The following is a 103,310-nucleotide window of genomic DNA, read 5'->3' as shown; positions in this document are numbered from 1 at the left end:
TCTTACTACAATTTAATTAAGCAACTCAAAGCAAGGCACAATTCAATTTGGCCAAAGTCTATCATACAATCCATAATCATGTTAGTCATATATTCACATAAAACTGAGAATTGTATATGAATTCATCAATTAATTGAATTCCATGTACTTGTAACATCTAAGCCATGTAAACATATATCAAATATCAACCATTTCCATGTAAATAATTGTACTTGTTCATATCGAACTTGTATAATCCCATAATAACACTATGCCCATTGAACCACTTAGAATATCGTTAGATACGCGAGTGGTACACACGTGGTGCACTAAACTGTAATCCATCAATTCTTGTACATGTATGCTCCTACGAGTGATAATTGGTAAACTCCTTTGAGTTGAATATGGGTGAGCTCTCACGAGTTACAAATCGGTAAGCTCATACGAGCTGCGGTGAGTCTACAACAAATGCAAGACATCAACCAAAATGGTAACCCTAATGACATGTCATTTGTATCCTATGAATTCCTAAGGTTCAAAAGGGGCTCAATATTCTTTATACGTTGTCGATTATGCTCTCGATCGTTATACATAATAATTAAATCATTCACATACATATATTTCCATTTAAAGCATATAATTATTCAATTTAATTACATGAACATACCTCAAACTCGTATGATGGAAAATGATCGTTTACTCGATAACTTTGTCCTTTCCTCAATCTAACTTTGTCCTTTTCTTCATATGCAGTGGATTTAGCCTAGCCGAATTTCAAGCTTCAAAACTCCCCTTTTCTTTGTGTTTTTCGGTTGAAGAAGAAAGAAATAGGAAAAGATGATATCTAGCTTTTGTTTTGTTTATTTTTGCCATTTAATTGCCTAATTACCATATTACCCTTATCTAACTTTAATAATTACTCAATTACCAAGTCATGCACATCCATTAACTCATTTAACGGTCTAATTACTATATAAAGACTTCTACTTTAAGGTTCTATAGCTATTTAACACCTTAAGCTAATAGAACACAACATTTCACACTTTACACGATTTAGTCCTTTTTCAAAAATTAAGCATACATACGGTAAAATTTCTTAACAAAATTTTTATACTATCATATTATCATGCTGTAGACCTCAAAATAATATTAAAATGAAATTTAAAACTTCAAATTTGTGGTCCCAAAACCACTATTATGATTTCACTGAAAACGGTCGTTATAACTCTTCCCCCCTTAGGACTTTTCGTCTATAAAATCTTACCAGAAAATAGGTTACGGTATTGTTTTCTCATGGTCTCCTTAGGTTCCCAAGTAGCCTCCTCAATCCCGTGACAATGCCAAGGAACTTTTACTAAGGTAATTCTTTTATTTCTCAACTTTTTGATCTCTCATGCCAAAATTCTGACCGGTTCTTCATTATACGGCATGTTGGGCTGAATCTCTACCTCTGCCAAAGAAATTATATGCAATGGGATTGGTCAGTATCGTCGTAACATAGACACATGAAACACATTGTGAATCTTTTTCAACTCTAACGGTAATTCAAGTCGATATGCCATTTGCCCTATTCTCTCGATAATCTTGTACAATCTGATAAATCGCAAACTCAATTTTTCTTTGCGAACAAATCGGAGAATCCTCTTCCAATGCTATACTTTCAAAAATACTTTATAACCAATTTGAAATTTAATATCTCTAAGCTTCATATCCGTGTATGATTTCTGTCGATTTGATGGCTTTCAAACTGTCACGAATCACTTTCACCTTCTCTTCGGTTTCTCGGGTCAAATCAACCTCATGTATATTTTTCTCACTAAGCTCGATCCAGTACAGTGGAGTTCGGCATTTATGACCATATAAAGCTTCATACAGTGCCATCTTAATGCTCGATTGAAAGCTATTATTACCGGTACTCTAAAACACAATAAGGAAGCATATCCTTAGAATCTAAATCACTCTATCAGACTGACCATCAGTTTGAGGTTGAAATGTAGTGCTAAAATGCATCCGCGTACCCAAAGCTTCTTGCAACTTCTTCCAAAATCATGATGTAAATCGCGGATCCCTATCCAAAATGATAGAGCCTAGTACTCCGTGCAACCTCACAATCTTAGAAATATACAATTTGGTTAATCTGTCAAGTGAGAAGTCAGTACGTACAGGAATAAAATGTGCAGATTTCGTCAAACGATTAACAACGACCCAAATAACATCTTTCTTTTTCGGAGATAAGGGTAATCCCAATACGAAATCCATCTTAACTCTATCCCACTTCCACTTAGGTATCATCACAGGCTACAATAGTCCTAAAGACACTTGATGTTCGGATTTAACCTATTCACAAATCAAGCACCTCAACACAAAATTAAAAATGTCACGTTTCATACCCGACCACCAGTATATTTGTCTCAAATCACTATACATCTTATTACTCCCCGGATGAATAGACAAGCTCCCACTGTGTGATTCTTGCAAAATTTTTTGTATAAGCTCGGGATTCCTCGGCACACAAACTCTACCTTGAAACAGCAAACAATCATTGAATCTGGTCTAAAACTCTGAATTATTAGTCGACTCGCACTATACTCTTTTAGCTTGCAATTCATTATCACATATTTGAAATTTTTTGTAAAAATATTTGTTTAACCTTTAACTTAGCTAAGATCAAACCATCATCAGACAATGTCAATCGTGTATTTATTGCTCTCAGAGCAAACAAAGATTTTCTATTCAAAGCATCTGCGACTACATTCGCTTTCCCCGGATGATAATTAATCACTAACTTATAATCTTTCAACAATTCGAGCCATCTTCGCTGTCTTATATTCAAATCTTTCTGTGACATCAAATACTTCAAACTCTAGTGATCGATGAATATGTGGTATTTCTCACCAAACAGGTGGTGTCGCCAAATTTTTAATGCATACACAATAGCGGCTAATTACAAGTCGTGTGTCAGATAATTCTTCTTGTGCGTCTTTAATTGTCTGGAACCATAGGTTATCACTTTGCCTTCTTGTATTAAAACACAACCCAAACTGCTCAATGATGCACCACTGAAAATCAAAAATTCTTTACTCGACTTAGGCTGAACTAAAACTAGTGCTTCGGGTAACAGTGCTTTCAATAGATTGAAACTCTGTTGGCATTTATCAGACCACTCAAATTTCACATCTTTTGGTAACAATCGAGTCATTGGTGTAGCAATCATTGAGAAACCTTTAACAAATCTCGGATAATAGCCCGTTAACCCCAAAAAACTTCTGACCTTAAAAATATTATGATGGTTTCCAATCAACAATTGTCAAAATCTTACTCGGATCCACTCGGATGCCATCCACCAATACAATGTGTCTCAGAAAATCGACTTCTCAGAGCCAAAACTCGCATTTGCTAAGTTTAGCAAATAGTTGTTTATCTTTCAATGCTTGTAACACAATCCTCGGCATGTTTAGACTCATCTCGGGATTAGATCAGAATATTATCAATGAATACAATAATGAAACTGTCTAAATACAATCTGAAAATTCTATTAATCCAATCCATAAAAATTGTAGGAGCATTAGTTAACCCAAACGGCATAACATGAAATTCATAATGCCCGTACCTGGTTTTGAATGCAGTTTTCAGCACATCCGAATATTTAACCCGCAACTGATAATAACCAGATCGCAAATCAATCTTTGAAAATATTGTTGTTCCTTTCAACTAATCAAATAAAACATCAATTCTCGGCAAAGAATACTTATTTTTAATCGTAACCTTGTTGAGCTGTCAATAATTGATACATGTACGGTCTCATTGATCCATCTTTCTTCTTTACAAATAAAATCGATGCACCCCAGGGCGAGAAACTCGATCGTGCAAAACCTCTATCCGTTAACTCTTGCAACTGAATTTTCAACTCTTTCAACTCTTTCGAAGCCATTCTGTACGGAGTTATCGATATCAGTGATATTCTCGGTACTATCTCAATAGCAAACTCAACCTCTCTGATCGATGGCAATCCGGGTAACTCTTCTGGAAATACATCTGGATATTCACAAACTAATGGCGCTAATTCAATCTTCAGTTCAGACATCTTTGTATCTAATACATACGCAACGTAAACATCGCAACCTTTTCTCACATATTTTTTGTGCTAGCATAGCTGATATCACAATAAGCAAACCATTTGAATCATTAGATTTAATACAAAGAGTCTCACCGTTCTGCCATTTTAACACAATAAGCTTTTGTCTACAATTCAAAACCGCATCATGCAAAGTCAGCCAATCCATACCCAAAATCACATCAAACTCATCAAACGATAAAAGCATTAAATTGATCGAAAAACTATAACCCTGAGTCATCAAGGACAATTCTTGTAGACTTTATCAATTAAAACATACTGACTTAAGGGTTCGATACTTTAACCATGAATTCAGTGGACTCAACAGGTAAACGCTTACTAGACACTAAACTTGTTCACACGTAAGAATGGGTTGATCCGGGATCAATCAAAGCAGTTACATCAGTGTTATAAAGAGAAAAAGTACCGGTGATAATATCTGGCATCGATGCATCTTCACGAGCGCAAATAGCGTAAGCTCTAGCTGGTGCTCGAGCCTCGAATTTCACTGTTGAATCTCTCATTGTACCACGAATACCACTCATATTTTCATTATTTCGGGGTGGTCTCCCTCTAGCAGCTGTATTACTTGACCTCGTGGTTTGAGCTTTTTCTTTCTCAGACTTCTCAGAGCAATCTCTAAAGTAGTGGTCGAAGGAACCATACCTGAAACATGCTCCGCTTTTAACTCGACACTTGCCATAATGTGGCATGTTACAGTGTTTGCACTCAAGTCTAGCATTTCTAACACTACCCAAGCTAGCTATAGATGTAGCCTGGAGTTTAGGACTGGAGTGTCTCGCATCTCTATCTCTATTAGAATGTCCCATTGAAACTGTAGGACGGTGGTGTTGTTCTTTAGATTTATTCGATGTTGATTGATAAGACTTTCCCATAAATCTCTTCCTCGAATCTCTAGCTTAAATTTCAGCTTTTCTCTTTTCTTTTCTAAGCTCTTCAGTTTTGTGTGCTCTATCAACTAACACAACGAATTCTTTCAGTTTAAGTATTCCAAATGAAAGCTTAATGTCTTCATTCAATCCTGTCTTCAAACCTTTTACACATAACCACCTCGATTGGAATGCACTCTCGGGCATACTTGTTAATCTAACAAACTATCTTTCATATTCAAATATGGTCATACAACCCTGTTTTAGTTTTAAAAATTCATTGCGCTTTTGATTGAGGAATCGTTGACTTATATACTTCTTTTTAAATTCTGTCTGAAAGAATTCCCATATAACCCATTCTTTCGGTACTACAGAAATTAAAGTGCTCCACCACTGATATGCAGCATCTTTCAGAAGAGACATGACACATTTAACACATTCTGTTGGAGTACAAGACAATTCATCAAAGACATTCTCAAGCCAAAACTCAACCCTCTCTAGATCGTCATCAACAGTAGCCCTAAACTCTTCAGCCCCATATTTATGATTTTTATCAACGGGTAGTTTGCTCAGCATACGGGTTCTAGAACTTGAGGAGCTACGAGAACTGGTTGGGAAAAAGGTGGGGGTGGAGGTTGCTGAGCAGTCGGGTTTGTTCAGACAAACTCAACGAACCACTCGTTCATCATCTGAAATAAGGCTTCTTTAGCCTCTCCTCCACGGCACTTAGACACAGGTCTAGACCCAGACGACGCTACCCCTTGAATGGAGGCCGACGCATTACTCTCAACATTATCAGAGTCTGCTTGATTGGAATCCATTACTATATGAAAAAAATAATTTTAAACTGTCAGGAGATGTCACACTATCACAGGTTAATAAATGGCATGTATAGCTAGACTCACAGAAGCTACGTTAGTCCAAGAATCGATTAAATCGTAGCTCTGATCCAATAAATTAACACCCTTAACCCGTAACCAAAGCTAAAATAGGGTTATGGAGCATTACCTGACTTATAGCTCATACAATCATACAATTCATGTTCATTTCTCAATTTAAACAAGAACCATTCAAATTCAATCATATAGTCCCTAAAATGAGCCCTCGAGGCCCAAAATAGACATTAAGAGTGGTTCAGGGCTAAACTAAGTACTTAAGAAATTTTTAGAAAAACATGAAAAATTTTCAAAGTTCATGGGGCACATGCCCGTGTGGCCAGGCTGTGTGAGACACACGGCCAAGTAACACGCCAGTGTCTTAGGCCATGTGGACATTCAAAATGACGACACACGACCGTGTCTTAGCCCGTGTCCTACCCTGTGTAACTCACTGACTTGGGTCACACGACCAGACCACACGCCCGTGTAACAGGCCGTGTACCCTTCAAAATGGCATCACACGTCTGTGTGCCAGGCCGTGTGCTAGGCTGTGTGAAAACTAAAAGGTATATTGACTTGTGCCACACGACTAAGCCACACGTCCGTATGCTAGGCCTGTGAAGCTACTAACTTGAATTCTATAAAAGTATCAAAGGATACAAGGCCGTATCACCTAGCTGTGTGTCACACACGGCTAAGACACACGCCCGTGTCTCTGCCTGTGTGGACAAAAATAGATCATTTTCCAAGCCATATTCTTCACCCACATTGGTACCAACCTATACACATCAATTTGCATATAACCATCGCATAAATAGGCACTCAAAACCAACCAATATCAAGTTTATAACATGTACTTCCACACATACAACATGATATCCATAAACACATTCAAATGATCACTTTAAAACTTACCAAATATACTTCTAAAGTATACCTAAATGGTTAATCTCACCTATGAGATCTTGTGTCTAAATTTAACATGCATATCACATTTCAACTTCAACCATTTGGTACCCTAATACCAATTCACAAACAAGGCATTACATGACAACCATACATCAAATACAATAAGGCCATTTACATAATTATATAACAAAATATACCAAAATCAAGCCAAATCAATTGGCTAAATATACAATAAAACATAAAAGCTACCATTAGCCAAAAAGACTTATACATGCCATTTAACCCGAAATATAATGTCATAAGTACAAAAATGACGTTTGATAGTGTGATCGATCTCCGAAAACTTCCAATCCGAGTGAGCTTCTGAAACACTATAAGACATAGAAAAAAAAGTAAACAATTAAGCTTAATAAGTCCATGTGATACGAAATTAGACTTACCATTTGACTACAATTTAATTAAGCAACTCAAAGCAAGGCACAATTCAATTTGGCCAAAGTCTATCATACAATCCATAATCATGTTAGTCATATATTCACATAAAACTGAGAATCATATATGAATTCATCAATTAATTTAATTCCATGTACTTGTAACATCTAAGCCATGTAAACATATATCAAATATCAACCATTTCCATGTAAATAACTGTACTTGTTTATATCGAACTTGTATAATCTCATAATAATACTATGCCCATTGAACAACTTAAAATATTGTTAGATACGTGGGTGGTACATACGAGGTGTACTGAACTGTAATCCGTTAATTCTCGTACATGTATGCTCCTATGAGCGATAAACGGTAAACTCCTCTGAGCTGAATATCGGTAAGGTCTCACAAGCTGCAAATCGGTAAGCTCGTATGAGCTGCAGCGATTCCACAACAAATGCAAGACATCAACCAAAATGGTAACCCTAATGACATGTCATTTGTATCCTACAAATTCCTAAGGTTCAAATGGGGCTCGGTATTCTTCGCACGTCATCGATTATGCTCTCAATAATTATACATAATAATTAAATCATTCACATACATATATTTCCATTTAAAGCATATAATTACTCAATTTAATTACACAAACTTACCTCGAACTCGTATAACGAAAAATGATCGTTTACTCGATAACTTTGTTATTTCCTCGATCTAATTTCGTTTGTTACTCTTCTTGATATGCAATGGATTTATCCTAGCCGAATTTCAAGCTTCAAAACTCCCATTTTCTTTGTGTTTTTCGGTTGAAGAAGAAAGAAATAGGAAAAGATGATATCTAGCTTGTGTTTTGTTTATTTTTACCATTTAATTGCCTAACTACCATATTACCCTTACCTAACTTTCAAAATTACTCAATTACCAAGCCATGCACATCCATTAACTCATTTAATGGTTTAATTACTACATAAGGACTTCTACTTTAAGGTTCTATAGCTATTTAATACCTTTAGCTAATAGAACACATTTCACACTTTACGTGATTTAGTCCTTTTTCAAAAATTAAGCATACAAACGGTAAAATTTCTTAACGAATTTTTTATACTATCATATTATCATGCTGTAGACCTCAAAATAATATTAAAATAAATTTTACGAATTCATATTTGTGGTCTCAAAACTATTGTTCCTATTTCACTGAAAACGGCCGTTACAACATCACTGTATGGTTGTTTTGTCAACCATGTCATCACTTAGTAGTAGGAATTGATAAAAATTTTAATAGAATGACTAATTTTTTCTTTAATCTAATGTACAAGGACTAATTTATCCATTTTTTATTATAGGGGTAAAATGCAATCCACCTCTTAGTATAGGGGCTTTCATTGTACTTTTACCTAATCCTACTCATCGTTTAATTCCATGCCACTTACATTAATTTTTTTCTTTTGAAAAAACCAAACAGTCACTTAACATTACAAACAAATAAAATTTTTAAAAAAGGGCTAATTTGCATATTTTTCTAACGTACAGGGTTAATTTGTCAATTTCTTGAGTAGAGAAATAAAATGCAATTTGACTACTAGTACAGGGACCTCAATGGTACTTTTATCTAAAATTAGTAACAAGGATGAAGAATTGAGAAGGAATTTTTAGATGAAAGGGCAGCTGATCCCTGCAACTAATTCGACCCCACTAAACTAAATTTTTTGACAATGGAACATAATAGAAATCAAATGACTATAATTCCTCTCTACCTTATGTTGTTGTTCTTAGGGGTGAGCAAAACTTGATTCAATTCGAAAAAATTGAAAAAAAAATTAAATTTCGAGTTATTTGAATTAATTGAGTCAACTCAATAACTTGATTCAAGTTTCGAATTCGAGTTGAGTTCACAATTCGAATAATTCGAATAACAAATTGGTATAAATACCCTTTTGATCCCTGTCAACTTTGAAAATAAGTAAATTAGTCTCTCTCTCAATAAAAATTACAAAAAAATTAAAATAATTTTTAAATTTAAAAATATTTATCAAAAAAAAATTCTAAAAATTATATAAAAATTAAAATTTTAATAATTTTCTAAAATAATAATTGTGGGACCTAATTAATTATTCAAATTTATCATACTCAAGTAGAACTGCTCATGGGTCGGGCTACCTGGCCCGGCCCGAAGGCCCGCCCGAAATGTGGGAGGGTTTGGGCAAAAATATAGGCCCGAAAAATAGGCTTGGACAAAAAAATAAGACCCGTTTAAAAAAGGGCAGCGCCTCGAGTAAGATATTTTTGGCCTGAGCCCGACCCGGCCCGGCCCGAATTCACTAAATGACAAAAAAAATTTGCTATTTTTTTTTGTTTTTTAATGTTATTTTCTTATTGTTTTCTCCCTATTTTACTATCATATTACTATTATATTGTTACTATTTTGTTGTTATTGTTTGGATATTGTATAAAACTTATTTTATTATTAATTTTGTTATTATTTTAAAAGCATTTGTTAATTTTGTTATTATTTTAGAGGTATTTGCTTTGTTAAGTTGCATCTATCTTAGTGCTATTTAAGTCTACATATTTTTTAAAATTTATTTTCAATTCGTTGGAAAATATTTATTTTGATTTGTTTAGTATTTTTGATGTATTATATATATTTAAAAATTATATAAAATAATATAAAAAATTAATATGGGCAGGCCGGGCCGAGCTCGGGTTTTAGCAGTTTTACTTGGGTCGGGCTTGGGCAAAATTTTAGGCCCGGCCCAACCCGAGCCCAATGAATGGGCCTAAATTTTTAGTTGAGCCTGACTCGAACCCGGTCTGGTCCGACCCATAAGCACCTCTATACTCAAGTATCTAATTTTTTTATTATTTTGCTTTAAAAAATTTTCAAAATATATATAGATTCAAATTTACGTACTCTAATATGGAATTAGTTATAATGTAACAATATTTTTATTTGACATGTTTAATTTTTTTTAATTTAACTCGAACAACTTCACTCGTTTCGACTCGGCTCAATACGAACAAAATTTAAATTGAGGTAGGTTGATAAAATAGAACTCATAAACTTGATTAACTCAAAATTATTTTACTTGATTCGACTCAATTCAATTGAACACTCGCCGGGTCAAAACTGAAATAAGAAAAACTAAGGCGAATGGATGGAACGTTGCGTTTTAGTTTTAGCAAAGTTAATATAACGGTGCAACACTTTAATGAAAACGGGGTGTTGTGGGTGCAACGACAATACCGTTATTAACTAACTTTTGAAACATAATTCCTTTTTATATTCTGTTGTTGAAAAACCAAAGAAGTTATGAATGCAGTTACATACAAATTTTCTCTCTTCTTTTCCGATTCTTCTGGATTAGCGTGCATCAGGACTTCGTCTCTTTTTTATTTGAAAAAACCGTCCCCTCCATTCACCACTGCAACTTTTGTATTGCTAATGCTACCGTCCACTTTTGGCAGACCGGAGTGGCGCCTTAGCCTGGCCGGTGAAGGCGGATAAGAAAGCCGTTTCTTAGTAGATGCAATTGGCTCCTTCTCAGGTGTTCCATTTGTTTCTGGTCCCAAGGGGCTCTGCAAACTGGTCTTAGCTCTTGCAGACTTAGTTGGTACCATGTAACTTGGAAGTGATGGAGAGTTGGCAAGGCTCTCATTATCACGCACTGAGGAGCCTGCGATGCTGTGTCTCCGGTTTCTGTCAGACTTCATACTGACTATGCTTCTTGTTTCATCATCTAATCCAGCCACACCACTCCTCGGGCTTGCTGACTTCAGCTTCCGGGCTGGTATGGATGCTGACTTAGGAGTAGAAGGGGATAGGAGGCTTGAAGTTCGGCTTGGCTTTTGGTTGGCCTTCGGGGATTGCTTATCCAAATTGAGTTGATAACGAGCATAAGCTTTGCTGATTTCTCCACCGAAGTTGCTTCGTGCACTCTTTAGTGATGACTGGTCATCGAGATGTTCTCTATGTCTCATGCCACCACGAACCTCCCATGGCCGCGCTGTCATCCGCCGTTCCATCCAGCTCCATCCCCATGAGGGATTGCTTGGATCCATGAATAATGGATTCATAGATCTCGAAGCATTCTTCCAGGTTTGCTGCAAAAGTTAGTTGTATGTGTCAAAAACAGAACTCTGTTTAACTTTCAACACTTGAATGCCAAGGTACATTGGAAGAAAGTAACTGTTTCTTGGACCTGACAACCGAAGTTTGAACTTTCTACGATGCAATTTAGTTATGGTTCATTCTTTCATGTCACTTAACAATGTTGTTAAATCTCACACAGTCGTATAAGCATGCAGTAGAAGGGTTAAATATTCGATGTTCACAATGTGACTCCCAACAACGCATATTACCTGATGAGTAAATGAGTACGCCATGGTCCTTTCTCTTCTCATGGCAGCCTCATGTTTGCTCAACAAGCTTGCCTCAATTTGTTCCTTTGACCGCACACTGTCATCCCAATCTTCACCCATCTGTTTAGAACATCAAAATCCATGCTAAGAAAGAGAGATGCAACTAATAGATCAACAAAATCTATACAATACACAGTAATTTCTGAGCTTGACTGCAGTGACGGAAGTCACTTAAGAATCCTCTGTATGGTATATATAATAGCTTAATCTACCATCTTAATTTGTTTGTAATACAAAGATAATTTAATTATAAGATATTGTCTGAGAAACTAGAGCGTAGAGGAAAAAATCGAACCCACTTCGCAGCAGTCCACTCACGTATCACATTCAAGCAAGTAAAACATGCTGATATATATATGAAAAAAAGGGGGATTTACTTGCAAGTTCACAATCTCTTTTGCAAGTTTCTGCAAGAGTTGTCTCTGAAGAGCCTGGTTTTCTTCCATCATCCTGGTTCTACGAGCATGAATCTGACACTGCATACGAGAAAGAGTTTGCATGCACCGAAGGGAACCCGATGCTTGCCGTCTGGCCGCAATCCCTTCCATCAGTGATTTCAACCTAGCCAGTCCTCTTAAAGCACGCAATGCCCTTTTTGCCTGAAAATAAAGAAATCATGATCAGCAAATCCTCTACATAAATCTTAGTCATGCTGCAAAATAGATATGTTAGAGACAATGCCTCAAACAGTAGATCATTTAATTTGACCCAGGACTTGGGAACAGATATCATAATGTAACAAATTATATATCATGATATTACTATTTCTTTTCTTCTTCTCTACTAAACTTTTACAAAGAAACAGTATGCTTAACAGCTATAATTTGCAAGCTTTTGATCCAGGAAAGTTTCTTCTAGATTATAAATCATAAGTAAACTTACACGTTCATTTTATTGCATTAAAAAAAAAAGGAAACAGTTTTATGAAGATATTTATAGAATGTTCCCTGCAAGATGCATAAGATTAAACAAAAATAGGCTGAACTAGATTGAAAATCATTTCAGATATGAAATGATTAAGCAAACAACTTCAGGAGGAGAAAGTAAAAAATTGCAGCACATACAAGGTAAGCTCGGAAAGCTGCTTGAATTTTGATTGCCGCCACTTCCTCCTTAGATTTTCCGGCAAACCTAGCATCTGTATTAAGTTGATGTCGAATGGCCTGCAGAGCAACCAGAGCTTGAACCGCAGCAGAATTGGCAACTGCCACAGGGTAAGTCTGCTTGCTTTGCTCAACTTCAGGTTCAATTAATTTCACCTCTTCAGGCTGAGGAAGTGGGGATAACTTGGCTGCATCAGAACCAGTGGGATCCAGATGCACCTTCTTCTCCAAAAAAGTTCTTTTGATTTCTGAGAAACATAGTAATCAAGAATACTAAAAACTGAGCTAACCATGAAACTGCAGATGATTTTTAGCTGAACGAGACTTATCCTAACCTGGTTTTCTTTCCCTTGGACTCTGAGAAGAAGGCTTTCTTTAGAGAGGACAACCATTTCCCTTTCTTTCCCATCTTAGGAGGCAAAATAATGGGGCAACAGTAGATATTAGGAATAAAAATTGAGTTTTTGTTGGTGCAAGAGGCAGCAACAAAAGAGAGAACAAGAGCACAGAACATGAAGCAAGGTGCAAGAAGCATTTTTACTTGCTCACAAATGTGCAGCAAGGGAGCTAAAGGCTGATAGCTCATTCAGCTCATTCATTCAACTAGAAAAAACATACATTTATAGTCAAATACATCACCAAATAGTCAACTAACCCCACTAATCAGCATTGGGACTATTAAAACATTGCTTGTACACATAAACAAGCCACCTAAACTAGTCATTCAACACCTAATGCATCAAGTTGTCATCAACTTGTCCATTTTAAACTAGATTAATTAGAATGAAACTAAAGAGAAACCTTGCTGTTACAGCAAGCATATGTGCTGCAGCATGTCATCAAGCTGCATGCACTTCAACCACAAAATGTAACAGCAGCATGGTTGGCCAATTTCCAATAGTTTTAAACAAAGAAGAACCTCTATGGAAGGAATAAAAGTTTTCTTCAGAAAGAAAAAGGATCCATGATCTATCTATTAGCAGAATCTGAAAGAGTTTTAACTTATCTATCTTCAATTCAACTAATGAGGCAAAACTCCAATATGTCCCAGTGTATTTAACAAATTGAGGAACAGCCCAGATTTGGTGGCACAATTAATGACACCAAGCAACAAAAAATTCAAACAAAAGGAAGTTAAAAATGCATATTTTAAAATCGGGGTCCATGAAGCAAAAAGTACCTGAGAATGCAATGCCCGGATCTCAAAGAACTTGAAGACGTCTCTTTCCCTTCTTTTCAGAAAACAATAAAAAAGATTGAAAGGGTTCACAGCTCTGTTAACTGCTGGCCTAATGCCTATCTTGAGAAAAAATTTTTAGAGATTATGAAGAAGAAACAGCTGTTAACTTCTTCTTTTTTATTTTTTACTTCTTTCTCTGATTGGTTGAAAATAATTCCCAAAATTTGGTAACTATGTATATACATTAACGAAAACACTTAAAAACAATGCAAAGCACTCTCATCTTTTGTCGTTTCCAAATTTTAATGTCACTTCAGTTCAGTAGATCTGCGAAAACTGAAACTTTTTAACTGTAAAATTCCCAACATGTCTGACAGTGAAACTTAGCAAATATATTTTTTATTACTTCCCAAATAAAAAACAAAAGCACCAATTGATTGATTGTTAAATTTTTGTATTTGAAAATAGTAGTTATTTATTGGTAAAATAAGTTTTATAGGCAGATTTTTATTTTTAATTAGGGTTCTAGGTCGGTTTTAAAATTAATTTGGGATATAAAATTGGAAAACTTGTTCAGTTAGATGTATTTTTTAATTAAGAGTTAGATTCCAATGCCTTTTTAAACGTTGTCGCCAATGGTAAAAAAAATTAATACGCAACAGTAACTTCTATTTTACTCTATAAATACTCTTCAAATTTTATTTTTTCATTCATATCCTTCTCTCAACTCTTTAAATTCTCTCAAACTTTCTCAAATCTCCCAACTCTCTCGTTTTTAATATTTTTTGATATTTTTATTTAAAAATATTATTATTTTTAATTATTTCGCTTTTATTCATTTAAATCGATTTCTCAAGAATGGCTGCCTCCCTAATCCACTTCAATGGCAAGTATATTTTCTTTGCCCAATTAACAATTCTAAGACCGAAATTTGAATTTTGTTAATTTCAATAATGTTAAATTTAATTTTTTATTATAACTATAATTTTTTATTGTGTAAATAGGCGGATGATCGTGTTCTAAAGAGCTTCATTTATAATATGAGAAAGCTTGTGATCCTTGAAATTCGTGGTCATTTGCAAGCGGTTGGATTCTTACATGTGTCTCGCATGTCCGAGGGCTGCAAACTAGATTTGCAACTAATTAGCGCGTTGATGGAAAGATAGAGACCCGAAACATACACTTTCCACCTTTCATGTAGCGAGTGTATAATCACACTCGAAGACGTAGCGCTACAACTCGGTCTAACAGTGGATGGGCCAGTCACCACAGGATCTGCGATCGTTCCAGGCAAAGTGAACCTCTGTCAATCATTGTTGGGGAAGGTTCCGGACAAGTTTGAAGGTGGTCGAATATCGATGAACTTATTAAAGGATAATTTCAACGAGCTCCCTGAAGACTGAACGGAGGAGGTTATACAATAATATGCCCGAGCATGCATCATAAGGTTAATTGAGGGCGTTTTAATACCCAACATATCTCAAAGTTTGGGGCACATAAGGTGAGTACTACATCTAGTGGACTTCAATGAGTGCGAGAAACTAAGTTCGGGATCTGTTGTATTGTCCACGTTATACTGGGAGTGTAACAGGGCATACTACCGAGTGTGGCATTGATCAGTGGTTGTCTGCTTCTGCTGTAGTCGTGGGCCTATGGCGACTACCCTTTCTATGTCTCAAGGTGACCCACCCATATATGTTCTCATTGGTAACGAGGTAAACATCATTTATTAACAAATACGTAGTTCGTATAGTAATTTTTATTATTATACGTTTCGACTAACATATCGCTTATACAGATGGAACCATGGGTCAAGATACGTGGGACTGCCCGAGGATCTATAAGATATTATGCTGTTGTTAGGCCAACGCTCGAAAGCCAATGTTAGTTACCTATTCTTTCGAACCTATATTAATTACGTAATAATTTGTAAAAACAATCATAAAGAACAATATTTACAATTTTGGTCTTTAGTTTGAATGGATGTTGTATGCCGACATCGATGTCATATTCTACATCCCGCTAGAAGTATTGGGCAATCGACAGATGTGGGACATGAAGGTGTCGTTGGTAGTGTTTGCGACGATGGAAATGCATCAAACAGACCGGATGTTGCAGTAGTTCGGGTGGAGGTAATGAATTTCACCGCTACTACAAGACCTGAAGGAGCTGCACAAGGTGGACATGTAGGGGAAAGACAATACCGACTGATCGGTGCGACATAGGGAGCACATCGAGGTGTGGGATCGTAGGATGCAATTTATACCCATTCACAAACAATTTTTCTCAGTGGACACGGTGGCATTTGATGGTTACTTGGCATGGTTCAGAGCTGTCAATAAGTCGTATCTACTATCACCAGGGGAGAAGAGTTGGCAAATTCAAGCGAATAGGTCATGTCGACTGCCATAGGCAAATTCAAGCGAAGAGGTCATGTCGATTGCCACAGCATACTAGAGGGGACGCGGTCGCACGATGGTTTTATCATCTGCTTCAGTAGAATATGCACCGCCTATGGCTACACAATATCTGGGTCACTTTGGTTCAGGTATTTACGTTTAATTAAGTAACCTTGTGTTTTATTCACAAGCACCACTACACTACAGACCACCACCGCACATGGTTGGTTCTTTTATTCTCGCAAGTCCGTATTTTTCTCCACCAACATCTCCCGCATACTACACCCTTATGCAGATGTCGATGCCAAACCCCGTGTCGAAACAAACACCGATATACCCACTTCCACTGATGTAAGCACTCATGCAGCAGTCGATTGTAATATTGATGCCCTATACCTTTCTAACGTACTTGAGATTTGGAGCACTTTATGGATTCACGCCTATAGTGACCCAAATACCGCATGCATCACTATTTTATGAGGGTGGCTCATCGTCGCAATTGGTGGACAAGGGAGTGACGAATACACAATGGCAGGCAAGGACGACACAACAATCGACCATGGAGGAAGATGATGGCGGTGCTGATCCCGAAGATATGACCGCCTAAGAGGTCATGCTAACTACATATTCAGGTGATGATGACAATGAGGAAGAATTCTACAGGCCTGTACTTCTAGATACACTTTCGGATGCTACTCTGGATGTAACATCCCGATTTTGGGCCTAGTAGGAATAGTAGTTTTGGGACCAAAATTTCGAGGCCATAAAATTTATTTTAATATTTTTTTTGAGGTCTAAAGTATGATAATATGATTGTGTAAAAGTTTTTTTAAGAAATTTTACTGTTTGAATGCTTAATTTGTGAAAGGACCAAATTGCGTAAAGTGCGAAAGTTGTGTTCCATTAGCTAAAGGTGTTAAATAGCTATAGAACTTAAAATTTGAGGTCCTTAATGAGTAATTAGGCCATTATATATGTGTATAGCTGCACATGAAGTGTAATAAATGAAAAGTCAAAAAGTCAAAAAAATGGGCATGGGTTGGTATTTGATAACACAAGCAAAAACTAATAAAATAAAACAAGTGGCCATCTTATTCTTTATCCATTCTCAGCCAAAAATTTGAAGAAGAAAACCCCATGGAAGCTTGAAATTTTTAGCAAAATAAACCTTCTACATGTAAGTCATTTTGGTGTTAGTTTTTTATGTTTTTGAGATTATTGAAGCATGATACAACTATTTCTACCATTATTTTGAGCTAGGGTTTATGTTAAAAAATTTACCCATGTGTGTCATGCATGTATTTTGATGATTAATGGAGGAATATGAAAGTTTGGTGTTAGATGAACCATTTTTTCTAAGTGAACTTTTCATGAAATCACCTAAAAGGACTTGTTTGTAAAACATGGTGTTAAAAATGTGATTTGATGAAAAATGTGGGTTATTATAAGAGGGAATATGAATCGGCTATGCTTGGGTAACAAATAAATTGGCTACATTTCATTTTACGAGCTTAGGGGCTAAGTTGTAATTATGTAAAAGTTTAGGGGAAAAACTATAATTTTATCCAAATATGATTTATGGGCTGTTTTGAATAATGAGGTTAAATAACTGAAATTTTCTATTATATATTAAGAAAAATGGAGTCCGGGCCTAGACCGTGGAAAGAGCAAAATCTTGGACTAAATCAATAAATGTCCATATTTTTGTATCAAGGTAAGTTTGTGTGTGGCCGATACAAATTTTTATTATGCATTTAGCATTTAATGTTATATGTATTGTATAACTGTCTCGTGAATATTATTAATGTTGTTCAATAAAGATTTGAGATGATAAAAGCCAGTTGAACCTTAAGAATACTTAAGGTAAAAAAATTATGACATTGGATTGATGAGATCCCGTATAAGACCATATCTGGGATATGGAATCGGCATCAATAAAAGTTATCATGTAAGACTATATCTGGGATATGGCGTTGACATAAGATTTCGTGTAAGACCACGTTTGGGACATTGCTTCGAAATGAGAATTCTTATAAGACCATATCTGGGATATGGCATCAACCCATGTAAGACCACGTCTGGGACATGGCATTGGCATCTTATTATGTTTATGATAATCCCGAGTATCCTTAGTATTCCAAATGGTTCAACGGGTAGTCCAAGAATTTGTCAAAGATTTGTCGAGGTATGATCATATGGAAAAGGTACAGGTATGTACGCCAAGCTTGTAGTTATTGAGATTACGAAATGATAAAACTTCGGTAAGATGAGAATAAAGATATTATGATCTCGAGTTCTATTGAACATTATGTAAATTGAATGAGGTAGGATATGATTACAAAGATTACTGAAAATGAGATGAGTTAGGTTATGTTATGTATGTGTACGATAATGCATATTATTATTTCTTATTAATTACATGCAAGCTTACTAAACTTTATACTTACTTCCTCTCTCTTCCATTTCCTTGTAGTATCATCAAGCTAGCTCGGGGATCAAAGGACGTTGGAGGCTCATTCAAACTATCAATTGGATCTTTTGGGTATAGTTAGTCTCAACATTTTGAGTATGGCATGAATAGGCACTTGGTCTTTTGTTATATGTCATATTGGTCTAGCCAAATATGTTGACTTATAATAATAGTTGATTCATTTTGTGTATGGCCAAGAGATATGGCTCATAATGATTATTGGGTTGTAAACCTATTCATCCATGTATGTATGTGCCAATTCTATTATGATATGGCCTATGGTTATTGATGATTGAATGTTTATGAATGTCTTATGTATGTATGTGTCAATTCTATTATGATATGGCCTATGGTTATTGATGATTGAATGTTTATGAATGTCTTGTGTATGTATAAGATGGTATGAAAATGCATGTATACAAGTTTAAGTAATATTGCTTATTCATATATGCATGTTGGTAAGATTTGATTTGTCATATTAGGGAGTCTTAAAAAAGTATAATGTGATGGGAAATTATCATGCATTGGCTATGTTATGAGTGTTAAGGTATCATTGCAGCCATAGAGGTGTTTGTACGAATAAAGGTGGCAAGTGGCTTGGAAAATAGCCTTAAAGTCACCTACACAAGTAGACACACGGGCATGTGTCTAGACCGTGTGTGACACACGGCTTGCCTCGTGGCCGTGTGATCCAGCCGTGTGTCTTCTGCACCCTAATTAATGCAAAACAGAATGCCCAAAAGTAAACACACAGAAAGAGACACGGCCTGTGAGAGACACGGCTTCAAAACATGGGCGTGTGCCCAGGCTATGTGAAGTCTGTACCTGATTTTAGAATCTAATTCGCCACACGGCCTAAGGACACGGGCGTGTGCCTTGGCCATGTGACCTTATTTGGTTGATGACGTCATAGTCAAAAAGTTACACGGGCTGAGGACACGGGCGTGTGTGACCACACGGCCTGCCCACACGGGCGTGTGACTCTCCAAAGCATGAAAATTTTCTAAGTGTTGTAAAATTTCTGAAAGTTCCTAGTTTAGTCCCAAATCTTTTTCGATGTATGTTTAGGGACTCGTAGGCCCATATAAGAGATGTTAAATATATTTTTGAATGACCTCAATTGGAACAAATTTTTATGGTCTGTTTTCGTGCGTTTGATTGCGTTCAAGTACAGTAATGCCTCGTACTCTATTTTGGCGTTGAGTACGAGAAAGGGGTGTTACACTGGATGCACCTCCGATGGTATAGCTAGTTGTACACAGAAATTATCCACGCGATCATTGTCCACCACCTTGTGAGACACATTCTCCCCGACGACACCATTGATTGTATTTTTTCTTTTTACTTTTTTTAATGTAAATATAGATATGTCATAAATAAATAAAAATTGAGGTTGTTCGTTCAAACAAACCATTTGTCATTATTACTATCTATGTTTCATCGATAAATAACAAATGTTGGATTTTTTTTATTGACATATTATTTATAATATGAAATCTTTTAGATTTACCTTGTCATTTAAATAAGAAAGAGAAGAAAATGAACATGAAAAGTGTAAAATAAAAATTATTCGCTCTCCGTACATCGAAAGTCATGACATTTCACAACAGAACATCGACCTTTATAATTTATTTTGAATACAACAAACACTATTAGTATGACACACGCGTATAAAATTAAAATTTGGTTATAAAAATAACACTAAGGAATATGAAATTTGGTTGAAAGTAATGTTATCCACGTTGAGGCCCCAACGTTTCCCTTTACAGAGAACATATTGACTTCGTATGCCCTGGGTTTCTACAATACTCGTATAATTTCCTCTCCCGAATATCTATATTGTTCCTTATCCAGGTGAAACTCGGGCGACCTTTCGGGACGCCACATAGGTCATTGTTTGGCACCAGCTTGAATGGAGCGCTAGACACAAGTAGCCACATACTCTCATCTGAGATGGGTGGGAATTCAGGACTCTACATACTACAAATGCATTGTAGTCGATAGACGTCGTTGATGTAAGACGTGTACTCAATCTATATGTTCTTACATGGTAATTATATATGCGCATGAGAATCGAAATACTTGGAATCTCCCACAATCGCAAGTTCCTTCCATTAGGTTCACACGATATGATATACCTGACATTTTCTGGTCAGGTCTAACATGCTTCGTGACTTGAAAATTGAGGTTCCGACGTGAGTGGCACACTACATACATCATGTTTTCTCTTATTGTACTTCGCCGAATCTCTTGCATCACGTCATCGCAGAATGTACCATCGCCCTCTATTTGCCCAGCATACACTGACTTCGTCTTAGGAAACAAGGCGGTCAGTCAAAAGTATGTCCCTTTGACAATCGATGTTATTGGAAAATAACGCGTCCCCTTTAATACCGAATTAATGTACTCAGCCAAGTTTGACGTCATGTACCTGTATCGTAGACCCTCATAGTATGGTTACCTCCACTGATTGAACGGTATATTCAAAACATATGTCACACCGTAAGCATTAATGGTGCTCAAGTTGTTCAACTTTTGATGGAAAACATGTTGGACGAGCTCGTAACCTGTCGATAAATAGGTATTGGTTAGTGCAATAAAATAACCTCGTAATTGAAAATTCGATGTGTAGTAAATACATAATATGAACTACAAACTCATGTCAATGACTAGATCTTGCTTAGTCGTCGAAGAATATTTTTGGTAGTAGTTCAATTCTACATGTCGTACGCAGTACTGATGATGAGTGCGATTCTGTAGGGATTTGTGATGATCAATCGCCGAGAGTATTCCAGATCATCTGTCTGATATGACACATGTCGGGCTGCAGGCAAACGAGACGGCGCAATCAACTTAGAAAGAAATCTCAATCATCTGTCATTTCTCCGAGATTTATTGTGAACATTATAGGTAGAATCTTCTAATTACCGTCCTAAGCAACGACAAGCAATAGACGTTGTTGATAGCTTTTATACAACCAGGTGCCGTCAATTTGGACTATAGACTTACAATGCTAAAATGCCTCCCTACATTGCTCAATAGTCCAAAAGAACCGGTGGAATACTCTTTTCTCAAGGACCATCTGGTTGTCGCAGTACTTTAGGCGTGTTTTGAGATTGCTTACAGAACCTGGTACATATTGATCCAATACCTGACACCATTGTCATAGATAGTTATACGAACCTTCTCACTATGATACAATTTTTCCATAGCTTTTTGTTTTGCAACTCATACCTTGTAGTAAGTTAGAGTGTATTGGTACTGATTAAGTATGTTCACAATAAGCATCGGTATTTCTATCTGGGGACTGGCCTTCACTATCAGTAGAATAATGTGAGCAATCATATTTGATTCTAGCCTCGGATGGTCTTGAGTTGCACCCATCGTAGCACACGTATAGGGACTGGGATACTTCTTTATCATCCATAGCCTGATTTTCTTCTAGTAAGATGCCATGATTTTTTACTTACACCTCTTGTCCTTCATTGCGTACTTTCCTTCAAATTTCTCAGAGTGAGACTTCATGACGTAGTAGTTCACGTCATTCTTGATGTTGTACCGCTTCAGTGTAGCAAGAAAAACATCTTTGTTAGGGTATTATGTTCTAACTTCCAATACTCGTACATCACGAACTATGCTTGCATAACCAGGTGTTCTGTGCAGAAGCAGAGAAAACATTAAACCACCTTCGATCGATAGGTCAATTTTCGTCATGTGGGGCAAAAGTTCATATACCTTAAATCACTGATCTGGGTCCGAAGCATTGTCCGAGGTGTCATCGTCCGACTCACAAGGTTTTGACTCTATTGTAACTGGATCTGGTTTGAAAAATAGTGCCATTTCTGAACCATCTAGACTGTGCTGCCAGAATAGCTCAGGTTTTGCCTCCTCCTCCTCGTTTACATTCGCAACCCCTTTTCCCTCACCTGCATCCCTTTCTTTGTCCGCGCCTTCATTGTCACCTTCGAGCACGGTATTGGGCATACCCTCGTCGACCCCTATTGAAAGGAATAGGTCATTGATTCTCTTGTAACCCATGTGCCCACTAGAATAATCTTCGAGTTGATGATCGGTGTATGTCGATGATCTTCCGGTATAACTATTTCTGTCCCATAACATTGACCTAGTGCTGAAGTTGAAATCGAATGCACTGATTGAATGTCGAGGCCGAGTGTCTAGATTTGGGTTATGTTGATACCCCGATGGTACTGATCCCCGAAGTTTAGATCAATGCCGGAGACCAGTAAGTGTCTACCCATATATGTATAGCCACTTTTAAGGAGGCCAGAAAACCCACTGCACAACTATGTAGTAGGACTTTTTGCTTGAACTTTGGTACCCATATTTGTCACGACGGAGGTCGAAGATGGGCCAAATCCATCAACATTGACGAACTCAAGATATAACTCAATAATAACATTTTCGCTTGAGATGTCCAATGATATGACTATTTCGAGATGCGTTTTGCTAATCACATCAAATAGCTCATGCTTATATGGGTCAACAAATGCAAGAAATCTACATTGCAACCTTGTAATTCTTCCCCGGCTTGATCCCTCGACACTTTTCTTAATTCTGGTCATTATCTCATACATTTGAATGGTACTATTGAACGTTAATTTTACGGACTTCACTCCTACAAACACCACCTCGAACTCTGTATTATAGATTTGACCATCGTAGTATATAACGGATTTCACTTGCCGACTCATTTTAATATCGATCATGGTTTGGATGAATAAAAGTAAAAAATAAGTAGAGAGTTGTCCAAATGAATATGCACAACTCTCACCCGTGATGCAATGTTCTTTTGTTTGATATTAACTTGATGTGTGTCTATGTTATGAAAATTACACCATTTTTATAAGAAAATTATGTAGGGAGAAAGAGAATACGTGCTATGAATTTTTTAAGAATGCACACATTCGTTGCATAGTGTACGGTGTAAATAATTTTCATCACGCATTCAGAACTCATATATTTTTATCAATATTTTGCGCTTTATAACATGCACAATAGTCATTTGAAAAGGTATTTTCTGCCCAAGGATAGTAAATATGTTAGAAAAAGCCCACTCGGCTGGGCAGGCTTTCTCTAACATATTTACTATTCCAAGCCTGACGCTTCGAATAATTCGGATGATTTAAAGACTTCAACATGTTTAAAATATGTTCCAGTGTGCTTTGAAGGTTTTCCTTTGCAAAACAGACCCTTCCATGCTGCAATAAAATGGCTCTCACATACCAAGCTTTATCATCCTTCACTTATATAATTTCTCTCCAATCCTTTCTATTTCTCCACTATAAACCATTTCTCGGTCTTAAAAATTTCGATTGCTAAAAATATTTGGTTTACGTTCGAGGTATTCTTGAGTCGGCAGTCATGCGATATGCTCCGAGCCACACACATTTCATATATCATGCCGAAATGGGATCATTACCTCCGAAACCTATCCTAGAGAAGTTGGTTATGGGGTGATTTTTCTTTGTATGGTTAAGGATGAAAGTCAACGTAGAGGTCTCAATCGACGACCGTTATGCGGTAATAGATCGGGGTATAACGAAAGAGCCATTTAACAGTCGTTATGCGGTCACTAGCTCAATCTTTTTGAATACCTAAAAATGATACCCTATAAATACCATACAGAAGTTTGAAGGCATATTCATACTAAAAAACTCTGAGGCTTCTAGTTATAATCAGTGTAATTTTTTTCTCCATTTCCAAGAAACTGATAACTTTAACCTTCATTCTTGTTCGAAGGCTGGCATCGTCGTGGACGTAAGAGGACTCTCAAGTGGGGAGTGGCTGTTATTGTGCAGTAAAAGTGATGCTAGCAACGAAAGTTGTCGTTATTACACAATCCATTAATAACTACAACTACTAGCACGACAACTCGAGTTTGACCTCTACTGTGCCAGAACATTCGCTCTCCTCCTGAGAGCCCTCTTTTGTCCACCTCGATATCGGCCTTCGGACAAGAATGAAAGGTTAGAGATACTGGCTGCTTGGAAATAGAGAAAAAAAATTACGTTGATTACATCAGAAGTCCCCAGAGCTTTTTCATATGATTATGGCATCAATCTTATGTGTGGTATATATAGGGCATTGTTTATGGGTATCCAAAAAGCTTAAACTCCTGACAGCGTAATGACCACCACTTGGCCCATCGGTTATACTCGAACCCATGACCACATCATGACCACCGACTGGGACCTTCACATTGAATTCGATCCCTGATTGTATCAAACATTATTACCCCGAAACTGAATTTCCTCACAATGGGTCTCTAAGGTCATCATTCTATCTCGCCATGACATATGAAATGTATGTGTATTGAGGCATGTTATCACATCCCCCGACCCCTCAAAACTACCTAACAATTTTCGTCGTTTCAGTCGAAAACCCTGAACACTTTTAAAATATCCTGAACCCTAACAAACCTAAACCAAAAACACTAACCCTAATAATATAAAAACCCTAACCTTAGGAGAAAGATCTGGTTAAATCGACCTATATCCCTAATTAATTTTAAAATTAGCCTAAAATCCTAATTAAAATAAAAATAGACCTATAGGCCTTATTTTGCCATTATTATTACTAGTTTTTAATTTTATATATCAATTAAAATATATGAAAATTGTTTTATAATTGTGTAAATTTAATTTTATAATTGATATTATAAATAAATTTAAATTATTTTATAATTTTTTATATATTTTTAATTCAATATTTTATTTTTTAAAAAATAATGTCTTAAATTATTATATATGGTTATGTATACCTTATTATATATATATGATTGTGGCTTAAATATTCATTGGTATTTTTAGACCGTGAGAATGATGAAGTCATAATTCAAGTGTTTTTTTTTTTTTAAAATCTAAAAATTCTATAAAAGAAATTAAAGAATTCATAAACAAAATTAAATGAAAAGTAAAAATAATATTAATTATTTTTTAAAAATTTAAAACCAAACCGCATATTAAATAAATATTTTACCTTCTTTCATCTTAATTGCAATTTGTTTCTGGTTGTTCTTAATTTTCCTTTTCCTATTTTTATCTTAATTTTTGTTTCTTCCTTTTTGTTTGTGCTAACCCATCAACTAAATAGTTCTGCAAAACAATTTTATACTCAAGGACATCAAGACAACGGCAAATATATATATATTCAAAACACGGTACCTTAATCTAAAATTAACCAGGAAAAGTTAAACAAGACAATTGAACAATTCTTGATAAATTTCGGAACCAAAACAATACACGATAAAGCATATAAAAAATGGTCAAAATATTTCCATACAATTACTACCAGACAAAAAATAAGACCAAAACTTAGAAACTATCCTGGCATCTCAAATGCAATCTCATTTCTTCTTGGCAGCAGATTTGGTGACCTTAGCACCGGTTGGATCCTTCTTCTCAACGCTCTTGATGACACCAACAGCCACAGTCTGACGCATGTCCCTGACAGCAAACCGACCAAGGGGTGGGTACTCAGAGAAAGTCTCCACAACCATAGGCTTGGTGGGAACCATCTTTATCATCCCTGCATCACCATTCTTCAAGAACTTGGGCTCCTTCTCAAGCTCCTTTCCAGATCGCCTGTCGATCTTGGTCAGCAATTCGGAAAATTTCACAGCAATGTGGGAGGTATGGCAGTCAAGGACTGGGGCATATCCGTTTCCAATCTGCCCAGGGTGGTTCATGATGATGACCTGAGAGGTGAAGCTGGCAGCCTCCTTTGCAGGATCATCCTTAGAGTTTGAAGCAACGAAACCACGCTTGAGATCCTTAACAGCAACGTTCTTAACGTTGAATCCAACATTGTCACCAGGGAGAGCCTCAGAGAGAGCTTCATGGTGCATCTCAACAGACTTAACTTCAGTGGTCAGACCAGAGGGGCCAAAGGTCACTACCATACCAGGCTTAAGGACACCAGTCTCAACACGACCAACAGGGACAGTTCCAATGCCACCAATCTTGTAGACATCCTGAAGTGGGAGCCGGAGTGGCTTGTCTGAAGGCCTCTTGGGCTCATTGATCTGGTCAAGAGCCTCAAGGAGAGTGGGACCCTTGTACCAGTCAAGGTTGGTAGACCTCTCAATCATGTTATCACCCTCAAATCCAGAGATTGGGACAAATGGGATCTTGTCAGGGTTGTAACCAACTTTCTTAAGATATGAGGAGACTTCCTTCACAATTTCATCATACCTTGCCTTGGAGTATTTTGGAGTTGTTGCATCCATCTGTACAAGATGATAATTGAAATTCAATTATTGATAAAAAGAACATCAATACAATCTAACAATAAACTCGAACACGTTCTAAACCTTACCTTGTTGCAGCAGCAAATCATCTGCTTGACACCAAGGGTAAACGCAAGCAAAGCATGCTCACGTGTCTGACCATCCTTTGAGATACCAGCTTCGAAACCACCAGTGGTTGAGTCAATAATGAGAACAGCGCAGTCAGCCTGTGAGGTACCAGTAATCATGTTCTTGATGAAGTCACGGTGTCCAGGGGCATCAATGACAGTGCAGTAGTATTTGGTAGTCTCAAACTTCCAGAGGGCAATATCGATAGTAATACCACGTTCACGTTCGGCCTTAAGCTTGTCAAGCACCCATGCATACTTAAATGACCTTTTGTTCATCTCAGCAGCCTCCTTCTCAAACCTCTCAATCACACGCTTGTCAATACCACCAAGCTTGTAGATCAAATGACCAGTGGTTGTAGACTTCCCGGAGTCGACATGGCCAATGACCACAATGTTGATGTGAACCTTCTCCTTACCCATTATAGTACTCAAGAGAGGAGCTAAAAATCAAGAAGAAACATATTCATAAAATAAGCTCAAAACATAATTTCAAGTCAAAATCACACAAGAAGACCAACATCTTGCGGACAAGAAACAATGAATCTGAGACCCACTTTTATTGTTTACTAAGAACAGTTCAAGTCAATTTCGAAAAAGAAAATCAAGCCCCATTTAAATTCAACAGATCCAACATTGATAAAACGTGGCCGCTGGGATTCGAGCCCAGTTCCTCCATAGATATGGAGTTCATTCCAATGAACTACAGCCACTAGATCTTAACTTATCCTTTCCCATGAAGCTAGTCAAACATTTCCATCGAAGCCAAACTAAACTAAGAAAATAATACTCGACAATTTTAATTATTCGTTAAAAAATTTCCCTTAGGCAGCATTTGCTTCTATAAACCAGTTATCACAGGAATTATTTTCTCAGAAAAATAAATTCCAGAGTTCAAAACTTACTTTCATGAATGAAATCTAAAAACACAACCAAAAAAACAAAGAATCAGATCGAAACTACACACAAAATATGAATCGTATGAGAACCATTTCAGCAAATCAGATATAATATTTCAGCTACCAACAAATCAGACTACCTTTTCTTTCGAATCAAAGCAATAACATTTGAAAGATAATCATAAGTTGTAAATGGATTCATACCTGTGAGCTAAAAGGGAAGTCTTTTGATATTGGCTTGACCAGAAGCAGAAGAAAAGAGCGTTGAGCGAGAACAAGAGAAGGCGAGAGCAGGCTGCTTTATCTTAAGTAGCCAGCCACACTCTCAGCTTTGGCTCAACTAGGGTTTCTTTCTCATCCGTCGGATTGCATTAACGGCTCACGACCGACATCTCAGATTAGACGTTAATTTGACATTCTCTTCATGTTGGAAAACCAATAATACCCCTGACCTTTTAAGAAAATAACAAGGTAGGATCTATCAACGTGTGTCTTCCTTTATTCCCACATGTAAGGCAACACCGTGGTTGTTTCTTCGTCGGTGTATACATCTCTCTCCCTAACCTGAATTTTCCCACTCACACCTTTTTCATTACCAGCAGTTTCTCCAGAAATAAACATTGAATTGAAACACCAGTTAAAACTCAATCCTCCCAAACTACATCCCACTTGAAATTGATTTTAATTTTAGCCTCTTAGATTGACTTGAAATTTCACCATGAGAGTTGATCATCCATTAAAAGTCGTGACTTTAACCCATGTCAGGTATCAAAGAGGTGATCAACATGGCCATTTCTTAGCTTGGGTTTCGTTAGTCCCTGTTTTCATTTTCCTTGGTGGCTTTGTTTCTCATTTCTACTTCAGTAGAAAGTTGTTAATCAACAATAGCCTGAATTTAGCTCCTATCCATCCAAATTCTACCACTTCCCTCAATGTTACATAAGAAAGATGCCTCGTGCTATGTGAATGAGCATTTTTCCTCTTTAACATAACGCTTATTCTGTTACAAGATTTGAAACACTTCCCTTAAATGCATCACATGCTTCTCAAGTGATTTACTTATTGTACACTACAATAAAAAATCACAAAATACTCTGAAAAAGTTTGTAGTACCTTATTCATCAGGGTAAAAAAATGTCCTTGGAGCATTAGTTAATCCAAAATGCATAACAAAGAACTTATACGAATCATAATGCGTCGCACAAGTTGTCTTTGGTTCATCCTCTTCGACTACTTTGACTTGATGGTACCTCGACCTCAAATCCAACTTGGTAAACCACCTTACACTACTAAGTTGATCAAACAAATCTGCAATGAGTGGAATTTGGCACATGTTCTTCACAATGATCTTGTTCAATGCTTGATAGTTGATGCACAATCTCAAAAACTCATCAAGCTTTTTCTGAAACAAAATCGGTGCACCATATGGAGTTTTAGATGGTCTAATGAACCCAGCATCTAAGATATCCTTCAATTGTTTCTAGTTTCCTCCAATTTTGGCGGTGAAATTCAATATGAGGACTTGGTTGGTGATTTGGCATTGGGCATTAACTCAGTCCTGTGATCCTCCCTCTTATGAGGTAATTTTCTGGGCAACTCGGCAGACATCACATCTCGAAAAAACTATAACAAAAGAACCACCACTTTTGGGATCTCCTCAATAGGCTTATGAGACCCATTAACCTTCAAAGTTTCTAAGTAAGAAACTTCATCTCTACACACCCCATTAGCAAATTGTATTACGAATAAGACATTAGCTTCCGCACCTACCTCACATTTAATCGATACCACACATTAGTGGCACTAATCCAAAATGCACATGTAATTAGTAAAAGGGATAAGAAATATATTAATCCGGTCAAGGAAAATTATACCAACCACAAAGTCATAATCATCAAGTGTTATTACTTCAATGATTTTCATATTAGTCCAACTACCAATGTTGTAACAGCCCGATTTTCAATGGTGTCAGAAATAGTGGTTCGAGACCACCAAATCCGACAAGTAAGCTAGTAAATTTTAATATTTAGTATTTATGAGTCAAATGTGGTTTTAGAAAGATTTTTTAAATTAGTAATTTGTATTTTATAAGGATTTATTAGGTCAAGTGGTTTAGAAAATGAGGTATCGAGACCTCGATTCTATAAACTGAGCCATAAATATCTTAAATGGTAAACAGAGAGGACTTAAAGAGGAAATAAGCCAAAATGAAATGGTTGAGGCGGCATGGTAGTGAAAATAAAAAAATAGCCATTTAATGGCAAAATAGTAAATAAAACAAAATTAAAACTACAAATTGAAACTTTAAAGGTTTCTAGACAAATTCTTCTTCAATTTTCAGCCAAAAGCAGCCATAGGAGAGCTCCTTAAGCTATTTTTTATATTTTTACTTCAAGTGAGTTTAATTCTTACCATTTTCTTGTAATTTTTATATTTTTAAGACTTTTACAATTAGGTCTAACTAGTTATTACCTTAGTTTTTTTATTTTATTGAGAATTTTGAAAATTACCATTGATGAATACTGGATGTTTTTGATAAAATAACATGGATTTAAAGCTTTGATTTTGTTGTATGATGATTTTATAAAGTGATTTTTGTTAGATATTGATTTTAGGACCAAATTGTGAAAATGTTAAATATTAGGGTTTTGTATTAAATTTCTATTTATCAAGGGCTGTATAATAGCCTAGAATATTTAGATAAATTATCAATTGAGAAAAATTAGTTCATTTAATGGACCAACTAGTTAAGGGATTAAATTGCAAAAGTTGTAAAAGTTGAGATAATTGTGTAATTTCAAAAAATTGAGGGGTATTAATTGTGAAGTGAATGGGAACTGAAATATATGCTAATGGATGAGTAATTTTATATTTTAGATCAAGATCCTGTAGATACTCGTGAAAAAGGAAAATTAGCGAAATAGTCCTTGAACTTCTGCAAATCTTACAATTTAAACTAGGTAAGTTCATACGGTTAAAATTTAATATTTACATTGATTTGTGGTGAATGATTTTTTTTATTTATTCTATTTTTATAAATGAATTATTGATGGAGTTATGCTTTTGAATTGAATATCCGGATCAAATAGAACGCAGGATTTGAGTACAATCGTTTTGTCGCGCAAGACGACATTAGAGGAATTGACAAAAAATTACCCAAGTAAATCGAGGTTCAGTATTGTTGAGAAATTTTGTGTTTACTTTCCTTTTAGCTCTCACGAGCTTCTGTTTAACTCATATGAGTTTCCATTCAGCTCTTTTAAGCTTCTGTTTGACCCTTATGGGTTTCCATTCAACTCTTTTGAGCTTCTGTTTAACCCTTATGGGTTTCCGTTCAGTTCTTACGAGCTTATGTTCAACCCTTATGGGTTTCTATTTAGCTTTCATGAGCTTCTATTCAGCTTTAGGGCTTCTGAAAACGATGTACTCCTATCCGTAAGCTGTTCTCTAATTTGGGAAGATTTGGTAAGTGATTATGTAATTGAAATTGAAAAACATATTGTTTGTTATTGGTATTGATCTAAAATAAGTATATTCATCGTTTGAAGATGTGATTGGCAAGGAGTTTACATTAAATGAATTTATCTAATTGATTTATTATAGTAGGTTCGGTAAATTTTAAGTTTAACCCATCGAACTTATAGCTTATTTGTGTTATTTAATGTCTTTGTAGATTTTTGAGAGGTCGGATGTAACACCCCTTACCCGTACCCAAGACCGGGACAAGGTACGAGGTGTTACCAGACATATACTTGAACACTTTCAGAAAATACGTGTTATAAAATTTCATTTTAATTTAAAACCAATCAAGTAACATCATAATGTCCTTATTATAGGCCTACGAGGCCCAAAACATATATTAAAAGAGATCCGGGACTAAACAGAGAACTATAGAAAATTTTAGTAAAATTACTAGGGTATGCCTCACACGCTCGGGTGGAGGCAAAACACACGCCCGTGTGCTTAGGGACACGCCCGTGTGTCCCACCCGCATTGAATTATTTGGATTTATTTTTCACTTCAAACCTACATGGGTTTTCACACGGCCAAGCACACGCCCATGTCCTTGGCCCGTGTGCCTCACATGGCCTAGACACGCATGTGTCTTCTCATGTGTCCAAAAACGCGAACATTCTGTTTATGATGTCATCATTCATTTTTAGGCACACACCCGTGTGCTAGGCCGTCTCCTCCACATGATTGAGACACACAACCGTGTCTCTGCCCGTGTGTTTACTACCATGCAAGCTGACCTAAATTTTTAGGTGTAGGGAACACACGACCAAGCAACATGCCTATGGGGGCTGACCGTGTATCACATACAGCCTAGACACTTGCCCGTGTGTCTACCCATGTGGACCTTTTCAGGGCTATTTTCCAAGCCTTTGGTCACCCTTTATAATCCATACACACTTAGAGATTTCAATGGTATGTAACATGGCATAATTATACTCTTAAACAACCTTGACGTAACTCATTGCATGCTAATCTCATCTTATCGGTTTAGTACATGCTAAATTATCTTTTTCGCATTAGGGATTAACATAGCACATTTTATACTTAGGCCATATTATAACCATATACCATTGTATACTATGTCCACTCTCAAATTATTAGGTTCCATTTCAAGCATCCATTCATGATAAACCTCATCATCATATCTCATGAAACATTTAAACATAAACATGCATCATTAGTAGGTTTACAACCTACATCAATATGAGCCATATCTCATGGCCATATACAAAAGAATAAGTATACCATTTAGACCCTTACATTGGCTAGCCAAATGACATATATAACAAAATAACAAAAAACCCTATACATGGCATTAAACAAAATGAAAGTATCTATATACCAAAGTAGGACCAGTCGATAGTATGTTGATTCTCCAACCGTTTTCCAATCTTCACGAGTTCACGAGCTCTGTAAGACAAGGAAAGGATAAAAGGGGGGTAAGCATTTATATGCTTAGTAAGTCCAGATAACTGAAAAGTAAACTTACCGGTTAATTAGAATACAACCATATTAAGCAATAATTCCAACAAGCATGAAATAGTTTCCCTATCACATGCACTCAATCATCAAGTTAATATCATAACAATACATCATGTCATTAGTATTAGATGAGCTCATCAATTCAATATTCCCATTATTTTTTTGAGCATGTTAATCCCGTTGAATTTTTCAGAAAATCTTGATGGATAGCCATTTACCGTCAAGTCATACAAGTGATCATCTCGAGTACGCACTCCCGTGAAACCTATATCTTACGACGGGATTACCAGTCCAGGCTAAATCCCCCGTAATAGTAACTCATAGAGCAATGTCGGGATTACCAGTCCAGGCTAAATCCCTTTTTAACAATAATTGCTCTCATAAGCTCGGATCTGAATTGCCAGTCCAGGCTAAATTCAGTCATCAATCGGATTACTCGTCTGGGCTAAATCTTTAATGCACCATATTCTTCAGAAGGCTCGATCACTCAAGGAACACACGTTCGGGCTAGATCCTTTCTATTTTAGATCATTGGATTACCTACCCGGGCTAAATCCTTTTCTGCAACACATGCCCATGTGGACTTTTTCAGGGCTATTTTCCAAGCAACACGCCCATGGGGGCTAATCGTGTGTCACTCACGGCCTAGACACATGCTCGTGTGTCTACCCATGTGGACTTTTTCAGGGCTATTTTCCAAGCCTTTGGTCACCCTCTATCATCCATATACACTTAGAGATTTCAGTGGTATGTAACATGGCCTAATTACACTCTTGAACAACCTTGACGTAACTCATTGCATGCTAACCTCATCTCATCGGTTTAGTACATGCTAAATTATCATTTTCACATTAGGGATTAACATAGCACATTTTATACTTAGGCCATATTATAACCATATACCACTGTATACTATGTCCACTCTCAAATTTTAGGTTCCATTTCAAGCATCCATTCATGATAAACCTCATCACCATATCTCATGAAACATTTAAACATAAACATACATTATTATTAGGTTTACAACCTAAATCAATATGAGCCATATCTCATGGCCATATACAAAAGAATAAGTATACCATTTAGGCCCTTACATTGGCTAGCCAAATGACACATATAACAAAATAACCAAAAACCCTATACATGCCATTAAACAAAATGAAAGTATTTATATACCAAAGCAGGACCAGTCGATAGTGTGTTGACTCTCCAACAGTCTTCCAATCTTCACGAGTCCACAAGCTCTGTAAGATAGGAAAAGGAGAAAAGGGGGCTAAGCATTTATATGCTTAGTAACTCTGGATAACTGGAAAGTAAACTTATCAGTTAATTAACATACAACCATATTAAATAATAATTCCAACAAGTATGAAATAGTTTCCCTATCAGATGCACTCAATCATCAAGTTAGTCTCATAACAATACATCATGTCATTAGTCTTAGATGAGCTCATCAATTCAATATTCCCATTCTTTATTTCAGCATGTTAATCCCGTTGAATTTCTCAGAAAATCTTGATGGATAGGCATTTACCGTCAAGTCATACAAGTGATCATCTCGAGTACGCGCTCCCGTGAAACTTATATCTTACAACGGGATTACTAGTCCAGGCTAAATTCACGTAGTAGTAACTTATAGAGCATTGTCGGGATTACCAGTTCAGGCTAAATCCCCCGTAGTAGTAACTAATAGAGTAATGTCGGGATTGCCAGTCCAGGATAAATCCCTTTTTAACGACAATTGCTCTCATAAGCTCGGATCTGAATTGCCAATCCAGGCTAAATTCAGTCCTCAATCAGATTACCCGTCTGGGCTTAATGCATCATATTCTTCGGGAGGCTCGATCACTCAAGGAATACCTGTTCGGGCTAGATCCTTTCTATTTGAGATCATTGGATTACTCGTCTGGGTTAAATCCTTTTTTACAACACATGCAGGATCTCATGTCATGTAAGCCATAGTTTACCTATCGGATTTCCCTTTTCTATTTCAACCGGGAAATTTATCATCTTTCTTTTACACAAGCACATTTCATGAATTATTATGCAATGAATATCTAAATTTTTATACATTCAAGAACATGCATGTTTAAGTATATTAAGATTTTACTTCGGGTTATATGAACTTACCTGGTAATTGCTTCGGTTTCGTGTCTCGGCTATTCTAAAACTTTTCATTTTCCACAATCGACCTCCGGAATTGGTTCCTCGAGGTCTATATCAATAAAATTAGATTATTAATACATCACATTATTTGTTTTAGGCCTAAAACTCACCCCCGGGCAAAATGATCATTTTGCCCCTAACCTTTCACAATATTTACAATTTAGTCCTAAGACTCGTATAATGAAATGCATGAAATTCCTTGGCTACCCAAGCCTAGCCGAATGCTATTCACACTCATAGCAGCCCATGTTTTCCCTTCATTCTATATTTTCTTACCCATTTCCACAACTTCTACAATTCAGTCCTTTAAGCCATTTCCATGAAAAACCACTTAGTAAAAGTTTTTTACCATCCTTTAAACTCTCATATCCCTCCATAAATCATCAAAACACAAACATATCATGCATGGGTAAATTTTTGAACATGAACCCTAGCTTGAAATTTAGGTAGAAATAGAGAGAGCATGTTACGAGGATCTCAAAAATATGAAGAACGTTAAAAACAGGGCTAGGGAGCACTTACTATTGAGCTTGAAAATGTTGAAAACCCTAGCTATGTAGACCCTTAGAATTTGGCAGCATGGAGAAGGAAATGAGCTGATTTTAGCTTTATTTTTCCCTTTTTATTTTGTTTATTACCAAATGACCAAAATACCCTTCCTTACTAAACTTCTAAAATTTTCCATGCATGCCCATTTTTGTGCAAAAACTTAAAAATTGGGAAAATTACTCTTTAAGGACCTATAATTAACATTCCAAAGCAATTTCATACAAATTGCTTCTAGAACCCAAGTTTTGCAATTTATTCAATTTGGTCCCTAATTTCCAATTGGACACCTTTCACATGGAATTTCTTCTTAAAACTTTAACACATGATCATTTTCTTATCCTAGACCTCATAATGATCATGACATAATTATTTTAGCGTCAGATTTGTGGTCCTAAAACCACTATTCTGACTAAGCCTTAATTCGGGATGTTACATCAAAAGATTGGATCAGCACATCAAGCCACACTATCTAGCTTATTCCGGTAGCTTTTGAAATGTACACTACGGTTTATATGGCATGTATAGTGTTGGAATGGTTTTGAGTAAAGTTATTTCGTGTAAATATTATAATTTATATTTTGTTTATATTTCCAATCAACTTATATATGTGTGTGTAGTCTTATCATGCTTGATATATGTTTAGGTATGATTAATTGATGGATAGTTTATAGGCATTTTTTGAATAAATGGTATAAATATGCAAATATTTGTTTTGATCAATATGGTAAATTTGATATGCTATGATATATGAGATAATATGACATGCTTAGAGCTTGAGTTGAGTGTATTGAAGGTCTTGTTATGGCCTATGAGTAAGAAATTTGAAGTGTTTAGGTTGAAATCAAATATGGGTGAGAAATGTAGCCTTAAAATGGCCTATTTTTGTCCAAATGGGCGTGTGTCTCAGCCGTGTGAGCCACACAAGCGTGTGTCCCCTACATCTAAGAAAAATTCTGAAGTTTTGCAAAAAATTCTCTAAGGTTCCGGTTTAGTCCTGATTCATTTCTAATGTGTATTTTGGGCCCCGAGAGCTCATGTAAGGGACAATATGAGTGATTTATGATTAGTTTCTGATATGTATGTTAAATGATATGAAATGTTTGTATTTGATCTAAAAAGTCCAGTAATGCTCTGTAACTTTGTTTCGGCTATGGATAAGGGTTAGGGGTGTTACAAATGTAATGATCTGCTTTTTAGTGGTGTCAAAAAATACGGTTTCAGAATCCTATTTTTGTAAATCAAGCTCGTAAATATTAAATAGGAATACTTTACGGATTTAATTTAGTTAAGTAATTTAGCAGAAAATATGGTTAATTAAGACCCAAGTACTAAATTGTAAAAGTCCAATTGCTATAGATTTTTAATCAAGAAAAGGCTTGGGGCCTTGGATAGCAATTATCCAAGGGACTAAAATGGTTAATAAACTAATTTAGAATAGGAGTTAGTGGGATTCGTTAATGACTTCCATTAAGGGTTAATTTATTATTAAATTAAGATTAATTAAAAGTAAAACATGCTTAAACTAATTAATTAGTTAAGGTTATTTATTGGTTAAACTTAGTATAAAAGCAAATATCATCTTCCTCATCGTCCATCGAAACAACAACAAGAAAATGCCATTTTTTTAACCTTTGCACATTCGACCATCGTTTACAAGTAAATCCTTGGACATTTTTCTTTGATTTTTATAGATTTATGATCATGAGAGATTGATTTAGCTAGCTCATGTATCAATTTGTTCAATTTTTGAAATTTTGATAAGTTTCCATTGTTAAGAATGTGAGGAATTAGGCTTGAAATTGATAGAAATTTAGCTTAGATTATGAAAAGGACTAAATTGTAAATCTTAATAAGCTTAGTTGTTAATTTTGTTACATTAGGGACAAAATTGAATAAAATGAAACATATTATGAAATTATGTCAAGAATAGAAATTGGGTCCTTAGTGAGTAAATGTGAAATCAGATTTTAATTTGATGTTATATATTGAAACTTATGCTTATCCCGAGTTTAGGGACTAAATTGAATAAAATACAAAATATGCTTGGCTTTGTATTTGAATGTGAATCAGATGAAAATTGATATTGTATATTTATTGAATAATTACTCATAGCTAAAGATGACATCGGGTCGTTGATAGTGAAAGGAAAAAATGACAGTTAACGACGAGTGATACAAGATTTCAATTTGTATTTCTATGATTCGAGATCAAATTAGTTATTGCATATTCATGATATTTTGCATATTATGGTATTGAAGTGATTTGATAATGGTTATTTAAATTGAATTGCTATGATTGAGATTGAAAATTGAAATAGTGGACTGAATTGAATAAATAGAAAGTAGCATGATTTGATTTAAATGCTATATGTGGTATGGAAAAGAATTGAAACATATTATAAAATGTGATGAAATTTTGAAATGATAATAAATAGAGAATTTTGGAATATGAATTAAATCATATAATGAAATTGGAAAATTGGTTACCCTATTAGCTGTTCGGATAGGGTCAAATATTATTGGCATGTTATAGGGTCAGGATATTGATTTGAAATCATCGTTGTCAGGAAATCTGGGGTGGTAGAATGTACATGTTGAGTTATCGTTGTCAAGCAACCTGAGGTGACAGAATAATCTGATTATGGAAACCATCCTTATCGTGCAACCCAGGATGGTAGTATGTACATGTTCAGAGTCATTGTTGTCAGGCAACCTGGGGTGACGGATCTACGTATCCATTTTGAGTTTGTGTCCAGTTAATAGGGTTATATAAATATGATTTGACTATATGGTAATTTGAAATGAAATGTGATATGATTTGGTATAATTGTAAACATATGAAATGTGATGTTCGATAACATTTGACAGACCATACAAATGAATTAAATCGAGACCTGAGGGGTGATTAAATATGAATGAACTAATAGGCTTGGAAATGATTGAAATGATTAGACAAAATTGAATATATGTGTATATATATAAGTTGATAATGGTGTATGAACAAGTATATGTTTATAGATGATAGTGTGAAATGATTAGGTAATATAGTATGGTTCAATTATATGAATTAATCATTAAGTTTATGTTATTAGTTGATATGTTACAAAAGAAAGAAATGATATCTTATTGTTGAATAGCATGAATGTTATGTTAAGGTACTTATGCAATGAACTGAAGTGCATAAATGGATATATGCAAGTCATATGGTAATGGAAGTTTTTACATGAGTATGTATGTGAGTTGACAACTAGAGTAGAATGTTTGCATTGATTTTTACTTGTATTGTATTGACTTGAATCATAAAAATAACACTGAGCTTTATCGTTCAACGTACGGTTTGTTTTCTTCGTGCATAGATGTAGGTAAATTCTGAAGTTTCGAAGTGTGATCCAATATCTAGTCAGTTGTCCTCAACTCAATAATGTTTGTATAGTCTCATTTTGTTTAATATTCGGTATGTATTTAGGTTGAGTCCATTTTGGCATAATATGTTATGACGTTCATAATTGAAGCTAGAATTGATATTTTGGAAATGGTCAAATAGTTGGATTATGAATTGGAGTATGTCACAAGGTTTGAAATGCATAATTAGTTGTTATGTTATGCTTTATTTGAGTATATATATATGTCAAATGTTTTGAATGGTTTGTGCCATGAAATTAGCTTATATGTTGAATGGTAATGATGAATTGGTTGTATGGCATTTATACATTTATGGATAAGGTAGTATTGTATAGAATTGAACTTTTGGAACATATGTGTCTAGTTGGAAAAGTATATTGGAAAATTGAATTTTTGTTTAGGTAAGTGCAATTTGGTACCATTTTGGGCCATTTGCAAATAGATGGTCACGTTGCGACGTCGGACTCTTATCGTCATGACGAGATCTAGTCAATGAGTTTCGTTACGATGACCGCCTATAAACGTGTTATCATTTATAGTAAAAATATCACATCAAAAATATATAAAATTAAATCGGCAGTATCCGCAAGCGTACGGGTTAAATTGTAATATAGTAAAATTTACAACGAAACACCGGTAAGTATTCCGAGGATTGTACCAAATGGATTGCAGATTGGAGAAACTATTATCAAATTAATTACAGAAAATAATTACTAATATAATCGAGTCACAAATTAGTAGTGTTAATCCAAATTAAAATATTAATTAAATTAATTAAATTAAATAAACCTAAATTAACCTAATGGAATTTCTTATTCCTAGTGTTGACAATGCGAGCCTCTAACTTATGATTGATTAAATCCCTAACTATCTAATTAAATAATTATTTATCCTTGATTGAGTTATTTATCACCCTTAGCTAAAAATACCCTTCCAGTCTCATCTTCACTAAGAATTACCACCTATGTTATAAGTATTAATTGCATCAAACCAAATATTCAATCTTCTATTTGGTTTTTTAAATTCCTCCTTTATTTTCATATTTTGGAGTGTTAGAAGGTGTAACTAAATTTTAGTTTAGTGATTTTGTGGACCTAGATGTTCTATACTTGACCCTAACACCGTTTAAAAAAATAGATGACGTGATACATTAACCAATCAATGGGCACCGCATATATGTTTATTGACCTTTGACTTCTAGCTCAGACCCTTGTGGGCAATTTTTCCATTTTTTTATTGTTGAAAGAAATATTTTTTTATCAAAATTAGATTTTTATATTAAAAAGTATATTTTTCTTCAAAATCAAAAATTATATAAAATGTTTTAATATATTTTACTTTTAAAAATTACTTTCACGCTTTTTTTGAAATGTTACTTTGTTTTGTTTTTCAATTTTTCTTCTAATCTACTAAAATTTTTTCACTTCCATATTTTTCTCAAGAATCAAACAAGATACTACAAAGGAATAATTAAAAACTAATGATAGATATTTCTAAATCATTCTTACTAAAATAAATCTCACCCAAATATCTAAAAATTTGAGATATAACATAATCCTCATTTAGAATAGAACATAAACAACAACAAAAAAATCAAAGGAAAATTGAAAAATATAAAAGTTTATCTTTTTCTTTTTGTTTCTGTAGATGTAATTTTAGGTAAATAAAAATAAAAAGAAATGACCAAAATGAAGAACCTAATTCATTGAAGATACAAAAATTGTTTGGAAGATTCAATGAAGAAACTTAAACATATAATTTCAATATGATGGAACTAGAAAGAGAGGAGGGCTTAAGTAACCCCCCCTTTCAAACTTGGGTTTTAGGGGATCGTTTGAAGGATCTGAGTGATGAAAAGGTTCATCATGCTAAGAAATGAACGTCGTCAAAGTTACACGGTTGTCCAACGGTTGGATCTTTAGATTGAGATTAGAAAATTCCAAAAATTTAAAGGCATTTCATAGCTTTTAGAAATTTTTTCAAATTGGGAAACGAAAGAGAGAACGAAGAGCAACACTCTGTGCCATTTTGAGTTGGAAGGAGGCCGAGGGCAGCTGTGGTAGCAACTAGGGTTGAAGAAGAAAGGAACAAAGAAATAAAAAAAAAAGAAAACAATAAGTTTTCAAGTAAAAACGTGAAAAATAAAGTATTGTGAAAAATGTAATTTGGGAAAGAGAATAATTTTAGGATTTATTGCAAAGAAGCCCTTGAACTATTAGTCAATGAGCCAACATGAGCCACGTGGCACCACATAATTGGTCAACATATCATTTCATCATTTTTTTAATGGCGTTAGGGTCAAGTACCACTATGATTAAGGAGATTGAAGTACATGTACCAGATTGGACAAATTAAAAGTGTAGGTACCATATTGGAAGATTTGGTAAAGTATAGGGTAATTTCTCATCTCATTTTTAATTTATGCCAAACTTAACATGCATTATCTATATGAATGGATCATGAAATATGATGGTTGAATTGTTAAAATATTACTAATGTAAAAAGTTACAAAAAAGTAAAATCACTTAAGTTTTACACTAGTATAAATGGATCCCTCCCCACACACATATATACATATATTGGAAACTTCTCTTCAATATAAAGAAAGCTTTAAAAGTTGGAAGTCCTTGACGAAGTCCCCTAGAATACCCTATTATATAATATAGTAAAAAAGGTAAGAAAAGTTTCATTTATGCATGTAACGCCCCCACGCCCGAGACCGTCACCGGAGTCGAGTATGAGGTGTTACTAAGCTTAATTTAACATTTTTAGAACTCTGGATTATTTGTTTCTATATTCACAGCTTTTAAGCTACTTGCGTCACAGTCACAAGAAAAATCATATCTCGAGTTACGAAACTCAAAATCAAGATCCGTAAATTTTGCCTGAATCTAGACTCATATACCTACCTACTAATTTTTTTGTAAAATTTTTGGTTGGGCCAATTAGTACAGTTTATTAGTTAAAGTTACCTCTGTTTCAGGACTTGACTGCTCTGACCTCTGTTTACTACGAACCACTTTTCTCTCTGTAAAAAATTCATATGACTATGAGGTTTGTTTCTCCTAAAACTAAATTCAATAAGGATTCTGAGGATATAAAATAAACCACCTAATTATATCTTTACAATTTATGGTGAATTTCTAAATTAGGAACAGGGGATTCAGAAACTGCTATGACCCTGTTTCACTAAAATTCAAATATCTTCTAACATATAATTCCTTTACCTGTTTCATTTATTTCATGTGAAACTAGACATAATAGCTTCAATTTGATATGTAGTCCATCACCAAATTCAATTGCTATGATTTTTAATAAATTTTCAAACTCACGTCAGTGTTGCTGCAGTATTCTGTTTATGGCAAATTTCATCCCTCTTATGAGTTTTTATGCACTAAGTATCTTAATAATTTTCCTTAACATCAAACATAATCTAAACTTACCATTTTCATAATTTATCATTATCAAATATATTATCAACCATTCTGTCACCATATCATAAAATCATTTACACAAAATAAGTATATTGCTATACATGCCATACTTAAATTTACGAGTCATTTACCAAAAATCTTCCTGATAGTGTGACTGAGCCTTCGACCTATCCCGACTCCTGAACTGGCTTGTCCAAAACTACAATGAGTAAGAAGGAGGGAGTAAGCATAAATGCTTAGTAAGTTCATATGTAAATAATAAATAACATAACAAACAATCAAACTAATCAACATTAGCATATATCATCAACACACTTATCACATTTTTTTAATCATTTTTCATCATCTTATTACCTTATCGTGGTTGTAATCAACACTCAACCCGAGGGTTAAATACATACCTGTCCAAAATATCCATTTCTCATCACTTACCAATACGTCTCTTTTCATCTCGAGTATTCCTCCATGTGAGTAAAACTTTACCTGTTGAACACATCGGAATATAATTCGGATACATGGATAATTTGCATATAAGTGCCACATATTCAATCAAGCAATCATGTAACCCACCCATAAGCGAACTCGGACTCAACTCAACGAGCTCGGGCGTTCGCATCCATAAGTGAACTCGGACTCAACTCAACGAGTTCGGATGCCTAGTTACATCTCACGAACTCAGACTCAACTCAACGAGTTCGGACATTCGCATCCATAAGTGAACTCGGACTCAACTCAACGAGTTCGGATGCTCAACCATCCTAGTGACATGTCACTTGTATCCTAATCTATTCCTAAGGTTCAAACGGGATTTTTCTCGAACACTTATCCTTGCCGTCTTCCGTAGAATGCCGAAATCAATACTCGGTAACAATTATATTTAACAAGTAGCTCACATAATTTACATATTATTTGAAATTAACCACAAAGCATACATTTCATAATGAAATTCAGCATAACACATAATTAATATCAATAACTTAAAAATAACAATTATGCTACATTATTTACACATGAACTTACCTTGGTACCAAAATACAAAGATTTTGCAATTTAGTCCACAATCTTTTCTTTTCCTCGATTGAGGTCGATTCCACGTCTTTCTTGATCTAAAATAACACATTTAGCTCATTTAATACTCACATTATCAAATTAATCCTTAACTCAAATTTTGGCAAAATTACAATTTTACCCCTAAATTTTTGCATATTTACATTTTTGCCCCTAGGCTTGGGATTAAACTTTATTCCTTATTCTTATGTTTTACAACATGCTGATCACTTTTCTCTTCTATGGCAACATCAAATTCTCACTCTAACATGTACTTGTGACTATTAGGTATTTTTACCGATTAAGCCCTTTTACTCGTTTTTGCTTAAAATCGAGTAGTACAAGTTGTCTAACATAATTTAAAACCCCATATTCTATCATAAAACATCAAAATACACAAATTTCACCTATAGGTATTTTTCCAAATATAAACCCTAGGTTGAATTATTGCTAACATAAGCTTAATCGAGCTACCGGGATTTCAAAAACGTAAAGAACATTAAAAACGGGGCTTGGAATCACTTACTATGGAGCTTGGAAGCTTGAAACAAACCCTAGCTATGGAGAACCCTTGAAATTTCGGCCTAATGAAGAAGATGGACAAAAATTGGCTTTTAATTTTGTTTTTAATTCATTTTAATATCTAAATGACCAAAATACCCTTACTACTAAACTTTCCAAAAATTCCTTCCATGTCCTAATTTTGTCCATGAACTTAAAATTGGTCAAATTTCTATTTAATACCTCCTCATTAATATTCCAAAACAATTTCATACTACAAACTTCTAGAATGCAAGTTTTGCAACTTATTCGATTTAGTCCCTACTTTCAATTTAAGCACTTTAGGCATAGAATTTCATCACGAAAATTTCACACAATCATGCAATCATATCATAATCATTAAAATAATTATAAAATTATTATTTCTATCTCGGATTTGTGGTCACGAAACCACTATTCCGATTAAGCCCTAATTCAGGATATTACAACTCCCCCCCTTTTAAGGATTTTCGTCCTCGAAAATCTTACCGGTAAACAGGTGTGGATATTGGTTTCTCATAGTTTCTTCAGGTTCCCATGTAGTCTCTTCTACCCCATGCTTTTGCCACAACACTTTCACAAGTGCAACACTTTTATTTCTTAGTTGTTTGACTTCTAGAGCTAAAATCTTAATCGGTTCTTCTTCATAAGTCATATCCGGTCGTAGTTTAACTTCTGTCGGTGAAATTATATGTGAAGGATCCGAACGATACCGGCGTAACATAGATACGTGAAACACACCATGAATCTTCTCTAATTCGGGTGGTAACGCTAGCCGATATGCTACCGGTCCAACTTTTTCAATTATTTCATACGGTCCAATAAAACGCGGACTTAACTTGCCCTTTCTTCCAAATCTAAGGACTTTCTTCCATGGAGACACTTTCAAAAATACCTTATCACCAACTTGAAACTCCATTTCTTTTCGTTTCAAATCCGCATAAGATTTCTGTCTATCTGAAGCAGCTTTCAAACAATCTCGAATCACTTTCACCTTTTCTTCGGTTTCTTTTATTAAATCAACTCCATAAATCTGACTTTCCTTGAGTTCAGTCCAATACAATGGTGTCCGACATTTACGACCATATAATGCTTCATAAGGTGCCATCTTCAAACTTGTCTGATAACTATTATTATAAGCAAATTCTACCAATGGTAAGTACCTTTCCCAACTATCTTGAAATTTCAATACGCAACATCTGAGCATGTCTTCAAGAATCTGAATTACTCTCTCTGATTGTCCATCAGTTTGTGGATGAAAGGCAGTGCTGAAATTTAACTTTGTACCTAATGCTTCTTGCAACTTTTTGCAAAACCGTGAGGTAAACCTCGGATCTCTATCCGAAATGATTGACAGAGGTATCCCATGAAGTCTAACAATCTCTCGGATATACAATTCAACTAACTTATTAAGAGAATAATTTGTACGTATCGGAATAAAATGAGCTGATTTAGTCAGTCTGTCAACTATTGCCCAGATGGCATTTTTCTTCCCTGGAGTTAACGGCAACCCTGATATAAAATCCATAGTAATCCAATCCCATTTCCATTCAGGAACCATAATAGGCTGAAGTAATCCCGAAGGTACCTGGTGTTCAGCTTTCACTTGTTGACAAACTAAGCACTTTGATACAAACTCGGAAATATCTCTTTTCATTCCACTCCACCAGTACATTTTCTTCGAGTCATTATACATCTTCGTACTGCCCGGATGAACTGCTAAACAACTATTATGTGCTTCATGCAAAATCTTTTGAATCAACTCATCATTTTTCGGTACACAAATCTAATTTTTAAACATCAAACAACCATCAGAACCGATTCTGAAATCTGATCCCGTATCAGCTTCACACTGTTTTCTTTTGGCTAGCAAATCTTGATCATTTTTCTGAGCTTCAAAAATCTCTTGTAAAAACATCGGTCTTGCTCTTAACTCTGCTAGAATCGAACCGTCATCTGACATTTTCAACTGAGTGTTCATAACTCTCAAAGAAAACAACAACTTTCTGCTTAAAGCATCGGCAACCACATTCGCTTTCCCCGGATGATAATCAATAACAAGCTCGTAATCTTTCAATAACTCTAACCATCTTCGCTGTCTCAAATTCAAGTCTTTTTGTGACATCAAGTATTTAAGACTTTTGTGATCGGTATATACTCGGCACTTTTCACCATACAAATAATGTCGCCAAATCTTCAAAGCAAACACCACCGTAGCCAATTCCAAATCGTGAGTAGGATAATTCTTCTCATGAGGTTTTAACTGTCTCGAAGCATAAGCCACCACTTTTCCTTCTTGCATGAGTACACACCCCAAACCATTTAGAGAAGCATCACTATACACCACAAATTCTTTACCTGATTCGGGTTGTATCAACACTGGTGCTTCAGTTAATAACTTTTTCAATTCTTCGAAACTCTGTTGACATTCTTCCGTCCATTCAAATTTAACATCCTTTCGGAGTAGTCTAGCCATAGGAGCAGCAATTATAGAAAATCCATTTACGAACCACCGATAATACCCAGCTAGCCCCAAGAAACTTCTAACTTCAGTTACGTTTTTCAGTGGTTTCCAATCAACAATGGCTGAAATTTTACTAGGATCAACCCGTATACCATCACCTGAAACAATATGACCCAAAAATCCAACTTTCCGGAGCCAAAATTCACTTTTACTAAACTTAGCATACAGCTGCTTATCTCTCAAAGTTTGCAAAACTATCCTCAAATGCTCAGCATGCTCTGTCTCATCTTTTGAATAAATTAAAATATCATCTATAAACACCACAACAAATCTGTCCAGGTATGGCCGAAATATGCGATTCATTAAGTCCATAAACACAGCAGGAGCATTTGTCAACCCGAACGGCATAACTAAAAATTCATAATGACCGTACCTTGTTCTAAAAGCAGTTTTAGGCACATCTGACTCTTTTACTCGCAGCTGATAATACCCAGATCTCAAGTCAATCTTTGAAAACCATGTTGCTCCTTTTAGCTGATCAAACAAATCATCAATTCTCGGCAACGGATACTTGTTTTTGATTGTCACCTTGTTTAACTGCCGATAATCAACACATAATCTCATAGAACCATCTTTCTTTTTCACAAATAACACGGGAGCACCCCAAGGTGAAAAACTCGATCTCACAAAGCCTTTATCAGTCAACCCTTGCAACTGCGACTTTAATTCTTTCAACTCTGTTGGTGCCATTCTATATGGAGCAATCGAGATCGGAGCTGTTCCCGGTATCAAATCTATACCAAATTCTACTTCCCTGACTGGAGGCAAACCTGGTAATTCTTCTGGAAATACGTCTGCAAATTCACACACAACCGGCACTGATTCAACTTTTTTTTTCAACTTCTTTTGTATTAATTACATACGCCAAATAAGCTTCATAACCCTTTCTCAAATATCTCTGAGCCGACATCGAAGAAATCATACTAGATAATGCCTCTGATTTGTCTGGCTCAACCCGCAGAATTTCACCACTTTCACACTTTAATTCTATAACCTTTTCTTTGCAATTTATTATAGCATCATGCAATGTCAATCAATCCATACCCAAAATAACATCAAATTCATCAAACGGCAACAACATCAAGTTGGCCGAAAAGTAATGACCCCGAATCATTAAAGGGCATTTCTTACTTACTTTATCAACTATCACGCATTTGCCTAGTGGATTCGACACTCTAATCATAAATTCTGTGTTCTCAACAGGTATATTCATACTAGACACCAATTTTATGCATACATATGAATGAGTAGAACCGGGATCAATCAAAGCAATAACATTAGTATCATAAAGAGAAAATGTACCGGTAATCACATCGGGTGAGGAAGCATCTTCACGCGCTTTAATAGCATAAGTTGTAGCTGGAGCTCTTCCTTCAGATCTAACTATTGTATCTCTGGCTACATTCTTACTGCTTGTTTCACTTTCAGCTTTTCTCGGATACCTTCCCCTCGAGTCTGCACCACTAGATTTTACATTCTAAAATTTTTCTTTCTCATCTCTCTCTCTGGGCAGTCTCTAATAAAATGATCCGGAGAATCACATCGAAAACATTCATTTGCTCTGCATGGACCAAAATGATTTCTACCACACCGCTGGCACTCGGGTTTAACAAATCTCGTATTTCCCACACTAGCCGCAGAAGTAGTCTGAGATTTAGGACCCACATTCTGCTTCTTAAAATTTCCATATGATTGCCCAGCTGAAACTTGGGAACGAGGATTCATATTTCTTGACTTTCCGGGTTGCTGTGAAGGTGCATTACTCATTGGTCTTTTCTTCCAATTTCGTGTTTCAGATTCTACCTTTTTCTTTTCCTTCAGTAGTTCTTCAGCCTTACAAGCTCGATCAACCAGTACTACCATTTCTTTCAGTTCAAGGATCCCAACAAATACCTTAATGTCTTCGTTGAGCCCGTCTTCAAATCGTTGGCACATCTTGGCTTCTGTAGGAACATATTCCCTGGCATACTTACTCAATCGAACAAACTCTCTTTCATATTCTGAGACTGTCATATTACCTTGCTTCAGCTCAAGAAACTCTTTACATTTCTGATCAATAAATCTTTCACTAATATATTTCTTCCGAAACTCTTCTTGAAAGAATTCCCAGGTTACCCTCTCGTTCGGTACCACCGAAATCAAAGTCTTCCACCAATTATAGGCTGAATCTCTCAACAAAGATGTAGCACATTTCAAACATTCTTCAGGTGTACAAGATAATTCGTCAAATACCCGGATTGAATTTTCAAGCCAGAACTCTGCTCTCTCGGCATCATCATCAATATTTGCTTTAAATTCTTCGGCCCCTTGCTTGCGAATTCTATCAACTGGAGTTCTGTGAAATTTCATCAGATCCATACCTTGAGGCATCGGGGGTACAGGTTGAGGAATTGGGGGAGGTGGGGGAGGTCGTACATTTGGGTTCGTACGAACGAACTCAGTGTACCATGCACTCATCATTTGGAGAAAGGCTTCCTGATCCCTTTCTCCTCCTCCCTGACCAACAGTAGGAGGTGGGTTTTCAGTCGGCGCTACCCCTTCAGCCGGAGCTGGCGCATTACTCTCTACTTCATCTGCCACAGCTGGATCGGGATCCATTTACTATAAAAAAATCATTTAAAAAGGTCAGAAGTCGTCACACTATCACAATTTATACATATGGCATGTATAGCAAAATCCGTACATACAACACGTAGTCCGAGAATCGACTAAACCTGCTCTGATACCACTAAATATAACGCCCCCACGCCCGAGACCGTCGCCGGAGTCGATTTTGAGGTGCTACTAAGCTTAATTTAACATTTTTAGAACTCTGGATTATTTGTTTCTACATTCACAGCTTTTAAGCTACTTGCGTCACAGTCACAAGAAAAATCATATCTCGAGTTACGAAACTCGAAATCAAGATCCGTAAATTTTCCCTGAATCTAGACTCATATACCTATCTACTAATTTTTTTATAAAATTTTTGGTTGGTCCAATTAGTACAGTTTATTAGTTAAAGTTACCCCTGTTTCAGGACTTGACTGGTCTGACCTCTGTTTACTACGAACCACTTTTCTCTCTGTAAAAAATTCATATGACTATGAAGTTTGTTTCTCCTAAAACTAGACTCAATAAGGATTCTGAGGATATAAAATACACCACCTAATTATATCTTTACAATTTATGGTGAATTTCTAAAGTAGGAACAGGGGATTCAGAAACTGCTATGACCCTGTTTCACTAAAATTCAAATATCTTCTAACATATAATTCCTTTACCTGTTTCATTTATTTCATGTGAAACTAGACATAATAGCTTCAATTTGATATGTAGTCCATCACCAAATTCAATTTCTATGCTTTTTAGTAAATTTTCAAACTCGCGTCAGTGTTGCTGCAGTATTCTGTTTATGGCAAATTTCATCCCTCTTATGAGTTTTTATGCACTAAGTATCTTAATAATTTTCCTTAACATCAAACATAATCTAAACTTACCATTTTCATAAATTATCATTATCAAATATATTCTCAACCATTCTGTCACCATATCATAAAATCATTTACACAAAATAAGTATATTGCTATACATGCCATACTTAAATTTACAAGCCATTTACCAAAAATCTTCCTGATAGTGTGACTGAGCCTTCGACCTATCCCGACTCCTGAACTGGCTTGTCCAAAACTACAATGAGTAAGAAGGAGGGAATAAGCATAATTGCTTAGTAAGTTCATATGTAAATAATAAATAACATAACAAACAATCAAACTAATCAACATTAGCATATATCATCAACACACTTATCACATTTTTTTAATCATTTTTCATCATCTTATTACCTTATCGTGGTTGTAATCAACACTCAACCCGAGGGTTAAATACATACCTGTCCAAAATATCCATCTCTCATCACTTACCAATACGTCTCTTTTCATCTCGAGTATTCCTCCATGTGAGTAAAACTTTACCCGTTGAACACATCGGAATATAATTCGGATACATGGATAATTTGCATATAAGTGCCACATATTCAATCAAGCAATCATGTAACCCGCCCATAAGCGAACTCGGACTCAACTCAACGAGCTCGGGCGTTCGCATCCATAAGTGAACTCGGACTCAACTCAATGAGTTCGGATGCCTAGTTACATCTCACGAACTCGGACTCAACTCAACGAGTTCGGACATTCGCATCCATAAGTGAACTCGGACTCAACTCAACGAGTTCGGATGCTCAACCATCCTAGTGACATGTCACTTGTATCCTAATCTATTCCTAAGGTTCAAACGGGATTTTTCTCGAACACTTATCCTTGCCGTCTTCCGTAGAATGCCGAAATCAATACTCGGTAACAATTATATTTAACAAGTAGCTCACATAATTTACATATTATTTGAAATTAACCACAAAGCATACATTTCATAATGAAATTCAGCATAACACATAATTAATATCAATAACTTAAAAATAACAATTATGCTATTATTTACACATGAACTTACCTTGGTACCAAAATACAAAGATTTTGCAATTTAGTCCACAATTTTTCTTTTCCTCGATTGAGGTCGATTCCACGTCTTTCTTGATCTAAAATAACACATTTAGCTCATTTAATACTCACATTATCAAATTAATCCTTAACTCAAATTTTGGCAAAATTACAATTTTGCCCCTAAACTTTTGCATATTTACACTTTTGCCCCTAGGCTTGGGATTAAACTTTATTCCTTATTCTTATGTTTTACAACATGCTGATCACTTTTCTCTTCTATGGCAACATCAAATTCTCACTCTAACATGTGCTTGTGACTATTAGGTATTTTTACCGATTAAGCCCTTTTACTCGTTTTTGCTTAAAATCGAGTAGTACAAGTTGTCTAACATAATTTAAAACCCCATATTCTATCATAAAACATCAAAATACACAAATTTCACCTATGGGTATTTTTCCAAATATAAACCCTAGGTTGAATTATTGCTAACATAAGCTTAATCGAGCTACCGGGATTCCAAAAACGTAAAGAACATTAAAACGGGGCTTGGAATCACTTACTATGGAGCTTGGAAGCTTAAAACAAACCCTAGCTATGGACAACCCTTGAAATTTCGGCCTAATGAAGAAGATGGACAAAAATTGGCTTTTAATTTTGTTTTTAATTCATTTTAATAACTAAATGACCAAAATACCCTTACTACTAAACTTTCCAAAATTCCTTCCATGTCCTAATTTTGTCCATGAACTTAAAATTGGTCAAATTGCTATTTAATACCTCCTCATTAATATTCCAAAACAATTTCATACTAAAAACTTCTAGAATGCAAGTTTTGCAACTTACTCGATTTAGTCCCTACTTTCAATTTAAGCACTTTAGGCATAGAATTTCATCACGAAAATTTCACACAATCATGCAATCATATCATAATCATTAAAATAATTATAAAATTATTATTTCTATCTCAGATTTGTGGTCACGAAACCACTATTCCGATTAAGCCCTAATTCAGGATATTACAATGCAAGTCCTTGATGACCTTCCTCTGGATGTGTCACATGCCGTTGAAAGATACATCCGTCTTTGCTGGTGACTTTTGACCTTCCCAAGCATTCTTCTCCAGCAACAGTGACTTTGACGTTTGTTGCTAGGTTTTCTTGACTGGTAGCAAAATCACTTAAGTTTTACACTAGTATAAATGGACCCCTCCCCCCACACATATATATACATATATACACATATATAAAGTATTGTGAAAAATGTAATTTGGGAAAAAGAATAATTTTAGGATTTATTGCACAGAAGCCCTTGAACTGTTAGTCAATGAATCAACATGAGCCACGTGGCACCACATAATTGGTCAAGATATCATTTCATCATTTTTAATGGTGTTAGGGTCAAGTACCACTATGATTAAGGAGACTGAAGTACATGTACCAAATTGGACAAATTAAAAGTGCAGGTACCATATTGGAAGATTTGGTAAAGTATAAGGGCAATTTCTCATCTCATTTTTAATTTATGCCAAACTTAACATGCATTATCTATATGAATGGATCATGAAATATGATGGTTGAATTGTTAAAATATTACTAATGTAAAAAGTTACAAAAAAGCAAAATCACTTAAGTTTTACACTAGTATAAATGGACCCCTCCCCACACACATATATACATATATTAGAAACTTCTCTTCAATATAAATAAAACTTTAAAAGGTGGAAGTCCTTGATGAAGTCCCCTAGAATACCCTATAATATAAGATAGTAAAAAAGGTACGAAAAGTTTCATTGATGAAAGTCCTTGATGACCTTCCTCTGGAGGCGTCACATGCCGTTGAAAGATACATCCGTCTTTGCTGGTGACTTCCGACCTTCCCAAGCATTCTTCTCCAACAACAGTGACTTTGATGTTTGTTACTAGGTTTTCTTGATTGGTAATTGAGCTTCGGACTTTTGTAAATTTTTGGGCTTTTGGATTGGTGGACCTTCTATGTACCTTTCTCTTTCTTTAATGAAAGCATGATATTGAAAAACAAATATAACAAATCTTACAATTTAAATATAACAAATCTTAAAATTTTCAAACCAACGATGATCTAAATTAAGACCATTTTTGGCTTCCAGTTAAAATATTGTATTTTACGAATTTAGAAATTCTAATTTATGAACTTTAATATGCTATTCGTCCATATATTTCTTGATACAAATCACACATCATTAAAAAATTTCATTTCTTTACGTAAATTGAAAGATGATTTTATAATTACCAAAATAGTATTTCACTAATTTATCATTAAAAACCTGAATTGGCCAGGAAATTAGTTGAAAATCGAAGGCTTAGGACCATCATAACATTAAGAAAACAAGGAAATATCAAACTAGCATTCTTTGAAGGAATTCAACTACAATTGACACGGAAAAAGCAAACACACAATCTGTAGGCAGATGCCAGTCTCAACCAAATGAACACATATCAAAATTGGTCTAAAAAACTGTAAAGTACCAGACTACATAGAAAACCAAAATCAAAAGGCTCTGATACTATCAAATGCAATCTCATTTCTTCTTGGCAGTAGATTTGGTGACCTTAGCACCGGTTGGATCCTTCTTCTCAACGCTCTTGATGACACCAACAGCCACAGTCTGACGCATGTCCCTGACCGCAAACCGTCCAAGGGGTGGGTACTCAGAGAAAGTCTCCACAACCATCGGCTTGGTGGGAACCATCTTTATCATCCCTGCATCACCATTCTTCAAGAACTTGGGCTCCTTCTCAAGCTCCTTTCCAGATCGCCTGTCGATCTTGGTCAGCAATTCAGAAAATTTCACAGCAATGTGGGAGGTATGGCAATCAAGGACTGGGGCATATCCGTTTCCAATCTGCCCAGGGTGGTTCATGATGATGACCTGAGAGGTGAAGCTGGCAGCCTCCTTTGCAGGATCATCCTTAAGAGTTTGAAGCAACGAAACCATCCTTGAGATCCTTAACAGCAACGTTCTTGACGTTGAATCCAACATTGTCACCGGGGAGAGCCTCAGAGAGGGCTTCATGGTGCATCTCAACAGACTTAACTTCAGTGGTCAGACCAGAGGGGCCAAAGGTCACAACCATACCAGGCTTAAGGACACCAGTCTCAACACGACCAACAGGTACAGTTCCAATGCCACCAATCTTGTAGACATCCTGAAGTGGGAGCCGAAGTGGCTTGTCTGAAGGCCTCTTGGGCTCATTGATCTGGTCAAGAGCCTCAAGGAGAGTGGGACCCTTGTACCAGTCAAGGTTGGTAGACCTCTCAATCATGTTATCACCCTCAAAACCAGAGATTGGGACAAATGGGATCTTGTCAGGGTTGTAACCAACTTTCTTAAGATATGAGGAGACTTCCTTCACAATTTCATCATACCTTGCCTTGGAGTATTTTGGAGTTGTTGCATCCATCTGTACAAGATGATAATTGAAATTCAATTATTAATAAAAAGAACATCAATACAATCTAACAATAAACTCGAACACGTTCTAAACCTTACCTTGTTGCAGCAGCAAATCATCTGCTTGACACCAAGGGTAAACGCAAGCAAAGCATGCTCACGTGTCTGACCATCCTTTGAGATACCAGCTTCGAAACCACCAGTGGTCGAGTCGATAATGAGAACAGCACAGTCAGCCTGTGAGGTACCAGTAATCATGTTCTTGATGAAGTCACGGTGTCCAGGGGCATCAATGACTGTGCAGTAGTATTTGGTAGTCTCAAACTTCCAGAGGGCAATATCGATGGTAATACCACGTTCACGTTCGGCCTTAAGCTTGTCAAGCACCCATGCATACTTAAATGACCTTTTGTTCATCTCAGCAGCCTCCTTCTCAAACCTCTCAATCACACGCTTGTCAATACCACCAAGCTTGTAGATCAAATGACCAGTGGTTGTAGACTTCCCAGAGTCGACATGGCCGATGACCACAATGTTGATGTGAACCTTCTCCTTTACCCATTATAGTACTCAAGAGAGGAGCTAAAAATCAAGAAGAAACATATTCATAAAATAAGCTGAAAACATAATTCCAAGTCAAAATCACAAAAGAAGACCAACATCTTGCGAACAAGAAAAAACGAATCTGAGACCCACTTTTATTGTTTACTAAGAACAGTTCAAGTTAATTTCGAAAAACAAAATCAAGCCGCATTTAAATTCAACAGATCCAACATTGATAAAACGTGGCCGCTGGGATTCGAGCCCAGTTCCTCCATAGATATGGAGTTCATTCCAATGAACTACAGCCACTAGATCTTAACTTATCATTTCCCATGAAGCCAGTCAAACATGTCCATCGAAGACAAACGAGCCTAAGAAAATAATCCCCAACAATTTTAATTATTTTCGTTAAAAAAATTTCCCTTAGGCAGCATTTGCTTCAATAAACCAGTTATCACAGGAATTATTTGCTCAGAAAAATAAATTTCAGAGTTCAAAACGTACATGCATGAATGAAATCTAAAAACACAACCAAAAAAACAAAGAATCAGATCCGAACCTATACACAAAATATGAATCGTATGAGAACTATTTCAGCGAATCAGATATAATATTTCAGCTGCCAACAAATCAGACTACATTTTTCTTCGAATCAAAGCAATAACATTTGAGAGATAATCATAAGTTGTAAATAGATTAATACCTGTGAGCTAAAAGGGGAGTCTTTTGAGATTGGCTTGACTAGAAGCAGAAGAAGAGAGCGTTGAGTGAGAGGAAGAGAGGGCGACAGCAGCGGGCTGCTTTTAACTTAAGTAGCCAGCCACACTCTCAGCTTTGGCTCAACTAGGGTTTCTTTCTTATCCGTCGGATTGCAATTAATCCAACGGTTCACGACTGACATCTCATATTAGAGGTAAATTTGAGTTTCTATTCATGTTGGAAAACCAATAATACCCCTAGCCTTTTGAGAGAATAATAAGATATCTATTAAGCAACATTGATTCAACTCCAGAAAAGATTAAATTTCAAATTATTCGAATTGAATTAATCAAGTTAATTGTGTTAACTCATTTTTTTTTAAATTTTAAATTTAAATCAAGTTAAATTTTTAAATTCGAATAATTTAAATAAATCAAGTACAAAATATTTATACTTCCCCTCCCTCACATCCATTCAAACTTTTTACTTTCCAAAACAAATTACATCCTCTAAACTACCAAAACTTTTTCCATTTTGCTTTCCCTACCAAACTTTTATTTCTCTCTCAAATATTTTACTTACTCTAAAATCCTCGAAACTTTTTTTCCATTTATTTTCTCTCCAAAATGTTTACTTCCTCTAAGCCTTGATTTTATTTTTCATTTTGCTTTCCCTCAAAAATTTTACTTACTCTCAAACCCTTAAATTTTTTTTCTAATTTATGTCTACTATTTATATTATTAAATTAAATATAACATTCTAAGTTATTTGGATTATTGAATTGTTATTCATGTTGAATATTTATCAATTTCTGTTAAAATTGAATTATTTACAATATCATAAAATATGTTAAAATTTTTTGTCGATATCAATTTCACATTTTATCCTTAAAATAATTTTTTTTTAAAAAAATCACATGTTTTTTATTTAATATATTTTTTAATTTCAAAATGCATGGTGACAGGAATCAGAAAATAATTGAAATAACTAAGCAAACAAAGAAGTTAACCCGTATATAAAAGATTAATAAATAAATTATGAGGGGATGAAAGTTTATAACAAATTTGATTAAGGTAGGTGGCAGTGACTATAAGAACCCAAAGTCATTTTTTTTAATTTAACTCGAACAAATATATTCGATTCGACTCGATTAGATTCGAGAAATTTTCAAATCAAGTTAGGATGATAAAATAGGACTCGTTAACTCAATTAACTCGAAAATTTTTCATTCAATTCAATTCGATCAGATGCTCACCCCTATTATCAACGTGTGTGTTCTTTTATTCCCACGTGTATTGTTTCTTTATCGGTATATATGTTTGTCTTCCTAATGTGAACTCTCTCACTCACACCTTATTCATTACCAGTAATTTCTCGAGAAACAAACACTAAACTGAAACACCAATTAAAACCCAATCCTTCCAATCTATATCCCACCTGAAATTACCCGGTTTGTTTAAACTAATCTGACAGCAATAATTAACACACTAATTAGGTTTAAATACTATTCACGTCTAGATCATATTAGGGCAAAATAAAAATAAGATGGTTTGCAGAATAAAGTAATAGCAATCAAAATCATAATCAATTAAAGTAGACAGAAAGGTGACTCACTTCCATGTTCACGATTACCTTATATCTAAGGTTTTTCACTAATTAATTAACAACTAACCTAATTAATACCTTTCGGCCTATAACTAGATTAATTGATCGATTTAATTTACTTATCTTTCGACATGATAAATTAAACCAAGTTAGATTATGTTGGTGCCAAGCAGACTATCCTTTTGGCCTCATCTACCTTAGTGACTTCCTAAAATCATCAAATTTATGGTTTAATCCACTTAACCTAATTTAGCTACTAGATGTGGAACCCCTAAACCAAGCTAATCAATCCCAGTTTCTTATCATCAACCTTCCTAGGGTTTCGTTTTGGGTCATTTTAGATGCAAACTCTCTTATCAATTTACTAAACATGCGAATAGATGCAAAGATAAAGAGAAAAGAGAAAAGACTACTTAGAATTCAAAGATCTTGATTTAGAGTCCGTTTGTATTTTCCTAGTTTTACGGTGTTTGTTTGCTTGAAAATAAATTACATGGGGAAAATATTTTCCAAAACAAGGTAAATGAGATGGGTTTTTAGGGAAAATGTCTTACCGATTTTATTTCTGTTAGACATTTTCTGGAAAATCTTCTTCCATTCTCACCATATTCTTTCTCGTTCTTTCGTTCTTCATCTCTCTTCTCCTTTTTTATCCAGTTCCCTTCTTGAATCTCAATCAAGGTAAGTTTTTTATGGTTTTTTATTTTCTATATTTCATCTATCTGTTGAAGAATCTTCTTCTTCTTCCTTTTTTTATGCTTTTTTTATGCTCTATTTGATTCTGGGTTTTGCATCATTTAGCTTTTTTTTTATGCTTTATTAAAATCTGTTTGTCTCGCGCTTAAAGCTTCTCTTTTTTCCCCTTGCACTGGACGCGTGTAGGGGTAGCGGAGACATTTTTCCTTCCCTCTCCCTTCTTCTATTCTGCCTTACCTTTCTTTCTTCTTGTCTTCTTTTTTTTTTTCAATCCGAGGGAAGTTTAATTTTTATACTGTTGAATACCCTTTTGTTCTTTGTGCTGAATTAGTGGTGGGTTTTATCTGAAAGTGAAGTAGCATTGGTTATACAAATTTCTTTCGGTTCATATGACTGAAATTTTATGCCTTTCTTTGTTTCTTTATTTTTAATTTTTTTCTGAGAAGGGAAGAGAATATTATGAAGATTACGGCGAGGAAAAGGATGTTGGAAGTGGCGGGAAGAAGGTTAGAAAGGAAGAATGTTAGAAAGGAAGAATGGTATAACAACGTAGAGGCCGGCGCTGGAGGAAATACAGCTTTGGCGAGAGTATTAGGTTAGCAACATTTATGAAATTTTTTGATCAATTTTGCCCTTTCTTTTTATGTTTTCAGTAGTTATGATTATAGAAATATATGAAGAAAATTTGCCATTCTTTTATAATTGCTTTGTAAAGTTAATGATTGTTAAGCATTTACTGATTAGCTATACATTGTGAATTGGATATCTACTGTTGTTTTTTGGGATTATTTTGGCATTATAGGAAGAAAATTTTTCATTCTCAGTTTTTCAGTATTATAGTTGCCGGCATTGTTGAATTTTGTGATTTGCAACATTCAAAATCTATTGCTAGGTGTTGCCATTGTCGATTTAATGGTTTAATCAGTCATCATCTTGTAGGAGTGTCCCGTTGTGTTCTATACATTATTACAAATGTCTCTAGGATTTCAATCTCTGCCGCTACGTTTTGTTGTTAATGTCATATCATTTTCTGGTTTATACTTTTTTTCTTATTCGGGAGTTGCTTCTTGTTACACAATTAGCTGAGCCATACTGAAATCTTTAGGTTTTTTAATACCGTAGATAAAAGTAGAAAATGTATATCACGTATGGCAAATTCTTATATTGACATTATTTGGTTATATCTAACTAAAGTCATGCTTTATTCTGCCGGTGGGTATCCTTTTTTATCTTTTGAGTGATCTGATTTTTGAGAATTTACAGTATCCATTGGTTTAACACGGTCCCGAGTCATTTCATTCTATGGTGGTTGTTAAAGACACTCCTCGACATTGCCATTATTTGTGCTGTGGAACATACAATATGGTTATCATGTAGTCTATGAGGTTTTAAGCATATAATTTATGTTGGTTTCAATATGTTCCTTTGGATTTTATAGCCGTAAAATGATTTGTAGGATCTCATAAAACAATTTTATTGCTTTCTAATATTCTTTCTCACCCTTTTTTACACTGCGGCATGAACTTTCAATTCTGTCAACATTTTCTCTCTATATTTTACCTGATGTAAAGAAAAGTGTAGTCTTTTTTGTTTACGTAGTGGATGATAAGTTCTGTCCTATTTGGTATTATAATGTCTGTAGTTCCAGTAGAGAAGAAAGGAGAAGGAAGGTCAAGTGTTGACCGTGAATCCAATAATCAACAACTTATACAGTTGGAAGAAAAGGATGTTGTGACATCTGTGGCAACTGTGCTTTCCGATCTTTGTGGTCTTAGAGAATGGATGGCCATGGAGAAGCTCCATACCGAGGTTAGTTCTAACCTAAGCGTGACCTAAATCTCGAACTATTTACATTTTTTGCTTTTGACACCTCTGGCTACTTGACAATAGTTGTCCTTATGCTTTATTTTGATTCTTCCCTTATCGATAAACGTTACCATGCTTTTAAATACTTAATACAAAAATGGTTTTTGATATTTACCATGCCGGAATTATAACATACACTTACTTGAGAAGGGCCACAATCATTCTTTCTTTCTCATTTTGTTTGCCACAACTGTGGTTTTTGCAAATTATAACATACACTTACCCGAGAATGGCTTGCAATTTGTAAATGATCAATAGATGCTATGTTTGGTTTTGCATAAATCGAGGACTAAATAGTTGTAGGTGGGGATAAAATAAATGAATTCTACAAAACAAAAATGTTTTCAATTTGATGACTCCATTTGTGCAGTAAGGGAGAAAAAGACTGGACAAGAAGAATTGGCAATGATCGTCACTTAATCTGCATAGAGGATCCGTTTGTGGTATCTCATGACCTTGGTCGAGTGGTGGACAAGTTCATCATTAAATTTCTAAGAGAAGAGTTTGAACGAGCGATTGATGTAATGCAGTATGATCCAAATCCTTGGATAACACTCTTTGAACCTTACGTCCCTGGGTAACAAAACCTTGTCCAAGTGTGTTAGAAAATCAATGGTTAACGCTATTTGGTTGGTTTTTGTAGTCAGTGTGCTTTGCGTCCCCCATAATATTCAATTTTGACCTTTTGAGTTCACATCCATTTTAAAGAAGTTTAAGCTTATTATATGTAATCAAGAAAAGAAATTTCCGAACATTTTATGGATGGATGTTAAACAAGTTGTAATTAATTGATTGATAGTCTATACAAAATTCCTGTATGATCTAAATATATTCATATCAAATGAGTGTGTTATATCGTATTTGTGTCTTCAAGTGAAACAAACAAAATAGTCTTATTATATACATCTAATAAATCATTACAATATATGTAAAAATAATTTAAAATATAAATTTATTAATATATATAATAAACTCAATTAAACAATGAAAAGATAATAAATTCTTAAATATATATTTGTTTAATTTAAAACAGATTTTATGAAATATTTTTAGGAAATCTGCCAAATAACAAAAAATATTTTACGTAGATTCATCCAAACACCAGAAAAGTAAATCATTTCTAGAAAAGTAAATCATTTTTCAGAAATTATTTTCTGGAAAATATTTTATTGGCAAACAAACGAAGCCTTAAATTTAAAACAAAACTAAACCCTAACTAAAAACAAAAATCTAAACTTCTAATGTTGAATTGAACCCCCTAATCAAGTTTAAAAGTTAATATTTATAATATTTGTGTTAGATGACCAAATTAGGTCAATTACAACCTGTGTAACATGTTAATTATGATTGTGCAAATAAAAAACACCTCTAGTAGTCAAATGGGCCTCGTCGGATCGGTATCGTGACACTCTAGCTAGTGTCGTGACTTTGATGGCAGCATGCTCCCCTTTTGGACTCGAAGTTGGATGTCGCGACTTTGGTTTGTGAATGTCGTAACATCATCTCCAGTAGCTCACTTATTGGATTCAAAGTTGGATGTCGTAATATCGTCTCCAGTAGCTCACGTCTTAAAGTTTTATTCAAAATTCTGTTAAGTGTTGAGGCTTGCTTCGTTGTCCTGACATCCCTTTTGAATGTTACGAAATCCAGGGTGGTCCATTGACTCATCGACCAAAATATTGTCCTGCACACTTAATCAACATGTTGGTTTCTCCTTAGGCTCGAATTGGCCTAACAGGTCATAAAACAACACTAAAAACTCATTTTATTAAACTTAAATTCAAAACTAACTAATTCTAAAAATGGAATAAAAAGATATAATCACTTGAACACAAGCTCATTAAGTGATGAAAAAAAGTTTAACTTGCCACAATGAATTGTGACAGATCAAATTCCCTTACACTTAACTCATTGCTTATCCTCAAGTAAACAAAATAATCACATGCAAACAAAAAGACGTCCCTTGAACATGCTTCATACAAATGGTTATTTCGGAAACATAAAAACTAGGAAGGCTTGCTAAAACTTATAACTCTAACATGATATGTAAAATATTCATAGCTTTTAAATTCAAACATGAGATTTCATTAGATTGCAAGGTTAATAGGTAAATATATAATTAAGTATATGATTCCATCAAAATAAATTACATAGTTATAGCATTTATGTTAGAAGAATGTATGTAACACCCAGTTTTGGCGAGTCCTAAGTTTTGGCTAGTAGACTAAGAGTAATCTGTGAGACGTAGTTATATCTACCCAATTGTTGTTTTGGTGTACAGATTGGGCGCATAGTAGATGCAAGGATATTAAGTAAGGATTTACCTCAGAATGTGTTGAGTTGTAAAGAAGAAGAGTTTGGTAAGAGTATTAAGAATTTTGTAAGTTGGGGTTATCGCCAAAGGTATTGTATGCCAAATTCATTGAGTTATTATGCTAATTACGTTATAAATGATTTGGTTGGAAACTAATTGAACATATGAGCCAGAAAAATATAAAAAAAATATTGGATTTTCATAGTTGTAAACCATTTATAAAGGCAGTTTTGAATGTTTGTGACATGTGTCAATTTCCAATAAGGGCTTAGGTTATATATATAGATATTTAGGTTAGAGAAAGGGGGAATTTTTCTTCTTTCTTTTAAAGTATTGCAATCTGAATATTAAGGACCCTAAAGTATTTCTTTCTCTTTAAGCTGGAGTTGTAGATCTAGATCTTTATTAGTGATTACTCCATGTTAAGGTAAGATTTATGACTCTACATGTTATGTTATGAAAGATTAAGTCTGTAAGAGTGCATAAATAGTAAAATGAAGAAATAAGGCTTTGAATGAGGGTTATTTAGGTTTGAGATGATGGTAAAGGTTATACAAATGAGTTTTAATGGTGTTCCTATGTTTTATAAGTAGTGATTACTACGGTTTCTTGTTGGATGATGAATTTGGAGTTCAAGCTGCTATTCATAGTTGTTAAGTTAGTCTTTAACCTGACTCTTACATGAGTACTGTTATCACCATGATATCTGTGGAAACAGAATGAAAGGTGGTGTCCTAACCCATATCTATCGTCGGATTAGGGTTACGAGGCATTACTGAACAATACACAGCTTAGAAGAGTCATTCATTACTATTCATGTTTAAGGTAATATAAACTCAATTATACGAATCATATGTACATCTTCTTTATAGCATTTAAATAATCAAATTATAACATAACTTAATACATGAAAAATTCCATTTGCATACATTAAGACATTCAAACATATATCGAATACATGCCAATATATCTATTTAATTTGGCAAATATCAAACATATCATTTCCTTAACTCTGCATGTGCACATGTTAAAAACCAAACAAACTATTACACACCAATTATTGTCCAACACATATGCAACCTTAGTATCATTATCATATGGCCGAACATAACTTTAATGCAACATATATATAACGTGCATTTTCGCCTATCACTATGAACCATTATATGAGCACAAAATACAAACCATAGTACAACCCATTCGCATGCTAATTATCATGCATAAATTGCACTCACATAACCAATTCCCTTCTCACCTATTTCGGCTATGTAACACCCCAACATCCGAGTCGATTACTAAAATAGGGTCATATAACATAACCTGCTCAAATCTTCAATAGAACACTTGAGATAAAAAAATAATAAAAAAATATTTAATAGTGAAACCTTAAATCTAATGAATAATATTACCAGATTAAAACCCTTCTGTTCGTTTAATGATTTATCCCCTATTGACCAAATACACATACATAATGTAAAAATATATGATTCAATCCTATCACAATTATGAAGTTCTAAATCAAGTTAATTTACGTTTTGAGATTTGTAACCAAACATTTTTAATTTCATACATAGAACTTTAGCCATATTCGTATGGCTTTATATACAATTATACCAAAATAGCAAACCTCCCAAAAATTTTTATCCTATACATGCCATAATGTCTACTAAGGTTTAAAACAAAAGTACCAAAAAGGTTGACAAAAGTTGTGATGACTTCGTGATGGTTCCCAAGCTCTCCTTGATAAGATGATCTATGTAAAAACAAAAAAAACACACCGAGTGAGTTGTTAACTCAGTAAGTCCTAAGAAAATTTAATACTATAATAATTCAATCATCTATAAACTAAATAATCAACTCAATATTAACCGAATTTAACCATGATATCACAAGGAAATATTAGGTCACAAACGTACCTTATGCATTTGGTACATACCTACCCGAATTCACCATGTACTCCTAATCTAAATATACATAATTAAAATACCATGGCAATTGTCATATACTACCATTGACGTATATATATATATATATATGTATATATATATAATATACAAACCAAAAAAAATTAAAGCGTAAGCCAAGTCGCTCCATCTATCAATCAAATTTCCAATTAAATTTCCAAGTGCATTTTAGATTTCCACAAATAATACTCCATAATCAACATTGCACACTTAGTGCTCGATTTGAAAGCCCGCACACATAGTGCTCTTACTTATTCGCACACATAGTGCAATGTTTTCTCGCACACATAGTGCCACATAATCTAGCACACATAGTGCTGTATTTTCTTACCTTTAATCATCCCCTTGACATAGATTGATCAAAAATTTCACATTCTATTCCCAATAACTCATACATACCATGATATCTTATCTAACTTAATTTGCCTAAGGACTTACCTTTTTAATCAGATGAACAACTCCGATTGGCTACTCCACCGCTTTCGTTTTCCCTTTGAAAGAACTTGGCTCCCCCTGATCTTGAACTTCAACTCCAGCTAAGCAAATAAAATAACTCAATCATCATAACCCTAATTTATACTTCTTTCTCATAGTCACACACACAGAGATTCGGTATTTGCCCATACATAATTTAAAATTTAACTTTTAAACTTAATGCATATCCAAACATACTTTTCATCTATTCTAATAATTCGACACATTACAAGATCAACTTCGGTAACTCACGTTTTCATATTTTAGTAGCTAAGTTCATTTCCGGTTAGCAATCATTTAAAATCTATCAAGCTCATAAACTTCTAATTTCATGAATTCGACATCTTAATGCCCATTTTAATTAATCAAACAAAATTTCAAATAAAAAATTTGGTCACTCAATTATCTTGATAAACAAAATAATCGGCAAACACACATATATCAAGCTATTTTAACCAAATTCTACTTAACATTTAAACTAAAATATGCATTTAAATTTACTATATCTTCATTAGACCTTTCACTCTCAAAACATAAGAATATCAATTTATTCCTTCTTCCATGTCTCTGTCAACTACTTAAATTATCACATAACATAAATTTTGTACTCTCCTATCCATCTTAGCTCATTCGGCTTTAACAATTACCCATTTCTCATAAAAGAAATTAACAAATAAAATAAACATTCCATTAACCCATATGGCCGAATGTACCAAGCATTACTGAACTAAAATTCCACAAATTTCAACCTCATAATAATCTCTACTTATTCAATACAACATGAAACAACCTCTACTCCTAACCTCTTGATATACGGCTTAATGCCCAAACCACCATAAAAGTTTGATTTTTCATGACATTGCCGAAATGCATTTTAACAATTAGCTCAACATACAAAGGAAGTTAAAACCAACATTTCAAAACTTACCTCCAACTAGAAAAAGGGTTGCCGAATTGCCTTAATGAAAACTTCCCTATTTCCTTCCTTTTTGTTTCGGTTTTGGCAAGGTGGAGAAGAAGATGAACACCCCTCTTCTATTTTCTCTTTTATTAATCTTTATTTTTCATCTATTTTAAATTACTTACCAATATTTAATTATAAATAATATAAACTTCGTGGAGAGAATCCTTACTTGGCCGGCCACTTTGTATAAACTTGGCATTTTGACATGCAAACCCAAACTTTCCTATTTTAATACTATTTGGTCCTTACATATTCACCTATCATATTTTCTTAAGTTCTCAACTAAGTCAATCAAATGAAATTCACATTCATGAGACTAAATTAACAATCTCAAATTTTCACACATGCACTTCCACACATAAAGATATGCAAATTTAATTTAATTTTTTTAAAAATCACTTTTGACTCGGTTTTGTGGTCCCGAAACCACATTCCGTCTAAGGTCAAATTAGGGCTGTCACAACTTTCCCTCACATAAGGAATTTTCGTCCCCGAAAATCTTACCCGCAAATAAGTTAGGATATAGATCCTTTATAGTGTCTTCAAGTTCCCAAGTAGCTTCTTCGACCCCGTGCTTAAGCCATAGTACTTTCACTAATGGGATTTTCTTGTTTCGCAGTTCCTTTACTTCACGTGCTAAAATACGAACCGGTTCTTCTTCATAACTCAAATCAGATTGAATCTCCACCTCAGATAAATTAATTATATGCGATGGATCAGATCTATAACGTCGAAGCATCGAGACATGAAAAACGTTGTGAATCTTTTCAAGTTCAGGGGGTAAAATTAATCGGTATGCAACTGGCCCAATTCGTTCAGATATTTCATACGGCCCGATGAACCTCGGACTCAATTTGCCCTTGCGGCCAAATCTCAGCACCTTTTTCCAAGGTGAGACTTTAAGAAACACTTTGTCTCCAACCTGATATTCAATGTCTATTCTTTTTAAATCTGCATACGACTTCTGACGATCCGAAGCAGCTTTCAAACTTTCACGAATCATGTGACAGCCCAAAATTGACCCTAGTCGGGAAGTAGTTTCGGGACCGCTAAACCGAGTCACCGAAATGTTTGAATGTGATATTTATTGTCTAGAATATGTAATTATGAATGTGTGAAAATTTCAAGCTTCGATTTAGTCGATTGCATGTGAATTTAGTCAATAGGACTTATGTGCGACATTTTTGAAATGTGATAGGTCGAAGCATAAGGACCTATTAGTGCATGAAATAAAAAGGGGGGACTTGCATGTCAAATTCCCCCCTAATTAGTAGTGGCCGGCCATGACAAGCATGGTAGACCAAGTGTGATGGGCAAGACATGTCATAGACATGTTGTGTTGGTGCATCATGGGTGGAAAAAAATAAAATAAGGAGCATGGGCATAAAATAATGAAAGGGAAAATGATGAAAACAAAAAAAAAATGTGTGGTTGTTTCCCCCCCCATTGCCGTGAGTTAAAGAAAAGAAAAGAGAAAATTTTGTTCATCCTTTTTCATCTTCATTTGGTCGAAAATTCTAAGGAAGGAGGAAGGAGTTCTTGCTTCATGTTTGGTTTGGAAGAGGATTAGGAGGAGGTTTGGCCATACTTGTATCTAGATCAAGGTATGTTTGAGGTTGTGCCATGAGATTCATGCATGTTTTTAGTTGCTAGCTTGAGTTCTAATTATCCCATGGTTCAAATCTTTGCTATGTCATGGGGATGATATTCGGCCTAGGTAGATTTTGTGTTAATGCCATTGCATGCTAAATATGAAGCTTGTTAATGATGCATGTGATGGTGGATTGATGATTCTTGAATCTTCTTTTTAGCATTTTTGAGTGAGCACATATGTGCATTGGTTGCTAGATGGAGAAGAATCGGCTAGCAAGTTGTGTGCTAAGGCCGAATATAATTTTTGTATATTAATGAGTAATGCATGTGTTAAATTGATGGAAAGGGAGAGGATGCTTTACTAGTGTATATATGTGTGTATTAGCCAAGTTTTGAACTTGAAACAAAAGGGTGTTTAGTCAATACAAGTGACCATACTTGTAGAATGTATAAATATGGGCTAAGTGCCTTGTGTTCCTCTTTTCGATGCTCAAATGATTAAATCAATTTATTTGTTTAATTAAGCTCAAGAGCAAAGGGGAACTAAATCCGATAAAGGGAAGGAAAAAGTGGTCGAATAGCTATCGGAATCGTTCGACAACACCCGAGGTAAGTTCTTGAGTAAAAGAGCTTAAATTATGATTTGATTAGATCATGTTTTAAGCAAATCAAAATCATGCTCTTTGTGTGTGGCTATTGAGCTGAAATTGCAAGAATGATAAGTGTCTTGTGTTTGAGTTTTGTTAACGAAAATGAAATACGAATGTGCCATGATTTACTGTTAAATGTGCTTGGTTATTTGAATGATGTCCGGGCTAAGTCCCGAAGGCTTTGTGCTAAGTTACTATATCCGGACTAAGATCCGAAGGCATTTGTGCGAGATACTAATTCCGGGCTAAGCCCGAAGGCATTTGTGCGAGTTACTAAATCCGGGTTAAGTCCCGAAGGCAATTGTGCGAGTTACTATAACCGGGCTATGTCCCGAAGGCATTTGAACGAGTAGCTATATCCGGTTAAATTCCGAAGGTACGTGATTTGGGAATGAATGATCTTGCTGTAAAAATTTCAGTAAATACTCCAGAAACATCCCAACATTGAGGTATGTTTCGTATGTGCTTGAATTTAGTTGAGCCCTTACAAATAAGTATTCGCTCAGTTGATAAACGAGCTACCGGCCTTTGGCTAAGTTGATCTTTTGTGTATGTACATAAGGGTTGGTAATGTGAAGCAAGTATGATATCGAAAATTTGTGCATATGAAATTATCCGTTTAGCTATATGAATGCTATACTTTTGCTGTGCTGAAATTCCTTGCTCAAAACTTACTAAGCATAAATTGCTTACTCCGTTTCTTTGATCCTCTGTTTTATAGATTTTGGTTCTCCAGCTATCGGACTCGGGATTTTGAAGTCGAAGTCGCCCACACTATCAAAGCCCCGCCCTTTTGGTACAATTTTGGTTGAACTTCGAAATGGCATGTATAGGACTACCCGTTTGTTGTGGGTCATGGACCCTTTGGACTTGTATAATTTTGGATAGCCATGCGAAAATGGCTTATATATGTTTGAGTATAATGTTATAATCATTTGGTATGGATATGGTTATTGAGAGGTGTGGATATGCTTGACAAGGATTGGCCATGGGAATGGTTAATCACTATCATAAATTGTGCTATTTATGCAAAAAGGGCTAGTTGAATCATGGAAACTATGAAATAGGTAAAGTCTACCTTAAAGGCAGATGCTGACAGCAGCAGTGATGTAGATTTGGAAAATCACTAAAAATAGTAGGAATGGAATTAAATAGTGAATAAATTATGTAAACGAACCTTGATGAATCTATTTTCATAGGAAAGTAACGAAACAATCATACGGACAGTATGTTAAGAGATATTCAGGTTCTCGTGAGACAGGGCCAGAACGGTTTCTGGATTTCCTGTTCCGACTTTGGAAATTCATTATAAATTAACCAGAGACAATTAGGAGTCAAGCCATATATGTATAGATTCCTCTCTGAGTCTAGTTTCTATAGAAACAAATGGTATCAGTATTGAAGCCCTGTACAGGGAAATATCCAAGTCGTAATGCGCAAAGGTCAGTGTAGTCGATCCCTGTAACATGGGAAACTTTGACTAATAAACTGTACTAATTGGCCCAACCAAAAATTCTTGAAAAAAATATGTAGATGGGCATATGAGTCTAGTTTCAGGGAAAATTTACGGAACTGGATTCAGAGTTTCTGAACTCAAGATATGATTTTTAAAGCGACTAGTACACAGATTGGCAGTGTCTGGGAAATTTTTTTTAAAGTCTGTTAACACCTCGTGTTCGACTTCGGTGACGGTCTCGGGTCCGGGGTGCTACATTTGATTGGTATCAGAGCTACGGTTTAGTCGATTCTAGGACTACCGTAATGCGTGGGTCTAGCTATACATGCCATTTTATGTGATTATTTGATAGTGTGGTGATTTCTGACATTTGCAAATGTGTTTATTTATAGTAATGGATCCCGATCCCGACCGAGCGGTAGCTGATGATCTTGAGAGTGTAGCGCCTGCTCCCGCACAAGGGACAGCGCCGACGGACTCTCAACCTAATGCTAGTAACCCGAATGATGAAGCTAGACAAGCTTTCTATAGCGTGATGAATGATTGGTTCAACCAATACATTCGAACTAATACGGCTGTTCCACAACCTCCATTCCCGACAAATATAACCCCCGCACCTACAATACCTCCGGAAACTGACCAAATAAGGTCAAATAAGCCCCCAGTTGACAGAATCCGAAAACATGGGGCTACTGAATTTAAAGCTACGGACAGCGATGATGCCGAGCAAGCTGAATTTTGGTTGGACAACACTATCCGGGTACTCGATGAACTATCTTGTACACCCGATGAATGCCTAAAGTGTACTATCTCCTTGCTACACGATTCTGCCTACTATTGGTGGAGTACTCTGACTTCTGTTGTGCCCCGAGAGCAAGTAACTTGGGAGTTTTTCCAAACTGAGTTTCGGAAAAAGTATATCAGTCAGAGATTTGTTGATAAAAAACGGAAGGAATTTCTTGAGCTTAAGCAAGGTTCTATGTCAGTTACTGATTACGAGCGAAAATTTGTTAGACTTAGTAGATACGCTCGAGAATGTGTTTCGTCCGAGGCTATCATGTGTAGACGCTTCGAGGATGGGCTGAATGAAGATATAAAAATGTTCGTTGGCATTCTTGAAATACGAGAGTTCGTAGTACTTGTCGAGCGAGCTTGTAAAGCCGAAGAGCTTAGAAAAGAAAAACAAAAAGTTGATGTGGGAACTGGAGAGTTTCGTAAAAGATCTTCGGGAAAGTCTCTTCAACAGGCATCGAAGAAATTTCGAGATGATGTGGGCTGGTCGAGAGGCACTTCGGGCCTTTTTAGACGAGATCGTGATCGACCCCCTGTGGGTACACGAGGCACTTCGGTCGCCAGTGTTGGGAATGAACGTCGAGACAGAACGAAATGTCGATATTGCGGTAAATGGCATTCGGGGAGTTGTAGATTCCCTGACCGCTCCTGTTACAAGTGCGGATCAGTTGACCACTTCATTAAAGATTGCCCGAGGTTGTCTGAACAGAATGTAAATCAGAGTGGGAAACCGGGTGCTACCACTGCTCGAGGTAGACCATCTGGAAATACGGGCAATGCTAGTGGTGGTCAGAGAGGATCTAGAGATGCTACGACCAGATCCGAGGCTCGCGCGCCTGCTAGAGCTTATGCTATACGTGCCCGCGAGGATGCTTCTTCGCCTGATGTTATTACCGGTACTTTTACTCTCTTTGATACTAATGTAATTGCTTTGATTGACCCCGGTTCTACTCATTCTTACATATGTGAAACCTTAGCATCCGGTAAGACTTTACCTATTGAGTCTACTGAGTTCGTAATTCGGGTGTCAAATCCCTTGGGTCGTTACGTGCTTGTCGACAAAGTGTGTAAGGAATGTCCCCTAGTAATTCGAGGTTCCTGTTTTCCGGCGGACTTGATGCTTTTGCCATTTGATGAATTTGATGTTATTCTTGGTTTGGATTGGCTGACCGCGCATGATGCAGTTGTGAACTGCAAAAGCAAGACTATTGATTTGAGGTGCGCAAATAACGAGATAATCCGAGTTGAGTCTACGGACTTAAAGGGGTTGCCAGCTGTAATATCCTCAATGTTGGCCCAGAAATATGTAAGAAAAGGGTGCGAAGCATACCTTGCGTATGTACTTGATGACAAAGAATTAGAAAAGAAACCCGAATCTGTGCCGGTGGTTTGTGAATACCCGGATGTTTTTCCTGAAGAATTACCGGGTTTACCACCTGTTCGGGAGATAGAGTTTGGTTTTGAGCTTGTACCTGGGACTACGCCGATTTCGATGGCTCCGTATCGTATGGCACCAACCGAGTTAAAAGAGTTGAAAGCTCAGTTGCAAGAATTGACGGATAGAGGTTTTGCTCAACCAAGTTTCTCACCTTGGGGTGTACCAGTATTGTTCGTGAAAAAGAAGGACGGAACCATGAGGTTGTGCATTGACTATCGTCAACTGAATAAAGTGACGATAAAGAATAAATATCCGTTACCGCGTATCGATGATTTGTTCGACCAACTGAAGGGAGCCTCAGTGTTCTCAAAAATAGATTTGAGATCGGGCTATTATCAGTTGCGAATTCGAGATTCGGACATACCCAAAACTGCCTTCAGAACGAGATATGGTCACTACGAATTCTTAGTGATGCCGTTTGGGCTCACTAATGCCCTTGCGGTATTTATGGATTTGATGAATCGGCTCTTCAGACCATATTTGGATCGGTTCGTAGTTGTGTTCATTGATGACATCTTGGTCTATTCAAGAGATGAGACCGAACATGCTGAGCACCTAAGATTAGTGTTGCAAATTTTGCGGGATAAGCAGTTATATGCTAAGTTCAGTAAGTGTGAGTTCTGGTTAAGAGAGGTTAGCTTCTTGGGTCACGTGGTATCCGCATCGGGTATTCGAGTTGACCCGAGCAAAATTTCAGCCATACTTAACTGGAAGCCTCCAAGAAATATTACTGAAGTTCGGAGCTTCCTGGGGCTCGCCGGTTATTACCGACGATTTGTAAAAGGTTTCTCGATGATAGCCACACCAATGACGAAGCTACTTCAAAAGGATGTTAAGTTCTAATGGACGGAGAAATGTCAGAAAAGTTTCGATCAACTGAAAACTTATTTGACTGAAGCTCCAATTTTAGTGCAACCCGAATCAGGCAAAGAGTTTGTCATTTATAGTGACGCATCCCTACTTGGGTTGGGTTGTGTATTGATGCAAGAAGGTCGAGTGGTGGCCTATGCGTCGAGACAATTAAAGCCACATGAGAAAAATTATCCGACCCATGATCTTGAACTGGCTGCCATCGTATTTGCTTTAAAAATATGGCGACATTACTTATTTGGTGAAAAGTGCCATGTATTTTCGGATCACAAAAGTCTCAAATATTTGATGACTCAAAGAGACTTAAATCTGCGACAAAGACGTTGGCTTGAGTTGTTGAAAGATTACGAGCTTGTCATTGATTACCACCCGGGAAAGGCTAAAGTGGTTGCGGACGCCTTAAGCCGGAAATCATTGTTTGCTTTACGAGCGATGAATGTGCACTTGTCTGTTCTACCCGACAATGTGTTAGTAGCTGAATTAAAAGCCAAACCATTATTGATTCATCAAATTCGTGAAGCCCAGAAAGTTGATGATGAATTGGTTGCAAAACGGGCTGAGTGTGTTCCGAACAAGGAATCAGAGTTTCAAATTGATGATGATGATTGTTTGAGGTTCAGAAGTCGTTTGTGTGTTCCAAGGAATTCGAAACTCATTTCGATGATTCTGAACGAAGCCCATTGTAGCCGAATGTCAATTCACCCGGGGAGTACGAAAATGTACAACGATTTGAAACGTTGGTTTTGGTGGCATGGTATGAAACGAGACATCTCCGACTTTGTTTCGAGATGTTTAATATGTCAACAAGTGAAAGCGGAACATCAAGTGCCTTCAGGATTACTTCAGCCGATCATGATACCCGAGTGGAAATGGGATCGAGTCACAATGGACTTTGTGTCCGGACTGCCATTGTCAGCAAGTAAGAAGGATGCGATTTGGGTTGTTGTTGATAGACTGACTAAGTCGGCTCACTTTATCCCCGTGCGTACGGATTTTTCATTGGATAAACTAGCCGAATTGTATGTTTCTCAGATTGTGAGATTACACGGGGTACCTATTTCTATCGTGTCGGATAGAGATCCGAGATTCACCTCGCGATTTTGGAGGAAATTGCAAGAAGCTTTGGGTACCAAGCTGCATTTTAGCACTACTTTTCACCCCCAAACCGATGGACAATCTGAGCGGATAATTCAGATACTTGAGGATATGTTGAGATGTTGCATCCTCGAGTTCAGTAGTTCATGGGAACGGTATTTACCTTTGATTGAATTCGCTTACAACAATAGTTTTCAATCAAGTATTAAGATGGCACCTTACGAGGCTTTGTACGGTCGTAAATGCCGTACACCATTGTTTTGGACCGAGCTTGGTGAAAGTAAAATTTTCGGAGTTGATTTGATTAAAGATGCCGAACAGAAAGTAAAGGTAATCCGTGAAAGTCTGAAAGCAGCCACAGATCGTCAAAAATCGTATGCGGATTTGAAACGAAAAGACATTGAATATCAGGTGAGAGATAAAGTGTTTCTTATAGTTTCGCCTTGGAAAAAGGTACTCAGATTTGGCCGTAAAGGCAAGTTGAGCCCGAGATTCATTGGGCCGTACGAAATCTCCGAACGAGTTGGTCCGGTTGCGTATAGATTGATTTTGCCCCCTGAACTTGAAAAGATTCACGATGTCTTTCATGTTTCGATGCTTCGACGTTATAGATCCGATCCGTCACATGTGATTAATCCCTCAGAAGTTGAAATTCAATCTGACTTGAGTTATGAAGAAGAACCGATTTGTATCCTAGCTCGTGAAGTGAAAGAGTTGCGAAACAAAAGGGTTCCGTTAGTTAAGGTGTTATGGCTCAAACACGGGATCGAGGAAGCTACTTGGGAAACCGAGAGCTCGATGAAAGAACGATACCCAAACCTATTTACCGGTAAGATTTTCGGAGACGAAAATTTCTTAAGTGGGGGAGAGTTGTGACAGCCCAAAATTGACCCTAGTCGGGAAGTGGTTTCGGGACCGCTAAACCGAGTCACCGAAATGTTTGAATGTGATATTTATTGTCTAGAGTATGTAATTATGAATGTCTGAAAATTTCAAGCTTCGATTTAGTCGATTGCATGTGAATTTAGTCAATAGGACTTATGTGCGACATTTTTGAAATGTGATAGGTCGAAGCATAAGGACCTATTAGTGCATGAAATAAAAAGGGGGGACTTGCATGTCAAATTTCCCCCCTAATTAGTAGTGGCCGGCCATGACAAGCATGGTAGACCAAGTGTGATGGGCAAGACATGTCATAGACATGTTGTGTTGGTGCATCATGGGTGGAAAAAAATAAAATAAGGAGCATGGGCATAAAATAATAAAAGGGAATATGATGAAAACAAAAAAAAAATGTGTGGTTGTTCCCCCCCCCATTGCCGTGAGTTAAAGAAAAGAAAAGAGAAAATTTTGTTCATCCTTTTTCATCTTCATTTGGCCGAAAATTCTAAGGAAGGAGGAAGGAGTTCTTGCTTCATGTTTGGTTTGGAAGAGGATTAGGAGGAGGTTTGGCCATACTTGTATCTAGATCAAGGTATGTTTGAGGTTGTGCCATGAGATTCATGCATGTTTTTAGTTGCTAGCTTGAGTTCTAATTATCCCATGGTTCAAATCTTTGCTATGTCATGGGGATGATATTCGGCCTAGGTAGATTTTGTGTTAATGCCATTGCATGCTAAATATGAAGCTTGTTAATGATGCATGTGATGGTGGATTGATGATTCTTGAATCTTCTTTTTAGCATTTTTGAGTGAGCACATATGTGCATTGGTTGCTAGATGGAGAAGAATCGGCTAGCAAGTTGTGTGCTAAGGCCGAATATAATTTTTGTATATTAATGAGTAATGCATGTGTTAAATTGATGGAAAGGGAGAGGATGCTTTACTAGTGTATATATGTGTGTATTAGCCAAGTTTTGAACTTGAAACAAAAGGGTGTTTAGTCAATACAAGTGACCATACTTGTAGAATGTATAAATATGGGCTAAGTGCCTTGTGTTCCTCTTTTCGATGCTCAAATGATAAATCAATTTATTTGTTTATTTAAGCTCAAGAGCAAAGGGGAACTAAATCCGATAAAGGGAAGGAAAAAGTGGTCGAATAGCTATCGGAATCGTTCGGCAACACCCGAGGTAAGTTCTTGAGTAAAAGAGCTTAAATTATGATTTGATTAGATCATGTTTTAAGCAAATCAAAATCATGCTCTTTGTGTGTGGCTATTGAGCCGAAATTGCAAGAATGATAAGTGTCTTGTGTTTGAGTTTTGTTAACGAAAATGAAATACGAATGTGCCATGATTTACTGTTAAATGTGCTTGGTTATTTGAATGATGTTCGGGCTAAGTCCTGAAGGCTTTGTGCTAAGTTACTATATCCGGACTAAGATCCGAAGGCATTTGTGCGAGATACTAATTCCGGGCTAAGCCCGAAGGCATTTGTGCGAGTTACTAAATCCGGGTTAAGTCCCGAAGGCAATTGTGCGAGTTACTATAACCGGGCTATGTTCCGAAGGCATTTGAACGAGTAGCTATATCCGGTTAAATTCCGAAGGTACGTGATTTGGGAATGAATGATCTTGCTGTAAAAATTTCAGTAAATACTCCAGAAACATCCCAACATTGAGGTATGTTTCGTATGTGCTTGAATTTAGTTGAGCCCTTACAAATAAATATTCGCTCAGTTGATAAACGAGCTACCGGCCTTTGGCTAAGTTGATCTTTTGTGTATGTACATAAGGGTTGGTAATGTGAAGCAAGTATGATATCGAAAATTTGTGCATATGAAATTATCCGTTTAGCTATATGAATGCTATACTTTTGCTGTGCTGAAATTCCTTGCTCAAAACTTACTAAGCATAAATTGCTTACTCCGTTTCTTTGATCCTCTGTTTTATAGATTTTGGTTCTCCAGCTATCGGACTCGGGATTTTGAAGTCGAAGTCGCCCACACTATCAAAGCCCCCCCTTTTGGTACAATTTTGGTTGAACTTCGAAATGGCATGTATAGGACTACCCGTTTGTTGTGGGTCATGGACCCTTTGGACTTGTATAATTTTGGATAGCCATGCGAAAATGGCTTATATATGTTTGAGTATAATGTTATAATCATTTGGTATGGATATGGTTATTGAGAGGTGTGGATATGCTTGACAAGGATTGGCCATGGGAATGGTTAATCACTATCATAAATTGTGCTATTTATGCAAAAAGGGCTAGTTGAATCATGGAAACTATGAAATAGGTAAAGTCTACCTTAAAGGCAGATGCTGACAGCAGCAGTGATGTAGATTTGGAATATCACTAAAAATAGTAGGAATGGGATTAAATAGTGAATAAATTATGTAAACGAACCTTGATGAATCTATTTTCATAGGAAAGTAACGAAACAATCATACGGACAGTATGTTAAGAGATATTCAGGTTCTCGTGAGACAGGGCCAGAACGGTTTCTGGATTTCCTGTTCCGACTTTGGAAATTCATTATAAATTAACCAGAGACAATTAGGAGTCAAGAAATATATGTATAGATTCCTCTCTGAGTCTAGTTTCTATAGAAACAAACGGTATCAGTATTGAAGCCCTGTACAGGGAAATATCCAAGTCGTAATGCGCAAAGGTCAGTGTAGTCGATCCCTGTAACATGGGAGACTTTGACTAATAAACTGTACTAATTGGCCCAACCAAAAATTCTAGAAAAAAATATGTAGATGGGTATATGAGTCTAGTTTCAGGGAAAATTTACGGAACTGGATTCCAAGTTTCTGAACTCAAGATATGATTTTTAAAGCGACTAGTACACAGATTGGCAGTGTCTGGGAAATTTTTTTTAAAGTATGTTAACACCTCGTGTTCGACTCCGGTGACGGTCTCGGGTCCGGGGTGCTACAAATCACTTGAACTTTCTGCTCAGCATCCTTAATCAAATCAACCCCGAAGATTTTACTTTCACTAAGTTCGGTCCAAAACAACGGTGTACTGCATTTACGATCGTACAAAGCCTCATAAGGTGCCATCTTAATGCTTGATTGAAAACTATTGTTGTAAGTGAATTAACCAAAGGCAAATATCTTTCCCATGAACCATAAAACTCTAGGATACAACATCCCAACATGTCCTCGAGTATCTGAATTATCCGCTCGGATTGACCATCAGTCTGGGGAAGAAAAGCGGTGCTAAAGTGCAACTTGGTACCCAATGCTTCTTGTAATTTCTTCCAAAATCGTGATGTGAATCTCGGGTCTCTATCCGACACAATAGAAATAGGTATTCCATGTAATCGAACAATTTGGGAGACATATAATTCTGCTAATTTATCGAGTGAGAAATCTGTACAGACAGGGATAAAATGAGCAGACTTCGTCAATCTATCAACAATAACCCAAAATTGAGTCTTTCTTACTCTGCGTCAACGACAAACCAGATACAAAATCCATCGCAACTCGATCTCATTTCCATTCGGGTATCATGATCGGCTGAAGTAATCTCGAAGGCACTTGATGTTCTGCTTTCACTTGTTGACATATCAAACACTTCGAAACAAAGTTAGAAATGTCTCGTTTCATACCAGGCCACCAAAATTGACGTTTTAGATCATGGTACATTTTCGTACTTCCCGGGTGAACTGACATTCGACTACTATGAGCCTCGCTCAAAATCATCGAAATAAGTTTTGAATTTCTTGGAACACATAATCGACTCTTAAACGTCAAGCAATCATTGTCGTCAATCCGAAACTCTGATTCTTCATTTGATTCACATTCAACTCGTTTAGCGACCAATTCATCGTCGACTTTTTGGGATTCAAGTATTTGATGAATTAATAATGGTTTGGCCTTTAATTCAGCTACTAACACATTATCGGATGAAATGGATAGGTGAAATTCATCGCTCTCAAAGCAAACAGTGATTTACGACTTAAAGCATCGGCAACCACGTTAGCCTTTCACTGGTGATAATCAATGACGAGCTCATAATCTTTCAACAACTCAAGCCAACGTCTTTGTCGTAGATTCAAATCTCTTTGAGTCATCAAATATTTGAGGCTTTTGTGGTCAGAATAAACATGACACCTCTCTCCAAACAAGTAGTGTCTCCATATTTTCAAAGCGAAAACAATGGCTGCTAATTCAAGATCATGAGTCGGATAGTTTTTCTCATGCGATTTTAATTGCCTCGATGCGTAAGCCACAACTCGTCTTTCTTGCATCAACACACAACCCAGCCCAAGTAAGGATGCATCACTGTAAATAACAAACTCTTTACTGGATTCTGGCTGTACTAGCACTGGAGCTTCAGTTAAACAAGTTTTCAATCGGTCGAAACTTTTCTGACATTGTTCTGACCATTCAAACTTAACATCTTTTTGAAGTAGTTTCGTCATCGGTGTGGCTATCATCGAGAAACCCTTTACAAAACGTCTGTAGTAGCCAGCAAGTCCCAAAAAGCTCTTGACTTCAGTAACATTTCTCGGAGGCTTCCAATCAATTATGGCCGAAATTTTGTTCGAATCAACTCGAATACCCGATGCGGATACCACATGTCCCAAAAAGCTAACTTCTCTCAACCAGAATTCACATTTACTGAATTTCGCGTATAACTGCTTGTCTCGTAAAATCTGTAATACCAATTTCAAATGCTCAGTATGTTCAGATTCATTGCGTGAATAAATCAAGATGTCGTCTATAAACACCACTACAAACCGATCCAGATACTGTCTAAAGATTCGATTCATCAAGTCCATAAATACCGCAGGGGATTAGTGAGCCCAAACGGCATTACTAAGAACTCATAGTGACCATATCTCGTTCTGAAGGCAGTCTTAGGTATATTTGATCCTCGAACACGCAACTGATAGTAGCCCGATCTCAAATCTATCTTTGAAAACACTGAGGCTCCCTTTAGCTAATCAAACAAATCATCAATACGTGGTAACGGATATTTATTCTTTATTGTCACTTTGTTCAATTGACGATAGCCGATGCACATTCTCATGGTTCCGTCTTTCTTTTTCACAAACAATACTGTGCACCCCAAGGTGAGAAACTCGGTCTAACGAAACCTCTATCCGTCAACTCTTGCAATTGAGTTTTCAATTCTTTCAATTCCGTTGGTGCCATACGATACAAAGCTATCGAAATTAGTGTGGTACCAGGTGCCAGTTCGATGCCGAATTCTACCTCTCGAACGGGTGGTAATCCCAGTAACTCCTCAGGAAAAACATCTGAATACTCACAAACTACTGGTACTGATTCAATTTTCTTTTCTAACTCCTTGTTATCAAGTACGCACGCAAGATATGCTTCACACCCCTTTTTCACATATTTCTGAGCGGTCATCGAGGATATTATTGCTGTCATTCTGTTCAAGTCAGTAGACTCAACTCGTACTATCTCATTATTTGCACCCCTCAAATCAATGGTCTTTCTTTTGCAATTCACAACTGCATTATGTACGGTTAACCAATCCATACCAAGGATAACATCAAATTCATCAAACGGTAAAAGCATCAAATCTGCTGGAAAATAGGAATCTCGGATTATCAAGGGGCATTTCTTACACACTCTGTCGACAAGTACATATCGACCTAGGGGATTCGACACTCGAATTACAAACTCAGTAGACTCAACAGGTAGAGTCTTACTGGATGCTAAAGTCTCACATATATAAGAATGAGTAGAGCCAGGGTCAATCAATGCAATCACATCAGTATCAAAAAGAGTGAAAGTACCAGTGATAACGTCAGGGGAGGATGCCACCTCTCGCGCGCGGATGGCATAAGCTCTGGCAGGAGCACGAGTTTCAGATCGAACAGCCGTATCAAAAATCCCTCTCTGACTACCGCCCCTACCTCCTGTGTTTCTCGGTGGTCTACCTCTAGTCGCTGTACCACTCGATCTCACACCTTGCATCTTATTTTTCTCGTCAGATTCTGTGCAATCTCGAATGAAATGATCCCTCGAACCGCATCTATAACAGGCTCTATTAATAGATTTACCCCAACATTCACCTACATGTCGCCTTCCACATTGTGAACATTCAGGTTTGTCTTGTCGATTGTTACCAACACTAGCAACCGAAGTAGCTCGAGATTCCGTTGATGGTTGCTCCCTAATAGAAATTCCTGCAGTCGTCTTCGATTTATTAGTATCGTCTCTGAATTTCTTTCCAGCTAAGAAAGAAGTTTTACCCGCCGATCTTTTACGAAAGTCTCTAGCTTCCGATTCAGCTTTCTTTTTCTCCTTTCCCAGCTCTTCAGCCTTGCAAGCCCGTTCGACTAGTGTTACAAATTCTTTTATTTCTAAAATACCCACCAGTAGCTTTAAATCTTCATTCAATCCTTCTTTGAATCTTTTACACATGGCAATTTCATCAGCTACACACTCTCGAGCATATCTACTGAGTCTTACAAACTCACGTTCGTATTCAGATACTGTCAAACGACCTTGTTTGAGCTCCAAAAATTTTTTACGCTTTTGATCCATAAATCGTTGACTAATATACTTCTTACGAAACTCCACCTGAAAGAAATCCCAAGTAACTCGTTCCTTCGGAACAATAGAAATCAGTGTTCTCCACCAATAGTAGGCCGAGTCCCGTAACAAGGATACGCCACACTTTAAACACTCATCAGGCGTGCAAGAAAGCTCTTCAAAGACACGGATAGTGTTATCAAGCCAAAACTCGGCCCTTTCAGCATCATCATTAGTTGTGGCTCGGAATTCCTCGACCCCGCGCTTCCTAATCAAATCCACAGGAGGTTTGCTCGGTCTCAAAGGATCAGTAGTTGCTGGTACTATAGGCATCTGAGGTGGATTATTTAAATTCGGGAATGGTTGAGTAGCCGGGTTAGTTTGGGCATATTGTCCGACCCACTCGTTCATCATAGTAAAGAAAGCTTGTTTTGCCACATCATCTTGATTATTCGCAGATGATTGAGGTTCCATAGGCGGTGTCCCTTGCGCAGGAGCAGCCGTTACACTCTCAACGTCATCCACTAAGGCTCTCTCTAAATTGGGTTCCATTTATTAATCAAAACAACAATTTCAACCGTCAGAAGTCATCACACTATCATATACTAACATTAAGGCATGTATAGCTAGACTCATACGTGCTGCGGTAGTCCTAGAACCGACTAAACCGTAGCTCTGATACCAATAAAATGTAACACCCCAACATCTGAGTCGATTACTAAAATAGGGTCATATAACATAACCTGTTCAACTCTTCAATAGAACACTTGAGATAAAAAAATAATAAAAAAATATTTAATAGTGAAACCTTAAATCTAATGAATAATATTACCAGATTAAAACCCTTCTGTTCGTTTAATGATTTATCCCCTATTGACCAAATACACATACATAATGTAAAAATATATGATTCAATCCTATCACAATTATGAAGTTCTAAATCAAGTTAATTTACGTTTTGAGATTTGTAACCAAACATTTTTAATTTCATACATAGAACTTTAGCCATATTCGTATGGCTTTATATACAATTATACCAAAATAGCAAACCTCCCAAAAATTTTTATCCTATACATGCCATAATGTCTACTAAGGTTTAAAACAAAAGTACCAAAAAGGTTGACAAAAGTTGTGATGACTTCGTGATGGTTCCCAAGCTCTCCTTGATAAGATGATCTATGTAAAAACAAAAAAAAAACACACCGAGTGAGTTGTTAACTCAGTAAGTCCTAAGAAAATTTAATACTATAATAATTCAATCATCTATAAACTAAATAATCAACTCAATATTAACCAAATTTAACCATGATATCATAAGGAAATATTAGGTCACAAACGTACCTTATGCATTTGGTACATACCTACCCGAATTCACCATGTACTCCTAATCTAAATATACATAATTAAAATACCATGGCAATTGTCATATACTACCATTGATATATATATATGTATATATATAATATACAAACCAAAAAAAAATAAAGCGTAAGCCAAGTCGCTCCATCTATCAATCAAATTTCCAATTAAATTTTCAAGTGCATTTTAGATTTCCACAAATAATACTCCATAATCAACATTGCACACTTAGTGCTCGATTTGAAAGCCCGCACACATAGTGCTCTTACTTATTCGCACACATAGTGCAATGTTTTCTCGCACACATAGTGCCACATAATCTAGCACACATAGTGCTGTATTTTCTTACCTTTAATCATCCCCTTGACATAGATTGATCAAAAATTTCACATTCTATTCCCAATAACTCATACATACTATGATATCTTATCTAACTTAATTTGCCTAAGGACTTACCTTTTTAATCGGATGAACAACTCCGATTGGCTACTCCACCGCTTTCGCTTTCCCTTTGAAAGAACTTGGCTCCCCCTGATCTTGAACTTCAACTCCAGCTAAGCAAATAAAATAACTCAATCATCATAACCCTAATTTATACTTCTTTCTCATAGTCACACACACAGAGATTCGGTATTTGCCCATACATAATTTAAAATTTAACTTTTAAACTTAATGCATATCCAAACATACTTTTCATCTATTCTAATAATTCGACACATTACAATATCAACTTCGATAACTCACGTTTTCATATTTTAGTAGCTAAGTTCATTTTCGGTTAGCAATCATTTAAAATCTATCAAGCTCATAAACTTCTAATTTCATGAATTCGACATCTTAATGCCCATTTTAATTAATCAAACAAAATTTCAAATAAAAAATTTGGTCACTCAATTATCTTGATAAACAAAATAATCGGCAAACACACATATATCAAGCTATTTTAACCAAATTCTACTTAACATTTAAACTAAATATGCATTTAAATTTACTATATCTTCATTAGACCTTTCACTCTCAAAACATAAGAATATCAATTTATTCCTTCTTCCATGTCTCTGTCAACTACTTAAATTATCACATAACATAAATTTTGTACTCTCCTATCCATCCTAACTCATTTGGCTTTAACAATTACCCATTTCTCATAAAAGAAATTAACAAATAAAATAAACATTCCATTAACCCATATGGCCGAATGTACCAAGCATTACTTAACTAAAATTCCACAAATTTCAACCTCATAATAATCTCTACTTATTCAATACAACATGAAACAACCTCTACTCCTAACCTCTTGATATACGGCTTAATGCCCAAACCACCATAAAAGTTTGATTTTTCATGACATTGCCGAAATGTATTTTAACAATTAGCTCAACATACAAAGGACGTTAAAACCAACATTTCAAAACTTACCTCCAACTAGAAAAAGGGTTGCCGAATTGCCTTAATGAAAACTTCCCTATTTCCTTCCTTTTTGTTTCGGTTTTGGCAAGGTGAAGAAGAAGATGAACACCCCTATTCTATTTTCTTTTTTATTAATCTTTATTTTTCATCTATTTTAAATTACTTACCAATATTTAATTATAAATAATATAAACTTAGTGGAGAGAATCCTTACTTGGCCGGCCACTTTGTATAAACTTGGCATTTTGACATGCAAACCCAAACTTTCCTATTTTAATACTATTTGGTCATTACATATTCACCTATCATATTTTCTTAAGTTCTCAACTAAGTCAATCAAATGAAATTCACATTCATGAGACTAAATTAACAATCTCAAATTTTCACACATGCACTTCCACACATAAAGATATGCAAATTTAATTTAATTTTTTTTAAAATCACTTTTGACTCGGTTTTGTGGTCCCGAAACCACATTCCGTTTAAGGTCAAATTAGGGCTATCACAGGCTATCAAATTTAGGTTAAAAAGTAGCACAAAAAAATACCATTCAATATTAAACTAACTTTACCATTACAAATTAGGATCATTATTAGCCATCACAAGCCGAATCTAATTAACCAACTAAACATGACCATATCGTTTGCATGTACACTTAATTTACTTATGACTAGCCAATTATAAACAGTAACTTAACATTTTTAATTATCCAAACGGTCATAATTTCAATCATCAAATATATACATAATAATCATACCATTCCATCGCATAAAATATGCCATAAATACACTTCTAAACTAAATTAGTATCATGTCCGAATATACATTATGCATCATTACCCCTTTACCGAATCATATAACAAATATCACAAACATATATACTCTATATTAAGCTTACTAACTTGAACTAATTCATAATGCAAATCATACATTCCAAATAAGCCAATATTAAGCCACAATCAAAATATATATCCATCAACCATGTTTATTTCATTTGAGCCTAATCATAAAAATCAACAAATGAAAAGCATACCAATATGTTAAACTTACCATAATGAACAATCATAAGTCATACATATCATTACTTTAAACCGTAAGCATATACCAAGCACACTACACATATATGACATGCATATTACTTAACTAATATATTACATACTATAACTCAACAAGCATCCATCATCTACCTCATTGCCAAAACACATGACCAAATTTACACAACCATTAGCATTATAATCAAGCCATTTTTGCATGGCTTAATATATGCATACTTCAAGATCAAACATATTATCTAGCCTATACATTCCATAGGTTCAAAGTTTAAACTTATAAAATACCAAAAAAACGATTGATAGTGTGACGAAGTTCCTTGATGATCCTCGAGCTCGTAACTAGCTTCCAAGATCTATAAAATAATTAACGAGCACACACATAGTAAGCTTAAATAGCTTAGTAAGTCATAAGCAAATAAAATTATTAAATGAACATTAGTATATAATTTCAACGAGGCAGAATATGAACAATCTCATATACATATAAATCACTCTTTTAACATGCATAGTTTATATCATCATTTCAAGTACTATACTTACCTTATTTTCATGATCATATAACTTTGCACGTACCTGAACCATTTAGCTCGATTTCACATTCGATCTTATCTCAAAATTTCCCGTTGAACCATTCGAAATCAATAAGGATACTCGAATTGCTCGAAAAACTCGTACAATGCCAACGTCCCAGACGTAGTCTTACATGTAATCAACTATCGAAGCCAATGTCCCAGACGTGGTCTTACATGTAATCAAGTATCTATGCCAACGTCCCAGACGTGGTCTTACATGAAATCACATATCGGAGTCCTATGTCATGACATATGTATCCTAACTATTCCTAAGATTCGTACAGGGCTTTCGGACGTCGTAATTCGATTGATTCATGCTCGTAATAAATCATTCCATGCTAAATTCAATTCGGCAATGTAGTTATACATACACACAATTCAATTTGGCTATGCACATAATAAATACATTCAATTTAACATTATTTATTCACTTATGAACTTACCTCGTACGGAGACGAACGAACCAGAATGACTAATCGATAACTTTTGATTTCCACCGATCCAAATCCGATTTCCTCTTTTCTTGATCTAAATTAATAAAAATTTGACTTGTTTAATCATATATTCATTCAAATTCATCCATAAACACATAAATGGGAAAATTACACTTTTGCCTCTAACATTTCACATTTTTCACAATTTAGTCATTATTTCACAAAACACAAAATATTCAAAATTTCATCACGCCCAAGAATAGTAAAATTTTAATAAGGTTCCTAGCAGCCAATTCTTTCATTTATTTCACATTTTAAACCCTAAATTTTCAAATTTCACAATTTAATCCTTAATACACATTTTTACCAAAAATCACTTAATTAAACATGATAATCTAACAACATATATTTATTTTTCATCATCAAACAACAAAAACCACAAGATATCATCAATGGAAATTCATGAATACATTAACAAATTAAAAAATTCAAACATGCGCTAGCTAGTATCTGAATCAACGATATCAAAAACGTAAAAATTATCAAAAATCGAGCAAAACATATACCCAAATCAAGCTTCCAAAGGTGCCAAATATTCAAAGCTTTCAAAGCTTTATTTTCTTCTTATGTTTCGGCCAAGAAATATGAATGCATGGCCATTTTATTTTTTGTTTTATTTTATTTCATATTATTTTACTTTTTACTATTTTAACCTTAAGTATTTAATTAGAAACTATATAATGGTTGTCCATATTTGTCCACTCAAATATTTAATGGTCAATCTACAACATAAGGACTCCACATAATAAAAGCCATAACAATGTAGCACTTTAACAAATAGCTAGCCACTTTTGCATTTTACGCAATTAAGTCCTTTTATAAAATCGCCCACACAAACGATAAAATTTTCACACGAAACTTTCATACATATTAATTCATATACTATAAACACTAAAAATAGTATTAAAATATTTTTTAACTCGATTTGTGGTCCCAAAATCACTGTTCCAACTAGGGTCTAAACCGGGTTGTTACAGGTGGTGTCGAAATCCTGAAAGGTATAATAGGCAAGGTAAGAGATCATATGAATAATTTCTAGGGATATCTATAATTGTCTGAATGTTAGCTGATTATTGTAAATATAGCTAGTACACAGTCTGATGAGTTCATGCATGAGTTGAATAAGGTATGAGTAATGTAATGTGAAGTATAGTTGTATTTGGATGTCTAGAATGTATGTTATGAGATGTGTGTTATGTTGATTGCAGATTAGTGAATTTGGGTGATTGTGCTTAGTTTATTTCATTGCATGAATTGTTTGTGAAGTGAATCTGGTTGAATATAAGCTCTAGCATTTTTTGCGGACTTGAAGATACATGTGACGCAGATTTAGCCTGGACTGGTAATCTATTATCGCTTTAAAGGTTTGGCTTGGATTGATAACCTTACATTTATATTAAGCCAAGAAAATGTCACCCTTTGAAAAGGAACTAAAGGATGGTGATTATCCAATGGGGTTCTTTGTGTATCCAAGGACAATAATGGGCAAACCTCACGTAATGTGAGTCTAGGCAAATCCATATCGTAAACACGACATAAAAGAATAACCTTTGTGGCGAATTATGAAAGAATAGCCTTCGTGGCAATCTCTGAAAGAATAGCCCTCGTGGCGATAATTTGAAAGAAATGCCTTTGTGGTGTACTCTGAAAGAACGACTGTTATGGAAAACTCTGAAAGAAATGCCCTTGTGGAGCATCAAAATAAGGCTCTTGTGTCGTACCGTAAAGACTATTCTTTGAGGCGAGCTCAATATCAAGTTGATTTGGTGCATTCAATATGGCTCATACGTGTAATCAGTAAAGTACTATATAAGACCATGATTCAATTAAGAAATTGAAGAGATATAGAGTGGTAATGAGTTTGTATTGAAAGTGTGTACTGAATACGGCTTTAAACTTGCATGGTCAAAGGAGGTATCCGTTATCAATGTACGTGTTCATTCATGAATGGTGATTATATGATGGCTCCGAGATTGAAGGTTGTAAATGATGTAGCGAAGACACTGATGGAAAGAAATGGTTTCAGAATAAGGTATGGTATCTAATGTGTATAAGAGAATAGAATTCGAAGATGTATTGCCTAAGACAAGATTAAAGGTTAAGAACGATAAGGTCGTTATTATGATACATCAGTTGTAATGTGTAAGTGTTACTCAGGTAAATGATGTTTCTCTCACTAAGTTCCCATGAACTTATCTGGTGCATTGTGTTCCAAGAGAGACGAAGTAAGCCTACACTCTGAAGGACAATGCCAGGACTACTCCAAGGTGCGACGTATCAGGCTGTTATGCATACAGATCAAGTTTGACGACACGTCACATTTGTAGTTTTACTTAGCATTTATATTGTGAATAAAGGGAGTTTGTATTAAAGGTAGATTAGAAATATTTGTATTTAAATTATCTTATGCCCCTAGTGTAATCATTTAAAGTATACATATGAAATTTTTAGATTGATTTTGTAATAGGTTTAGTTGATAAATTGTAAAAGTAGAATAAGTTTTTGACTGTATTTGTTTGGTAATACCCGATATCAGAATTTGAAAAGTCAGATCGAGTTGAGGGTGTTACAAGGTGGTATTAGAGCCAGCTTAGCCGGTTATTGGACCATGAAGCTGAAAAAGCCCTTTATGCATAATACGTAGAGCTTGGTAGGGTCCTCAGGTATGTCAAAATTATCTCATCATGTGACTGATGTATTAATAATAGTTTAATATAGAGAAATAATGATGAAGTAAAGAGACAAAAAGAAGGTAAATGATGGTTTCAAAGTTGTAAACCTATTCATAAAAGGCTTTTGTGGCAATAAGTTCGAAAGCTTCTGTCGTTAGTCTTGCATGGTGAAAGTTGGTGTTGAGGGGGGAATGTTGAATATCAACACCACTTTTTGTTGGAAAATAAATGTTAAGTGTTTTGTTAGTAGTGAATAAATCCCACATTGCCTAGAAACAAAAGACAAAAGGATTATGAGTCTATCTAAAACCCATATCCCACATTGCTTAGAAAAATAAGGGTAATAGGACCTTGGGTCTATATAAAAACTTATGTTATAAATATTAATTGCACCAAAGCAAATATTCAATCTTCTATTTGGTCTTTTAAATTCCTCCTTTGTTTTCTTATTTTGGAGTGTTGAGAGTTGTAGTTAAATTTTAGTTTAGTGATGCAGTGGGCCTATAAACAAATAGATGATGTGGCACACTAACCAATAAATGGGCACCACATGTATGTTTATTGACTTTTGACCTCTAACTCGGACCCTTATGGGCAATTTTTCTATTTTTTTATTGCTTATAGAAATATTTTTTATAAAAATTAAATTTTTATAAATTTAATAAATTATTTTTTATAAATTTGTTAAAAAGTATATTTTTCTTCAAAATAAAAATTATATAAAAATATTTTAAAATATAAAATGTTTTAACATATTTTATTTTTAAAAATTACTTTCACGTTTTTTTTCCAATGTTACTTTGTTTTATTTTTCAATTTTTCCTCTTATGTGTTAATTTTTTTTAAATTTCATATTTTTCTCAAGAATCAAACAAGATGTTACAGGGGAATAACCATAGATATTTCCAAATCATTCTTACTAAAATAAATCTCACCCAAATATCTAAAAATTTGAGACACAACATAATCCTCATTTATATTAGAACATGAACAACTAGAAAAAATCAAAGGAAAATTGAAAAAAAAAGTTTTTCTTTTTCTTTTGTTTCTATAGATTTAATTTTAGGTAAAAAAATAAACGAACAAAATGAAGAACCTAATTCATTGAAGATACAAAAATTGTTTGGAAGATTCAATGAAGAAGCTTAAACATGCAATTACAATATGATATATACTCTACTTGGGGAAAGGATTGAACTAGATAGAGAGGAGGGCTTTTTTTTTTTTTTTAAAAAGTAAAAAAAAACCCACTTTCAAACTCGAGTTTCAGGGGGTCATTTGAAAGATCTGAGAGGTGAAAGGTTCATCATGACAAAGAGAGACCATGGTCGAGGTTACATGGTTTTCCAACTGTCGAATCTTTAGATCGGGATTAGAAAATTTTAAAATTTTAAAGGTATTTAATAGCTTTTGGAATGTTTGTTTGTCACACCCCAAAGTTGGCAAGTCAAAGATTCTGGTGTATAGTAGAGAAATAATCTATTTGTGGACGTGTTATCGGCCTAAGTGTTATTTTTGGCGTATAGTAACTGTTGTATATATAGGTGAAAGTTCTATTTCAAATTATTCTACTATTTGAAGAGAAATAATATTGTTAAGTAAAAAAGTAATTATGGTATAAGATAATGCCAAAGGTATACCATGCCCTGTTAATCGGAAGTACTATGTTAGCTAGATTGTAAAGTAATCTGGTTAGAAACCAATTTGATAGACTAGTCTGGTATTTATTATATAGGATTCTCATTTATGTTTTTTTCAAAAATTGTAGACCATTAAGAAGGACAACTCTGAAAATGTGTGACACTTGTTAAGTTCCACTAAGTAAGATAGGTCATATATATGTGTGTGAGAAAAGAGTTCTATAGGGATTTTTTTTCTTCTTGAAGTATGTTATTATTTGATTCTTCTTCTGTAAATCAATGGTATTTCTTCCTTATTAAGTTGGAAGCTAAGGTTCTTGGTCTAATCAGTGGTTATTCCACCTCAGGGTAAGTATTTCAGTTTGCATGTTAGTTGTTTTGAATAAGTCTGTAAGAGTATGTGAACGATAACTTTGTAAGAACAAGGTTTTTTATGATATTGTCAAAGATTGGGATAATAAGTAAAGTGTATGTATAAGGGTTGTAATAATGAATTTATGTTCTTTAAGCAGTTGTTGTTGTTGGCTCGAGAAGGATGGATGAATTTGGAGCTTTGAACTACAATGGATAAGTGACTGATGAGTCTTTGCCCTGACTCTTGCATGTGTACTATTCAAATAAAAAATTTATCTAACTAAAAATGATGCCTCTCATGATCGGAAAAAGGTAAGTAGCAGAATAAAAATGACATATGTTTCATGATGACATAGGGAGTTGGTTTGGAAAATTACGTTAATGGATAAGTGTGCATGTATAGTTGGTGCAGCAAAGGTATGAATTTGTCAAAGATATGAAGAGATCTAGGTAAGTGAATGCTGAGAAAATGTTATTTTGTGATGCCTCTGGTAGGGTAGTTATATTGCTAACCAAACTGGTAGATCATGTTATGAAAAAAGTGTAAGACCATAAGGTTAAGACCCATGACATCTTAAAATGATATGGAACCACTCATGGTGAAACCTCCAGTAAGATGAAGGTTGGATTGGCAGATCATAATACATGAATGTGTGTAAGACCATGTAGTTACGACCCATGGAAAGATATGTCTATATGAATGTTCATGGTGTAGCCTTCGAAATTTGTTAATCAAATTGACAGATCACGATACATGAATGTGTGTAAGATCATGTGGTTAAGACCCATGGCAAAATATGTCTATTTGAATGTTCATGGTGTAGCCTTCAAAATGTGTAAATCAAATTAGCAGATCACAATACATGAATCTATGTATAAGTCCATGAAACAGAAACTCATGGCTCCTTTTATAAAGTTTGCTAGGACAGTAAACACGTCACTATATATGACACCTTTGTGGCATGTTCTGTTTGTTGCTCTTGCGGCGCAATCTGTTTAGCTCTTAAAACGTACTATGCTAAGTATGCATATTATGATGTGAACATTGTTTGTATGGTAAGTTTTGGATAAATATCGATTATTCTGTGATAAGTACTGCTATGATAAGGTTATGATACGTTGAAGTTTATTTTGTTGAATTTGATCTGGATAGTGACTGAATAAGTTTAAAGAAAAGTTTTTGGAAAGAAGTGTATATACATGTGGTAGATATGAATATTTGCCATGATATTCTTCTAATGTGAAAATGGGTATATTCATAGTGATGAAAGACATAAGGAATAGTCAATTTGAGTTTTATTATCTACCAAGATCAATTAATGTCACATCTTCTTCTGAAACATTTGGAGTATGAGTCATTGTTATTTTGGGCATTTGGGGTTCGGTAATATAACTATGGAATTCATCTGAATGTTCTGTATAGTTCAACATTAGTACGAGCTTACAAGGTATCAGCCAAGGATATGATTTGGTTGTTAAACTAATGGAAGTCAATCGTGTAAGAATCTACTAATGAATAGTATTTGTAATCGATCATTCTAAAATAAGTGTTTATAAGAAGAGATTAATGAAATATTTGGAAGGTTCCTAAGTCCATTAGTTAGAGAGAATTCGGAAAGTTAAGATTGTAATTTATGGCATGTAAGTATATGCTAAAACTATATTAGTATCTGCCCGATACAGAAGTAAAAAGTGCAGAAGGATAGTTGATGCACCAATGTATATCAAATCTTCTGAAGTATTCACTAAGGTATTTTTGTGTTAACTTTCACTAAGTTCTTTTAAACTTATAAATTTTATGTTTCTATTTTAGGTGGGACGATGCTAGGAATGCACCAAGGAAGCGACAAAATGGGTTATTATGCATACAATGGAAATGTGGCATATTGTAGAGTTATGTCCTAAGAGTTTGTATTTAACAAACTTTTATACTAGAATGAGTTGTAATAAGATTTTTTTAATAATTATTTATAGTTAAAATAATAAGAAAAATGTTTTAAGTAAGGAGTGTTTGTCAATTATTTTGATATTTTTTCAAGCATCGCATGTAGTAACAACGAGATCCAAACCCGGTGAATCAGGTTGGGTTGAGAGCGTTCATTTTGTATTGGAAAAAATGAAAGAGAGAACGAAGAGTAACACTTCGTGCCATTTTCGAGTTGGAAGGTGCCAAGGGCAGTAGTAGTAGCAACTAGGGTTGAAAAAGAAAGGAAACAAAAGAAATGAAAAAGTAAAATAATAAGCTTTCAGGTAAAAATGTGAAAAAAAATGTTTTATTTTGAGAATCATGTGAAAATAATATAAATTGGGAAAGAAAATAATTTTAGGATTTATTGTAAAGAAGCCCTTGAACTATTAATCAACAAGTCAACATTTGTCGCATGGCACCACCTAATTGGTCATCATGTTATTTCATTAATTTTTTAATGGCGTTAGGGTCAAGTACCATTATGATTAACGAGATAGAAGTACAGGGACCAAATTGGACAAACTAAAACTGTAAATACCATATTGGAAGATTTGGTAAAGTATAGGGTAATTTCTCATCCCATTTTTAATTTATGCCAAACTTGATATGCATTATCCATAGGAATGGATCATGAAATATGATGGTTAAATTGTTAAAATACTCATATAAGAATTTATGAAAATGTAACGCCCCAAATTTGATCCTTAAGGATATCCCAAGATTGGCGCATTACCGCCTTAAAATCTTTTTCTTTTAAAATTGTACAAACGTGGACCACATAAAAATAAAATTAAAATGAATATGAATTGTAAAACATTTGGGATACTAAAGATAAATAAGGTTATTCACTTCCAAAGAAAACATAGAAGCTTCGCTAAAAGTCCTTAGAACTCTAATTGATCGTAAACTACAATTTAACTACAACATCGTGTATATATATAATCAGACAAGCATTAATCATTCGAAGTAAATAATTCGGTGCTTTGCAAAAACATAATAACTTTACTAAGGTTTCATCGAATTCACAGTTTCAAAAGCAATATCTTAAAGATACAAAAATTCATTCTTCAAATGACGCCATCTTAACACCAACCCCATGTTATGCATAATACAAAATACTTAGAAATCTCACGACGGTAATTTCCCACTGGTGTAGTCTTTGAAATTCCTTTACCTCGTTAGCAGTCTTGAAAATGAAAGGTAACTAAGTAAGTTCAAAGAATTTAGTGAGTTCTAGAGCAAACATCTCAATGAACGTATGTAATTCAAGTAAACCTTCCAACTCATCAAGTCATACAGTTCATCAGTTGACAAATACTAAACACAAACAAACTTCACGCCAGACAATATCCCTCTGGTGCATACACTACACCCATGTAACCATATAAACAACCTTTTTCATGTTAGCCATGCCCAAGTCCATGGTCAAGCCTTAGCGTTCATTTTATTCGTTCATCATGATTTGCCAACCTGATTTGCATGTATTGCAATTTGCCAATTCAATGTATCGTGATCTGCCAACATGATCCCTTTCCATATATTGCAATTTGCCCATTCAATGCTCATTTGATTGAAGGCACCGCCACAAATTCATTTCCATATCTGTAACAGCCTTTTACTTGTATCCGATGCCGAGACAAGGTTCGAGGCATTACCGGACTTAAACGTACATCATTCCATAAAATCGGGCCATAAAATTTCATTCGTATCAAAACTTTTCATACACATGCATAATGTCCCTTACATGAGCTACCGAGGCTCTAAACATGCATTAAAGGCAGTTTGGAACTAAACTGAGAACTTTGGAAAGTTTCAAAAAAACTTAGAAAAATTTTCAGGAATTAGGGTCACACGCCCGTGTGTCTTCAACACGCTCGTGTCCTTAGGCCGTGTAACTCTCTATTTATGACATCAGTAAAACAATTTGAACCATGCGACCAGGCCACATGCTCGTGTGCTAGGCCGTGTCCTCCACATGGCTGAGACACATGGTCGTGTCTCTGCCCATGTGACTAGCACTTAGGCTATTTTCCAAGCCTTTTTGTTGCCTTAATCTATCACAAACTTAGCCACTTTAAAGACACATATCATAGCATCATTTTAATGATTAAACACTCTTTATTAAGACATATTCACCACATTAACATGTCCTCTTAATGCATCTACTCATGCAATACCAAGTCTAGATTCCTTAATTCACATTCATAAGACTTGTGATTTTGATGATCACTTTTACCATTATGCTATGGTTACCGACTTATCGTGCAATTTCTACATGGCTATGACCACCTCAATTGGTCATATAGCATACATCCAACACACATGTCATATTACCCACCAAGCATGACAAACAAACATAACCATATCATAAACATTAGACATGACATGAATAGCTAGGTTTACAAGCCTTAATCAATCTGAGCCACATCCTATGGCCATATACATATAACTCATATAAACCAATACATATGACTAAAGCATAATAACACATGTCAATAAACTATATCCCTATACATGCCACTCACTTGAAATTTCTAATATATGCTTCATTATTCTAAGGATATGGACTTGATAGTGTGATACTGCCTCCGACGATCTCTAACCCCGAGCTCACCTAGCAACACTAAAGAAAAGGAAAGGAAGGGAGTAAGCTTCACGCTTAGTAAGTCCATATGAAAAATAATAAGCAATTTATCAATATGCTTTCACAAATTCTTACAACATGTTCTTAAGGTAATACCATCATAATTGCCTTTTTACCTATGTTCAGGTCAAGCTATTTTCTTGAGTCACAGTCACTAGATTATTTATATATGGAGTTACAAAACTCCAAATTAAGATTCGCTAATTTTTCCAAAAACTAAACTCACATAACTTCTTACCATAAAATTTTCATAATTTTTCGTTTAGCCAATTCGTATAGTTTATTCTTAAAATCACCCCTTTTTCGCTGTTTGACAGTTCCGACCCTTCCTCACTATAAATTAATTTTATCATAATACAGAACTTGGATGATGTTCCCATCTATTTATCTTGAAATTAGACTCATTTTTGAATTCTAAGAATATAAATTATAACCCATAACTACTTTTTTATAATTTTCAATGATTTTCTCAAATCAGAACAGGGGATTTCTAAATTCATTCTGACTCTGTCTCACAACAATTTAAATATCTCGTAGTATGAAATTCTTTTGCTCACATTGTTTCCTTTATAAGAAACTAGACTCAAATAGATTAAATTCCATATTTAATTCAATCTCTAACTCACTTTTTACTATTTTTGGTGGATTTTCAAATTTGGACTATTGTTACTGTCCAAAACTGTTTTAATTCAATATAATGACCACTAAGTTAATAACGCCTTTACAAATCATTTCTACCATCATGGTAAAAATACATATTTATACATAAGCATGAATCCATAATCTCAAGGTCATCATAACATGACATAATAAATATGAATTTACATATCATTCAAACCTCCTTAACTTACTCATCACACATTCTCATTCTTGCCAAAAGCATGTATCAAGGCGATTACACATGAGTTTAGTGTACATACCTGTACGACATGAAACGTAACTTACAACTATTCTTACCAATGACTTACCTCAATGGGACCATAGTCAAATCATACCTTGAATTACCCGTTGAACACTCAGAATACTATTGAATACACGGAAACATTATACATAAGTGTCATATATGCAGCTAGAATCAACTCATAGCGCGCCAAGTATGTAGCCAAAGCTACCACATATTATGTAATACCTGCATTTGAGCTACTCACGGGTCTGTACACAGAGTCAGCACCCGGACCCCAAAGCTGTAACACCCCGAACCCGAGACCGACACCGGAGTCGAACACGAGGTGTTAACAGACTTTAAACCCTTTATAAAAATATTTCTCAGACACTGCCAATCTGCGTACTAGTCGCTTTAAAAATCATATCTTGAGTTTCACAACTCGAAAATCAGTTTCGTGATTTTTCCCTGAAACTAGACTCATATGCCCATATAAATATTTTTTTCTAGAATTTTTGGTCAGGCCAATTAGTACAGTTTATTAGTCAAAGTCTCCCATGTTACAGGGATCGACTACACTGACCTTTGCGCATTACGACCTGGATATCTCCCTGCACAGAGCTTCAATACTGATGCCGTTTGTTTCTATAGAAACTAGACTCAGAGAGGAATCTATCCATATATGGTATGACTCCTAATTGTCTCTGGTTAATTTATAATGAATTTCCGAAGTCGGAACAGGGAATCCAGAAACCGTTCTGGCCCTGTCTCACGAGAACCTGAATATCTCTTAACATACTGTCCATATGATCTTTTCGTTGCTTCTATATGAAAATAGACTCATCGAGCTTCGAATACATAATTTATTCATCAATTAATTCCACTCCTACTATTTTTAGTGATTTTTCAATCTCACATCACTGCTGCTGCCAGCATCTGTTACGAAAGCAACTATGCCCATTTCGTGATTTCTCCTTGATCTAACTAGTAATTCGTCATACATATCACAAATTATGATCATGACTAGCCATGCCAAAGGCTAATCATTGTCAAAAATCCCCCTACTACACTATTTCCATATCATGAATTTTAACACCAAAATAATCAACCATGACATATGGCATAAAAAGGTCGAATTATCAAGATTTACGACCTAACGTTATGAAACCAAACCCAACCGAACATTTATGCCATTTTCGCATGGCTAAAAGTTTACATACCAAAGTTCAAACACAACATAATAGCCTATACATGCCGAAATGTTCTCCTAAGCCGACTAAGAAGAAAGTACCAAAACTTGCTAGCCGGTGTGATGGCTTCGACGACGGCACGATCACGCAAAAAGAGACGAGTCCAAGAAACCTAGAATAGGTGACAAGCAAACACCGAATGAGTATATAACTCAGTAAGCCATAAGCATTCCACAACCATCCATTAATAAAATTATCACAACAGGAAACAATGAAATGAGGTTAAGTACTCCATCCATACCAAACTATACCATAGTTCCTTAAACCCTATGGTTCAATCTCATACCAAGTCCTACATTGGCCTTTCATACATCATTTTATTTTCGTTATAATCATACAATTAAACGAACTTTCACCTATTCCACAATGAACCTTATGTACGTGACTTCAACTATAATCGTCACATAGGTTCAAAACTTACCAAGCTCAACTCCAAATATAAACATAGCGCCTATTAGCCATGAACTCAAGGTACTTACCTTTTCCGCTGTCCAAAATTGACTCGGTAAAGTCGCACCCTTCATGTAAATAATTTATAGAAAATATATATTGGGTTCGCACACATAGTGCTTAATAATCAACCGCGCACACTTAGTGCCATGTACTTTAAACTCACACACTTAGTGCCATGCATTTCAAGTTCGCACACTTACCTTTTCCGCTGTCCAAAATCGACTCGGTAAGGTCGCACCCTTAATGTAAATAATTTATAGAAAATATATATTGGGTTCGCACACATAGTGCTTAATAATCAACCACGCACACTTAGTGCCATGTACTTTAAACTCGCACACTTAGTGCTGTACAATTTAAACCCGCACACTTAGTGCCAATCTCATGACCGTGAACACTTATTGCCCGCACACTTAGTGCCGAAAACCAGCCACTCAATAGGCTTCACTTCCTTTTTACATTCGACAAATTTCATCTCTACTTACATATACATTTGTATACATTTCATCTCATTAAACACAATGGTATAGGTATTACGATCCTTTAAATCAATACCAAAGATATGCTTAATGACTTACTTGTGTTGGGTAAGATGGTTCCAACTCGGCTACTCGATGATCTTTTCTTTGCCTTTGCTCGATTCTCCTCCTTTAACTCCTTGAGCTTAATCAATAAATCAACTAGTTTAACCGCCTTGCTAAATATTTACAATCCAATTACACATGCATATGTATGTTAGTATATTCGGCAATCACCCTTACTAATCACCCACTTGATCAATTATGGAGAATCAAAGTTAATATCACAATGTGTACCCTATATGGCCCATTATACATAATCAAATTTAACATCATCTATATATATTTACTCATATGGCCGAATATACCTAATCATACATACACCTAACCAAAAATAATTTCTAAAATCTTTATATCATTTATACACTAGTAAAGCATCCTTTCCCTTTCCATCAATTTAGCACATGCATTACTCATTAACCTACAAAAATTATATTCGGCCTTAGCACACAACTTGCTAACCGATTCTTCCCCATCTAGCAACCAATGCACATATGTGCTCACTCAAAAATGCTAAAAAAAAAGAGATTCAAGAATCATCAATCCACCATCACATGCATCATTAACAACCTTCATATTTAGCATGCAATGGCATTAACACAACTCCACCTAGGCCGAATCTTAACTCATCTTCATGCCTCATCACCACAACATCAAACATCAAAATACCAACCAAGAATGTAACATGCATGGCCGAATATCATCTCCATCATTTAACAAAGTTTGAACCATGGCTAGGTAGATTTCAAACTTACAACTTAAAATATACATGAATCTCAAAGAATAATATCAAACATACCTCAATCTAGTTACATGCATGGCCAAACTTCCTCCTAATTCTCTTCCAAACCAAACATGAAGCAAGAACTCCTTCCTCCTCCCTTAGAATTTTCGGTCAAAAGAGGATGAAAAAGGATGAACAAGTTTTTCTTTTCCTTTCTTTAGCTCACGGCATTGGGGGGGGGGAAACAACCACTCATTTTTTTGTTTTTCCTTTCTTTATTACCCATACTCCTTATTTTATTTTATTTTACATACCTCACTAGGCCAACATGTTCCCAACATGTTTCCACCCATCGCATGGCCAACCACTAGCTCAAATTTTGGGTAATTTGACATGCAAACCCATCATTTTCACAACATGCATTAATAGACCATTTTAAATTAGCCTATCATATTTTCACCATGTCTCATATCGATCCCTATTTAATAATTTCTCATGCAATTGGAAAAATTGGAGAATGAAACTTCCACATACTCATGTACACACATAATAAGCATAGAATATGGAAATTAATTATTTTTATGACTCGGTTTTGTGGTCCCGAAACCACTTCCCGACTAGGGTCAATTTTGGGCTGTTACAAAAGCATTGTCATGCAATGCCTTCTCATTGAATTACTCACGGGTCTAATCACAAAATCAGTACCCGAACCCACATTACATACACTTATCTCATGAACTCAGACTACAACTCATGAGTTCAGATCACATTGTTTCACATGACATATCACCTGTATCCTAGACTATTCCTAAGGTTCAAACGAGATTTCTTACTTAACACATTGTCGTCGCACTTACTCATAATGTCATTTACATTACTAACATACATTTCATACTTTCATAATAATCAAACAAGCATATATGTATACTTTTGATAACAATAAAACATCTCAATACTCATATTATCAAAACATTAACATTCGGCATCACTTTCTCATGCACAATATCGTCAACATATAACTCAATTTAATCTTAGAAAGATAAGTTTCAAATACATTAGCAATAATATGGATAACATGCTTAAATTTGTCACACGGGCTTACCTCAAATACAATTTCGGCTAATTACGCCATTTTAGTCCATAACCTTGTACGTTCTGATTTAAGCCCAAATCTCGATTTTCTTGATCTATCATGATGAAATTCACTCATTTAATCATTAAATTAATTAAAACATTCTAAAATTCACAATTTGGAAAAATGACTGTTTTGCCCTTAGACTTTACAAAAATTATGATTTTGCCCTTAGGCTCGTAAATCGATTTTTATCGAATTTCCTCCTTTACCAAGCCTAGAAAAATTATTTTTGTAACTATAGCAACTCATAATTTCAATTATTACACACATTTACTCTCTATTTTACAACCTTTATAAAATGGTACTTTTAGGTGTTTTCATGCTAACACCTTTCACAAAAGTTGTTTATTTCACAACTAAGATTCATTTTCTTCCATAAAAATGCAGCAAAAAAATGAATATTCTTATTTTAAAACCCTATAATTTCAACCATTTTGTAAAATAATCCGTCCATTAGCTAAATTAAGCTACAAGGGTTCCAAAAATACAAAAATTATCAAAAATAAGCATCTAAATCACTTACTTGCAAGGGATAATAATGGCTGATATTTTTGATTCTTCAAAACCTCTTCTTTTCTGGTAATTTCTGTGGGGAGAAGATGAGGAAAAAGATGATATCTTTTTCTCTCTCTTTTATTTATATTTTATTCAATTTTAAGTCACCAACCCACCTAACATTGACAACTTGGTCAAATCTTGTCCCTATGGCAGACCAAGCTTCTTTTAAGGGCCTATTTTCACTTTAAACACCTCCAATTTTGGTTCTCTAGCAATTTAACACCTTTGGCTAGTAAAACAAAACTTTTGTCCTTTATGCGATTTAGTCCTTTTTTTGAAATTAAGCTTATAAATGCTAAAATTAATTCACCAAATTTTTCATGCACTCATATAATCATGCTATAACACATAAAATAATATTAAAAATAATTTATCTGGCCTTAGAATAATGATTTCAAAACCATTATTCCGATTAGGCCCAAAATCGGGATGTTACAATATCTCAATCTATATTGTTCATTCCAGAATCAATGGGAGGTGGCTTAAACACAAAGGTAGGTCCTTACACCATTTTCATAGATGACTAACTCAGACTTAAAACCACAAACTTTCACTACTCATACATAAACATATTATCTTGTAACAACCCACTTTTCAGTGGTATCGAAAATAACAGTTTTGGGACCACAATTCTAACGAGAGAGTCCATTGATATATTTAATTAATATTTATGAGTTAAATATAGTGTAATAGTGAATCTTGATTTAAAATATTCTATTAATTGGTCAAATAGTCAAGGTATAAGTGGTGCATAACGAAAGTCAAGTGATTTTTGAAAATGAGGTATCGAGACCTCATTTTTGTAAACCGAGCCTGTGAATATTTTTATTAAATATTTATGTATTTATTATTTTAATGAATTTAAGTTTGATCCAAAAGTTTTAAAGTTTGGATGATTAATTAAGGAAAGAGCTAAATTGTAAAAAAATAGTAAAAGTTAATTATTATTGATTTCTATAAATTAAAAGGTTTAAATGGTAATTATGTCAAGACTTATATGGCAAATAGACAAAAATGGAAAAGCATGTACGGTTAGTGCTTATTTCTTTTGATTATTTTATGTTAAATTAGTTTAAATAACATTAATAATGGTTAAAAGCACGAAAACATAAAATCGTCACCTTATTTTGTCTTCCATCTGAAAAGAAAAAAAAATAGAAACACCATTGTTCAACACTCAAGGTTTAGCCAAACTTAAATTTTTGTATGGTAAGCTTTTTAATCCCGTTTCTTGTAAATTTTATATTTTTGAGATTGTTGCAACTAGGTCTAGTTAACTCGTACCTCTATTTTTAAAATTTTCAAAGATGTAATAATTTTCGATTGACGTTATTTGAAGTTTTTGAATATTTATAGTAGATTTTGAAGCTTAGAAATGAAATAGGATTAATTTGTTAAGTAAATTTTGTTAGTTTTGAGTTTAGGGGCTAAATTGTGAATATCTTGAAATTGGTATTGAATTTTTATAAATTATGATTATAGGAGGATGTTTATGGACAGAATTGAAGTGGGTTTAAAATTTGGACTTCAAATTCGAAGGATATTATAAGTTCGATTTTAGGGACTAAATTGAATAAAATGTAAAGTTTAGGAGCATTTGAATAATAAAATTAAAATTATAAATACTTATAATAGGATGATATAAGATGTTTAGAATTGATAAATTGAATTGAATTATAGAATAGATAAGAAATTGGACCAAATTGAATAAAATCGGGGAAATGGCAAATTTTTTTGATTAGTCCTTAGAGAGTTGTTTGTTTGCTGTCTTGACCAGGTAAGTTCACACAGTATGTTTGTGTTAAATGGTTATGCATTTAGGATTATAATTGGAATTATATTTAGTTGAAATTTTAATTATTTACAATTTGGTACAAAAAGCTAAGTGAGAGGATTAAATTTAATGCAATGAATTGAAAATTGAAATAATTATGTAATTGACCTTAAATTGATTGAATTAGGATACATTATGTGATAAAGTGATATTTTGATGAGATGAGCTAACTTGATTTGACTTAGATTGGTTGATAATGATAAGGACTAAATTAAATATATGTAAAAATATAATATAATGTTATAATGTGAAATTGAGCTTATATTGAGATGATTTATTTCTACCATATGTTGGATAAATGTACTCATGATGAAAATAATATGAATTGAGGTATTGGTTGATAATGAAATATGAAATGAATTCCCTACTAATTGTTCGGGCAAAGCCAAATATAGTTGGCATGCCATAGGATAGGAAGAGTTGAGAGTTACTTTGACTACAAGTTGATGAGGCACTGGGTGCCAATTTGTTTTGGTTATATTGATGAGACACTGGGTGTTAAACTTATTGATAGCACTGGGCACAACTATTTGCTTCGAATTTATCCAATGAGATATTTGGTGCCAAACTGGTGTGTTGGTTGGATCCGTGTATCCGTCCGAGTCCAAGTCATGTTAATAGGGAAATAAATGGTAAAAACGAAATATATGATATTTGAAATGATAGATGATGTGAAATGAAGTCGA

At 35.2% G+C, this 103,310-nt stretch overlaps 3 protein-coding genes and 1 pseudogene across 5 annotated transcripts; 1 reads left to right on the top strand and 3 right to left on the bottom strand.

Annotated features, from left to right (window-relative positions):
* Positions 1 to 10,463: 10,463 nt before the first annotated feature.
* LOC107947796 (protein IQ-DOMAIN 1) lies at positions 10,464 to 13,119 on the bottom strand. The gene is made up of 5 exons (XM_016882318.2): positions 13,026 to 13,119; positions 12,689 to 12,975; positions 12,002 to 12,223; positions 11,565 to 11,684; positions 10,464 to 11,306 (listed from the first exon to the last, which is right to left on the bottom strand). The coding sequence occupies exons 1-5, from the start codon at positions 13,117 to 13,119 to the stop codon at positions 10,596 to 10,598; spliced, it is 1,434 nt and encodes a 477-aa protein (XP_016737807.1). The 3' UTR covers positions 10,464 to 10,595.
* Positions 13,120 to 25,986: 12,867 nt separating this feature from the next.
* LOC107948334 (elongation factor 1-alpha) lies at positions 25,987 to 55,939 on the bottom strand. Of its 2 annotated transcripts, none has more exons than XM_041111092.1 (3): positions 55,866 to 55,939; positions 27,114 to 27,595; positions 25,987 to 27,024 (listed from the first exon to the last, which is right to left on the bottom strand). In XM_041111092.1, the coding sequence occupies exons 2-3, from the start codon at positions 27,573 to 27,575 to the stop codon at positions 26,143 to 26,145; spliced, it is 1,344 nt and encodes a 447-aa protein (XP_040967026.1). In that variant the 5' UTR covers positions 27,576 to 27,595; positions 55,866 to 55,939; the 3' UTR covers positions 25,987 to 26,142. The 2 variants fall into 2 exon arrangements, with proteins under 2 accessions (XP_040967026.1, XP_016738324.1); XM_016882835.2 differs by lacking the exon at positions 55,866 to 55,939 and adding an exon at positions 28,256 to 28,628.
* On the bottom strand, positions 53,509 to 56,000 carry LOC107948333 (elongation factor 1-alpha-like; annotated as a pseudogene).
* A 1,409-nt stretch (positions 56,001 to 57,409) lies between these two features.
* LOC107933657 (uncharacterized) lies at positions 57,410 to 60,870 on the top strand. 2 transcript variants are annotated; one of them, XM_016865921.2, is made up of 4 exons: positions 57,410 to 58,147; positions 58,609 to 58,757; positions 59,805 to 59,971; positions 60,399 to 60,870. In XM_016865921.2, the coding sequence occupies exons 1-4, from the start codon at positions 57,990 to 57,992 to the stop codon at positions 60,399 to 60,401; spliced, it is 477 nt and encodes a 158-aa protein (XP_016721410.1). In that variant the 5' UTR covers positions 57,410 to 57,989; the 3' UTR covers positions 60,402 to 60,870. The 2 variants fall into 2 exon arrangements, with proteins under 2 accessions (XP_016721410.1, XP_016721419.1); XM_016865930.2 differs by having other exon boundaries at positions 57,527 to 57,985.
* Positions 60,871 to 103,310: the final 42,440 nt, after the last annotated feature.

The sequence above is a fragment of the Gossypium hirsutum genome, chromosome A04, assembly GCF_007990345.1.
Source record: "Gossypium hirsutum isolate 1008001.06 chromosome A04, Gossypium_hirsutum_v2.1, whole genome shotgun sequence".
NCBI lineage: Eukaryota > Viridiplantae > Streptophyta > Magnoliopsida > Malvales > Malvaceae > Gossypium > Gossypium hirsutum.
The sequence above is the reverse complement of the archived record's forward strand: the minus strand, read 5'-3'. Positions and strand labels throughout refer to the sequence as shown.

Bases quoted from the DNA above. Each gene is read 5' to 3' on its own strand.
- LOC107948334 (XM_041111092.1), bottom strand. From the start codon at position 27,575: ATGGGTAAGGAGAAGGTTCACATCAACATTGTGGTCATTGGCCATGTC. The intron at 27,025-27,113 runs GTAAGGTTTAGA...CATCTTGTACAG, and splicing joins TGATTTGCTGCTGCAACAAG to ATGGATGCAACAACTCCAAA.
- LOC107947796 (XM_016882318.2), bottom strand. From the start codon at position 13,119: ATGGTTGTCCTCTCTAAAGAAAGCCTTCTTCTCAGAGTCCAAGGGAAA. The intron at 12,976-13,025 runs GTTTCATGGTTA...TATGTTTCTCAG, and splicing joins TCAGCTAAAAATCATCTGCA to AAATCAAAAGAACTTTTTTG. The intron at 11,307-11,564 runs GTAATATGCGTT...TAACTTTTGCAG, and splicing joins CGTACTCATTTACTCATCAG to CAAACCTGGAAGAATGCTTC.
- LOC107933657 (XM_016865921.2), top strand. From the start codon at position 57,990: ATGAGATGGGTTTTTAGGGAAAATGTCTTACCGATTTTATTTCTGTTA. The intron at 58,148-58,608 runs GTAAGTTTTTTA...TTTTCTGAGAAG, and splicing joins CTTCTTGAATCTCAATCAAG to GGAAGAGAATATTATGAAGA. The intron at 58,758-59,804 runs GTTAGCAACATT...TAATGTCTGTAG, and splicing joins AGCTTTGGCGAGAGTATTAG to TTCCAGTAGAGAAGAAAGGA.